Source organism: Colias croceus, chromosome 4 (assembly GCF_905220415.1).
Source record: "Colias croceus chromosome 4, ilColCroc2.1".
NCBI classification, from domain to species: domain Eukaryota; kingdom Metazoa; phylum Arthropoda; class Insecta; order Lepidoptera; family Pieridae; genus Colias; species Colias croceus.
In genome coordinates this window covers 3,893,399-4,037,577 of record NC_059540.1, presented here as the reverse complement: position 1 = coordinate 4,037,577, position 144,179 = coordinate 3,893,399, and the positions used below count along the sequence as shown (strand labels likewise).

Below are 144,179 nucleotides of genomic sequence, written 5' to 3'. Positions count from 1 at the left end.
AAATTCCAAATCATTTAAATTATTTTATTATTAAGCCACATTATAAAACACCATTGCAAGTATACCATCCAGAATCACACATCAATGTTTTTCACGAACGGGCCGCATCAATTCCACATCGATAGGCTGAATGTACGCTCGCAATTATCATTCACGCAATGGACAGGGACTGCCGAGCCACAGCACGCCCGGCAATTAACACGCCTATCGCATTCCGTTCGATTGCCACTACAGATGTATTGGCCAGTGCCGATCTTTGCGGAATTGCTCTGTTTTGCAATCACGTTCACACCAGTCTTTTTGATGGTTCATCGTTTCTATTTTTAGTAGGTTGAGCTTAATTACAAATTGTAGATTTAAACTACAATAATATAATGGTTGCAAAAATAAAATAAGGTAAGATTTAAAATACTGGACATCCCAAGTCCTCTCCAATAGTTTTTATTCCCATAACTAAAAAGGTACTTTTTATTCGTGTAGAAAACTTGTACGTCTCAAGTAGCCGAGTAAATTTTTCCCACGGTTATGAGGTCTTAATAGTGAAGCCTTTATGAAGTCGAGCGGACACAATAACGATAAAGGTGAGCAGAAAATCCGGACAATAAAGTCGACAAAAAAGCTGAGCGAGGGCTAGTGCGGAGAAATAGTTCGTGAAATTCGAAGGGTCCTGCCGTGCGGGAACGGGACACTTTACGACGGGTCTCCAGTAAACCTGGCCATTAGGTTGGGTTAAAAGATCGCCCTATCGCAATATAAAGATGCCGAGGCAAGATTTGTAGGCGGTTTATGGATGTAGAAGGGTTGTTAGATGCGGTATTATGATCATGTCGAGTGGAGTCGTGCCGTATCCAGAAGTCAACATTGCGAACGCGATGGAGTACTTTCGAGGGCAGTATAAGAACATGGAAATGGTAAATCTCATTTTATGCATTATGAATTTCGAGTTTTCTAGTCTGTGGCTGCGTTTCTTTTTTATCCATGGCTCTTTTATGGCTACCAAATACAAATGGTGAACTAGAATAGATTTGTATATATACGCACTGTTCTAAACATCATGTTACATTATACATTATACATTACTTTTAATACAATTAGCTAGTTAAGCACTCAACAAATAAATGAACGTTTAAAATCAAAACTACCAAAAATAGTAAACCGCTTAGCTAAAATAAAACAATGCAAGCAAATATTCAAACAATACGAACTAGCAAGCATTTAGTGAGCATTCACAAAGCACTGCATTTGATAGCCAGGTGAGACGTTTGCGGCTAATTGCACAATGGTATAGGGCAGGATAAACAAGACTGTACAGTGTACAGATGTTTGCTAAGGGCCCTCACGTACACAACGGTTTGCACTTCCTTTTGTACGAGTGTAATAGTTCCGTCCTTATGGCCTTGTCTACGGCAGTATGTGTACAATGTACATCATGGTCATTTAGCATCTAATTTTCGGTACGTTTTAGAATAACTTTCAATGTAGAGAAATTGTTTGAAATGAAATATCATATGTAGAGACATCTGTACTTAAATTATTTTCATATATTAAGAGGTGTTGTTGTGCTCGTCTGTATTGTATTCAGATATTAATATGTTCGTAATAAAACCAATAATCTAGGGCCTATAGGTTAACCCTTTGTGGGTTAACCACTTTACGGCGACCAAGCTATTTCATGTATCCTTGAATCATAGAGATTATATTCATCTATAACTGTATAGATGTTAATGTTGAGTAAAAATTATTAAGTATGTAGAAATTAGAAAAATTAACTGAAATCGTCCCATCTTTAAATAATTAGTTGCCTAATTTTCCTTTACATCTTTCCTCTTTCAAGACAAGATAAATCAAATTATTCTAATGAGGCAATCGCGTGTCCAGCGCTACAAACCGATTTACACTAAAACATTTACTTAATGTAGACTGCGGTTAGTGTAGACACGTCCCAGTCAATCCGTTTGACGCGACCTGTGCCGTGTGAACCGGCCCTTTGAGCACCTTCCACCGCAAACGTTTGTAAACAGGGTATATTGGGATTTCAGAAAACTCGATGAAATGCTAGACGTTTTATGGGTTTAAGTAGGTTTTGATTCGTATTTTGATATCAATGCAGGTTACTGATTGAAGCAGAAAATGTTTTCGTGGTCAATACGTACTTATATGTAGATAATTATTGCAGAGAAACAATTTGTAAAGGAAAATCAATGTTTCCAATTTCATTTCAATTCCACTTAAAAATTAAGAAATAAAATAAGTTATCCTCCGGTTTCAGATATAAATACAGTTTTGAAGTAATAATACTGAGATCTTTAGATGTTTTTGCAGCGCAACCTCTTCACAAATCCCGCGACGTTGCCACACCGCACATCTTGTCGCTAACCCAGATTTAAAATCGGAATTCAATAAAAATGGAAGCATCTATAAAAGTTGAAATTCTCTACATCCGGCGCGCGGTTTTTCTCGAAATAATTATGCAACGCTCGCGGTGGGTGCGGCCGGCGAGCCCGGGGCGCCTCCGCGCTGCATATTACATGAGAATAACTTTACGTATTTCTTTAATATTTCATCGTGGGAAATTCTTTGGCTTACATCGCGCTATGTTTGCTCCCGTTGGCTTCAGTTTTAGAAGCATGTTCTTTGAATATTTATCTTATGAAAACAATAAAGATTTAATTACGAAAACAACAAGCGGAGGCTGATTCATACGATGACAAAATCTGCTAAATAAACCTTGTTGTGCATTTAAAAGATTATACCTATACGTATCCATTCAACTAAATAACTTAAATTAAATACTAAGAAACAGAAAATACATTAAGAATTACAATAAAAAAACTTTCTAATGCACAATTTAAGTAAGATACTACTAAACTAAACATTGTAAAATAATATATTTTAAATGCTTGCCCTGCAACATTATAACTCAACATTAACATAAAGTACATAAATAGAAAATAATCTAGAAACTGTCCAAGTTTCCGCGCGGTATCTGTAACGCCGGAGGCTGTCCGAACATAGATCATAGTCTACCCTTTAGCAGACTCGCTTTGTAGGTGAAGCCACATTATATTCATTATACGCCGACATGTGCACTGACGAGATTGCACTTGAGACTTAATTTCATTTCCTAATACGCTCCACGTATTTGCTCACCATCCATCATGTTTGCGCTCAACCGCATTCATTTTCTCTAGACGCGCACTATTTTCCTTTTGTCTAGACTATTTCTTCGGATTTAAATAGTTATAATTCGTCGCTTTCGAGGCCACACTCGATACAATCGTGAGTTCGGGGCGATATCTTCAAATTGCCCATGTAAGGCGAAATTAACCCTCGCTCGCATTAAAGTAGATAAGTCGGTGAGCTCATTTGCGGGCCTTCCGGCTGCCGCTCGTTACATCTTGATATTCTTTACCCCTTCACCGATACCGAGCACCACACGAGCAATAAATGGCGCGGAAGAGCCCGCTATCGCGCAGCCCGATATCTTCCATCCGAATTAATTTCAGAACGCTTCTCAGAAACGAAGTTAGTTCGCGGACCTGTTATTTCTACGTGCAACGGAGCGAGCGCGCGACTTCTAATCGCGAAGAGTTGCGAGATAAAATGGCGGACCCGTAATTACCATAGCGCCTTTCGAAGATATGTGGAGAATCTTAATGGTACGGTGGCTTTGTAAATAATGGGCTCTTATGGGAAAGTTGTTAAGCGCACTGTATCGTGTGTAATTTTAAGGGATCGACGTGCGTGTTTTTGGAATAAAATATTCAATGTGAATATGAACAGCAATGATAATTTAATTTTATAATAATTTGTATTTACGATCACGTTTCTATAAAATAATACATAAGATAATATTTTGTCTTTCCTCCTATTCTCCTGAATTCAAATAAAACATGCTAATAATTTGGTAAACAAAACAAGGAAAATTATCGGCCCTTATCTTGTGGGTGCAACGTCGCCGTGCTGCAGATACGCCTGAATTATGATCAATTAATATTGCCATCGCATAAATGTGAAAGATATTATTATACAGTTGAGCGATATCTTTAATTAGTTTCAGTAAGCTTACAAATTAATATTTATAAATACTGAATATTTAATATAACAGTAGAAGCAAATCTTATGTACATGAAATACAGATAAACATTTCCACACTACGGCATTGTCTATTCAAATTCACCAACTGCTCAGTTAATACATTTTAAAACGTCTCCAACGTTATTCAGGAAACGATATGTACTAGCGCTTTAGTACAATGAACATGTTCCCCACATAACAACCACTGTAAATTAGGCACCAAAAACGGTCTCATTTTCCACTCGAGTGCTGCGGCTAATATTGTCTCGCTCTTGAAATATGCAATCTTACCTGCGGGAGTCGGCGAATGTACTGTAATTGTTGAATATACTGCATCGTTTAATCCACGCTACATCTTCTGGAATGTTCGAGAACGCAGCCAAGATTTGCAGGCAGTCTGCGGTTCGGAGACTTGGCCTCGGGCCTAGCTAAACCGCCGGATTACTACGACCTCCTTGATACTTCGTATTAAACATTATACTCTCCCCGTACGACTCGGCGCACTCGTAAGCGAATGTTAGAACTCGTTTACATAACCGAAACCTTTTTAATGGCTACGCCCCGAAAACGTTCTTCAACAATCCCTGGAAAGTTACTACTGTAAACAGCCGTCAGGCGTCGTCGATGAAATTGCAAAAATGTAAAAGAGCTAATGTTTGCTCACCTTAAACCCCTTCCCGACCCCACGTGGCAGCGTGACGAGCCGGATAAAAGGCTTTAATACACCCTCATCCCTTATTACGAAACTTGAAAAAGACAACAATATAGAACCAATGTGTCGCGGGCGCGGGCAATCATACGCGCATCAAAGGTGGCGCGCCTGCGAGCTAGCCAAGTGTGGAAAGGTCTTTATGTCACGTCGTTTTGTACGAGCTTTCTGTATGGAAATACACAGTCAAAGGGCAACGCGTTATGAGATCTGGAACAATACGGATTGTTTCAATCCCATTTCCTTCGTATGAGCATACGTTCTATTTGAATGTTTAATAAGACATCCTCGTTTGTATATTATAAACACGTTTCAAAGTGAATTACGTTTCGCTCCTACTATAATATTTCATGTATTTTATTGGTAACTACCTATTTCTAATCCTCTTAACTTGCTAAGAATTGAATCAATATTTAAATATGAAGAAAGTCTGGTTCCATGGAATGTAGGCAGGAAACACATCAAGCAGTCATTACCGCCCTCCTGAAAAATCTCACGGAGGCTGCTTTGCAAGTCAAAATCTTTCACGTGTGTCACTCCCACCGCCTGCGTGAAAGGTCGAAGTGATCTCACATTATGTATGGGTAAAACTGTGACGAACAGTTAATTGTTTATCTTAAACGCTTTTGAGAAAAGAAGGGCTTCATTATTTCCAGCTTTGATTGAAGTCTTTATATTGTATTTGTAATCACGTGTTAGGTAGGCGCTTTTCAATCCCTCTTAATGAACCTACTCTATATATTAAAAAAGGATATTAAAATCAACAGTTTGTATTGATGTACTTTTTACTAAAGTATTATGTAATTTTGTTCGATCTTTCATCGTTATAACTTAGAGACAATAGAATTAAAATTCGCCACTTAACTAACATAAATATTAAACTAGTCCTAATCAATAATTATACGTACCACATGTACCACAACAAATGATATTATAAGCTTAAAAATGGGTCGAAAAATAATATATTTAGCGGTAAACCCGTTAACATGGTGCTTCTTCAATAATGATATCTGTTTATGACATGGGGTCGGAAGGTAACACATGTGCTTGATACGTAATGTTAAACTTAACACAAGTGTAGCGAAAACTTCATTTATCAAGATTATATTATAGTAAATCTCAAATTATGTATAATGGAATAATATTTAAAGTAATGTTGTATTGATCACTCAACACTAAAAAAGTTTTTTTTTTTAATAATTACTTAATTAATAAGTTATTTTAAAATATATTTTATTATTGATATAACTTCACAACTTATAATATAAACAAGTAGGTATAAAGAGAATTTGCCAGCTACAAAGTTTTCTTTTTTTTTAGGTACATTAGTAACCGTGTTATATTATATTCATAACCTAGCAAAATAATATTTATGTTGGGATAAAATAAAACACAAGAAATTATTACACACAATGTAATTTCAAAATTGCATTACGAGTGTCATGTCATAAGTTTTCCATGATAAATGATGTTCTAAAATCGATATGATGAAGATTCGGTACAACGACGTGAGCACATTAGCAGGAACGTCGCCGAAATAATTCAACGATTTTCCACAACGTGCCGCAAATTGATATTCGATCACTGTTTTGTAACTTATCAATTTTATGTGTGGCTACATAAAAATAAGTGTAGTAACAAAAAAAATATTTTTTTGTTATTATTTGGTTCAGGCAAATAATATTTAATTAAACATCACAATTATTCAAAGGTTTTATAGCTTGAACATTGAACCAATAAGCCGTTTTCAATATTCAAAAATTACATGGAAGATTTTGTCATATTATGCCTATATTTCTCAAGAACAGGTAGCCATTCCTACAGATTTCAAATACGGCTAAAAAAGTATTAAAAAGGAACACAAACAAAGCAATAACAATTCGCGAAGCGTACGAACGCTCAGCAAGGCGCGACCGTAACACGCGCCGCAAAATTGACATTCAATCAGTGCGGAGACATTGTTTCCCTATCAATCCTTATTGGGTTCCGCACACGCGCCGATATGCAGCCATCAAATCGCAATTTGTTTATGAAAATTTATTGTATTCGCCATTACCGGATTCTTTTCCTACGGGAGCGACCCGCGGAACGAAATCACCTTATTCAATTCCCTTTTTGCATACATCACACACGGTGTCTTCGAGGGGAGAACACGGGAATCGCGTTTGAGACCCGTGTTATCATCTTATTAGTCTGGATTGCGTATATGTTCATGCTTCGCCTGCAGGGCTATCTGGTTCTTGCGTATTTATCGAAAATTTGTAAAGCCTTTCGTTGGAGACCCGCTTTTCATAGAAATTACGAGAAAGGTACGAAATTCGGAAGGTCCAGTTTTTTATCAATTACCTGATTTATATAAACTAGGTGATCTATTTTTATTTATTCAATATGTATAATCATCAACTACAATTTGCACGTAAGATGCATATCACACACCAGACAAAGCCCATTTTAATTCATCCATTCATTTATACTCCGTTTTATACATCACATAACCAATAAATCAACCCATATTATACGTACAATTACCGGCGTCAACCCGATAAGATGTAAAATCGTGACGAATAACTCAAGACGCGTTCCAAATACCGCGAAAATCATTTATCAGACAGAATTAGCGAGTCACACATGCAAAATGCCGATCGTAAGCGGAGCGCGCGATATGACACCACTTCCCTTCTGTTTCAAGGATTTGGGAAAAGAATTGTCGCATATATCACAGTTAATAGGGTGAGGAGAGAGCACTACTTATGCCTAATGCGACAAGGAAACATGCTATGCTCGTACGCTCGAATACATTTTCAGAACTGGATTTTCAATGGCAATAAATATGTGAGCAAACCGAGCCAAGCTCTTTCTTGTGCCATTTTGGCTGTGCATAATCATTTGATTTGCTACGGTTTTCCAATTCATGTTTGAAAATAAAAAATAATTCGTGTTACTGTACGTACTACATAGATCCGCGGGTAGTATTTACAACTATTTGTTATGAAAATTAATTATTAAATAGCTAATTATTTACAACATATTTAAATGTTTAGTATATAATATGTATTAACTGTGATCCAAGTATACTTTAAGCAACTCCATAACACCGTAAATAAATCAGCTGAAACAAACTGTATACAGCAGTCGAGTTCCCCAGGCATAAAAAACGACATTAACCCGTTCCTTCTAACATAACAATAAAGCGGTGACGCGCTCATAAACACCTTGGTATTATGTTCCGTAAAAAGGAACGACGCCGGTAAATATGGACAGGCAATGTTCTCGATGGAATGACGGCGAAGATGCTTTTAACGTCACGGAAACTTGTGAAAACCTAATTTTTACGAGACACACTAAGTACAGCGGGAGCGCGCGTGTTTTGTAAATTTGAAATTTTAAAATTTACTGAAATGTGAAGAATCACGCAACTGTATTTTTAATATACACATTTACCCGGGAATAATTTATTTCTAGTATTGTTTAAAATGCGACGCATTATTACAAATGTAAAAATTTCTCCAATGTATTCTATTAAAATTCCAAATCCTCCTCAAAAGAAGGAAAATCGTATGCATTTTATATACTTTGTGCCCCTGTTTATTCATTGTGATTTTATTAAGCTTAATGCACTCAAGACAAAGTATTTTCTCCACACGTTTCCAAATCAACCGAAGATTATGCTAAATACTTGTAGGTATTATATTCTACGACGTACAGCGCATACATAACTAGTACTTTAAGAGTCCCCTCGCTAAAAGGCTATATTTTAAACACATGATTATGTAAAAGAATTCCACTGTTTCAATGTATGGGGTAAAGAAATGCGTGTCGTTAAGAAGCGATTTGCATGTGATTTTGACTTAAGGTTTTGCATGTACAATTTGTTGTTATTAGTTTCTTTATTATTCTTCAAAATGAATAAGTATTTGATAAATATGCTCACTTCCTTTAACAATTAATTGAATTTTATTTAAATAGAATTTGTATTATTCAAGAAATATGTCTAACGTGATTACTGTCACCAAACGAGCAAAATTTTCCATCCCAGTAAACGACTTCCCGTCAAGTTAATAACACAAAACAAATTACCAAAGAGATCTCTGTGCAACACGGTAACAATTAATCAAAACATTTGGCCCTCGGTAAAAAATATAATAATCCTTCTGAGCCAGAGCCATTATTATTATTTAAATCTTACGACGACTCGGCGTAACTGTACGATATAGATATAACTCAGCAATAACCCATTTAGGAGGATAAGAAAAAGGGATGGTAGTCATTAGCATATAATGACAGTAATTAAAATACACAAATAGAGCTATAAAGCAGGCCCGCCGTTGAAGGGTTGTCTTCATCATGGAGCGAGAATTTATACATGGCAAATATTTTCACTGCGGCTCAAGCAAGCCGCTTCAGAATTAAGAACGGCATTGTTTAATTTATTAATTAATGGACCCGCTGTTGCGGTGATGATGACGGCTCAGCGTTATATTAATAAGATTTTAATTTGGATTTAAAATTTGTGAGCGTTACGATTGCATCGCAAAAATGTACCAGAAACTGTCACTTATTATATTCTGTTTAATTTTTTTTATTCATTACTTTAAAAGTGGAAGAATTACCATAAACATGGTTGCAAAGAGGCGAAATCCTCGTCTCGATTTAAGTTAGAAATATCGTAGAAATATTGCATACCTACTGTAATTTATTTTCATACAAAAACACATCTTCAATTTTCATAACCTTGTTAAATGATAATGTTGTTATTGGTAACAATTAATCAAGCAATAGATTGAACAATGCTCTATCTAATTCCTCATAATAAATTTCATGAAGCTACCTTAATTCATCAAGAAAATTCCACTCCAACGCTTTCATAGACAATGGTGAAGATAATTACGAGATGTAAAGGTTTATTAACGCAATCGGGTCATAATTTACATAAAAAAATAATATTTACCAGCACTGGAGCTGCTGAAGCTCTTAATTTACGAATATTACAGCATTAGGTTCATCTCAACCCTTCTTACAAATAATTGCAGTGATGTTACGTCTTGAGGAATGGGTTAAACGTCGAGATTAAAACTCATTACAGTTGTACAATTTGTATAGTAATGACGCGAATTAACATTCTGCAGCTAAATATTATTCGTATTATTATTTCCCACACGTTTTGTAGACAGTTTCTAGTATGACTACGCCTAAATTACCTATTGATATTTTAATCAAGACTCATCCCTCGCCGATTTCAAGACATTATTAGCATATAAATAGAGAGTAAAATATGGCATCAGCATTTTAATTTTTCAATATTACGGAACGATTTACAAATTAGCGGGTAAGAAAAATGGTATGTAGGCCTTGGGAGGGTCGAGCCAACCCACAGATGTTCTATTTAAATGTAAATTCACTTCGACATGCCGACGACACGGAAAAAAATCCAAATTTAACAGGCTCGTCAACGTGCCTTATTGTATTTTAAATAAAATTAAGATTTTTGTTAAAATAATGAACGACCATTATACCGCTACAAGCAGACTTTGCTATGTTTAAGAATATAATTTCTCTGTATGTTTGAAAATTTTTGACAAAATATTCAGTCATAATTTCGACAATATATCATGAAATTAGATATTAGTAATATAATATGAAATGTATTTTCAAAGACGATATAGAATATAAGAATCCCACCAAAAACATTTTCATGTAAAATGTTGCCAAGACGAGCCCATATGACTCGCACTGTGAAAAAGTTATCAGATCTCATGTAGAGCCAAGCTTCTAACACTACACGCCCTAACTCTACATGGCCTAACTTCACAAACTCTACACCTTAGTCAAAATATGTGGCTTGGCCATTTCGCTACATTCACATCGGCGTAAGGTGAAAAATTAATTAATTCACTGTTCATTACTTTTGTGTTATACAATAGTTCTTGTAGTAACGAACGGCCAAGCCACATATTTTGACTAAGGTGTAGAGTTTGTGAAGTTAGGCCATGTAGAGTTAGGGCGTGTAGTGTTAGAAGCTTGGCTCTACATGAGATCTGATAACTTTTTCACAGTGCGAGTCATATGGGCTCGTCTTGGCAACATTTTACATGAAAATGTTTTTGGTGGGATTTCATTTCTTTTTGTAAGTTGTTTGTAACAAAATTTTATTTGTCGATTAAATTTTTAATTTTTTTTTTAACAAAGAGTACCTATATATATATATATATATATATCTAGGGGAACCAAGTTTTAGATTATTAGATTAGACCTCTAGCGTCATCAAAATTTAATTTAAAATTACAGGTCTCATACAAAATCCCATTCCCTAGTTTAAGGGGTTGGGGGATGAAATTTACAAGTTTTATAATTTTTTTGTTGTTTGTGTGCTAATACTAGCTTACATACAAAATTTCAGCTTTCTAGGACATTAGGAAATACCTTAAGAATTTTGATGATCATCAGTGAGTCAGTGACGAAATTAGCGTTTTTTAGATATAAATAAAATCTGAAGTATAAAAGCTAATGTAATTAAAACTTAATATTTTCAATAAGTCCGCTATTGGCAATATATCCCGAAAATTTTGTTGATCTAGCATAATCCAAACCCAAGTTATGAGGGTTCAAAAAAACGTCGAAGCGCTTCGAGAAAAGGTAGGTAGTGCCCGTGCGCTTCGCTTGTTCGCTTTGCTCGTCTTGGCGGGGGCACTACCGTGCCCCCAGATAACAATAAAAACCTCCCCCACAAAACCAAAATAGTACACGGATGAAAAATTAACTAATTTGACAGCAGTGTTTAATCAGACTCGCAACAAACACTAGGAGGGTGACAATTGCAGGCGCCGGATGAAAAAGCGAAAAGAAAGAATTCTTTTCACTTTGAAAAGGCAACAATACGGGACTGGTGGAAAAAGGTCCGGATGTGGAAGTGACAGATTGTCGACAATGGACTCACACCTCGTGTTAGCGGGAGCACAGGAATTAGCTATCATTTACTTAAGCACTTATATAATTAAGGACGGCCATTACTGACGCCAGGGGTCGAGTTTCTTTGAGACTGTCTCTAATTGTGCTTATAACGGTTGTTGTTCAGTTTGTATCGTGATATATTTGATCCTCCTTTTAATTAACGGAATTAAGAAAACTAGTTTGAGATTTTTTAATAGTTCATGCTTTTGCCAGTTTTTTATCTTTTGTTTCTTTTAATTTAGTGCTAGACGAGTCTATCTATCAGTCCGACGTTGTATTATTTTGTTTGAGTATGTTTTCTATAATTATTTTCTTTCAGCCTTTTTTTTTTACTTTTTGCTAAATAAAACCGTGAATTATGATTATTGTTATACTCGTAGATTTTAGGATTGATACATGAAAAAGAACCATTGATTTTTATAATTATACAATAGTTCAAATTATATACTTAAAATTTCCTCCCCCATTACAAATACGAATAAATTGATTAAATTCCACGAAAACTGAATTAACGAATAAAATCTATGAAAGTACCACGTCTTACATTACATAGAACACTGGCCTAAAACAAAATAAAAAACTGAAGCAAATCCAATTACATTATAATAACCCGGCTTAATAAAGCCTCGCGCTTTAAAATTTATTTGTTGTACTATACTGCAAGAATTCTCATTAATCCCCTTTGCATTTCGAATTAACGAATCGATCATAATTGATTAAGTACCGCGCCGAGGCAAGGAATACCACAAAAGAGTCCATTCGGAGCACCTCCGCGGAAAACAAAAACAAGATTCCTCCCTTTTTGACCGAATCGTCGAAAGCGAAATTTGGCTTTGTTCATTTGCTCGGTAAACCGATAATTTCATTAAACAACAAAGTGGGACTCGTCGGCAGCTCTGTAAACACGGCAAGAAGCCAATGTCCCCTAAGATGAGAAATTCATTTGGAGAAAAAATTTAAGTCCGAGCGCATCGCGGCAAATTAAGAATCCTCAGCCCCCGCTCTGTTTGTAAAAAACATTTGAATCTCAGAGAGGTTTCCGTAAATTAATTAGAAACAAAACATAGAAACGAAAAGCAATATCATTACAAAGTAAAATTAGAAATGAAGCATCCACAGTTTTTAAAGCAGTAGCACGTCTGTTTTGCGCGGATATATTGACTGTTTTATTCTTTTGTCGGAAACAAGAAAAACAAAACAGCAAAGTTAATCTTTTATTAGTTCAGTTGGTAGGTAATCAAGCTAATATTGCTCGAGTAACCCAAAATCGGACGCATTCCGCACGTTAAAAATATCGCGGAGTAATTTGGAGCATTCGGTCGGGCCACTGGCTTTAATTTTGGTAGCGAGCAAATTAAGCCCGACCCCGATATATTGCGTTTGTTCTTTTGAAGCCGCCAGTGAAGGGTTAAACCAAGAATGCTTTTTACAGAAAGTCAAATATCCGATGGAAAGATACACCACATGTACATAGACCGTTTATTAGAAGCATTCAATTGATATTTAAATGTTATTTCAGGATGAGGGACCTATTTCTATATACCTACTTACTTACACATGAATCATTGCTTATAAAAAGAAAAAACAAAAACAAAAATAGGCTATAAAACGTTCAGCCTTTAGAAAGAAAAGTAAAATATGTTTATTATTCTCAACCAAAAAACGAATCCATTGTCCACACATGACCACAAATACTCGTTAAACCGAAGCCAATGAATTATACCTCAGGCAGGTAATTAGACCGAAAATACCATTAAATTAATAAATAAAAAACAGAAGCGGAGCCCATCGAGCGATATAAGGCCCCTCTGTCGAATAAATTTATGTAAAAATTTTCATTAATATTTTTGAGGCCGACCGTCCGCTCGCCCTTGGGAGTGAAAATCGAGTTCGCGGTCGCGATGGAAAAATTCAAACCGAAAATTATGGGGTCCCTCCTTGTATTTGCTTATGAATACCGCTCGTACCTGCCCGCATTGTGATGTATAGCTAAATATTGTGTGTGCGAAACATACGGACATATTTCCGGAGTCGTAGCATTATGGAAACCACTCGATCACTTAAATATGAACGTGATTAAAATCAGAAAACATTTGTTTCTTTCATTTTTTTTTTCAATTTACAACAAATAATTGTTTTTGTTTAGATGAATATTGAACACGTTGTTCATATTCAATCTTTGGATAAAATCAACTAAATGCAAGCTCTAGTCATAAATAAAAACAATATTTAAAATATAATATGTCCACACACAGAGTTAGTGGATACTATCTATTAAAATCCGTTCTTAAATTCTGTGAAACAAGTTAGTATGACACATACCCCAGATCTGATAAGATTATAAAAGATTTGTGAGTTTCGAGTGTAGTCCGAGCTTAAGAGATTTAAATCGCCGAACCGACTGGAATGGAAGATACAAAAAGATTTGTCTTAGAAGTGATACTGGGACTTTAGACCAGTTAGGGATCTTAATATCGACTATTTTTTTCTAAGACACGAAAAGCAGAATAATATTTATGAGTAGTTTCTTTATGATAGTAGTATTTTATCAGACAGTTCTAAGTAATTTGATTCCAAATTATTTGTTCAGTTTCCGATAAACTGTAATATTCCAAATATTTTAATGTTTTAGATTTAGTTCAGACTTAAACTTATTAGTTTGCGTTCATCTTCTTTTTAACAGTTAAACCTTTAATACATCAACGATGCACGGGAACATATTCCATCACAAAACTCTATAAAAAATCGTTCAAATACAACTCAAAGTTCACAATCCGACTTATCCAGGAGGCTGTATATCATCGAGTTAAGCGACCACAATGCAGCCGAAATCTGCTCGCGATATCAAGTGAACCTGTAAATCTTACGCCATTTTTATATTCCTCCCCGAAGGGCTAAGTGAGTCGCACCAGCCCAGATTATATCTTGACACTTGATGGATGAATGGTTATTGGTTCTTTACATCTTTATCATATCCATACAGTCGCACTAGTAGATTTGTGAGATTTGGTCGCGTGGTGTTTACAGTTTGAAATGGTTTTTAAATTTGATTTAAATTGTTTTTTTGGTACGTATAGTTGGTTATATCATATTGTATTGAATTTTAGGCGTGTTGGTTTATATTATACTAGCTGTTGCCCGCAGCTTCGCCTGCGTGGAAAAGATAAATAAACATGATACAAATTTTCATCCCCTATTTTATCCCCTTGGGGGTATAATTGATCAAAATCCTTTCTTAGTGGACGCTTCCGTCCTAACATCTACCTGCATGCCAAATTTCAGCCCGATCCGTCCAGTGGTTTGGGCTGTGCGTTGATAGATCACTATATCAGTCACCTTTGAGTTTTATATATATAGATTACAGATAGATGAAAAATTTCTTTGTTATCGCACTGTGTATCGGTGGTAAATGTAAAAAATATGACGTTTCAAAAGTGCTTCTAGAAGAAGTCTAATTGAATAAATAAATGTAAAAAGTTTGAGTTTGTAAATTTTATGGGTGGGTTAGTTTTGTTACGACTAGGACTGTATAACATTATAATATTTTTAACGATATCATACCGATCTGTATTGCGACTGTATACTTTTCCTATGTACAGGCTAATTTTTGTATCAATTTAGCTTTTTTTGTTCAAGATTTTGTTTTAGAATAAAACAGCTTCTGGAAGGCTTCTGGTATAATAATAGTAAGTACGCGTAAATAAATGTAAAATATGCGAGATTGGGTGTTCGAGAAGAAGCGTCTGACACTGCGACCCGATCGTTTGCACTCTTTACTACACCCCCGTTCTCACACATCATGTAAAGACGGTCCGCAAATAAAGCATTTCACAATTTTATTTATCATCTTTTTTGACGATGTTTTTTTGTATGATAGCATAGTCATATAAATATAATGTTAACTATAATGTAGTAGTAAGTATCATATCGCTATCACTAACGTTAATTTTGTGTCGGTGCTTAAATATGACGATATTAAAATTTATATTCATGTGTTGACTATTAAGTATTTAAGATAAATTTAGTATACGTACCCTAATTCTTCACAGAATTTACTTTTTTTCCAGGCACCTTTTATATTCATAAAAACAATGATATAGCAGATCTCCTTCGTTGCTAGCCCTACCTCTTTCCGGACGCTTTACCGAGCACATCATACGCGATACGGGCTGAAAAATGCCGCGACTGCGTTAGCGGAAACATATCAATTCAATTTGGAAATCGCTCCTCGGAACACCGTGAAATGGGCCTGTCACGCTAAATCACGAGCGGGCAGCGATAAACATCGGAAGGGTTTATGTTTTATTGGAACTGAGATATTTTATTTCGTGCGAGGAAATATTTTGACAGGCTATGTGAGCACCAATTTGTAGATTGTTACCCGCGCGGGGGTGGATATATAGCTGTGGATTTCATGATATAGTGCTTGAATTTAAAATATTACATTTTTTATTGTTTAATTATTTTGTCAATAACTTTATACTTCAAAACTAAAATAGAATTAGATGCGGTAAAATGAACTATGGCTCAAACCGAGATAAAAACAACACGTTTTTATGTTACCAACTTTTCCACTTTATTATTAAATAAATACTCGAGTACGCTGCCGTCGTGAATAAGCTTGTTTGCCAATTAACCCTCCCGTTAATAAGATAGAAAGAGCTCACTTTACTAAAAATTCATCACGTCATCTACAGTGGGTATAAAAATTAAATATGCACACGAGGCGGTTAATGCCTCAAGGAAAACATGTTAAGCGGAATGAGTTTTCCTTAAAAGCAGTCTGATATTTCATTATTTTTAAGACGGTCTCTTAAAATATTTAAAAGTTTTTAACAGCGAAATTGACGGAAACAGCTCTTACGTATGTTGTCTTTCTCTGCAATCTTATGTTTACAAACATTCCATACTAATTCTGATTTTCTGATAATAATACGAAAATTTACAACTCTACAATTTATCTTACCAGCATAATAACAAGGTAAACGCGGTATAAATTATACCCAAAAGATAGCTAATTGAATTCAAATTTCCCTACCAAAACAAGTGTACTCTACATATAGGTAAACCAGAATCTGATGGCAATTGGGGAAATCAAAATTTTGAGTGTGCAACCCTAGGGAAAATGGACTGACCGATCTTGATACTGCTTATTTTTTATTTTGTCCTCAACATCATTAGTCACATTACATAAGTGAACAATACTGTACCAAATAATGAGATATCCACTTAATATTTTGTAGGTACTACTTACATGTATAATATACATATTACTTTTATCTATGTAATACATATTATTATTTACACATACCTATATTTGTATATTCATTATCATTAAGCCATGTAAAAATATGGATGTAATGATAATGCAGATCAAAACTAGATAATGCTAATATTTTTTTTTATAAAATAAAATAACAATAAAATAAAATAAAACAATGTTTATTTTCGTAAGTATTAACAGATACACAAATAATTATAAAATTGACTTGGACAGCTTGGACTTGACGTATAGCCGTATTGGAAACTCCTGTAATAAGTTTTCATAAAATTATATTGTAATCAAAAAACAATATTATAGTTAGTTACCTACTTATAATATTTTTAATTTTAAGTATCAAAACGGGTAAGTCCAATTTACCAATAAAATATTCAAAATTGAAAATTGTGATGTGTTTGACCCTTCTTCATCGAATGTTTTTCTATACACATTATAAACAATACCTCTTGCTTGTGATCGCAGCGGCTTTTTCGACATCTTCGAAGATTTTTTAGACAAAATCCTAAAAATTATTCAAGAATTGCAAAGAAGACAAATAATTTGACAACCATTTTGATAGTTGTCAAATAAAATTGCCATATGAAAATCTTTTATTTCTTAAATATAAATATGCCATCAGATTCTGGTAGACCTATACCCGCCGATAGATATCTACGAATTTAATATCCCACTCATAATTGAAGTGAACGTTCTTCCGAAGCCATTACCGTGAGATCGTAGACGAGTCCCTACCTAGGTAATGAACTCACATTATAAATGCAACGAGCTGTACTCCGCCGATGCACCGCAAACTCTGCTCAGAAGAATTAATTCATTTGCATGTAAAACTTCACCCACGGCAGTCTTAAGATTAGATGTGAGACAGGATCGATGAAAGCGGTGCTTCATATTAGCATCATTGGTGTGTGAATTGTCTTTAAATTTCAGTAATAAAGTCGCAGTGCTAGTCATAAGTTACATTCTAGCTAATTAAGTATGAAGTTATATTCTTATTATATCAATCATCTTCATCTTACTAAACATAAATCACGACACGACTCGTCAGAATCAAAGCATACAATAATTAATATATTATAATCTAAAGCAGTCTCGGAGAAATAATGAATAAAAGTTTCAACAAACCACTGGTAGACGCACCTGCAAGCCACGTAGTATTTTTAATAGGATCCGTCCCCTCTCATCCGAGACCTCTTACTAATTCCACGTACTTCGTTCAAGGAGCACTTTTTAGAGTCATTTCGCGCCTCTTGAGGACAATCGGATGCAAAATGGAAGCTTCAATTTGTCAGAGATGAGAGGACCCTATTGAATTTAGGTGAAATCTGAAGGAATCTTTTGTAATATTACCTTCTGATAAGGTATAGATTTGTTAATAAAGTTAGTTTCCTAAATTTATTTTGTATTGAAACTGATAATTATATCATTGATTACATAAGCTTTTTTACATTTTACTTTTGTACATTTTTATATGTTTTGCACCTACTTCCAAATCTCATCACAATCTGAGCGCTAAGTATAGAATGCTTATATCATGTTAAACTTGATGATTATCGGAATCATTAAACAAACAAGAAGCGGGAATAAAGGGAGGCAAAATACTGCAACTCTCAATGTTTCGCGAAAGAACGTCGCGATGGTCCCCCGGGGACAACACTTATCATTGACATTAACTTTTTTGTTGTCCATAACATTTGCATAACTCTAAAACTCTATCGACGCAGCACGCCTCAAAGCCCCGAGGCCAAAGAAAATGGCGGCCTATACTTTGTAAGATCATTTTCAGACTTTACGAAACTCGCTCGTCTTTTGGGAACTGTAAAATGGAGTAATTTGTAAATTGCCAGCGCGTGGTAACTGAATGTGCGTGGTTGATTTTACGTACTGATATGTGAGTGTACCTCAGGGCTTTAAACATTATGTGTAAAATAAATCTCCTGTTTTGGATTGTAATCTGTATACGGTATAAACAATATGTTTGTCTAATTTGATATTCTCTCTTTTCATCATTAATAATGGTACCAATCAGAATACCGTAGATATTATTCTTATGTATTATTCATCAATTAATATATTTTAATTATCACGTGTATATCAAAAGCAAAAATCGACTACATGAGAACAGATAAGTTCCCCAAATACCATCCAAAAACCGTATTTAAAATATAAATGGGAGAAAAATTATTAGCACATTAATCCAAGCAAGTCTATTTTGACGTCTGTCAGATTCAATGTGCCCTTCGGCAAACGAAGCTAATTTGACGTTTCGACGGTAAGGTAATAAAGGAATCGTTTGGGGATTTGTGTGGACCCGGGATATTTTATAATAATTCACTTGGTATTTATTTGGGCATGATTAATTTTACTAGAATAAGATGAGATTACCAATGAATATGGTATGCAACTTTGCTTATAGTAAAAACGTTTAAAGAAGAGTTTTTATCTATTTTTTTTTAAATAACAATTGACATCGAGATTCCATATAAGGGACATTTTGTATTAGATATACATATTATGAGAATTGAAACCGTTTTGAAATGGTATATGACTACTGTGTTAACATACAGAAATTCGGCTTACTAACAAAATTACTCCAACCTCAAAATAAATATCTTAAATTAAAATTAAACAGATACCATAGCATATTCCTATCTTGAATCTTAAGTAAATACTTATAAATTTATTCAACAAAGCGTCTTAAAATTACAATTTAAAAACATGAGCGTGTATAACGATGTATATGTATAAGTATAAGTATATATATATATATATATATCAGATGGCTTAATGGAAAGGTATCACTGGAAGCAGCTGTTATGATACCGGCCAAGAGTGTCGCCGCACTCACCCTTAAAAGATTTTTAAATGCTTCGTAGTATGGAGAGCACTCTTTAATACATTTCATTTATTTACTAGTGAGACTTTTCGTAAAGTATTTCCTGAATTTTTGTTAATTCGTATAGTGGATAATGTATTAAGTGTATTTATGAATTGTAACTTAAAATAAATAAAGATTTTACTAAAGTAAAATACTTACAGTAACAGACAAAACATATAACAACTGATACAAATAAAGCAGTAACATTTTAGGTAATAATACATTAGTATACTGAAACTAAGGCAATATATTGGGAAAATTATTTTATTTTTGGGTAATTACCTATTTAACGAGATACATAAACTTAAAACGTATTTTATACAATTATTCAAGTCCTTTTAACTAGAAACAACTGACGTTTCCATACTTGTCGAACCTACACCTACCGCCCGCAGCAAAGGCGATCGCATTTTTCTCACCCCAACCTTCGAAAAAATAGGGGAGATTCTTATCTTGTCGCTTCTAATTTACTTATTCCTCTTTTAAAGACTTATTTACCTTCAAAATCCCATTGTGCCCAAACGGGACGAACGATCTCCAGCAATAATGAGGCAGGCTCTCGAGCGACGTGTCAAACGCGATTTTTCTTAAAAAAGCAATAACAATTTACATAAACACCCGGTCCTAGTTAACAGTTAATAAAGGAAACGATGTCGCAATTGACGCTGTTGTCTCTTAAATGCCTTTTAGATGGAAATGCTGAGATACATTGTTTTACAAGACACTTTTTTGTTGGTCCCCGTTGTTGATGGAATGGCTTAATTAGATTGGACGATTTGTTTTTACGATTATTACGTGCAAGATACATTTTAGTGTTACTTTGTAACATTGAATTAAAAATAAATTGCTTTAAAAATAATTAACATTCGTCCAAGTCAATTCTTCTTTTTCAACGTTGTATGCAATTTACGTTATATATTGAATATATACATAAGTACCTACCAGCTATTAATTAAAAATATTCGGATTGCGTAATACTGCACTTTTTGAAGCCATATTTTCCGCTTTCCATCAGTGACGAAACTCATTTATTCTACAATTCTCGATAAGTACCTTAATAAATTTCTTCTTAATTTTTAGTCTCTTTGCATTCGTAATATTTCGGTCATTGACCCGCCACATATATTAATCGCGACTGAGGGACTGTTCTGAGCGCGGATTGCAATACTAGGTACATCAACGACCCCTATTAATTTCGAAGCCAATGACACAACTCCGCGGCATATCAACCCCGTTCCATTAAAAACTTCCCGACTTGAACTTTACTAATAGTAATCCGAAACAAAGTTCGCCGGTTCAAGGTCGCAATTTAAAGTTTTTCGAAAACTTCCCTTCCACAGTTTTTTATAAGTATATAAATCTTTTTGCCGGCAAAGTTTCAGAAAGTTTTTGGCCCAGATTGTCATCGATTTTTGTTTGAAGAGTTTGTTTTTCATTGTTCTTCTTTACTTGTTTGACGGTTAATTCATAAAAACTTTCCCGCCACCACAGTCGATGACATTATCGACTCGTCGACCGTTTGTAAACAAAACTGGCCTAGTATCTCTTGTGTATGGTAAATGCACTTTTTCCTGGGGAGGTCTAAGTAAACTACATTTGAAGAGGGCAACATATGGCAGATCGTACTTATCCTCTGTATAAATATGAAAAATTTTGCAGACTGTAAATATTTTCCCTATCATAAAGGCATGCATGCAAGTCACCCCGAGGGCTTTCATCACCTCGGTCCTGAATATTTTTGTATGTATCAGCGACCCTCTGTCTCAAGTTATGTAAATGCCCTAACACTTTCTTCGTTTTTCTCGCATTTGCCGCACAATACAGTGCAATTTGATGCGAGATCCCGACATTATCCGCATAGGTGAGCCCTTTCGACACACATTTCTAAATCGAAAAAGTGATTTGGAGCTTATTTTCCTGATCTTGGATACCTTTACTTACTGTTTGTTTATTGAAGGCTTGTAACAGTTCAGAAATTCCATATCACAGTGGAAGCAATAGTACACAAATTATTGCACGCCTCATAAGCGAAGCGTTGAGGTGGGTACTACTGTCACTTCGCGCAAAACATCTGATTTTTCAAACTTAAAATGTCTTTATGTATCATACATTGCACTTGTAAGATAATACATACACACACATATTAAGAAAAAACACTATTTTTAACATTCATGATATTTTTGATGTCATTTTTGTTATTTAAACTAGTTAAAAAACAGTTTAAAAAAGTTCTGTCTTGGACGTCCGTGTGTCTGTATGTGCGGAGGATTTTCTTGTTAACACGATAGCGACCGAAATACTTTACTAATCGAGTCTTTTTTTTCTCTTACGCTTGAGTATGCTCAGGAATAGAACCCTTTCATTTTTCAGGGTCTGATTCGATGTGGTTTAATTGTTATTAAATAAACAAAAAAAAATATCGACTGTTCTCCATAATTTTAGTATATCTATATATATTCTTTATTTTTTTTATATTTTTAGTCAAAGTTTATCAAAATTCACCATTATAAACTCGATTCTTTATACTATAAGCCAAGGTTTAAAAAAATAAGTTGGTAGTCAGTCCCTTAAACCTGCGCAGTTTCACATCTTGGTGGGGCCACAAGAAAAATAGCTCAATTATTACGGCACCGCTTTCTTTACTTTTCCAACTGTTTTATTTTATTTCTTTTTTATATTTATCATCATCATCATCATCATCATCATCATCATCAGCCCATATACGTTCCCACTGCTGGGACACGGGCCTCCTATGAGGGTACAGGCCATAATCCACCACGCTGGCCAAGTGCGGGTTGGCGGATGACACATGTCGTCGAACTTTTTAATTCTTCGACATGTCGGTTTCCTCACGATGTTTTCCTTCACCGTTCGAGCAGTGGTGATGTTACAACATGCGCAGATAAATTGAAAAATCAATTTATTTCCTGCGCGCTCGCCTGGTCTCGAACCACGGACTTATCGATTCGAAGTCCGAGGTCTCACCACTGAGCCACCACTGCTCGTAACTTATATTTATAGTGTACTCTTTATAAATAATCAATTTTATTGTAAAGGATGAGATTATGAGGCGTGCACTTTTGGATTTTCCAAACTATTTCATAAATACAATGTTTTAGTAGGCATCTAATATCGTTATAGCTATTATGAAAGACCTCTTTCCTAATAAAGTTTTTTCTGCATCGTGCATAAAAAAATCCATATTAGCATTTCAGTATAAATTAAAACGATAAAAAATTAAAGCAGCCAGATATTTCCAATTTGATTCCCTTACAATAGTATTGATGTCTGAATTCAAATGAGGTTCCCCAAAGAAATTCAATAACAGGGGATATTTCTGCATTAATTGCTAGTCGCGTAGACAAAGAGAACATAATGAATCAGCGTCCCCGTTGTCCGTCTCGGCTGATTTATTTCATGACTTCGGCTATGCAAATTCCATTAACATTCAAAGACGTACGTACTTCCCCTAAGAAATCCACGACCGCAATGATGCCAATCGCGGCTGAATCTTAATATTTTATGTTGTGTTATTCCTTTTCTTTTTCCTTCCTGATAATATTTATTTCCTCGCCGACAATGAGATTCCCACTTTGGCGCGTAATAAAAAAGAATTATTGTTCATCTTTTTATAGCGTGCCGTTTTGCTGGATTTCGTATTATGAAGATTGAAAGTGTGAGGGATTTTTATTTTGTTTTAAATAACTGTTTTTAGATAGCTTCACATTTGTTTTTATTGAAATGTTTTTATCGCAATGTTTCCTTGCCATATTTGTAATGTTATCAGATTTTGATAATATAATGCTACTCTTGCCTTTAATTACTTAACGGAAACAATAATAAAAACAAGTGAGTGCTGGTGACAATTAATTTGATAAAAACTTAATTTCTTATTTTTCTTTCCACTAAAACACATAATATCAATCAATGAAAAATAAAACTAAAATTAAATTTTCACTTAGGGTACTGTGTGCCCATCACACGTGATTAACAAGGCCCCAGCGGCTTGGCTACAAAAGTGGGAAAAAATCATCGAGGTGCGGCCAAGGGAGTGATCGGGCCGATGATTGATCACACCTCTAATTGGTTGATGGATGGTGTGGTTCGACCTGAACGTTTACATACATACATCTCGTAAGCCATGGGTGTCTTGGATGGAATTTTTTGGTACAATTTCAAGGTTGTGGTACGATTTACGTACTGCTAGTGGTGTTAGTATATCCTGATGATGTGATGTTTGAAAGTTCATCTTCTAAGACTGATTAGGTAACCGCGATTAGTTAAAAGTAGGTTATGTTTCAATTTGACATAATATGTACTCTTGCTCTTTTGAAGTACTGTAACATTTATCCTATTATTATGGTTAAATAAATAATAAGCAATTTCATGAACATCTACAGATAAAATTTTGATAGGAAGTTTTCTTCCTTACTAAAAAAATAAAAGAAATGTTTAAACAGCTTAGGAAGTTTTCTTCCTTACTAAAAAAATAAAAGAAATGTTTAAACAGCTGACTACCACACAAAGACGAAAATTCCAGAAAAAACATGACAATGACCAAACCTTAACTTCATCTTTCAATCCTACTTTCTATCCTCCACTTTCCACGAAACTTACAGCATTTTGCATCATATTTGTTAACATTAATACTTGCCGTATAGTTTGTTAACAAATATGATGCATCAATCAATCTGATACAATATTGTTTTAAAGGCAAATAACACGAGCAAATTCTCAAAACCCAAATCATTATCGATCCCATCTCATCCTAATCATCCAAATGTAAATTAAACATCAAGAATATAACTTGTAAGGCAACGTAACGTTATTTCCAAATAGTAATTAAATTCCTCAGTACAAAGCAGAAGATATGAGCGGAACCTAATTTTCATAGCTGATTAGACTACCCCACATGGGATCGCATGATTACGTCACAGCCCTTGTTCTGACATCAATCTAAATAAACTTTAACGAGTGAAGGGTTGCTCAATAAAATGTTAGATACGTAGAATTCGCGGACACAAAATAGGATTACGGGTGTCTTATGACCTAGTAAATGTTATTTTATGTAAGTTTGAAATATATTGTCCACGCCAAGCCTTTCTTGATTTCTAAGTTTTCAAACTATAGCGTGTTAAATACTCACATTGGCATAAATGAGAGTTCCATTTCAAAATATCGTAGAAGTGAATGCATTTAATAACAATTAAAAATAAATAATTCTGAGACGACGAAATCTTGAAACACAACATTTAGTAGGTACTCAACGATAAGACCATAATCTACAATTTTAAAAACCACCACCTCAAGGTGCCACATTATATTCTACATTGGATTAACTATCTAACAATTGTATTATTTTCTATGTATTATATATTTTCTATGTAGTCTGCATCTCTCTTAGCAATGCTAAGAGAGATGCAGACTACATAGAAAAATAAGCAGTGGCAAATATGTGGTTAAGCCCTTTAAGCTTTCAATGTAAAATTTTGTCAACAGTACGCGTATAATTATTTGGATGGCATCTGCATCCTTATCAAAGCGATTTACCTCTCGAAGATGCAAAAGTGCATAAAAACATTAAACGTAAACCAATTAACGTGCTTCAAATCTGATGATGAAGTACCGCCAATATACCACTCGAATTCCTTACGTGCTTGGGTAACAAATGACCCGTTCCAACAATACGCATCGTGTTTGATCGAGCGCAGTATACTAAAACACAGCATTAAAGAGTCGGTGCATATAAAAGCTGTCTAGAAAGTTTCTGTCGCGGGCAAACGATCGATACCGCCGAGGTGGGTAGGGAATTATACCGGGTAATGAACAACAGCTAGTTGCTGGTTAATTTGGGTTATTATGTCATTTGTTCACGGGCGTTAGGCTTTTAATGTTTGTTAATGTGAGATCGGATTGCTGGGGAATTGGGGATTTTTCGTTGAGTTAAAATATATCCGTATAATATGGAACGAGAAATTTTAATACAACTGTATCTTATTACTTGTTTTTATGATATTCGGTAGCAGATATTTTTATTTCCCTAATAATTGCTTTGTATCGTAAATATAAATCCACGATTTTTTAGGTTTTTTGTCTCCATAATCTTTGTAAAAGAATTATCTTTAACAGATTAATTTATCATAAATATCTATGCAATGATTGTGGTTAATTATATATTAATAGAATCAGCCTATTATATATTGTTTACCCTTGCTTAGGCTTATGGTTATGCTTATAAAAATACATTATGTGTTTAAATGAAGACCGCATTACAATATCAGGTAATTAATTTTGCCTCCTTTAAAGTGTTGCTGTTTTGGGAAGGTAAAGATGTTTCATTGTTCCGCACATAATTATTGAGAGTGCGTGCTGAAATTGCGCTTTCATTCCAAAGATGTAGATCTTTCTCGAACAAAGTCTATAATCCCTGGCGATCTCGCGTGCGATCCGATATAGCCAAGTTTTGGTTAATACATAATTGGGACCAAATCCCTATTGGATCCGAATATAGAGGGACAGGTTTCTTAGTGCGTGTTCAAGGGGAAATTAATGAAATTAACCGGTACGACGTGAATTATATGAGAAAATACGGAACACAAACCATAATAAATTATATAAAGAAATCCATATTGGTTTTAGCCAACGAATATTTAACAAGAGACATAGCCCATAGGTAAGTATTGTATTGGTGCGTCGATACCAAGCTTTACTATTTCTGAAATTTTAATGGCTTTAGATTAAATGTATAGTTGTGGTAGTAATGTAAAAGTTTCCACTGAACGAGCAGAATATATTAATACTCACATCAGACTAGTCTATAAATACCTAGGCTTTCCAAATATTATTTTTTTTTTAATATGAATACAGTAGCCGAAAAATCCTTTAATATCAATTATTATGTAAACGATATTGTGCTTAGGCAGTAGATTAATATTGTTATGTTATTTTCATGTATATTTAAATCACATGTGGATGGGCATAGACCACAGCACCGCCACGGTAGCGGTTAATTTATGGCCCCCGTGTGTCCGCACCTTTACGCCTCTCTGCTGATGACGTCCTAGATTTATGGACTGTGTGTACACAGCTTACGTTGAACCAACACTAATGAGTGCTTTGTAAAGGAACGAAAAATTATGAAGGTTTTCCACATTATGTTACAATCACCGTGGACGCAGAAACGAATTTTCGAAGTTTAATACAATTTTGCGTTAAAATTAATATGTAATACGTCGGATAGTTATAAGCTTTCAATAAATTTAATTATGCTTATATTAACCCCTGTAACCGACTGGTTCTTTAGAAAACTAAAGTGTTTTCAGTGCACTTCTGTTTTCATACCGCAATTAAACTGCTGTTAAACTTCTTGCAAGCAGTGTTTGCAGAGCACCTGAGCGGTCCGCGAAAGTTGTTCAGACTCCGTGTTTGCCTGCTAATTATCTGAACTGCGCCGAATCAGCGCACAAAACGCTGACCCGACCGTAATGGTCAAACGCAGCTCAAACCGTTTCACGGCTCTATTCAAGTACGGTTTCCGTCCAACCCCGGGTAACCATAGTGACCGCCTACGCTATTATTCCATTGTATCAACATTCATATCGACATCACGTGCAACAGTGGCTCGATTAAATGAGGGGAAACCGAAGCCAGATTTGACAAGTCTCCTTCCAAATTAGACTCCACTGGCCGGCATTGGCACTTCACGCGTTTAAAATCAAAAGCCGTAAAGGGTTACGTAATCCGGACCTTTTTGCGACTTGTGTTTGTGTGCACGTCTCGTCTTTTGTCACGTATTCTTAATTAAGGACCGCCGGCTGCCAAGCGACCCCACTCGTCACATTTTCATATCGATTGTAAGAGGGCTTCGCCTACATGTAGTCTTTGGGCGATAATTATTTCTCGAATAATTTCCATATCACCACAACTCAGCGTCAATTGTGAAGCGGTTAAAATAAAAATCATGTCGCGTCACCCCTCTATTTGCGAATAGGAAGCTGAGCCTAATAAACCGCCGCTTAACCTCTCACAACAAAGCTGATACAAACGGAGTGACATCCCGCCTGAAAAGATCTCGCGAAAAAATCCTGCGGTGACGTGTCAAAGACACCGTGAGGCGAGGGTTCTTTGTTGCTTGTCGAAATATTTTTTAAAGCTTAACTCCTTAGCGAATTGAGAGATTAAGTCCTTTTTGAAGAGACAACCGCTCCCCGGGGTCGGGCGTGATCATTCCTTCAGATCTCATTTCCGCGGATGCTCTATTTGATTGTTATTTTTGTTACTTTTTCTGATTTCGTCCCGGCGCCGGCGGGATTTGAAGTGACAGTCGGCGATTTGCACGAGAGCGTGATAAGTGTTTTCGAACATTTTGTATCAAATTTGTTTGCGTTTCCTTAATGAGATTTCAAAAAAACAGTAGACAAACAATTTAGAATACAACCTTTATTTTTGTTATATTATTTGAAACGAGACACATTGTCACGTTCGCATCACTCAAAGTGGACACGTGGACGTGGCTGTTAAGCCACGAGAAAATATGCAAATCGCAATAAGGCAGTAGGTAAGCGTTCGTAAGCCGTGTAATTATTCACATCGGATTTGCAAATCGCGCCCGGAGCATTCCGTTTCCGCACACGAGAATTAAACTGACCCTTAGCGTGCGCTTAAATCAAAACACATGTGCTGAGAGCGGGTTTAGTCGGCCGCTGATTTTGAGATGAGGGCATCCCCTTTTTGCGGGTCCCTGCGTCGATTCCTTGGCGGGCGATGATCGATACTTCTCCCCGCCGCCGGCCGCGACCCTCCTTCCCTCGCTCTTAATTAGGACTCGGAATCTGCGGCGGACACACACACGCACATACGACACGGGTATAATGTTAATCAACTTTCATTATGCACTAAGGAATTATATGGGTACGCCTGAGGAGTGATTATCCGCGTAGGCTGCGTCCTGGGCTAAGAAATCATACTTTATTATGAGACTACATTTGTCCCGACGCCTCGCAAGTCAGACATTCGCATTAGAATTAATGGCGCATATATCATAGCTTGAAATTGTATTGTTGCTTCGTCCGAATGAATTATGATTTGCTTCATCTACATTATAATACCACACTGAAGTAACGCGAAAACCTACTGATAAAACTGTTGATATCTTTATAGGGTATAAACAGAAACGTGTGTATAATTAGTGAAATATCGTAAAGCTGAATAGTCCCTTAATCGTCCAAGACTGGGCCGGGCCTAGTATTGAGTAATCTACGGTTATGAGGATAAACCTCCAATAAATCTTTCACTTAACCCACCCTTTAATTAACGCATGTAATAAAATTTAATTGATCAAAGCGGATAGTTTGACGATAATATATGTGCCTCCTTGATAACCTCATATTTATTCGCTATTATCCTTCGTCATGAAATATGAAATAACACTATTGAAATTTAGTTTCTTATCAAATTCAATAAATAGATATCCTGTATCGAGTTTTTATTAACTAAACAAATCAATTAAAAGATAATCTTTCAAACAAAAATAAATAGATTGTCTTCCACTTTTAAAATACGAATCAATCATTTGGCTACACTCATTTGATTAATGAAATATCTTGGTTCATTTTCTTCTCGCGCAATTTATTTATTGTGTTAACTCCGTGAGATATCCGACCATTTAATAAGGAGCCGTTATCTCAATACAGATCTTACGTGTACAACGTATCATGATATTCTGGCGGAGTGTAATATGTTAGGATTTTCACGGGCCCTTCAGCTAATGTAATAGATGAGGTGTTCTCATTAATAACAAAGAACGTCGAGACCAGCGGGTTGCCGCGGGTTACTCGCTAACAAATTAATAAGATTATAAACTCCTTCCGACAAGTCATTCTTTCCCAGCGTGTGTGGAAAAGCGATTGTGTGAGAAAAGTTTTAGCTAATTAGTAAGTAGTTAGGTTTGTTTGCTTCGTGGATATTATAAATGAGACACTGAAGTAATATAATAGTTTGACAATTATCTTATAGCTGTTTGATGATAAAAAGAGCGTGTGTGCCGAGCACACGTGTCAGAATTGGAACTTCTTTGGTAAGATATAAAGATACCAAAATCGTCGCCTTACTCCATGACGTGACGCTATTGCCATCGCACGACCTTGAAATTGTACTCTCAACGCGCCTAAAGAAGTTTCACTTCAATAAATAAAAATCACTTATTTAACATGCAGACAATATAACACTTTAACAATCTATGTAAAACTACTTTACTACATGCTAAAAGGATTACCGTTCAGCAATTTACAGTAAAAGCACAGGCTTTAACTCATTTCATACAATTTTATATTGATGAGCTAAAAACTTCTCTACAGAAAGGGATGAAATGGAAGAAAAACAGAAACTAAAACTTTCTATATAATAAATACTTAAATGTAAGATTCCCCAGTGCAAAGGAAAATTCATGAAAACCTATAGAAAATATATACCTACATATAACACAGTCATATATTTATTTATTCTTCCATCCTTTATTAAATATGGCCGCAAAATAATCGCGATAAGCCTATCCGAAACAGTTAGGCACATGTGATTGATTGTAAATGAAGTAGCCGAGGGTGATAGTTATTAATGACGCAAGGCTCCGCCCGCACTTCTTTATTTACCCACTAACACCTATTAGCAGACCTCGTCCGATACACTACCTTACACAATATATCATCCAGAATCGTATCAATCAATTTACCAAATTACAACCCGACACACAATTTATCAACCCTTTAATATTACATCTAACGTCAATAAATACATCGTCTCGACGCGATGTTCTCGGTCTAAAACTTAAATACGAGAAATCATTTCAAATCGCTGCCAGCCATCGAAAGGTTTTGTTTAATTTCAATTAAATCTCAATCGTAAAGAGTTGGAAACCACAAGAGTCACTTTATCTTCGACGATTTAAACAGATGTCGTGTTAAGGAGGTCCTCTCACAATATTCGTTTGGAATTTAAATTGCAAATTCGTGCGGTGGCAGGTGCAGCTTCACGATTGAAGTTACGTCCTCTCTTTCTACACCAAACGAAAAGCTCCCCGTCTCGCTCGCACACGACTCTCAAAATCAACGAATAATGAACGTCAACAAATAAAACTCGAGCGTTACTAATTACTGGGTCCGTTTGAACGAAGAGAGGTAATCTTTGCACTTTATTTCGAAGAGGAAATCTTGAAGCTAATGGCGTTAATTTAAAAGAGGCCGATGACTGTGATTTTTCTCGCCATGAACTTTTCAGCTCTTGATTTATTGATGGTACAAAAACGCTTTCATTAGGGCGGTTTATGTTTTGTATATTCGTTTGAAATGTGTTAAGGCTTTACGCGGTGTAGACTTTTTAATGAACTTTACGATATTAAATTAAAAAGCCTTCAGAAGACATGTTTAAACTATAGTAACTGTTTGGGCAAGCCGATCACGAAACGGTCTGGTCTTAATGAATGAAGAAATTCCAATCCACCCTTCACACATCCCCCTTTTCAAATCTCCCCACATAGATTGAACAGCGGCCACACTATTTATTCTTATCCTTGATTATGAGACGCTGATCTTATATTTAAAGAAATAAAATTAAATTTCTCGTTAATCTTCGTCGTGTCCCCGTCGCAGGCCGCCTTTGGAAGCAAGTAATTAGCTTACCAATTTTAAAGAGCCGCTCAACGCTCGGTGCCTCCCATCAATCCGCTCCCCCGACCAAATCGATAATAATTAATTATTTTTGACATAATCACAGCCAAAATCCATTCTGTTTTTGCTAATTCACGTCCCTACAATAAAACGGAGCGACGCTTTTAAGGCCGGCCGGATGAAATTGATAAAAAATAAATAAGCCCGCACAACTTTCCGCCAAGTCAAACAAATTTGACGTTAGCTAACGTTGCTGGATATTGTGTGATTTATTAGCTTTTCGGTCACGTTTTTAAACGATAGTTGCCTCTTAATAAAAACAAAAACAGTATTCTAATGCTATGGACAATCATTAATCCTCAATGGGAATCCATCACGTGTCCATAAATTACAATTACAATAAAGTTTGAGCTCGTTCAATTCATGTTGATTGTATTGTTCACTCTGTACGCATTGATTCCAAGGCATTACAATTTAAGATCACACCAAGTCGTAAGTCTGAATGCCATACAAACGATTGTAACCAGATATCTTCGATAGAAAGCATTGAACAGACACAAATAGTGACATGGGACCGCTGTCAACCGTACAATTGGACACTGTGTCAATATTGTACAGGTCGCATAATAGCCCAAGATTTGGATGTGGGTACGTAGACTTGTTGTTTACATGTACAATCCTGCTGCGGGTTTACTGTCTGATATTAATGCCCATATAACAGCTATTATTAAAATGTTTTACAAAGAGAAGACGGAGGAAACTCTGCATCGACTCTACATGTGTCAATAGCTTAACTTTAAGCAAAGGGTTTCTTTGATTTGATTTCACAGCTAAAAAATTAATTAAAGCATTCAATACATAATTGGATGCTTGAAAACGCGTAATAACAAACCGAACAGCAGCCACGGTACAGGTACGTAAAAAATACATTGTGAAAACATTAGGTGCACTTGGGGCGTTTCGGCCCATGATTAAAATCGCCGAGGCATACATAACGAGAGAATGTTTGAACGCTTGCGAATACTTTCCAAGTCCCGACCAGCGGTTGAGGGTGCACCTGCTCATGTTTATTACTAAGACTGAGCCACTTGAACGCTGTTTGTTTAGGAGAGCCTGACCCACTTAGAATACACGAATAATATTCGATTTATAATCGATATATACGAGGTAATCAAGCTGGGTGATGCATATTTTATGAGTGATTATGTTTGCTTCAACTTCCTTGATTTTGGTTATATTTAAATTGTATAAGATATTCAAATGAAGACATTCATTTGAGATTACACGACTATAGCAGTCGCTCCTTGAGATACTGTTTTTTCTTACCACTCATACACAATTTATGTTTCTTCAAGGGACAATTCTGATTCAATACAGATTCTTAATTCTTGTACATTGTAAGTGAATTATGGTCTTAATTTGCACATGAAATCATAACGTACGTAACGTACATTAAGCGTCTTTCACATACAACAAAACCCAAATCACTGACAGTGACGTCTCTATAATTAGATCGATCTTTTGGAGCTGCAATCGCAAACTTTGCAAATTAAATAATATTTTGTACCGCGATCGGACGGACACATGCTAATGCAAGAAGTTTTTAATTAAAACCGTCCGCCGTTAAGAGGCTACGTAATGGCTGATCCTCAGTAGGGACCGATATTGGGTACAGGGAAATCCGTAGCACAAACATATTTAGGTCCGGTGCGTGGTGTTCGTTGAAGCTAATCACCGAGCGGGTAAAGATGCCTATGTACATATTGCCGTATACCCCTTTCTTATTGTTATTAATTCCAATATGAATTGTGTTCATAGAGGCTTTGGTTTCCCTAGCCGGTTGTAGATACACGTAAGGATGTAGAGCTATAAACTAAAATTTAAAATTAATTTTGGTTATTAACTCTAGATACAATTTTATATTTATGATATATAATATATCAATTTCATAAATAATTTAGTTAATAGAAAATAGTGTAACCTTAGTGTAACATATGCACTTTTCTTTTAAATGCAAGCAAAGTTTGCAACCATTATTTTCACATTTCAAGTTAATAGTGCTATATTACATTTAAAAATGTGTAAACTTTAGCTGACTTTGTTCTTAAAAATGCATTATATCTTTACAGATGCACGGGACTGCGATGAGAACAGCTCAGACAAGGTAAGTAGATAACTTTAAAACCGTTTTAACCAAAAAAAACGACGTCCATATCCACTTGAGTCTCCCCAAACGCAATACAAACTTCGGCGTCGACTTTATGGCCTCTGTGACCGCTAAATTCGCCGAGGAAAAGTGCAAGCTTGTTTACTCATATATCAGTGGAATTACAGCGACATTTCTTTGTGATAAGCCCACTCCCCCGCTGCCAATAAAGTGATTAAGTCGCAAATCGGTTCGACGCCGCCTTTGCTCTCTCCGTGATATATCGACGTCGCGATACTCGTTCTGTTCTACGCATGTGGGAGTTTATCGTAATCTGAAACAAATAGTGTTTAGCTTTTGAAAATAATTATTATACAAAAATAGTTAGATAAAATATCCAAGGACATAGTTAACATCTACGATTGCATACCGTCGAATAAGAAACATAACTGTCACAAATTGTTCACAAATGTTAAGAGAATCGCGTATTAGTATTAGTTACATTTGATTATAGACAAATGAGTTCCACATTAACTTCCACAAATAATACGTACGCTATTATAACGGAACAACACAGCTCTATTACAAATAAATTGCCGATCGAAATCGGTCCGTGTTATAAATTTCATACGTGCTGAGAAATGACATACGGTATTATTTATTACGGAGTGTTTTTTTCGGGGAAAATACAAAGAAGACATTGTGATGTAATTGAGCTACGTTTTATCGGGGCACGCTACACGGTTGACGACGATTTTCCGTGTTTAAAGAAACGTCAACGTTTTGCTGACATATGACAACTAAATGTCTTGATGTCTTTATAATATCAAGTTATTAGGAACGTTGCTTTTCTCGAAAAAAAATGCATTGTATTTTTTTTTCGTATCGAATATGTTAATTTTAAAAAATCATAACCCCTACCGTTTTCTATTATGTATAATTTATGACCCACACAATACACAAAATTTGTAACAAAACTTTATACTATCACAGTAGTCTCTACTTTAGAAACCGATTTTTAGATGACAATCTTTTTTTTTAAAAGAGCTTGTTAAATTTTTGTGTTCTATCAATTTCTAATATTTAAACTAATAAATTTACCTAAATAAATATGAACCTTAATATATCAAAGCATAACCACATTGCCAGATCAACCTAATTTCGATACAAATTAAATACAATCCTTGTAAGCAAATCACTTCAGCCAATGAACATTAACATCTGTCAACTAGTAATTTAGCAGTTACGAAGTCCCGTGTTTACATGGCTTCCGTTTTCATCGCGACATTAACGGGCGGCGCTATTAACCCTACAAATGACACTAAAATGAAATCTATTCATTTCCTCGCAGGAGTCAATCGTGCCACTGATATTGTTCAATTTCACGCAATCCGAACATTAATGTGGAATAGATACGTGTACGGAACAAATGTTTGAGTGCGTTTTAAGCTGATGTTTATTGTGTTATAATGTACGGCAATTAGAAGCTGACTATAACTGAAACCTTCCTATCATATTTTTATAGGATTGCACTTTTTTGTACAATTACAAAAATATTTTTTTTATATTTACGAAAAATTTACTTTGAATTATTTTATCATATTTTTTCTGTGATATCTCTACGATATAAAGATAATACCATTTACGTGAAAAAACACAACTATAAAGCTTCATTACTATCTATTTAAATTCATTTTTATTTTTACAGTGTTGTTAGCTGAAAGCTTTGGTTCAAAATATTGCAACAAATCGCATCATTTTAATCAATGTCGTACAGATAACTGCTATCAAACGCGTATGACGCTGAATGGATTAATTTGTTACTGTGATGTTTATCCGAGTTCGTTCGATCTATGCCTATATAGTTCACTAGGTTTCCGCCCGCGGCTTCCAAAAACCCGCATAGTTCCCGTTCCCGTGGGATTTCCGGGATTGCGTCATTTTCCCGGGATAAAAAGTAGCCTATGTCCTTTGTCCGGGTATCAAAATATCTCCATACCAAATTTCATGAAAATTAGTTCAGTAGTTTAGGCGTGATTGAGTAACAGACAGACAGACAGACAGAGTTACTTTCACATTTATAATATTAGTATGGATTTTCAAATTTCACAACTACATTGTATTACTTTATGAACCAAAAGGAACGGTGCGTAACTATTACTAGCATCACTATATTTTTTTTTCATCAGAAATTAGAAATAGTCTTACCCTTCACGTCCTCAAATCTTTGAAATATTCAAACCCAAAGCCTAATCACCAAGAAGTTAATCATTAATATATTTTACGTGGCCTTGACTAGTGCGTCACTTTCATCAGCAATACCTCAGTGACAATCTCATTAACGTCTAAGCCAAGATTGATATGACGCTCGTTAGCCCTATTGTAACCGCATCGATTATCAATTAGACGATTACAATAACTTTAAGACAAATTTTGAACAAGGTGACGGAATATGACAGTCATCAAACTCGTCGTTTATTGCTCATTGGGAATTTTTATTGCGTCTACTGTCTACATCATTTACAATTCACCGTATAATATAACCAGCAACTCTATTAAAATATTAATCATTTATAACACTTCTAATCTATCTAAAGCTTGATGGCAACATTTTACCTTGATAAATACGCTCGTACAATAACTTCAAATTATTATTAAAATTCTACCAGTATTAAGTTTATAGTGTGTGATTTGTGAAATATATCTCACAAGGAAGCTGTGGTATTGTTATCTCAACTTTACTTTCATTTTATCAACTAGAAATAGCAAAATACAATACCGAATTTTATACCCTCAAACAACGCACAGCGCTAAATACCCGCAATCAACCAAGATTTTACATGTCAAAATCAATTGACAACGTCAAACTTCATTTTTGATAAGACGTAGAGTTGCCAGCTTCAGAAAATTTACCAAGATTACGGGAAATTAAAAACAATGAATATATGTAGTAAGTGTAACAAGCAAGTTAAGATAAACGATCTTAAAATTTGTTCCAAGTGCAATTCTACGTACCATTTCCAGTGCCTGGGCATTCCTGCAGATAACTTTTCTAAAGAATCGAAATCCTACAAGGCCAATTGGAAGTGCTCAGAGTGTAAATCTACAGACAAACGGGGTGGTAACTCCAATTCTCCTCACCGTCCAGTAGGACCGATCTCACCTGCTGCTGATTGCGAAGACCTCAAACAGTACATCGACAAAAAACTCGACGAATCTTTATCGCGTCTTCTCAGAGATATAAGGCGAGATTTTGCTGAGGAAAACTCTGGCACACGCAGTATAATACAGGAGCTCGCAGATAGTGTAAATTTCATGTCATCGAAGTGCGACGAGCTCAAAGCTGACCTGGACGTAAAGACCAAGAAGATAGGAAATTTGGAATTGGAGAACTCTTCATTACGATCACAAGTAACTGATTTGAGCGCTAAGCTGAATCAACTTGAACAACAATCGAGAGATTGTAACCTAGAAATTCAGAACGTTCCAGAATTTAAAGCAGAAAACCTAAAAACAACTATCCAGCAGCTTGTTGCTACAGTGGGCTGCGTGCTACCGGAAAACGAGTTAATAAACTATCATCGTGTTGCAAAAATTAACCAAACATCAAACCGACCTAGATCGATTATAGTCAAACTTCCCAGTCCTCTGGTTCGGGATAAAATACTTGCAGCCGTTAAGACGTTCAACAGGACTCATCAGGACAATAAACTTAACTCATCTCATTTGGGCATCGCCGGGGAACAGAAACCTGTGTACGTTTGTGAACATCTATCACCTACAAACAAACAATTACACGCAGCGGCTCGTAAAGTGTCCAAGGACAAAAACGTTCAATTTGTGTGGGTTAGAAACGGCCGTATTCATATGAGGAAGGACATAACGTCAAAAAGCTTTGTGGTTAAGGATTTAGACTTTCTGAATTCCCTTAAATTCGATTAGTTTTTTGCTGAATGGTTATAAACGATTGTACTAAAATTAAAATTACATACCAAAATGTAAGAGGTCTTCGGACTAAAACAGAAGAACTTTTTACAAATGTTTTAAAACAAAATGCCGATATTGTTATTTTTACGGAGACTTGGCTGAATGACTCGGTTTTCGATCGCGAACTTTTTGACAATAGATACACGGTATTCAGAAGGGACCGAAGCTCCTCTGATTCTAAGAAAATCTCTGGAGGTGGTGTACTTGTAGCTGTCCTAAATAAGTTCCAGCCAATTCGTAAGCTGCAATGGGAATCCTCAACCGAAGACCTATGGCTAGCTGTTAAGCTGAAACAAGGCAATTCCATCGTCCCCCTATTTATTTGCGCAGTATACCTCCCTCCTCCTATCTCTTTAAATAATTTAAAAAACTTCACCTCAAACTTAAACAATATTGTTCAGCATAAACTACCGAAGAAATCGGTGATCTTGTTGGCGGGTGACTTTAATCTGCCTCACATCCAATGGAAATTAGATACAAACAAAGATCTAGTCCCTATCTGCTTGTCAAATCCAATCGACAATCTGCTAATTGACACCCTTTCATTCAATAGTCTCCACCAAATAAATCCTGTCACAAACATTAATTACCGCACGCTAGATCTTATTGTCACTAACGCAAAAGACTCATCTCAAGTTATGATCAATCCATTCCCCCTTGTAAAAATTGATAATCATCACCCTCCTTTAGACATACATATAAAACTTAAAAATTACAAACCACCCAAAATTAATAAGTTTCCTAGCCTCAATTTTTCTAAGGCAGACTACAATAAAATCAAAGAGGAATTAGATAAAATACGTTGGGATAGCTATTTTGAATCTAAACAAACAGTAGACGAAACAGTTGATACATTCTATAGTATTATAACTCCCATAATAACACAATACACGCCCTTACGACCAAAAAATAACAAGAACTATCCCTTTTGGTTCAGTCGGTCATTAATTAAATGCCTAAACGAAAAGTCAAAGTATCACAACAGGTACAAAAAATACTCTAATCCAATGGACCTGGTTACTTTTCAAATGTTACGTGACCGTTGCCAAAAAATGCTACTGACATGTATCAATAGACTTAAATCTGAGGCAAAGGCTCAAATAAAAAAAGACCCAAAATACTTCTGGTCCTTTATAAAATCCTTAAGATCAAATAGTAGGGACATTCCTGATGAAATGTATCTTCATGACCGAAACGTTCAAGGCGGGGACAATATCTGTAATCTCTTTTCCGAATACTTCCACTCCATATACAATAGTAAACTTGCACCCCATTCAGTAGATTTCGCTATGACACCTTTCACTAACAATGGATCTCTCAGCTCTTGCAACATCTCTGAAACTGAAATCTACAAATCACTTCAACGAATAGACATTAACAAGGGACCAGGCCCAGACGGAATCGCTCCCCTGTTCTTAAAAACTTGTTCTGCGCAACTCACAAAGCCTCTGTACCACATCTACAATAAATCTATCTCCCTCGGCCATTTTCCGACTAAATGGAAAATTGCCCACATCACTCCAATACACAAAAAAGGCGACCAGAGTGATGTTAAGAATTATAGGCCGATATCAATACTGTCAGCCATGGGTAAGCTGTTCGAATCCATAATTTACAATAGATTTTATTTTCATCTCAAACCTCTGTTTGACCCCTGTCAACACGGTTTTCTTCCAGGGCGTTCAACCATGTCTAACCTTTTGGAATACGTCAGCGACATCAATGAAGAGCTCGAAAAACAAAATGAAATTCATGCTATCTACACAGATTTCTCCAAGGCATTTGACATGGTTGATCATAGCCTTCTTGTCCAAAAGTTGTACCACGCAGGTATTTGCGGCTCTCTGCTCAGATGGTGCGAATCATATCTTCGTAATAGGTCCCAATTAGTTATACTCAGAGGTTACAAGTCAGTCGCTCGACCAGTACCCTCAGGTGTACCTCAAGGCTCTCACCTCGGTCCTCTCTTTTTTTTACTATACGTTAACGACCTAGGTGCCAACATTACGTCTAAGTACCAAATGTTCGCCGACGATCTCAAATTGTATAGGGTAATAAAAAACCATGAAGATACTTTAGCATTACAAAACGATATCAACAGCATTACATTATGGTGCGCAAAAAATAACATGTTCCTTAACGTATCTAAGTGTTATCATATGAAATTCACAAGGAAACGAAATCCACTTCATGTAACTTACTCTATTGATAACATTCCAATCGGTGAAGTCACGAACATCCGCGATCTCGGTGTTGTGGTGGACAGAAAAGTCGACTTTCGCGAGCACATAGACTCGGTAGCAACAAGGGCCGCACGCCTTTCGGGATTCATCATTAGACAGACCAAATTCTTTAATGACTCTGAAGTACCAGTATTGCTTTTTAATTACTACGTACGATCTCTCCTCGAATACTGTAGCCCTGTGTGGAATCCTACTTATGCCGTACACATACAGCGGTTGGAACGGATACAGAAACAATTCCTGTACCACCTAACTTTCGCTCACAACCTTTGCCGTAACCTAACGTCTTATTCTTCTAGACTTATGCATTTTAAAATGAAATCGCTTGAAAGCAGACGGACCCTTTCTGATATCGTGTTTCTATACAAAATTATAAATGGTAAAATAGATAATTCTCAATTATTGGGAAAAATTAGCATACATGTACCAAGGCCATTCAGCCGTCCCACTAACATGAAAACGTTTAGTCTTCCCTTTTGTCGTACAAACTACGCTCAACACTCGTCATTGCACCGCATGTGTTCAGCTTACAACGAAATAGTATGTAATAACGTCGATATATTTAGCGCATCCCTAAATTCATTTAAAAAATTAGTTTCCAAAATTACATAAATATTGTATTTAAATTGTTCCATAATGTTATTTTTCTAAATTATGTTAATATTGTAATAATGTAATTATATGTATTCGCGTATATTATTGCAGGCTGTGTTCACCTCTAGAAGGTCTAGCACCTATTACTTGTGATGTATCATAGAATAACCATATCTATTATTTTTGTAGTGCTATGTCCAGTTTGGTGGACCTATTTAAAAAAAAAAAAAAAAAAAAAAAAAAAAATAACACAAATGATACGATTAAATACACATATGATATGAAGCGATTAAAATAAAATTCACACACACCACGAGTTACGTTTAAATTGTTTTAATAAGAAAATGAGATAAATTGGAATTGAACGCCACAAATTGCTCGCCAAATAACACGTCTGCTCGTATAATTTTCCACTTGGTTATAAAGTAAAACGCTGTAACCGTAACGATATGGTATTATCAAAAAATTGGCTTTATTATAAAAGAATTCGTCTTCGGTAACTATCTTGATCAAATAAAAAATTAATGAGACGAGGGTGGACGTTACGTGGACAAATTGGCCCAATCGGTCAACGATACTTCCAAGGGTATTTATAATTTGTAGAATAAGGTCTAAATAAAAGTATGTACTTACGTATCTGGGGGCACGGTAGTGCCCCCGCCAAGACGAGCAAAGCGAACAAGCGAAGCGCACGGGCACTACCTACCTTTTCTCGAAGCGCTTCGACGTTTTTTTGAACCCTCATAACTTGGGTTTGGATTATGCTAGATCAACAAAATTTTCGGGATATATTGCCAATAGCGGACTTATTGAAAATATTAAGTTTTAATTACATTAGCTTTTATACTTCAGATTTTATTTATATCTAAAAAACGCTAATTTCGTCACTGACTCACTGATGATCATCAAAATTCTTAAGGTATTTCCTAATGTCCTAGAAAGCTGAAATTTTGTATGTAAGCTAGTATTAGCACACAAACAACAAAAAAATTATAAAACTTGTAACTTTCATCCCCCAACCCCTTAAACTAGGGGATGGGAGTTTGTATGAGACCTGTAATTTTAAATTAAATTTTGATGACGCTAGAGGTCTAATCTAATAATCTAAAACTTGGTTCCCCTAGATATATATATGTATAGGTACTCCTTGTTAAAAAAAAATAAAACTTTAATCGACATACTTATAAAATTTTGTTACAAACAACTTACAAAAAGAAATGAAATCCCACCAAAAACATTTTCATGTAAAATGTTGCCAAGACGAGCCCATTTATGACTCGCACTGTCAAAAAGTTATCAGATCTCATGTAGAGCGAAGCTTCTAACACTACACGCCCTAACTCTACAAGGCCTAACTTCACAAACTCTACACCTTAGTCAAAATATGTGGCTTGGCCGTTCGTTACTACAAGAACTATTGTATAACACAAAAGTAATGCACAGTGAATTAATTTTTCACCTTACGCCGATGTGAATGTAGCGAAATGGCCAAGCCACATATTTTGACTAAGGTGTAGAGTTTGTGAAGTTAGGCCTTGTAGAGTTAGGGCGTGTAGTGTTAGAAGCTTCGCTCTACATGAGATCTGATAACTTTTTGACAGTGCGAGTCATAAATGGGCTCGTCTTGGCAACATTTTACATGAAAATGTTTTTGGTGGGATTCATGTTACTGAAACTTATATGAACGTTTTTTCTGTAACGGATTTAAGTCACGATAAATCTTTAAGGTATTCCTCTCAAAATAAGTCCAATAACTTTATGATTTGAATCAAAATCCATACTAATATTATAAATGCGAAAGTAACTCTGTCTGTCTGTCTGTTACTCAATCACGCCTTAACTACTGAACCTATTTGCATGAAATTTGGTATAGAGATATTTTGATACCCGAGAAAGGACATAGGATAGGTTTTATCCCGGAAATCCTACGGGAACGGGTTTTCTTTGAAAACGCGGTCGAAGCCGCGGCCGGAAAGCTAGTTTCTCATATATTTATAGAATAAGAATATCTTCTGTCATGTTATAAATATAAAATATTTAATAATGAATTTTTTTTTTTTTTTTTTTTATAGCATTGGAAGGCAAACGAGCAGACGCAATGGCCGATGTTGATGGCAAAGTGCGTCGCCCATAGACGTCCATAACATACGTTATGGGTGTTGCCTACCATAGAGGGAAAGGGGATGGGATAAAAACGGTCTTAAGGAGAAAGGTGGAGCTAACCGTGAATTAGGTAGCGGTGTGCTTTTGGCCTTTAAGAAACACATATGCTTTTTTCTTAAAATAACCCAAGTCGTAGTTCCTCGGAAAGACAGTCGATGGCAGATTATTCCAGATTTTACTAGTCCGTGGAAGAAAGCTACGGTTGAAACGCACCGTTGTGCTGCGCCAACCATCCAGGTGGTGAGGATGGTATAGGCTTTTGTGGCGAGCTGTGCGATGGTGGAATTGAGCGGCCGGAATAAGCTCAAACAGCTCTTCAGAACACTCCCCGTGATACAATCGGTAAAATATGGAAAGACACCCTAAGTCCCTTCTTAACGATAGAGGGTCAAGCTTTACGGTCAATCTGTGGTCGTTGATGATTCGAGCCGCTCGACGTTGGATGCGGTCAAGTGGAAGAAGTTGGCAGTTCGGGGCTCCAGCCCATAGATGAGAGCAATACTCCAAGTGGGGTCGCACCTGTGCTTTATATAGCAGCAGAAGGTGATTTGGCTCGAAGTACTGCCTCGATCTATTGAGCACACCCAACTTTTTAGAAGCCAGTTTTGCTTTTTCTTCCAAATGACCGCGAAATTGGACGTCTCTCGAAATATCAACGCCAAGGATTCCGATGTAGGGTGAAATACTTAGGGTAGTGCCCTGAAAGCGGGGTGCATTGCCAAAAGAAGACTTTTTTGCCGAGAACGCGCAGACCTGTGTCTTCTTGGGGTTGAATTCCACGAGGTTTAGTCTACCCCATTCTGAGACTTGTTCCAAGGAGGTCTCAATAGAAGAGACAAGGCTCGTTCGACACTCATCTATAGTCTCCTTGGAGGATTTTGCATGGCCGGAATAACTGGCATCTCCAGTGCTGTCATCCGCATAGCAATGTATGTTGCTGGTTTGCAACATATCATTGATATGCAGGAGGAACAGCGTTGGAGATAGCACGCAGCCTTGGGGCACACCAGCATTTATCGGCAGAAGTGCGGAGCATGAACCGTCTACAGCAACCTTGATGCTCCTGCCACTGAGAAAGCTAGCGACCCAATCGCACAATCCCCCAGGTAGTCCGTAAGATGGAAGTTTGGAGATAAGTGCCTTGTGCCAAACCCGATCGAAGGCCTTGGCGATGTCCAAACTTATAGCCAACGCTTCCCCCTTACTCTCAACTGCTTCCGCCCATTTGTGGGTTAAATAGATGAGAAGGTCTCCAGCAGAACGACCGTGTCGAAAGCCATACTGGCGATCGTTTAGTAGCTGGTTTTCTTCTAAGTAACCCAGGAGCTGGCAGTTAATAATGCTTTCCATTATTTTGGAGAGTATGGAGGTTATGGCGATAGGTCTATAGTTTACCGGATCAGTGCTATCGCCTTTTTTTGGGATCGTGTATCGTGTATCGTGTATCTTTTTTTGGGATCGTGGAATGAATAAAGTACTAATTATATTCAGGATTCGATCTTTACCTATTAATAATCAATACAAAACAGCGTTCTATAAAAATTCCAGTATATTTTAAGTTAATAATACGAATTCAATTAACTTTATATAATCACTGAAGGAAATTATTCATCTCTGAGATTTTATAAAACTCGCCGTCACGCTCCAGCAGTCAAAAACAATACTTATTCAAATGAAACAAAAAGCAATTAACGGAGGAGATATCCCTCCGTCCTTAGAGGATACAAGAGACGAGAGATTATTGAAAAAATAATTAATAAATATTTATGGCGAGCCACCTGAGGAACGACATGGCCAGGATTCGGATTTTATCCAGTACTTGAGAGCACATCTGCAGCGTTACAGGGAAAAGCGGTTTATTACAAATGCAAAATTTTCCATTCATATTCAAAATTTTATATCCCAATGTGGCCGGGAGTGAGCTAATTTATTCCGGGGGAATCTAAGGAGACGTTCCAGCACCTCTCGTCTTGGGGAGGATTAGGGAAGGGTTGAGCGTTACGAAATTGACAGGTGCCTGTCAAAAATTACAATTAATAATTGAGACCGCGCTGCACTGCCGTGCCTGTTAATGCAAGGCGCTTTTCTCTTTGCGGGACGCTATGAAGTTGTCATATTGTCTTTTTATGGTATTTCCATGATTCTTGTAATTTCAAAACAAACACGCGAATTGCAGTTGACTTGAAACTATATAAATTTGTTGTTTGTTTTGGCTTCAATTATTTTTTTAGAGGATTTATTTGTGAAACGGCTTATCATGTTTGTCCACTATACTTTCATAGAGATTCGATTAATGTTATCGCCACATAGACGTCGATAAGAGCTTACAAATCGTAAAAATGTAAATAAAACGCAATGACTAATTACGTCAATGTTCCGAGCTGTCCATTATGACGGACAGAAAACATCGGGGAGGAGCGATTACGCGGTTTATAGCACGGATAGCGATTAATGGCGGTAATCCACTGTTTTACTGCACTCCACTGCTTGCCAATATACATACTACACACATAAGGGTATTAACGATGTTTTTATATATAGTGGAAAGTTTTATAAAGTACGATCAAATGTTGATCGGGAGTTTCTCTTGTAGTTAGTTAAAGATTATAGATATGCCAAGCTAATTAATGAGTTAATTTGTAAAGTAAATATACGAAATCATGTCATTTGATTTGTACCTAACTTATTACGAAGTTACAATATAACTGGTACACAGTAATTACAGTATAATTGGTATACTTTTTTTGAAATAGTTACTATTCGTTGCAAACAAAAATATACTAAGGCAAAATACGCAACAATTCAACCTAAATCCTACTCCAAACGTACCCATTATTCATCCACAATACGTCACATCACTTCAATCTCTGCATCCGATGCGTTCAACTTAACAAATGATCCCACTCCATCATAGGTCAATGAAAGTCCGATACCTACTGGGCGAAGCCATTTGTCAACATGCCTTTATGACCGCTCGTAAAATCTCCATGTAAGTGGAATAAAAATACATAGTTGTCTGTTAGATGAACGATTTAGGGAATGCACTTTAATTGATAGGGACAGGTGCAATGTTTTAGTAAATTGTCGTCAACACATTGGCGGACAGTTGTTTAGGTCGCAAATTGGAAACTTAAAAAATCCGTTGGGAAATTGAAAAATGATACATTAAAATGAGCCAACTGCAGACTGCTAGCTATATTTTTAACTAGGCTTGTTAAGTAAGCTTTGTAAGGATTTGTATGATCTTTATAAACGTGATTTATAAGCGAAATAATCATTTACAATTAATCATTCAAGTAGCATTTTTTTACATGAAAACCAATATTTTTGTAATTTTCAAATGCACCTATATTCGTCACAATAAATCAATGATAACGCATGTGATATTAGGTTCCAGCTTATCACTCGTTATTAATGATCGTAATTTTTCAGTTACAACTGCCTGCAGCTTTATACACATGGATCACTTGATGCATACAAATATTTTATTGGTATTTCGAATGCAATTGTCATTAAGATTGTCATAGTAATATTTTCAATTAAGTATTTATTAATTTATTTAAGATTTACATTAGCGCTATTGAAGAAATGTATACTGCAGGTAAGACAGTGTTTTTCTCAGCGGTTGTTTTTTTTCAGGTATTTTATAATGGGGTACGTATAAAACCACTAAAATTATGCATACATTCAGTCATTAGCGCTCGCGCATCGCTCGCAATTTTCATAATCCGTACGTCCCCCTTCAATTTCACTCGTTCAATTCCATCACGGAATTTTCATAGCGTCTGCGTCGTAAATATTTTGTCCGATTAACCGTTCGTTCGACAGCCGCGAGGCGTAAGAAAATGTTAATTAACGAATCCATTGTTTTCCCGCCCGGCGGCTCCAAGATGGTGCCGCTTCCGATTCCGGCGGCCGCCTTCTTTATGTACGTTTCCCTTATTTTTACGTCAGACGGGTAGAGGTATTGTGGCGCGGCTGCGGCGCACAGTATAATGATTTTAATTTCCTCTAATCAAGCCTTCGGCGGGGCTTAAGAATTCTAATCATGTATACCGCAGCGCCGCAGAGGCTGACAGAAACATCAGCACTTATTCTGATTGCGTCGAGTGTGGCGCTGAATAATTAATACGCCTTTATTTCGCGTTATTCTCCAACGAAACAAAAGCAGTGTCGTGTTAATTTATGAATTGTGACGGTTGAAATCAACTGGATTCGTTATGCTTTTATATTACTGGATTAATTGAAATACAAGAAGTCGGCATTGTTTCATAACACCCTACTTCAATATCCTGAACGTTAATTATATTACTTATCTTTTGTTTCTGTAGGTAGCGTGTGAAAAAAGCTTTAAATAAGTGAAAAAAACTTTAATTAAGTGTAAAAGCTTAACAAATGGCAACACTCTGCGTTTATTGCATCGCATAACAATAACTTCACTAGATCGTGTCACGCGGTCCAAAGCCGACTATCGAGATTTACCTCTTTCGAGACACTTCAAAAACTACACAGACCCGTGAACACAGAAAATACGATCGTTCCAATGTAAAACATGATAGCCATTATCAAAAATATCACGACGAGTAAAGTTTAATTATATGGGGTTGGGAGAACAACCCCTTCGTTCAATTCGCACTAACGACCACATTTCGGTCATCTAAATCACGGCCACGCCACTTGCAATTAATTTTTTGACTATTAAACGTTCCAGTCAGATGACTGGAGGCACGCCATTCGAACAAATTTATATTTGAAAGAGAATATAAACATTGACTTTATGCCAAACAGTGAAACAAGTTAGTGATATTACCATCCCAGGGTAAACATAGAAAGATTTCGTAATCGTTTTAAATGAATAAATATATCAACAAATTACTCATAGCAAATAATTTCATTCAAAAGTAATACGAAAAAACATTTTAAATAATCCCTTCGACGAGTATGCGAGCACCTAACAATTTATTCTTTACAAAAAGACCACTCTCCAAATATCATGTCTGTTTTAGTGTAACCCTCGGCTCTGCAATAAAACTATGACGAACATTGGTTACCCACGCTTCCCACTAACCACTAGGTGAAAAGAACAACACAATCGCACGTGAGCTTTTCAAATCCACAGGGTTTGTACGCGGTCGAACACCGCACAATTAAGACAACCCTTCCTGGAGCCTGGTTAGCATTCAAATCACTTGGTGAACGGAGGCATCACGCCCACACTCTTTATGCCGCGAAATTAAGTGAGAAAACAGCCTCTACAACGGGAACTGAGTGTAAAATATAACACACAATTTACGTAAAATTATTAAGTGCTTTCACGCTTTAAAACATACGTTTATTTTAAACTCGATTACGATATACGATAAACATTATGTTTGTTACTAATAAGGGCTCACGAAAGCAATATCTTTGCAACGCAGCAATTAATCACACATGATTAGCCGATGCATACACAAATAATGAAGTAGCTTACTTCGATTAATTATGACGAAACAAATCGGCTTCATATCCCCGACACACTTATAACCCTCGAATAAATAAGGCAGCAATAAAATGCGAAAAAACGATTACAGATCAATGAAGCGCACCTTCCCTCTTGGGACGCAAATAAAACCCAAGTACACACTTCAAATATGCTTTTCTTAATCGTTCTCATAAAACAAAGATCAGACCGCGATCCCCCGCGAGTGAAAATATAAAAATCACCCTCATTGCTCATACTCGCCGTCTATCAATGCGGATTTTTCCACAAATTGTTTCCAAACGAAGCCTTCGAATCGATATTGTTTACTCCGGAAGTAATCACAAAACGCATTGAAAATATACAAATGCTAATTCCGACCATTCCGCGCACTCTTGGTATCGAGTTTTGTAAATTGGCTTCATTGATTTTAAGTAATTCTGTTAGACTAATATACATTCACCTGTTTCATGAATACTGAGACTTATTTCTTAGAATTAAAAGTTAAATTTATCTTATGGTATCCGAAATTGCTTATAATATTATTATTATTAGTTTTGAATTGTCCAACGCTTTTGTGTTATTTTATCGACTGAAACAGATTTATTTACTACTTCCAAACTATAATTTCCTACCAAGAATTACTTATCCGGGAAGTTTTATACCTAGATGGCTGCACTACTTTTAACAAAGTGTCACCCGCACAACCCAGGGAATATTTTTAACATCTTTAAGATTTTGCCTAAGGTATCGACTCAAGTTGAATTGGCTTAAAACCTCCCGGCGGATGTGTCATTGTAATTTACCGGGGGATGACGAACGACGCCCGGAGCTCGCGATTATACCGTAAGCCATTTTAATCTTAACTTAGTTAAAAATCTTGCGTCCAACATTAACATTAATCACTTTTGACAGCCTCTGTTATGGATATGCTGTAATTAAAGTATATAATAGGATTTTATTGTAATTAGTGAGATAGTGGGTAATGCGGGAAATGCAGTGTGTATTTTGGATTAATTCATTTAGGGTACCCTGACTTGATAATACATGAGAATATGTTATCTTTGTTCATATTATCATTATTAGTACACTTCTTAAAAATATTAGTATCGACGCATGTGAGACATACTTATGAACTTCTTATGAAAAATAAGAATAGACGTTTTTACGTTCTCTTAAAATATATCAATATTGTGGTGATAAAACGTTAGTGTCTATACACGCTTTTCTGATAAATATTTTGTATAAGAATCCGCTATTTTTGGTGTGTAATATTAGATTGATAACAGTCAACGTAAATGTTAACTTAGTTTAAAATAGAGGGATTTAATTACAGTATTATTTCCAAAACAAAGGAAAGTGCCTTCATCAAGCATAAAATCTAAAGCTTAATTGAACGTCGACATTGAGAGATTTCAATTCAATTATCTACTAAACCATATTTAACGAAATCCAATCCCCTTTTCCCTTGAGAAATAATATTATTTATTCACAAAAAATAATACAAAACGCGGTTGCGAAACGCGCTCTGTTGGTTTAGCGGAGATCACTCGATGTAAAAGTTGGAGGCGCACGACGGAGGCAGGAAGAAAACTTGGATAAGCGAAACCCTCTAAAAATGATTGATGCCTTCGCTGCCGGGGTGATCGCTCAGCGCACCGTCGCTCAAGACTAAGCATTTTAAAACGAATAAACGTCGAACAGCCAATTTGAAAATGAACATCATTAGCGCTATATTCGCGGAGCCAACCTCGCCAATTCATTGTTGCTCGATCGAATTTCAAATTTTTACTCGACCCCAGTTTTCCCGACTGCTCTGATCGGTTCGAACGTTTAATTCGAAATGCACAGAGTAAACAAAGACGATCCACGTATTTGAATGTAGCCAATTTCCTTTCGTATCGAAGTATCGAACAATTGTTTGAAGACATGTTATTACGGGCTTTTAGCCTGGATGCTGGCATCGAGACGTTCGTTTCTAAGTCTTTGTTTAGAATATAACAATTAGGTGTACAATGGGGGGCGGTTGCGAGTGGTGTTATCGCAGCTGATGGCAGCACAATATGGTCGTGACAATACATGCGCAATATCTTTATGCTTCCTTTTGAAGGCCGATGCACTCGCTTGTTGAATCAGACTCCATTGCGGTTTGCTACCATAGACTAATTAGGCAGCAGATAATGTAAAGTAATTTAATATTGTTTGAGTTTGAGTTGAAAAATAATCACTGGAAATAAATTTAATAATACTTTATGTAGTTTATATTTTATATTACCGATATAAGAGTTCAAAACAATGTTATCTGAAAAAAGACCTAGAACTTCAAATTCATGAATATGTCATAAATGTTTGTTGCAAAAGTCTCAATTGGTTTTTAGTTTAACGATAATGAGAGGGAATGTCGTCGAACTAGTTAGATCTTAGAAGTGTAGCTTATAGCGACATCACACAGTGGCTTTTTTATATGTATTTATAATTCTTTATACGTTATTCCTGTTTAGTCTATCCTTCACTTATCTATGGTCACAGTGAGACACCTCGAAGGCGCCGCTTTGTTCTCACTTCCTCCCGCCTCCCGACGTCTCTTGCTATTTTCAGTAGAAAGCATAATATATTATGAAATGCCCAAAAGGGCTAATATAAAAATATTCTTATACAAATGTGTCCATCTTCTTATTAAATTTTAATATTTCGTAATCAATCTGCAAGTAAGCAAATTGACATACGATAGATGCTGAAAGGAAAGCTCTATCGAAGCGATTTTTGAACTCTAAATATAAAAAAATAATAAAATAGTAAACTCTACATTTCGAAGCTTAATCTACGAAACGTACAAACCAGGTGAACTATTTGAACCAACAAAACGATGGATTAATTTAAACACGGTTTTAAATTAAACCGCCGTTTCACTCAGTGACGCGTACATCATACAAACGTGACACCTGGTTGGATCGGTTAAATCGCTTAAATAGCTAATTGTCTGTAGGATGCCACAGGTAAACACTCGCGTATTCCAACACCGCAAATGCGAGCTACGAATGACTGGGTTTTGATAATAAAATAAGGTTTAGACATTTTTGATCTTTGTTGAGTGTTAATGTTTTGTAACCTCATTGTACCTCATACTTTGTCGACGATCATTTTTTGTCGTTATTTTCTTTTTTAAGGTTTTTTTTAACTCTTTATTAATACATTTAGAACAACTAAAATATTCGAGAAGGTTTAGCTAATTAATATAATAACTATAATTTCTTCTGTTCAGAATTTTCATTAATAGTGTAAGAGCATTAATGAACATTAAAATAAAACAAATGATAGTACTGAATGACTTTAAATAGCAATTAAGAAAAATATAATCATTTAACATTCACGTTTTTAACAAATAAAAATATTCATATTACCGCATCCAATGTGTAAATATTCGTCATCCATGCTACACTCGCACTATCGCACTAATCGTCGATCATGTACAACCTCATTCGACATGGAGTGATTTAATTCCACTGATTATTATTACCCGTAAAGCCTCGAAATTACCACATTCGAAAGCTATTTTACAATCCCTTTATAGAGCGAAAAGCAACAGTTCTGTAAATAATGTTAAGGTATATATGAAATGTTTAGTATTCTTATTTATTTGATACTAGCTTCTACTAAACTTCTACTAACTCCGTCCGCGCGGATGTCGGTCTTCGCGTGGATGGTTTATTTCTCCATTTTGAGTAGGTACCTCTGACAATAAAATCTTATAAATATCTATTGGACCCAATTCCCAAATACGGCTAGGCCTATAATAATACGCAACGTGTGTTCGCGGTTCTACGGAACAACGTCTATGGATAAAACTGAAAAATTAAGATTAATTTTTTTCTACGTATTTTTTCAGGATAAAAAGTATCCTATTTTACGCCCAGGATAATAAGGTATAATTATACCAAGTTTCATCGAAATCGAACCGCTAGTTTTCACGTGATGCCTTCACATACAGACAGACAGACAGACAGACAGACAGACAGACAGACAGACAGACAAAAATTTTTTTAATCACATGTTTGGGTTTGGTATCGATCCAGTAACACCCCCTGCTATTTATTTTTTCAATATTTTCAATGTACAGAATTGACCCTTCTACAGATTTATTATATGTATAGAAGATGTAAATTCAATAGTAAACAAATACTGTGTAAGGTTGCCTGGTAGAGATTGCTGCTTAGCAATAAGGCCGCCTCATGCATTTCTTTTGTATTAATATTATTTTTGTCATATTTCAGTTTGTGCAATAAAGTGTTATAAATAAATAAATATCTTTTCATAATATATGTCACAGAAAAGTTACGACACCTACAACCGAAATCTACTAGACCAGGTACTAAAATGATTCCAATATGCAATAAAGTTAAAAATACTAAAAGATTTAAAAGAAGATTTACAAATATTTCAGTGATTTTACAACGTGCTTCTGACACTATAAATTTAAGCCTACATACGAGTTATGTCGTGATCTTTATGGCTATTTCGAGGCGTTTTATGGGAAGGGGAAACATTTGCTTGAAATAGAAGAGAAATATTCACACCAGTAGAGACAATTTTTATATATATATATATACGTTTATTGAATATAATAAAGCTTAAACCAGTTTATGATCTTTAAATATTAGATTTTAATTGTATGATTATGTTTTAAAATAAAAATATAAAAAAATAGATTTTTGGAGATACAGCAGAAAGACATAATATAGTTATCATTTTACTTAAATTAAATCTATGAATCACGACAAGAGAGTACTTCTAATAACTCTACATTCATTATAATTATGTAATTTAATTTTTTTTGATTGATGCAGCACTATAATTTTTTTTACACTTTTCGTTCTTACTATCATATTACTTACTCATTAATAATATTCCACGTAAAACTACAAGAAATCTCAATATTCCCTCACAAAATCATGAAAAAAGACACATTAAAGCACCTCGCACCATCGCGTCGTACAATTCTTTATTATTCATGGGGCGATCTCTCAGAGTGTTTTATATGAGCGACGATCGAGTATCAATTTGTACTGAACGAGCGTATTACCATACCCTGGGCCTACATTGTTTCAGGGGAATTTCTTTGTTAGTTCCAAATCATTATGGAAATTTTACGTGTAACTTACGCTTCAGTGGGTATGAATGATCGTGGGTATAGAAATATACTTTTTATTGAATATATTTAACAGCTCTTTACAATATGGTTGGATAAATACAAAGGGATTAGTAACAAAGATGACTTTCCCTCTGATCCCGCAACGCTGAGAACTGCTCATTTGAGCTTACATGACTTGAATATCTCGTAGTCTGAAAGCTAGAGCAATTTTTTTTCGTTTATTTTTAAAAAGCCATTGAGGTACGAAATTTTTGGTATGTATAATTTCATTCCATTTTGTAGTTTTATTTATGATATGACTATCATTTAAATAGCAGTGATAAAATTGTTTTACCCGTATTATGTACTTCATTAAAATTTCATATAACATGTATTCTGATATAATATCTACCCGCAGACCATTTCGTTCAAAAACCGATGATTCATACAAAGGATTATACGTAAAGGTATTTCAAACGTCCCAAAGTCAGTCTCTTAGCGTCTAGGTAATCTAACCGAGACAATACGTTAAGTAGTGTTCGTTTATGAGTGTTCATTAGAGATACTATAAAGACGGCGGAGACGACGCCGGCTAAATTGGCTGTTCTGAATATCGTGGAATGCGGTGACACTATTCGCAAATGAAAATATTATATGCGAAAAGCTCTTAACTGTTCAACTGACTTGGTTAAAAGAGGGTACAAGGGTGGAGAGCTTTGCATTTTAGTTTGTGTTGTGGTAGTATTGTGTATAATAGACGTTCGTAAAAACGCATCATACCTATAGATACACTATTATATTTCATTAAGCGTAGAAAGTCAATTAATTATAATTTAATTATAGGTGAAATTTAAAAGTACATATTAACTTATTGTCCTGTAAAGAGTAGATATTTTTTACCGCTTCTCTAGTTAATACTAGATTGTCGTATTTATCAATTTGGCAAAATTTTTAATTAAGTTTAAAAAATTGGTAACATCATCATTCACGTGACAAAAAAATCGAAGTTAGTCGCTCCTAATGCTTGTGTAATGTGTACGTGAGCAACGAAATCGAATTAAAAATTAAAACAAATTAAATTGAAACTACTGCAAGTAGGGTAACGTTCTGAATTCCGATTTTCGCTTACCAAATGAACATTCATTTCGTTGCAGATGTACATAGTTTAACTAACAAGGGGCTGTTAATTTAAATTTACTATCTTAGCTCCAAGTAATGAACGGGAAGATGATTGTTATAATGGGATTGTAGATTTCGTGTCGCGCAGTCGTAAGTATCTTGTTATATGTGTATTTGTTGAAACGAGTCAAGTATTCCTCAATATCTATTGGTATAATGAGAGTATTATTGTGGGGAAACTACAGGAATTAAGAGCTAGATAATATTGAAATATGGATTTATCAAATTGAAAATAAATACTGTGTAAAATTTACCACATAGAGCTGATCGCAAAACATGTTTAAGATACTCGTTTAAGGATAAAAATATACATATATGTATATTACATACTACATTACATTTCAAAAATTTTGCTACGATTTCAAAATGCCTAAAGTTATAAATTTGAAAAATCAGATGTTTTGCGCGAAGTGACAGTAGTACCCACCTCAACGCTTCGCTTATGAGGCGTGCAATACCAAACTTTTTAATTGATCGATGTCACACGTAAAATCTCACACTTAACATTAATTCTTAAGACGATTCTTAATTACACATGCTCTAGTGGCAATTTTTAATTAGTAGCGTCTGAGAATCCGTCTGGAGCCGCGAGGAGAGGCAGGTGACAACGGGGAGCGGTTAAGTGTGGCATTTTACGGCTTTTATGCATATTTGATGGCACCCATCATAATCTGTGCGGTGAGGGGAGCTTCGCCTACATTGGTTATGAATTGTTCTTCTGTGAATGCCTTGAGATTATAAGTCTGTATGTAATAAGTCATTGTGAAGGTTTCTGGTGATCTTAAACGTGCAAAATAATGATTTGCGCGAATTGGTGTAATCGCGTAGGATTGAAACTATTTTTTTTTGTAAATAGTAGAGCTTTTATTACTGTAGTGCCTCCTTGACGTTTGCATTATATAGAGTAAATGACTTTTATGCGGTAATGAGAAAAAAGATTTTTTCTATCTAATTTTTACGTATACGGTATACGTAAAAATTCAAATATTGTGTTAAAGGTGTTAAATTATTCGGATAATATCATTTGTAAGCATTGGATTTGTAAATTAAGCTGTAGTAATAAATGTATGTAGGTAATAGGTAATTGTAATACTAACACTAGGATAAGATTTTACTAACACTTTATGGGCTATGTGGCCTGAATTAAATGAATTTTATTTATTATTATTTATTGCTGTTTTATTTTCTAGACATTTTAATACAAAGAAGTCAACTTATTATCCCTTGCATTAACAGTTATTTAAAGTATCAATAACTAACAAACAAACATACTCGATTATTAAGCGACTCTTCTTTGAATGATGAGATGACATTCGACTTCGTAGTAAACTAGATAAAAATTTTGTAAATTATATTTGTGTTTCCTTTTTTACGCAGACATGCTAATGTTTTAAACATTTATCTTTGCCACATACCAACCAGCTAACATACAACAAAGCCTATAAACATCATAAACTATTTACAAACACGGAACATTTGAATAATCCGTTATTAGAAGGTAAAAGCTGATGAATTGGAAAATAATTACGGGTATTAGGCGTGCTAAGAGTGCTGTATCAATTACTGTCGGTAAGCAAACAGGCATTATGCGCTTAATATTAAAATCAAATTTACGGAACACCCCTTTCAGTAAATCGTCCGGCCATCGATAGGAAATGTCACCACACTTTCACGTGTAACATGTTCACTGTACAGATAACAAAAAAATGTTTTATCCGTGTTTATGGATTATAATGTATTTTATACTTAGATTTTATATACTAAGGGCTGATTTTTCAATCCTTGGTTAAAACTTATTCATCGAATAACGTATTAAGCTACCATTTCAAAAATGTATTCTAATTGTCCGTATTTTGTCAGTTTACAGGTGACATTTTAAAATGTTCGTGTAATACTTTATTGGAAGGATAAATTTTAACCAAGGATTGAAAAATCGGCGCTTAATAATATGTACTGCAGACTATTATTTCTGATAAACGTCGTTAACAAAACAAATTCTTTCTTTATATAACTTGATTATTATATAACTATTAAGTAATATTAGCTATTATTACATTCCATAAAAAATACGATGAAAAACTTAGAATTAAAATCATGAATCATGTTTCAAAAGAGCCAATTAAAGAAATTGCGTAGTTGTCGCTTTTCTTGCGAGAAAGAATACGAAACAAAACAACTCTGGAAACGATTATTTGGCAACATTGAGAAATACGTTTTGTAAGAAATATAATTAGCGTCGAATTTACTTTTACGATATTTCGTCACCTGCTGTCCTTACTCATTTTGTTTGGAAAACATTGCGTAACCTCAATTAAAATCACATTTTCCACCGTATATTTCCACCCAAATGCGTAGGTTTCTTTATGAAAATACGTACAGAGTATCTTATAAGTAGGTAGAGATGTTTAATGTTTATGCCTTGAAAACAATTGTGGTTATTCAATACGCTTTAAAGTTGATTGAAAATAAGTACCAAAGAGTAAATGCTCGAATGAGCCTTAACTTCATAGTTTTATAAAATACTAGCTTACCGCCCGCGGCTTCGCCCGCTTTGTCTAAAACCTAATAAATTATATACTAAAACCTTCCTCTTGAATCACTCTATCTATTAATCCGTTGCGTAGTTTTAAAGATTTAAGCATACAAAGGGACATAGGGACAGAGAAAGCGACTTTGTTTTATACTATGTAGTGATGATGATGGTACCTATGTTGATGGATATTTAAGTAAAACTTGTATTTTAGTTATACACTATATTTATCTGAATTTCGATATAAAGAATGTTACGAAATATTTTTTAACACATATTAAAGTAAAATGTATGTTTGTTGCAGAATCCAGATGAACCATTGGTGATACACAAGCTTTTTCGACCTGCAACATCTGTATCTTCTACGTATGTATTCTTTAATTACTAAATTACTAAAAAATTTCGCTACTAATAGCGAAATTTTTCAATACATCTCAATACTAAAAATTCATACAAGATTTCAGACCAATTACTATTTAAGAATACCAAAACTCCATTAATATTCTATCTCGCATTCGAGCTTCCAAAGAAACGAAACTAATAATGTGCTGTAATCTTAAATTTAATTTGTGTTAACAACTTTAAAATTCTAATTAAGATAAAAAAAATACTTACTACGGATTTCAATATACACAAATAAGAGATTCAACTCAAATCACTTTTAATTATTTTTACATGTATAATTTTGTAAACAGCCTTTAATCGTTTAACCTTTACGTCATAAGTAATCTAATATATAGAAATCAATGCCACTTTTCGTTGTAATTCCATAACTCGAGAACGGCTGAACCGATTTCGATAATTCTTTTTTTATTATATTCCTTGAAGTACGAGGATGGTTCTTATGTAGAGAAAACGTGAATATGTACCACGGGCGAAGCCGGGGCGGACCGCTAGTAATTTATAACAGTAAACACCACAGAGTAAACAGCGAAGCCCTCTATAATTGTCGCATATGTTATTTATTTATGTAACTTGCATAAATATGCGTGGGGAAGCGTGATTCCGAGTCCCGCTAATTATTGCGTGACTTATTGGTGAGCGAAGATAACACATAAATCGCGACCAAATTATTATGATCCCTGAAATCTCACTTAACTCCTTGCTTTGCAAATATGAAGGTTAATGGGGGAGGTCATGTGATGATGGTGGGTGTATCGCTCGGAGGCTTGCAGCTTTATCTACTTGCCTGAGATCGTGACTTTCAGAAAGAGATTTGGGTAATTAAACTGGTTTTGAGAACGAATCGTGCTTTACCGTTTTTCAAGTGCCTGCGGCGATGGCGCGATGCTAATAATTAGATTTAATGATGGATGCTAAAATTAAATTCTTATACCTGAATGATGTAATTAAGACACTTTTTATCAAATTTTTTATTTTGAATCAATGTAAAAAAACTACAACGTAGGTACTCTACAACTTAATTGCGTATTAGTTAACTGAAAGACTGAGATCTCAGACAAGATACAAAAATCAAAATGAAAATATTAACCAAATCAAAAACAATCACAACTAAACAATTGAAATTTAATTGAAAAATAACTAAAACGTTAAAATAGAAAAGGACAAAAATAGTTTAAGCCTAAATTAGTTGATGCGTTAAATTCCGTGATCGTCTTAATCTTAAAACATTCCAATCCAAATTATTGAAAACCAGAAATTAGCATCCAGCCGTACAGAATACTATTAATAAATAAATAAATGTCTCACGAAACTCCGAACATTGTTTATTAATCATTGCACTGCAGTATTCGGAAACTTCATGGTTAATCATGAAATAACTCAAGGACTATGCGGTAATCTTGCAGTCCCGTAGCAATGCTACAAGCGGAAGCTAGCGTGATTTAGCTTGTGATTAGTCTAACCTAGCTTTGCTATTTATCTAATACCTAAGCGGTTTGATATCTAGCGCTTTATATAGAGCAAGTACATGTAGGTGTCTATGTGACACATGACCTTAAACCAATTTAAAAAGCTTCTATTCTTCTACTGGGTATATAAAAAAAAAACACAACTAAAAGCCATTTAATATAAGTGAAATTAGGTATATTGAATTATGAGATTAAATAATATTCTAAGGTGCAAGAATCTCCGTCACTCTATAAAACCGATATTCCTTTAATGAACAGGTTTTAATAATGATTTTATTATTATCTTGCAGAATTAAGATCGATGTTTATTATGTTTAACAGTACAGGTAGTAATTATATTAAAGCGTTTAATATTAGAAATATAACAAAATGCTTTTAATGAAAAAAAAATTAGAGCAACCGAATTTATAACATATACCAGGATAGTGGCAGTGGTAACCTCTACTTGTGGCGCAGTACCGTGATAAAGGTACATTAACAACGAAATAATATTTAAAAACTTTGGAAGGTGTGACACAATTATTAGGACAATAATCCATTGACTTTATAATAATCCTGAAAGTTAGTTAGGCTACGTTCGAACAAAGTAAATGAAGATACTTAACCTTGTTCCGAAGTTTGATCCAATAAAACAAAGTTTCCAACAAACGAATGCATTAAAGTCACCACCCGCAAACTGATCCAATCGTAATATCGCACTTCCAGACATCGAAAGTTAGTATGCATTGACTTTGAAAAGTTGTCCAAAACTAAGTTGGGTTATGTTTATGAAACTATTCGGATCCGGGTGTGTACCGATACACATGCAAGAACTCGCGCCCGACTCTAGGCATAGTTCGCTAAGTGGAACAGCTGTAAAACAAAGTAGCGAAGGGTCTAGGAACTTAGTGAGTACGTTAGCGAGTGTTCGGGAACACGTGTCCTCCTGCGACGTGGGCTGCCGGAGCTGCCGCGCCGCCGACCCATCACTACTTCGCAACTTTGACAGTTTAATTCGGGAAGCGCGGTCGACGACCGCGACCGATTCATAAATAAGTTAAACTAGGTTTAACAAAGTATTGCAGAGGCTGATAACGAAGCGCCTACACTCCCTCCCGCCTCGCTCGCCGCGTGTAGATAAACTTTTAAAATGACTTTGGAAGCTTTTGAGCTTTTAATCGGTAAAGTTGTACAGACAGACAGTTCGGGCACAATCCTTGAACCGCTTGCGCCGGCGACGGCGGCCGCAAAACTTTGTTTTACAGGACTACTTTTCTTCTTGTTTCAAGGTTGAACTCTTAAAACAAACTCCGGTTCGACGGAGTTCGTGAACTCGGGCGCCAACAATTTACAAATTTCTCTCTTTCATAACAACTAACTGCCGCTCGGCGCGCGAAAGTTGTCCTGCGTAGATCTTAATCGTATTGTCTGTTGCGCTAGCGGCGGGAACAGCTGATTGTGACGTCACACTTTATCTCACTTCTCGTATTGATTTTCTAGAATGTTTTCAAGTTTCAGTACTAAATAATATCTTAATGGGTATTTACTTATAGGTACTCATTTAATATTAAAGCGGACGAAAATTTTTAGCGAAATCGTTTGCAAATAAAAATTAAACCACACGACTGAAAGCATTAAAGCTATCGAAAATCAGGCGGCGCCCTCCGACGCCTTTTATTCAATTTATTTAAGTGACACTGATAGCACAACTGTGGTCGAAAAACTCGTCTGCTAAATTTGTTTGAGCCCCAATGACCGGAGGCTTTTTTTGCATTTTACGCCTCACCTGCCGAGGGCTCGTCGAAGTGACGAGACAAGCATTGATTGGCTTTTAATCAAAAGTAGCGCCTTTCATTACACTGATACAGATTTTGCACGAAAAGCTTTTATAATATTGTATCCATTTTCTAAAACGTGTGAGCTTTTAGTAATCACAATCTATAAACGATATATTCGGTTGGCAATAGCTCGTAGGGGTTATGTAACTGACAGGTTTTTCTCGGGCTATGTATTATACAATAGGTTAAAATGCAGGTACATATATTGTATTGCGCGTAAATTTTACGTAACTAGAAATAAATAGGTTGCGGGTGTGTGGGGCGGGGCGGTGTGGGCGCGGCGTGCGCGCGCAGGCCTAAGTGTCTCTCGTCCTTCGCCGGCCCGCACTCTGCCTCCGCATAGTTCGCGAATCGCGCTTCGACAAACACCCGCGTCACGAATATCGCTCCTGGTTCGTAGGGACGCAGCGCGGACAAACTTTCCGTGGCTACGCTCTGCTACGGCGTAGCGTTTACCGCTGTGTTGTGCTCCAAGTTGTCCTCAGTGAACTCGTGCTCAAATACTTTTCAAACTATTGTTTTCACGTTATGATAGTGCGTTTCGTTTAGTGATGTCGGCCCTCGTCCGACCTGTTTGGTAAGTCCGAAAATATTTTTCCGAAAATTTAACGTGTCGACTTTTGTCACTTTTTGAACATATATCGTTGTTGTTTTACGGTTTCCGAAATTCATGCGGTTTATTTCAGCAGTGCTATCGCCGGATTATAGTGAAGAAGATTTAAAATGTTTAAAATCGTTCACGCACAAATCCCACGCTAGTAAAACCATTTCACGAAATGCTTTCGATACATTTTCTTGAATTGAAATTGAATTAATTAGTTCCGAATATATTATGTGGATATATTTATCTTATAGGCAATATTCAAGTTAATCTCATTAATTATTCTGCTCGTGGTTGACATATATGCGTATAATTAAATCGGTTATGTTAAGCGAATCGTCATGTACCGCGAATCATTAGGCAACACACGGAATACGTAATGCGAACCGTTTAACCTTTTAGCAAATTATATGAAGATAGATTATTATCTAAGAATATATAGAGAAATATGTACGTTTAAGACGCGTTTGTCGGCAAAATTACGGATTCGGATTTAGTAGGTACGTTCAAGGTACGTTAAAAATTTAATGACAGTATAGGAACAAAGGAATTAGCCTTGTTCTGCGAAAAAACTTTTTAAAAACAAAGAATAAGAATGCAACTTATTATAAAATAATTTAGTTTTTAAAGAATTTTCCTTTAAAAATTTATTTATTTCGCAACACACTAGGTACATAAAGCATACGAAGCAAACGATAACAACATGAAGATAAAACTTATACTTACTTTCATTCTTATTTTTTAAATTTTTTGACTCACCTTATAAAGTTAGATCAAATCTTGTAAATATAAGTTAAATAATAGAATTATATTCGTTTTACAAGATATTTTCGTAAAATACTTCATCATCATCATCATCATCATCAGCCCATATACGTTCCCACTGCTGGGACACGGGCCTCCTATGAGGGTACAGGCCATAATCCACCACGCTTGCCAAGTGCGGGTTGGCGGATGACACATGTCGTCGAACTTTTTAATTCTTCGACATGTCGGTTTCCTCACGATGTTTTCCTTCACCGTTCGAACTTACTTCGAAATAATAAATTAACACTAACACCTACATAATTCCAATAAAAAATGTTGTAAAATGCATATAAGTATATAATATTGTCAGAAATTAAAATAAAATGAGTTAGCTTTAATAAAAAAAAAATTAGTTACATTTTAGTCTTTTGTTCTGTAAACAACTTAACTTAGTTTAACTTCTAAACTGCAATAAAAAGTTTGCAATATTATATTTTAATGGGATATTTATAAGAATCTATTAATAACATAACAATAAATAACATTTAAATATTCATCTGAAAATCATCTCAAATTAAGGAAAAGAACAAAGCATTAAGAAGAAGAAAAATTTATAATAAAATTTAATGAAACTTTCTGTTCGGTAATCAATGCACTGTTATATTTCTTAACTCCAATTATTAAGTACAGAACACCAATCATTAACATATCTATTCTAATTTTCTACTTAACCCAACCGCACACTACAATACCAAATAACAACTACTTAAAACTATACTAAAACAATAACACGAAAATATATAGCAACTACTAGCTTTTCGCCCCGGCTTCGCCCGTGGTACCCTACATGTTTACGTTTTTTTTTCATAAAAACTATCCTGTCTCTCAAGTTGGATCGAAGTGCACATGGTGTACGAATTTTATTATAAACGGTTAAGTGGTTTAGGGGTCCATTGAGGACAAACATTGTGACACGAGATTTATATATATTAAGATAAACCAAACCAAAATCGTGATACGGAAAACATACACATCCGAACCATTTAAAGACAATATAACTAAAAACCAAACGCAAATCATCATACGAAAAACGTAACGGGTGTCCATTAAAAGACAATTAGCAGTGGTAAAATTTGCGTTATTCCCGTACATACAGCTCAGGTAGGGTTGCTAAACGGATTTCACGTGTGACGCCCCGGGCCGATCCAGATAAGGGAATCAAATTGTTTCTCTGAAGCTATCTGATGGGCAACCTGCCTGAGTTCATTGTAGATGCTATTTTACATGTGGTTTTAATTTTATGTGTGTAATGAATCGTTTAGGAATAAATCGTTTAATGAATATGGAGTTTATAGAACGCGATACAGAGACTTTAATGTAGTTTAGATCTTTTAAAAGAAACACACGATTCTCTTGTTCCACTTTTTTGCCTTTATTTTAGAATTTTATTTTAAAAACTTGGAGCTCTTCGACTACGGGGTCGTAGTTTTAGTAACAAAGTAGGTATCTGTTGTCGATATTTTAACTAAAAGGTATTAAAGTGTAAAAGCATTCAATTTTTTATAAACAATTCGATAAACTCAATTGATACGAGACCAAATTGAATAAGGAAGTTTTTTCGAAGAAATAACTGGTTCTACTGTTCTTCGATAAAACGATCAACTTTAGCCTCATGTGTGACTAGCAAAAGATACGATAACTAATTAAGATAAAATATTTTCACCCAAATAAAAACAAAAATATTAAGATCATAGTGTAAATAAATGACAATACAAAGATTTTATATATTGTCCAATTTTAAAATTATAATCAAGAAAATATCGTGATATATCGCTCTATTAAAAATATTTAAAGACAATAAACAATAGAATTAAGTGCTTATTGAAATGAAATGTCGAAAATTAAGTTTTTTATACAATTTTGTAAATAAGGAAGCGAAAGGCTCGAGTAAAACACACACAAACAAAGGTACCGGCGGGACGCGAGGGTCTCTATGCGTTAACCCTCGCTACAAGTGCGCCCTACGAATAGGGCTGTACACAGGTAGTTTATATTTTTTAAATAAATAAATAATCCATAATCGGTTTTTTTTTTCAAATTTATTAATGATTATATATTATTAATATAATGATTATTCCATGATCATTATATCTGTGCTGTACAATCTCTAGCTTAAACGTAACTTCTAGATAAATATTTAAAAAGATTGTGCTTATTGTTTTTATACATTCATTGATACTATTTTTAGGTATATAGATAAAAATGGTATTAAATCCAAAATTATATGCTGTCTTGAAATAACATACACAAATTTATTAATCCCGTTGATTGATATTTTCTATATATATGACACACACACGCACAAACGCAAAAACGCACGCATAGACGCACTCACACATACACGCAGACGCACACACAAACTAACACATTCACACACCCACACATACAAACATACATATTACACGCGCACACATACATGCAGACAAACACTCACTACACATACACTGGTCACGTATTAATAGGTCTATATTATTTTAAGTAGAAGTAGATATTAAGTTCAGTCTATTATTTTGTTTTTTCTCTTCTTGCCATTTGTTTATTATGTTAAGTTATAAATGTATTTAAGTAGTGTCATCCGCGAGGGGGGCTAGTGATCTGTACTACAGGTCTTTCACAGACCTATTTCAGACACTAGTCCTTCACAACGTAAATGCTACACGTTTACATATTTTGTTCTATTGTAATAGTATAAGTTGTGAAGGCAAATAAATAAAGTTTTTATTTATTTTATATAACATCGGCAAAACAGCGTCAAATCAGCTTGCTTTTCTTTCACGAGTCACGACGGCTTTAATTTTCACAGTAAAAAAATAATAACTACAATATATTTTGTTCACTAAATTTCTTCGTACCTACATTATTCATCATACGATTCTTACCTTTATAGAACATAATGTCTTTATTTAATTTGCTTACGTGTAAATACTATATAACAAATATATAAATCGAATTACGTAATGTCTTTTAATATTTATGGTACTTTCAATATTAATAAGAATATGTATTTACTTATAATACTTATAATAGTACTTATAATAGTTGCTAATTTTAGGAAGATAATTCTCCTATAAATCTATAAACCTAAATATTGATATAACAAGAAAATACGCAACAACTTTAAACTAGCTTGTAGGAAAATATCTTGTTTATCTTTTTTAAAGGAAAAAAATCTTAAGTGCCAACCCTATGAACCCCAAACGAAATGCAAGGGTAAGGGCGCCTAGGACCGCGAGCTACAATGCATCGCTCGATACCATTACCCCACTTATTTAAACTCAGTTAAACTATTGCGATATTGATTTTCGCAATCATATGATCTGTCCCTTTTTTGTTTCTATGGTAATTGATGAACAAACTTTACACCAATACCAAATATACGCTACAACAATTTTCAAATGCATTTATTTAAACGGGAATACAAGATTTTATTTTAAAAACGAAAAAATTGTTTACATATTGCGTTTTGTATATGCGGAAATTATTTATTTATTTATGCTTTATTGCTCAAGATAAATTACAAATTGAAACTTAGCCTAGAATACATTGTAAAAAACGGCGGCCTTATCGCTAAGTAGTGATTTCTGACAGACAACCTATTGTATAGAGAGAAATTAAGTAAAGGATGATTATTGTTTTGAACACCCAAATAAAATTACAATTGAATTTAAAGCCTTGCTTATATTTTCGTAAATTAGTATCGGCTTAGACTAGGAGTTTTATATAAGTAAAAATTATTACGAATATAGAGACGAATATATAGTAAGAGCAAAATATAAATACAATATTGTCTAAGTTCAGTTCTTACTTTTATATTATAAAAATTTTGAACGTTAGAATTTCGATATTCGCGGGATTATTTTTCCGACCCAAATATCGACCAATAGAATTGCACCATTCGACGTCACGTGGTACAACCTACATGGTATTATACTGATAATTTTTTGAAAATTTTCTATGGTCGTTGACGTCAAACTGACAGGTTTAATTCAATTGTGAAATTATTGGCCGACATTTGGGACGGAAAAATAATCTCCCGAATACCACACGAGCTTCAAAATTATCTGGCATTTCCCTCAAGGTTCCCTGCAAACAAATAAAGTCGTCAAGTTTTTCAGGAAAAATCACTCGCGCTTCGCGCTCGTGATTTTTTAGCCTTGACTAAAAACTTGACTCCTTCATTTGTTTGCAACGAACCTATCGGAAAATACCCGATAATTTTGAAGCTCTTGTGGTATTATAAGTGGTAATTTAACTCAGCTTCTTTCAAAAGCACTTTTATATGTGGACGTGGCCACATTGTGAAATGAAGATGAAATATTGTAGTATTTTCATTTTTTTTGACCGCCTCCTTGGTACAGTGGTTGACGCGTGAGCGTAGAACCGAGGGGTCCTGGGTTCGATTCCCGGTGGAGACGAAGAAAAAAAAAATGTCTCGGTCTGGTAGGACACAGAAGGCTGATCACCTACTTGTCCCTAAAGAAAAATCGATCAGTGAAACAGATGTATGCATATAGCATCTGCCCCTTACCCCACTACGGGGACATGGGACTTCACTTTCATTTATTTTAAAACAATAATAATAACAGAATAACTAGTGTGTTGACGTGATATTTAAATTTCCTCACACATTTCCTTTTACTTGGAGGTATTGAACTGCTTCCACGAAAAATTACGCATGATTTTTATTTAATTATTGTTATTCCTTAAAATTTTTTTAAAAGGATCAAATATTGATGAATTTTTAAGGATATTAAAAAACTTAATACGGACAAGATTCCGTAAATCCCCAATTATTTATTTTTTACGTTTTTGTTTTCTTCGCTCTTTTCTTCTTTTTTTTTTTCTTTCTTAATAATTGTATTTAAAAACTTAGTAACTTTCTCTTGTGTAGCACGGTCTATTTTATTATCTGTAAGTAATCTATTTTCACAACTTATCACGAATTGAATACGAATTTTGCTTAAAGATAAAAGAAATAAGAATAATATACAAATTAATTTAATAACAAAATATAATCCAACTTACTGTGTCTACAGTTATTTTGCTATCGTGCAAACGATAACTATGGCAACAAGGCGCGAACATTTTTGCCTCTACTTTTGACTGTCCCTAAGTATACAATTAATCCAACCCGAAATAAATTGAACGTTAACATCGTGTTCTAAACCGGCCACTTATCAGGCAGCTACAGTTCTTGGGCAAACTTAACAAATCCGTTTAAACTGAGAACTCTATATCGCTTCACAAAATTGGGAGCGTATTTATCTCGGGGAGTCGATTTAAAAGCAGAATCACGCAAGCACACGACGCCATTATCGCAGGCTCCCGATCCGCAGGCCGCGGCAACTCTATGAATCTAATCCAGAGGATTTAGCCTCTGATTTACAGTCGAGCCGAGCCGACGAGGGCGCGACTACTCGAAAGAAAAGTGATAATGTCTTAATCCTACCACACTCGAGATACCTCCCTCCAATTTTATGGTCGCGCGCCCAGACGGCACGTTTTGATTTATGATTTCAATAATTAAGAATTCTAAGGTGCAATTTGAATTTAAGACGCGATCTGGGGACCCGCGGGAGGCCGCGTGTTTGTTATTGCCAAGGGCGAGAAAGGGTCGCGCGACAAACGGCTCACCTTTCATTTTCGCCGGAATTATGTTGGAATTTCATGGAATTACAGTAAATTATGAAATTACGGCTCATATCACGGCCGCTATGAATAAATTGTAAGCTTCATTTATGTATACGTCGCTGCGGTATTTGAAACTTTTGTATTTTAGGTTTTAATAATGTAGTACAATTTAGATTTTAATAACATAATTTAAATTTTATTAAAATCTAATAACACTTCATTTTTTACACCAATACCAAATATACGCTACAACAATTTTCAAGAAAGTTTTCATAAAAGCTAATGTCTCCGAAAATCCTACATAGCAGCGATATTAACATAAAAGTAACGAAAAGACCACATTCAAGCAGACACATTATCACAAAGCCCACACGTATTCAGCGTCTTGGCATGTAACGGAGGATCTTATATCGCGCTTAATCTCCAGGCATTACAATTAACGCGGCCCGAGATAACCCGCCACTCGCCACCCGTTGATAAAGGTCGCTGGTACTAGTTTAAACCGGTAAAACCACCCTCGGAGTTTATCTAATTACTGTACGCCAACACACGAACGTTCTCACAAACGTAGTAGCACGTTACAACCCTTTGGGGCCATTGGAAAACTGGCCACGTTTCGTGTAATCTCGGCTTACATTGGTATTGCCTGCGGGCGCGTCACGTACGTAAATGTTTGCACCACTATCGCTCTAACCTTTCTCGAATATTTCCTTTACACGGATAGATACGATATCAACTATTTATAATTAACTTCTATTCAATTTAGCAGAACTTGTATTTAAAAAGTGTTATAGTATTCATTTATTGTTTACAACGATTGTTTTAAAAATTAATGGAAAAATAAATCATACAATGTACAGAATAATTTTTGAATATTTAAAAAGTGAAATTAATATAACAAATCTCTTTATCGATTTATGACAAAAATAGTCAAGTCTCATGACAAGGAACGTTCACGTCAATAACAACTTGTCTCAAAACTTTTCTGAAACTTTTCTATTCGGTACATAATTTTCTGGTTAGTATTTTCAGAGCCAATTTCAGATAAAAAGCGCTTATCTGTATGGCACGAGTAAATCAATGCGTTTGAACTTATTACAATTTTTATTTTTTATTTAGGTACCGTACTCGGAAATCGTTCTACAAATATACAAATTGTGCACTCGTCTCAAGATTTATTTTATAATACTTAGAACCCTATTGGTACTATTTTTTAAAACATTAATTGGTCTGAAAGCTCTTGAGTGAAATGGTTTTTACGTGGGAACGATTTTTGTGCCAATAAATATTAGCCAAGTGAATTAAATGTGAATACGTCGATTGGAAACGCCGAGAATCATTTCCGCGTAAAAATTCTGATTGTGGATGGAAAATCGAATCGCAAGTACGTTTTTACTTGTTTTTATGCGTCTTTATTAGGATATTGCACGAATGTAACTCATGTCTAAATGCAGGTTTTGTTGCAGGACGTCGCCGATGAATACGTTCTCATCACTCCCGCAAATAAACAAGAGAAGATTTGAATTTGGCGTAGATGTAGAAGCCTTTCGAATACTTGACAGACAGCACAGTCAGGGAAACGGTGAAGAATCAATGGATGACGAAAGTGGGGGGAAACGACGACGGCGACTCATTGATGATGAACGACGAGAAGAAAATGAGCAGCGCTGTCGAGTGTACACTACACCTCACCCATTTCTACAGACAAATGACGAACACAAGAGCTATCTTCAAAGGACACAAGTATCTTTAAAGTCAATTTCAAACACTTGGCCACGAGATCAACAATCCACCCATAGTGATGAAAATGATGATAATGACTTCGACAACATGTTCAATGATAAACGATCGGATAAAATGTTGCCATCCTCGCCGTCGCAATCATCAGATAGTGCGGATGGCTCACAAAGAAGCTTCTCAATAGATAACCCCGTCACTGAACAGGAAATGAATGAAAATGAACAAGAAAACGTAGAAAATGTTGTAATTGAAAAAGTAGAACCAGACAGCAATGATGAGGAACACCGAGAAAGTAAAAATTCTAACCATTATGACGGAACACATTTTGATGAAATCATAGATTCTTCGTCCAACGATCTTGAAATTGACATGTCGGATAGAAATGACGATCAATACGACGATGATAGAGATTCAAAATCTAAGCGGAAGGAAATAATGTCGGTTAACAAACAAACTTTGTACAACGTATATAAAGCAGCTACGGCGGCATTACCTTATTCAACACAGTCAGCATTTAAACCACCTGCTGAAGTAAAACACAAAATTCATACTACATCATTTCCAAGCGAACCTTTCGGTGGTTACTCGAATGATCATGACAAGAGCTCCAAGGCGTCCAAGCAATACACAATTCTACAGCCAGCAGGGATAGGCTCCCGAGCTGCCACAGCATTGCATGAGGCGCGAGCCGTGCCTACCGCGCAGCCAACACGAGACTCTCGGCCTCTGAACGCACTGTCGCCGCCGGCCTCCAGAGGTACTCCTACGTCAGCCATTAACAAACTTTCTAACGACAGTACTTTGGAGAACTTTGTTTCAAAGTCACTGAATGTAACTCAGAGTAGGCCCTTCGGTTGAACGTTCTCGTAATGTTTTTACTGTTTGATCCAATGATAATAGAAATTCGATTGTACCCACACTATAAATAACAATTTACAATGTATATAATGTTATCCTTCAAAAGACCTTCACATTAGAACATACACGAGAGCTCCACCTACGATATCATGTAAAATGTATATAAAGATTTTCCTCGTAATTTGAGTTTACGTCATGCAATAAAAACGGGTCAGAGTAATGGGCGGGGCGTCGTAGTACCGCCCCGCTCGACGTAAAAGAAAAATTGATAGTCGGACCGCGCAGTCGCCTGGCGTTCTTTATTTTTTCTTTTGAGTTTGTGAGGGGATGGGTTTCGTGCGATGGGCGGCGCTGCGCAGGTACGCCCAGCGACACGCCCGTCGCTATCGATCGCTCTCCCACGCCCCCACTCAATGATTAACAAAATAATAATTTATCCATCGATTTGTCCACAGAAGGCAACAAGTGTCCAACTCCTGGTTGCAATGGGCAGGGCCACGTCACCGGCCTTTATTCGCACCATCGAAGGTGAGTGCCATGTCTTTCAGCTGAATAACTTCAATCTGTTAACAAAGCAACTAACTAACAACAATCGACTCAAATTATGTAAATATTATTATATTAAAATCGCATTTAAACTAAATCATCTATTGCTTTGTCCATCAGTCTGTCAGGATGCCCAAGAAAGGATAAAGTTACACCAGAGAGTGAGTAATATAAAAAACTACATTCGCTAATTATTGCAACGTATTTTATTTGCATTTATTTTTATAGCAGGAAATTAGAGGATGCCAAAAGCTTTTCCAGTACCTATTTGTTTTATATTATTTTATGTACTCTTTTCAGTAGATGTTTATTTGACTACTTTTTCAAGTTTAATGTAAGCTTAGCAAATTATTCGTTTATAAATAGTTTAGATTGTTTTTTTTTCGTATCTAAATATAATTTATATAATTTCAACTTCTTTATTTTTATTACATGAACTAATATAGCCGTTTGTGTTATAAGTTGAAAGTTAAGATGTGAAGTTGTAACATATACTATAACAATGTGCTCTTGCCTTATAACTGACGTATTCAATATAATTATAGTCTTGGCGTTGCACGAGACAATCCTAAAGTGCCCGACGCCCGGGTGCAACGGTCGCGGCCACGTCAGTTCCAACCGAAGTACACACAGATCCCTCTCTGGCTGCCCCACGGCTGCTGCAAGGAAAGCTGCTGCTAGAACACAACGAGCTAGACCTATAGGTATTGTATTTTAATTGTATTGGTTAGTGAATCATTTCTTTTCAAGTGCAATTAGTGATGTTAGTAATGTTGTACGATTACCTAATCGTACAGACAATACATGTTCCCGGAATGCAATGCGTCGATGTTGCATATTTTATTATAATGTATTAATTATTTTACCACACAATAAGTCAGTTCGCAGTCGGATTCCGCACCGGGCGGAGCTCCATCCTAGATCATCTCATCTCATCCCATTATAGTGAATTAATAATAAATATCTCAAATCTCAATCTCATATCTTATAATTAACCCAACCCCCCGCCAACATTGGTCCTTCGAGCAAACGGTGAATGCGGGACCGGGACAAAAAGTGTGCATAAAGTTTGTGCTGTGTTTGTGTGCGTGGTTCTGGTTTCCGTGATCACATCGCGACCTCGGTGCTTTGGGAAGGCACCACACATATCTCCACATCTCTACCCTGGTGTCTTGGGGGGACACCACACCTCAACCTCGGTGCTTTAGGAAGGCACCACACATCTTCATATCTCAACCTTGGTGCCCTGGAAAGGCATCGCATCTCTACACATCGACGGAATAATTCACATCTCGGTGCGGCGTAAGCGTAACTTGAAGCTAACCAAGTAAGGTTTCTTATTTTATCTCTTATTTTCAAACATGTCGATGGAGGATATTTTAGCTACCCAAGAGCAATTAATAGATGCATTGGATAAGCTACATATAAACTTTAAAAAAGATGGAGCGGAGCGAAAGACTCCCGATTATATACGACGACGATTAGAAACGTTAGAACAATAGGTATTTTGTAGACTTCCACAACAACCATATGATACTTCTATCTTTCAACGATCACTCTCATGAGTATTTTGCATTCAATAGATATGATCAAATTAAGAAAAAATACAATAATATAAAGACAGCCTTACAGAATTATAAATCTTTAGAAAACCCTGAATTACAACCTCCAACCTTTCAAACCCCGTCAATCTCTAATGAATATCAAGAAAAACCTCCTAACAATATCTCCAATATAAATAAAACGGGAGAGCTTATGAAAAAACAAACAACTAATTTTAAGGCTTTTCTGCGAACTGTTTCAAACATAAATCTTGATCTTATATCGGAAAAGTGGGAATTTGAGGATATCCTAAAGTCCTTGCAAATCCGCTGGTCGGTAATTGATACCTTGCATTGGGAATTAGAAAATGAATTGAGCGGAACGAACGCTGAATATGAAGAACAATTTACTAATTATGAAAAACATTACTATAAGTTAAAAACAGATATCAATAAAAAGATGTATTCTCTATCTCATATAGAGAAATCAACCCCAAAAGTAGAGCTGCCTACATTCGAAGGAAATTACATGCAATGGGTTTCGTTTAAAGATCTATTTACAGAAACTATCCACAATAATCCGTCACTGTCGAATGCACAAAAGTTACAGTTTCTCAAGAGTAAAGTTAAGGGCGAGCCTGAAAAAATGATTCAACATCTCCAAATTAGCTCCGACAATTATCTCATATCTTGGAATATTCTCAGTCATCGTTATGATAATAAACGATTAATCTTTACATCTCATCTTAATAACCTCTTAAATATCCCTAATCTTCAATATCAGTCGTATCAACATATTAAACAGATTCATGATGTTACATATGAGAGCATCAATGCAATTGAAAACCTTGGAATTAACGTGACATCGTGGGACCCTTTTCTTGTTTGTGTATTATCCCAGAAGTTAGACCCAGAGACATACAATGATTATATGCAATCTTTAAAGTCGCCCAGAGAGATACCTGTATTGCAAGACTTTTTACGGTATTTAGAAACTAAGTTTATGACGCTAGAGACCTCACGAAAAAAGCATGAAAGCTACACTACAAAAGCATTTGATCAACCATCCAATCAGCATACACATTTAAGAAACTATAATAATCAATCATCCTTTTCTAAAAGTTATAATAATAAATTTAAACAGAGTTTTAATAATCCATATTCTACAAATCATGCTATTTCGCAACGAACGTATTCCAGTAATATAACAAATGTAAAAGGCAAGCGGTGTCCGATGTGCAATTCTAGCGAACATCGCCTTTATACATGTCCGACGTTATTACAAATGCATCCTTATGAGCGAAGAAAAACGGTTGAAAACATGAAACTTTGCCTCAACTGCCTACATTACCACGAAGAAATGAAATGCTTTTCACGGATATTGTGTAAGCAATGTAATAAAAATCATAATACCCTTTTACATGAATGTTTCACGTCACAAAATATGACACCGGAAGCGTCACGTTCGAGGTTCCACGTGCCTCGTTCGAAACCTTTACGCCCACAACAAGAAAATATGAACACATTAGTATCCACTCCAGGTGACCCCAGGGAAATACCTATTACTAGCTACTGCAATTATCAAAGTTCAAGCAGCAGATGGATCTCACCTTAACACGAGAGCGCTTCTAGATCAGGGCTCACAAATCTCAACTTTAAAAAATACCCCGTAAAAATGAATATATCAATGTAATCTTAATTTAAATAGCAACATCCAGTAGTTATGGGAAATGAAGGAAACCTTACTCTAAATCTTACTTTAAATCTATCTCAGGAAGACCTTTAAAGAAAATTTCGAAGAAAAATTAGGTGCGTCAAAATCTTAAATGTATCGCCTAATTTATGCAATTAGAAAACAAATTAATAAAACAACTTCAATTAGCACGCGAGTATAAGCTATTCATATCGAAATACAAAGAACTCAGACACATGATACCCTGTGTGTCGGACGCCGACTTAAGGCCCAGTGGCCACCTACCGCGCACCTTACGCGCAGAGTCATCAACTAACAGCCTTGCGAGTTGTGTTCAACGCTTCCTCGAAAACTTTAAATGGATTAACCCTTATTGATCTCATGTATTATAAACTGCAACAAGACCTTCAAATCCTAATTTTTAGATGGCGCCAATTTAAGTGCGGGTTCACGGCGGAATTGATCTCAAATCCTACAAAGCGACAATTTTTGTCCGAAATATCGAAAATCTTTGATCCCTTTACAAGAGATTACATAATAAAATAATGTGATGATTATGATTATCTTACTATGAAGCGATCTATTGTTAAGCTATCACTGTTACCTACAAATATAAATACTATTAATGAATCTACAATAAGGAAGAAATTAAAACATCGAAAACAAAGAATTCATATCTCAAAACAATAATTATGTCCCATGATAAGAGAACAACTAACACAATGCGACGCTATAATATTACAGCTTGAGCACGTGTTCGGCGAATTTGAATTTTATAATAACATTTAATTTATGAGTGATTCATTTGATATGTGGTTTAATCGACAGAGTAGACTACGTTGCTAATAGTTTATTTGGACCAGAGGTTTGATGAAAAGAAATATGTATGAAATATTTAATCTCATTTCTATCCCACGTATATCAAACGGCAGCATGGTGAACGTGATACCAACCTCTAATTTAGCGGCTATCAACATACAAAAGGACTCTTGTATAACGATCTCGGAAAGCGATTTTAAATCATGTTTGAGCCAGAATCCTACTACGATGTTTTGTCTCATCAGAAATCCTATTCGACATTTAATAGACGATCATGATTTATGTAAGAGAATTCCTAATATGAGAATTTGTCAAACAACATTATTACCTTGTACGAATCGTTGGCAAGAATTATCGACCTCTAATGTATATTATTATTTTTGTTGTAATGAATGCAACATAAAATTTATCTGTGCTGATAAAATAACCTCTACAAAGGTAACAAAAGCGGGTTTGTTAAGCGTTATGGAGGGTTGTACTATTAAAACTAAAGATTTTCAAGTATTTTCTCATAAAAAGCTGTCGAGCAATATAAATACCACTTCCGAGTTTGTGGCAATAGAAATTGCTCCAATAAATCATCTTATAAACATATCGATCTCCAAATTAACAGATCAGGATCTCAATACAAACAGTTCGGAAGATATTAAGCAATTTGACGAAATAAAAAGAAAAATTGACCTCCTAAAACTGAGTGAACCATTGGGCACGAAGTCGTCGTATCACGACATTCATCATTACTTCATAATATATGTGTTAATTGGAATTCTGGTTGTTGTGGCAATAATAACGTATTGGAGACAGCTGCGTCGTCGACGAGCCTCAGCAGAGCCGGCGGTGGAGGCTGCGACCAGCGTCGCAGTCCCCGCCCGGCCACCTCCAACCCCGGTGACAAGTGATTGTGTGATAAGTGTTAGTGAATGTGATGTGCGCGTAAATAAACATGACCAGGCCTCGTCGCCAATCTTTCGAGTGTTCTCGCTTCCCAACTTAAGTGAATCTCTGTAACGCTATTATTAAAAACAATTGTAACTTAATCTTGTAACCCTATCGTAAAGAACAAATGTATCTTAATCTTATACTTATTGTATCTTCATCTTTTAATCAATGTATGTATCATCTTGTACTCATAACTAACACAATCATTTAGTAAATAGACACTAAATTGTAATATCACCTTGTTAGTTTTAAGTTCATCTTTCATCAAGTTACTAACCTTCACCTTTTTCTCCCCCGGGAACATGTACGATTACCTAATCGTACAGACAATACATGTTCCCGGAATGCAATGCGTCGATGTTGCATATTTTATTATAATGTATTAATTATTTTACCACACAATAAGTCAGTTCGCAGTCGGATTCCGCACCGGGCGGAGCTCCATCCTAGATCATCTCATCTCATCCCATTATAGTGAATTAATAATAAATATCTCAAATCTCAATCTCATATCTTATAATTAACCCAACCCCCCGCCAACGGGGGCCAACGCCAACAATGTACTGAAAAACACGGTTGTTGCAAGTTATAGTCGTCTGTTGATAAAGATTATTTTTTAGGAAGCACATTGCTGTATTCATAAATTTATGACCTTTTGTTAACTTAAGTAATTATTTGGTTTTTCCATACTTTTACATAACGCGGATCGATTAAATATCGTAAAACACATATAATATCTTTATTTATGTTCCAAATAATGAATTTTTGCATTTGCAACTATATATTACTCATTTGAGTAGGTATAACAGCAATGAGGTCAGATGGAATTTAAAGCTCTGATGCACATGAAATTCGGTGTTTGCTCTACCTTCACTTCATGCAACTATGATCAATTTTAAAACTACTATTCGTACAAAGGAACCATACCATAGTCACATATTAACGAGTCCAATATCCATTCAGTGTTAACAGCACCAATAGCATCGATATCCGCCCCGCCTCCATCGAGCGCGTCCAGTGAAGTGACGCCCCAAAAGCGCGAGCCAGAAGCGGCGTCGCCGCCGAGTCCTGAGGTGAAGCGGGAAGCGCCCGAGCTGCTGGTGCCAAAGCGAGAGGCCGCCGAGCCCGAGCGCGAGTCTCCCGGCATGGAGACGCGCCACGCCGGGTACGGCGCGCCGCCAGACCAGCGCTCGCCCTACGAGCGCCCGCCGGACGACCACGTGCGCTCTTACAGGTAAACACTACTGCTTCTTATCGTCTCATTAGTGTAGAAACCAGTTAAGATTGAATGATGATAACGAATAATAGTTAAAAGATTTATATATATAAGATAGAGTCTTCAAATATTAAAACAATTTCGTATTTTTATGTAGAGCTTCGACAATTTGCAGAGTAACTGTAGTGCTTTGTTTTGTGGCATTTATTGTAAATATTTAAAAACAACCAACCATTGATTAAAAAGAACTTCAATTTGTCATACGCTGATACTTATCACGTACTTACGTGTAAATAAATAGGTACATACTTACATAGTAAAAAGTCGATGATTTCTTACATGGCATGAATTGGCAGCTACGTGTTATAGAGCAAAGCACATTATATTTGATAGAGTCTATTTGTTGCCGCTTTCGTTCAACATGATATTTTACACATAGCCAAATGAACGAAACGCGGTACGGCTATGAGGCGCGGTGCTACGAGGGCGCGACAGCCTTCGAGCGGTACGACCCCGCGCAGTGCCCGCAGCGGCCGTACAGCTGGGAAGAGGAGCGCTACCACGATCCGCACTTACCCACTCCAATGAAAACCGACCAGTCCGAGCAGGAGACCAATTCCGGACCAATTTACCCTAGGTACGTTGAAGTCTTTTAAATGCCGAACAAATGTGGTAAACGCTCACCTAAATGCCTCGACGTTACGATAGTTCTGGGTCACGGTCTAAAGTCTGAAATTCGTATCCATCCAGGCCAATGTACCACTACGAGGCCGGGAGTGGGGTAGGCGTGGGAGGGGTTGGGGCGATGGCGCCCGGGGTGCCCCCCGGCTTCTCCGCGATCAATCTCTCCGTGAAGATAGCCGCGGCGCAGGCGCAGCGTCCGCGCACCCCGACACCCCGCGACCCCCGTGACCCTCGCGACCCCCGCCCCGCCATAGACCTATCCACATCTAGTGGCAGTCCACAGGTGAGAAGTCGCAACACGAGAACTTAAATTAATTAATGGCTATGAATTAAAACCCATTGTTATGACAGGGTCCATATGCATCACCGGTTTACACGAGCGCCGGTGGTGGCAGCGGGGGCGGAGCCCGAGGCAGCCCGCAGCCGGGCGCTTCGCCCCAGCTGACAGCCAGTCCCCAGGTGCCCAGTCCGCAGGGCCAGACCCTCGACCTTAGTGTGACGCGTTTACCACATAGGTGAGGCATTTATTGTTAGGTCATTGAATGTTTAAGAATCCTTTTACTAGTAGTAGTTAACTTTATGTAAACTAATCTGTTCTGTTTTCCCGCAGTAGAGCTTTCCCTGGAGGAGTCTCGTACAGTCGAGAATCAACACCAGATAGTGGTGGAAGCCATCCTTACCTAGAAGCATACCATCGAGATACAGCGGGTAAGTTATATTTATAAAATATTAATATCTTTGTACAATATAATAAATAGTCTTTGTACAAAATATCATGCATCGTATTTTACTCAAACGTAGTTAAGTTTAGAATTTTAACATTGATAAGTAAGATCAAAGTTTATCTATAAAAAAAACAAAAACTGGTTATTTCATATTTAATTAAAAAATGCATAATGTTTTGTCCACTTCTTTTTACTGTTTTATTTTCAATAAAAAAAAAACAATATACACTCGCGCATTAACATGAAACGTCAATTAACAAAGCTTGTTTTCTATGTCAACACGCAAACACATTTTGCAATCTACAAGCCCAAATTCAAAAGACCGTGTAAAGTTCGCCAGGAGAGTCGTAAAATACGGTAGTCGGTACAAATTAAAACACGACCACTTTATCGCCCCTGCTGGCATCGTCGCCACAACACGAACATACGCTACATTGCTAATCCTGCTGAGCAGGCGTCTTCAAATTATAATATGGTCACACTGTTTCACATAACACATTAAAGCAAAGAGTTAATTAAGTTTGAACAACTTCATTACATAAAATACATACATGTGTACACTATAAACTAGAAATATATGGAGATTGTTTTAAAGAAATTAACTAATAGATATTAGATAATTTAAATATAAAATGCAACAATACCAAAATTGGTATTGAAATTGAAGTTACAATATAATATGAATTAATTCTGAACAGAAATGTATATAGAAAGTAAATTAAATTGTCTCCAGTCTCCGTGACCTTGCTTACACTTTAAAGTGTATTTTGACTCCGTGTTTTGTTAACTCTACACAATGGATACCTACGTTTGAAACGGAAATTGGCTTCTCAATAAAAAATCCTTGTAATTATGTTTGTAATATTGTATGACCATTAAACTGATACAAGTCGCGTCAAGTAAAAAGAACGCTGACGGATGGCTGCGCATTGGCGATTTATCGGTCTATTTGGTGTTATGAGGTGGTTATAAGAATAACAAATAGGTAATTGCGAAGCCACGATTCGCGAGCCTAGTTCAAAAATAAAATAATCGGCACATAGCTTTCGTGCAAAACTCGATCCATGTGCAAACACACCCCATCACTTTCATCCAGCGTTCTTTTTACGTGACGCGTACTATACCTAATGTTACATCTTACGTATTCATCTGGGACATTCATAAAATTTTATTTTACAAGCTTTATCAATGATTTATTTACAGCCTCTTTTTTCTATTTCCAAATCTACTTATCTAATTGTAGTTATCGTTAACTTATTTCACTTAATTTTTCTTTCATCTTCAAATTTCTACCATCTACCAATACCCTATGAATGTGCACACATACAATAATATATATAATACCTACATACTTTTTACGAATTTACATTGGTTTTGCGAAATTGTTAGGTATTATTAGAACATACCCTCTATGTAGAGCAGATATCTTAAACTTAATCCTATCCTATCCTACTAATATTATAAATGCGAAAGTTTGTAAGGATGGATGTGTATGTTTGTTACTCTTTCACGCAAATACTACTGAACTGATAACAATGAAATTAAGCACACATACAGTAACTTGGATTAACACATAGGATAGGTTTTATTTTATCCCGTAAATCCCACGGGAACGGGAAATATACGGGTTTTTCTTTGAAAACGCGGGCGAAGCCGCGGGCGGAAGCTAGTCTCCAATAAATCAAGCGCAGGTTGAGACGTATAAATAAGAATTTATCGCAATACCTACCACGACATAAAAAGCAGGTACTAAACGCAATCCCATCACAGGCTACGGTGGCGTCAGCCCGCACCCAGTAGCTGGCTACGGCCTCGCGCAGCCGGACTACGCAGCAGCCGCCGCCGCAGCCGGGTACGGCGGCTACCAGTACCAGTGCGGCGCCTACCCGCCGCCGCCCGCGTACCCGCCGCACGCGCCGCCCTACTCGCCGCCGTGCTACATGCCCCCGCCGCACGCGCCGCACGACAAACCTAAGGATAGCAGGTGAATATTCTATGATAGATAGAATTCTATCATTTTATTGTATTCCAGATTACATGCCAAGTAAATATGTATTAGGTACCTAGGTATCTATGTCATTATATGCCATGCCAGGTATATGCCGCAGATATGAAATAAGCAATTGAACTAATTGTATATTTATGGGACAATGAGGTATGGAGAGAACGCGTTTGTATTCATCCGTTTAATGAATTCATGTAGAGAAATAGAGCACAACACGTCAACCTCGATCTTATAACATATTTAATTAAATATGTTATATTATCACATTATTAATAATTATTTGTTACGATAAGAGTCGCACCTATCTCACGGCTAATTCTCACGGTCATATTATATTATCGTCAAGGATATAGAGGAGGAACATTTAAATTGTTCAAATAAGACCTAGTTACATTTAAGAAAAATTGATTAAATGAAATGAAATGAACAGAGCGCGCTGGGGGATATTAAGATAAATAATAATAAATTTTCGCGTAAATCATACCAATTAAATTCGCTTAAAATATTATAAAACATTAAACTACATCAATCATAAACACTTTGCTATTAACAATGTTCTTACATAATAACACTGAGTTAACGACCTTAGTGACAACATAAATATGTAACAGTTAACAAAATGCAAACAAACACGCAAACGGCACGTTATAATAGTGACACACTTGTAGCGTCATACAAAATTTGAAATAAGTCGGTAAGTCACACTTGACGGATCAGTCTAAATATACCGGCGTCCGCGCAGCGCGTGTTCACCGCGCACTTCGAGCGTGCCAGATAAATAGAGATAAGATATATGTACGGATATCACACAAAAAACATGCGAAGAAACAGGTGAGACTCCACTCAATACGGATAAAACTATCGAGCAATAACGACTCTGTAATAACACTTTATTCCTCGCAAAGACAAACACGATATAACAATAACAGACTTTTAAAGATTTTACGTAAACAACCGTGCGAGAATCATTTACTTTGCGCTACTTTTTGTTAGAGCACTCTAGGTTGATGACTTTACCTACGAAAATATTCATTAATTATAAAACGTGTTAAATTTGAATGTAGGCGGCGTATTGCGGTAAGTTGTACATTGCGCATTGAGTACGCAAATAGTTAATGGCTATATTAAATAATGAATGGTTGTCTAATTGTTATTAATATAGCTATCATCGTGACGACTTTTATGGGAAACTGGGTTACCGCATACGAGAATCGAGAGAGCTGATACATTGCCCGGTCGAAAGCTGCGACGGTTCCGGGCACATAAGTGGTCATTTCGCCACTCATCGCAGGCAAGCGGCATTATAATGCACTAGATATTCGTCAAATTGGAAGTCTATCACACGTGTTCGCGACAGCATTGTCTAAACTCTAACTAAACAAAAATAATAATTGGCGCCCTAGTTGTGCATTTCCGCATCCCGTTGTGTTTGATTTGACTAACCGCATGATTGTTTATAGAGGTACAACTATGTGACTACGATGTGCTTCTGTTGCATAGAAGAGCTTGGATCTTTTCTAATGACAATAATATTTAGTTTCCTTTTATACGTTAACTTTATAAATACCTATTGATAGCAGTGAAATATTTTTTCCAATGAATCCATAAATAGTTACACGCTTTCTAATAATTAATTACCTAGGCCGCCTGCTATATGTTTCATAAATAGACGCGTTTACGCATTAAAAGAATATAACACGAATCACGATGCACTCTTGTTTAAAACACATTAAAGACGTCTTCCATACGACTTATTTTAAATCCTCCTCTATAAAAATCTCGATCAAAAATAGATTGAAAATTTGAAACTGAAGATAGCTAAAACGTATTCATTGAAGAGTTACAGTGTGTGAATTTAATACGCTCTATGTAGAGAATTGTGGTTTATTATTATATTTAGGTCATACATATTTTCGTAACCGTATGTACTTATTACTATAATTGGCATTATTAGTCTCTACAGGAAATTATACACTATTTTCGTTATCGTTTCGTTTATTAAATGAGTTGAATTCCTATACGAAGTCTACGCTTTATACGGTACTAAAAATAAACAATACGTTTTAAACAATTACGTCAGTACTTATTGTTAACCAATATTCCGAACGAGTTTGGCTGCAGTTTTCATAGATGTTTCTCTACAATTAATGTTATGAAATTGCATGGTTTTATTTGTGATTGTTTAATTAATGAATAACATTCGTTGTAGTATTTATTAAGTAAATTATATTCAACTTGAGAAATCAAGCAGATTAATTATTAAATTATCATCATCCATTATCAAAATCTAGATGGGTCTATAAGATAGAAATTACATAGAGTAAGATAAGAGTACCTACACTGACATTTTATGGTTGGGTACACCTTTGTACACTTAAATATTACATACCTACTAAATCTGAATATATCTATTATTATCTATATCTATTGAATTTTCATAAGAAGCAACTACTACAATTTTCTGAAATATTTACATAAGTACTTTAACAAGTTACTTTTATCCGATATAACACAACAAAACGAAGAAAAAAAAAGCTATAAAACTTTATCAAACTTACCTGTCCATTTTAATTTGACCTTGACTGTCAGTACTACAAAAAACATAGTTTGGATATTTCAAAAACGCTCAAATTTCCCACACGGCGTGACATTTTTACGAAAACCATAGTTTCGTAAGCTAAGATACAGTAACACACCATTGTAAGCAGTTTGTATATGTGCAGTCTGTCGGGGTGTCCGCGCGCTGACCGCTCGCAGCTGCAGCCGCACTCTCAGGAACTGAAGTGTCCGACACCCGGCTGCGACGGCTCCGGACACGTCACCGGCAACTACTCCTCGCACCGGTCACTCTCCGGGTGTCCGAGAGCGAACAAGCCGAAGAGCAAACCAAGGGACGGACAGGACTCGGAACCTCTCAGGTGATTGTTTTACCTTTACATTTATCGATGTGGGTCGTATTTTAATTATGAAACTAATGTTACCTATGTAAATATTTTGAACATGTTGATAATGACATATCTATTTCAAAGATTCATCTTTTCTTTTTAAATGTTATTAACTTATGAGGGAATAAGAAGAATATAATTTACGTCATACGTTTATACTTTATATCATACTCTAATTATTGTATGCCAAAAATAAAGGATGCTCATAAATTGTTTGTATACTTATGACGCTAAAAAAATATATTACAATAAATTACTCGTAAAAATACTCCAAAATACGTAACCACTAACCAATATGCGTATCCTTGAACTATTCGTATGGCGAAATCACCTCTTTATTTTGTAAACGTTTTGCAATGAGTTTGTTCGTTACACGCTGCTTAGATGCCCTATACCGGGCTGTGATGGATCTGGACACGCTACGGGGAAATTTTTGTCACATCGAAGGTAAGACTATCTTGTAGGATGGAAATTAAGAGTATTTTGACCACTTTCAAAGCATGTTAGAGCAATTAATTTTGAATGTGGTTGTGTATTTTGTCTTTTATTTTTATAGATTTTAAAAAGAGGTCAATTTTGACACTACAGTTGTAAACGTACGCACTAAAAATGACACTCTTTCGAACAGAGATTAGCCTTCTATAATCACACTTGTATTGACACCATTATCATAGTTACACCAAAAGTTATTGATATTTAAAATAATTCCACCGAAATATCATAAAATAAGTACTTACCATACATCTTTCCTCATCAGTGCATCCGGATGTCCAATAGCGAATCGAAACAAGATGCGTGTACTAGAGAGTGGCGGAACTGTAGAACAGCACAAAGCAGCAGTGGCTGCAGCAGCGTCAGCGATCAAGTTCGACGGTGTAAACTGCCCGACCCCTGGTTGTGATGGATCTGGACATATAAATGGATCCTTCCTAACACACCGCTCTCTATCCGGGTGTCCAGTTGCCGGCGCCGCGACCCCCACACCTCAGCCAAAGAAAGCCAAATATCCAGATGATATAACTCCTCTTTATCCCAAACCATATTCTAGTAAGTATTATGACAGTTAACATAATATTTGTATTGAAATAAAATTCTGGTGCTATATTTATAAACTTCTGTATATTTCCATAGGCATGGATATCAACATGCAAACTGGCAATGGAGAGGATCTAATGACACTGGAACAAGAAATTACCGAATTACAGCGCGAAAATGCACGCGTAGAATCCCAAATGCTGCGTCTGAAATCGGATATAAATGCGATGGAATCGCATCTCAGCTCTGGTGAAAGGGTAAGTTGGGATTGTTACTAAATTAAATATTGAATATTTAGAATCTATTGTAACACTCAAAGTGGATATTTTTGTCTCATAACGTAGATGGTACTGTCATGGCTCCAAACATCCAACTTTGAGTGCTCCTAACATCATATTACTTAGTGAGTACTACTTAAATACTATTCAATTCAGTAGCTACTCAAAATGAGCCCATATTCGTGGTTAAAATTGCTTATTTTTAAACCATTATTTTTTGTCAACAGGAGAACCAACTGATGTCACAGCGGAATAATAATCTGAATGAATATTATGAGAGTCTCCGTAACAACGTTATTACGTTATTGGAGCACGTAAAAATACCGGGCGGCGGAACCGCTCACGTCGCCTCCGCACCCGGGACACCTGGAGCCCCGCCTCCTCCTGGTGTTGGAGAGAAACCGGCGCATGATAATTTCGACTCGTACTTGACGAAACTACAGACCCTCTGCTCGCCCGATGGTTACTGCCCAGATGAAAACCGGCCAATTTACGAAACAGTTAAAAACGCGCTTCAGGACTTCACAGTGCTCCCGACGCCGATTTAAGGCTCACCCAGCTCCGCCGATAGTAATCGCCAATGAACTAAGTAACACCGACTGCGATCGGCGGCGCTTAAGCGTCTAGTGCAAGTGACATTCCTAGTGAAGTGATATTACCAATCTCACCAAAGATAAAAAAGACTGTTGGTAATCAAATAACGATTTGCAAAGATCCTGACTGTGTACAGTGTTCAATGTAGGTGTTATAGACATTGTGTTCTGCATAGAGATGTCTGTTTTATAAACCGTTGTATACGATGTGTGAATTCTATAAGACATCACATTACCATTCAAAACGTTTGACTAATATCATTAAGATCAACTTAATTTTAGTCTAAAATGAATTTTAACACTGTTATTCGTATGTATGCTTAAAAATTAATGTACCTAAATGATAAGAAGAAGTTTATACTTGTAATGTGAACGATTTTAGCCCCATGAACACATCTTTATTGGTTATTTGTAAATATTGTGTATTATCTAATTCTTACTAAGTACCTATACAATATCAGAAGATTTTGGATTCATGTGTGCTCACGTTTAGCTAAATTATTAAGATGTCTCATCGAAAATAGGCTATAAGAATAAGACAGTACTAGATTTCTTCGCGTTTTGTTGAAATTACCGGAATTACTGGGATTGTGCCAAATACAAGCGCAGAAGTTCTAAAGTGATAGAAATTAATTTATGGTATAGATATGTAAAAACTATCGAAAATAATAAACTCCTTAGAGGACACTAGTCAGTTTTGTAAATAAATGTTGTAAATATAGTTACTGCGTCGTTTCGACGATTTTATTTATATTAGATAATAATGAGATCTCATTAGATCAAGTAAGTTATTTCAGTCATTAATTGATTACCAATTAGGAGTAATATTTGTTAGCCAATGTTCACTTCGCTGTGATTATGTTAATGTTATTTATTTATTGTTACCTTTGCGGAATGTGATAGTTCAAATTGAGGCGGGTTGATGTTATTTTGCAATATTATTTACTGTGCTTTGTCAAAAATGTTTTATTGTTTTAACTTTTAAACAGCGCACTGCTAACAATTTATGTTATGTAATTATTATTAATATGTGATTGAATTATTTGAAAGACGTTCCATAAAATTGGACAAAACAGTAAAATATTATACGCATTTAAATAATACCTATTACTATGTTACTACTCTGATCGTCATATATGTTTCTGTAAAATATTGAGTATGTGTTGTTAAAGAGAATAAAAATAATAAATACCGAGATTATCGTAGTTTTGATTATCATTCCTCTATTATTAAACGCAAGGCGTTACATTGATAAAAAGGTACCTAGTTGATGTTTTCTTTTCATTTATTTAATTGCCTTATTTTTTTATTTTTAAGCTATTGCATAGCTTCTATCGCGGGCCTTGAGCGCGGGGACCGAATCGAGAAATTCCGTAACGAAAAACCTCACGCTCCCCCACTCCGACGGGCGGAGGGTGTGGTTTGAAGGTGTGGAGGAAGGAAGGTGGAATTCCTCCATCGAAAAAGAGAGAATTCACGACTAGTCTACTCGACTGGCCGTCCGTTAAGGCCCCAACATAGAGGAAGGATGTATAACTGAGATAGAGTGGCTACTCTGTGGTAATAAGTGCATGTATGGAACGTGCTGCCATCTGCAACTTTGTAGGATAACTAATGCTTTAAAGGGGTATATATTATATAGCTATCAGCTATGCAGTATGCATATCGACATTTAGCACCAGATATGGAGCGAAAGTATATTTACAAAAATATTACTAAAACCAAGAAAAGCGTCGTTTTCGTGACAACACTCTTTTTGTGGCGTTAGTAATATTTTTGTAAACATACTCTCACTCCATAAGTTGCCTTGTAATTATCATTTTAAATTATTAATTATTCCTTAATATTTTTTACCATTTTTAAAAACATTATTAATATTGTTTGATTTATTATCAAAGAAATCCTCGATAAATGGGCTATCGAACACCGAAAGATTATTTCAAATCGGACCAGTAGTTCCCGAGATTAGTGCGTTCAAACAAACAAATAAACAAACAAACTCTTCAGCTTTATAATATTAGTATAGATTTAATATTCAAATGGAACCAACAAACTTTATTCAGTTGGTAAACAAATTTAAAATTACATATTTATACTTTATTCATATATTTTTCCTTTAAAAGCTTATTGAACATAAAATTTACTTATGATACGTCATATTTATTTACATAACTTATCGATAGTTCAACACGCAATTGATACCTACCCATCCCTATTTGTCACACACACATCTATATAGTATCTATAGCTCATCTGCCTACGATGCGCACTACGCAATTTGTGCAATACACTCGCTCTATACTATTGTAATATATACTCTAACTAGCGGTCCGCCCCGGCTTCGCCCGTGGTACATATTAACGTTTTCTCTACATAAGAACCATCCTCGTACTTCAAGGAATATAATAAAAAAAGAATTATCGAAATCGGTTCAGCCGTTCTCGAGTTATGGAATTACAACGAAAAGTGGCATTGATTTTTATATATTAGATATTACTAAAACCAAGAAAAGCGTCGTTTTCGTGACAACACTCTTTTTGTGGCGTTAGTAATATTTTTGTAAACATACTCTCACTCCATAAGTTGCCTTGTAATTATCATTTTAAATTATTAATTATTCCTTAATATTTTTTACCATTTTTAAAAACATTATTAATATTGTTTGATTTATTATCAAAGAAATCCTCGATAAATGGGCTATCGAACACCGAAAGATTTTTTCAAATCGGACCAGTAGTTCCCGAGATTAGTGCGTTCAAACAAACAAATAAACAAACAAACTCTTCAGCTTTATAATATTAGTATAGATTTAATATTCAAATGGAACAAACAAACTTTATTCAGTTGGTAAACAAATTTAAAATTACATATTTATACTTTATTCATATATTTTTCCTTTAAAAGCTTATTGAACATAAAATTTACTTATGATACGTCATATTTATTTACATAACTTATCGATAGTTCAACACGCAATTGATACCTACCCATCCCTATTTGTCACACACACATCTATATAGTATCTATAGCTCATCTGCCTACGATGCGCACTACGCAATTTGTGCAATACACTCGCTCTATACTATTGTAATATATACTCTAACTAGCGGTCCGCCCCGGCTTCGCCCGTGGTACATATTAACGTTTTCTCTACATAAGAACCATCCTCGTACTTCAAGGAATATAATAAAAAAAGAATTATCGAAATCGGTTCAGCCGTTCTCGAGTTATGGAATTACAACGAAAAGTGGCATTGATTTTTATATATTAGAAGATAAGGCCTAAGCTTTCGATCCCACCAAGATCCCCTCAGAGCAATAAACCTATTCATTGATTATTGCTCTGAGAAGATCCCACTGAAGGGTTATGGGACAGTTTGACTTTGACATAATTTGACAATTGACATTTGACACTTGACACTTGACACTTGACAGTAAATTCAATTGTAAATCGATTAAGCATGGTAAATCGCAAAATCAACTTAAAATAAAGCTGTTTTTAAATATCAACGTTGATTTAAGAATACTAAAATGGACACGAATAAAGGCACAGGGAAAAATGTATGTATATACTTTATCATTACTTTTGTTTAGTTCTATTGCAAGGTAAATAATAACATAACCAAATTTTCAGAAACGCTACTTTCACGATACCGGAGAAAATGAAGAAAATAAAAATGAAATGGAAGTGTTTCATGTAAAAATGAAACCTCTTTCTAAACATCATATACAAGTAAGACATATATTTCATACAAGTATATTATAACAAACATCAAACATTTTTGTTTGTTTTAGCTCTCTGTCTTCAGTACGATAATTAATAAAATTTACTTATATTATATTATTATAAATTAAATAATTCTTGTTTTTTATAGAAACTGAATTATAATAACAATACGAAAAAAATTAAAGTTGAGAAAAATAAAGCATTAACTGGAAAGGCACCGATTGATAAAAAAAAATTAGAAAAACATTCCCGTGGTGAAGGCTTTGAAGGAAAAGGTGTTAAGCATCCCCTGTATGCATTAAAATTAAAAAAGAAAGAAAACAAGTATAAATATGCTCAAGAACAGGCGGCTAGAGCAGAAATCCTACTCACAGAAAATGCAGGGTATGTGTATATATTTTATTTTATTGTTCTTAAACTCCAAAGATTTTAACATCTTTTACTTTACTACATTTTTTTATTCAGATATTGAATTTGTAACTTTCAACCCTATTTCATCAAATATACTGTATGAAAGTAAAAATTCATAACAGTTGCTTTATACAAATTTCAGTTATTTGGAGGTAGATGAAGGCCACAGAACTACAAGTATTACTCAGTCCATGATTGCTGAAAATGTAGACATCACAGCTGCAACAAAAATATTTGATCTTAATCTTGATTTTGGTCCTTACCGAGCTAAATATTCTAAGAACGGCAGACATCTTCTTTTGGGGAGTAGTAAAGGTCACTTGGCTGCGTTTGATTGGGTTACCAAGAGATTGCATTGTGAAATCAATGTTATGGAATCTATTCATGACATAAGGTAATCCCTGAATTTAATAATAAACCATTACGACGACGCGGTTGGCGCAGTGGTAAAGTAACTGCCTACTGAGCCGACGGTCCCGGGTTCGATCCCCGGTCAGGGCAAATATTTGTGTGATGAACTCAATTATTTGATCTTGGGTCTGGGTGTTATTATCTATATATGTATTTATTAAATATTATATTTATCGTCGCCTAGTACCCACAACACAAGCCTTAATTGAGCTTACTGTGGGACTAGGTCGATTTGTGTAATAATGTCCTATAATATTTATTATTTTATTTATTATTATTACTACTCAGCTGCAGCTTACAGCACATTTTAAGTTTTTATCTGTTTGCTATTACTAATTTTTAGGCTTGACAAATTAGTTTAAAAGCTTTGTTTGACTATTACAAAGCATTTTAACTTTTAACTTAATCAACTATTCACAACTGACCTAAAAGCCATCTTTAAAAGCATGTTGGTTAAATTTTTCTTTTCACTTTGATTTCTGTGTAAACAAAAACTACAATAATAAGATTATTACTATTTTATATTTTCATATTATAATCATTAAATTTCAGTTGGTTACATGTAGAAACAATGCTGGCAGCAGCACAAAAGGAATGGCTATACATTTATGACAATACAGGGACGGAAATACATTGCATCAAGAAAATGGACAAAATATTAAGGATGGAATTCCTTCCATACCACTTTTTACTTGCAGCAGTGGTAAGTGATTTTTTTAAGTATCTTATTCTAATATTTTAATGCTATATGAATTTGTTAATGAATTTAGATTAGCGAAAACAATTAGCGGAACACATCCTGGAAGACCACACGCTCAAACTTTGAATGCAATGAATGAGTACCTAACCTAACTTAACTAATGTAAATAACCTACTCTAAATATTTAACTAACGAATGTTATTTTTTATACATACCTATGTTTAAAATTAAGTTTCTCATGTAAGTGACTTATTGTCTTAATGGGAATAAATGTCTTTAAAGCTTAAACCCTAGATTGTTCAACCTATTTAAGGTTTTAACCATGTTTTGCTAATATTTCCTCCAAATTTTTTTTTTATATCTTTACCTTTATTTATAAGTGAATTAAACTTATTTTACAGAATGAATTTGGCTTCATGACATGGCTAGATATATCAATAGGAGAAATAGTTGGTCACTACAACAATCAGTTAGGGAGAACAGCTGTGATGACACAGAATCCATACAATGCAACAATATGTTTAGGGAATTCTAAAGGAGTTGTATCACTCTGGTCGCCCATGGTCAAGAAGCCATTAGCGAAAATATTATGTCATAAAACTCCATTGACAGCTATTGCGGTTGATAAAAGGGGAAGGTAAAGAAAACTTTTAGATCTATATTAATTTTTAAGATTGGATATTGAATTAAATTAATTCAAGCATTGATAAAGAAGGTAAAATACAAAGATGTTCATTGTTCATTGCATAATGGAAATTGTATAGGTATAGAAATAGCCTTTGTAAGACGATGATGTTATTTAAAATTCAAATGGATTCTATGGATTCTAATGGAAAAATTGTTTAATGTAATAAACTAATTACCACAACTCTTCGAGATTAATTTAATAATTTCAAATATTCAATACCTATTTATGTAATTAATCAAATACTGTGTTTTAGTTATATGGCAACCACTGGTGTAGACAAAAGTTTGAAAATATGGGACATTCGAAATTTAGACGGACCATTGCAACATTACAAATTAATGTCACCAGCAGTTGATTTGGATTTCTCCCAGAAAGATATGTTAGCTGTTGGACTTGGTGATATTGTTGAAATTTATGAGTAAGTAGTTTTTTTATGAACTTTTCTCATTATACCCGAATATTTTTTTAATGAATGACACTTCAAATATGTTTATACTTGGTGATTTTTCTTCAAAATTCAGACACTATATTTGGATTGTCCATCAATTTTATTTTTATTGCAGCAATTGTTGTACACAAACCACGGATAAAGCTTATATGAGACACAAAATGGCCAGAACAATTAGCAATTTCAAGTTTTGTCCATATGAAGATGTGTTAGGAATCGGTACTTCTAAAGGATTCACTAGCATTATTGTACCAGGTAAATATTGATTTTCATATTGAATTACTTTTTTTGTCTATTTTGTTGTGATAATCTATAAAACCTATGTATTGAATTATCCAGTAATATAATGATTATCAAAATAGTATTTTTTCTTTATATAATTCATTTTTAATCAATTTCTATAGGCAGTGGTGAGCCCAACTTCGACGCATATGAAAGCAATCCCTACCAGACGAAGACGCAACGTAAAGAAGCAGAAGTTAAAGCATTGCTGGAGAAAATACCTGCCGAACTTATTACACTTAATCCGTTTGAAGTTGTCGAAGTGGACGTGCCAACTATGAAGGACAAAATTGAAGCCAAATCTAAATTACTGGTAAAAACTACTCATAAATTTTTTAAATAAAATCCTACAATTATTATTTGAAACGGTTCGAGTTGAAGTCACTACTTTTAAATTCTCAATTAAAGCAAAAAATCTCTTTAAATCATAATTTTTAAAGTGTTCTTTATATTTTTTTTCAGCATGTCAAAAATAAGAAGATTGATATTAAACCAAGACATAAAAAGAAAGGTATTACTGATATTGCAAGAAAGAAAATAATCAAGGAAGTAGCAAGAAAGGTGAGATATATATAGTTTAACGGATGTATATTTTATTACTGTATATTTTATTTATGTATAATTATTATAAACTAGCTGCTCCGCGCGGTTTCACCCCCATGGCTCCACTCCTGTTGGTCGTAGTGTGATGAAATATAGCCTATAACCCTCCTCGATAAATGAGCTATCTAACACCGAAAGAATTTTTCAAATCGGACCAGTAGATCCAGAGATTAGCGTGTTCAAACAAACAAACTCTTCAGCTTTATAATATTAGTATAGATTTATATACATATTAATAACTCAGACCCCAGAATCACATCTACACAATCTATTGTGTCTGGGACTGATCAGGCCGCTTGGGGCTCAATGGGTTGATGTTACAATCTTAGAACTCAACTAACACTTTTTTCTTTGCAGGAACTCATTAATCAGGCAATTGAAGTAAAGAAGATGCTGAATGAACCAGAAAAGCAAGAGGCGCCGAAACAATCATTTGGTGTATTAGACAGATTTGTTTCAAAAACAAAATCAAAGAAATAAAATCACTTTGTACAAGAAATATTTCTTTTATTCACAATAAACTTTCTTGATAGTGTATACTTTTGATTGTTTCATATTTACATGATTTATTTACAAAGTCAACATGATCACAAAATAATATGTAAAAACATTCTTTAAAAGAAGATTGTCACAAAATACTGTAAAATTGATAGTTAACAAGGTATGTCAAATAAATCGCACAAACCCTCTGATCCACGCAATGAAAACGAAAAATCGTGCTTTGTTATCGGTGGACTTAATCTTAAAAGATAATCTGAAACAAGAAATATAAAAAGATGAATATCACAGTAGGGAACCTTGTTACTTTACGATTTTTCTAATACTTTTTGTTTATAATTTACAATTGTAATAATATAAAACTTACTTGAATTATTTGTAATATTGCTTGACCCTTCTGTATAATTCTCAACTTCTTCGTCAGTACTGTCCTCATCCATATCCTATAATAATAAAAATCTCAGTCATTTTCAAACATCTTATGTAAATAAGCGCAATGAGAGAAAAATTTCACCCGCGGCCCTTTCCCCAGAGGCCGTGGGTATCTATGCAAGATTTCCCCACTTAAAAACAAAAAAAAGGTCGCGTCATGGCAATACTATCACATCATGGAGTTAGGCACGAGTTTGGTATCTTTGCATCTGGCCAAAGAAGTCCACACACACTCTTATTTTATCAGCAAATTTATCATTCACCTTTATGACTAATTTTATTAATTTACAATTTAATTACCTTTTCCTTGTCAGCGTCACATAAAAGGATGACTCCCACTGGATCATGGGACTTTAAATGAAGGACACAGTGTTTTTCATCCTGTAATTTTATTATATTTATTTCCAAGTATAATAAATATCATTAAAACAACAAGATAAAGATTTGGTATATATGTGTTTGTGTGAAACTAAAAAAACAACAGATTTTATATGTTCTCATTTACTTTATCTGATATCAAACTGAAATCTCGAAAACTATTCAATACATATTATAAGGAAGGTACATCTTTTATAAAATAACATATTTAATCCATCAAGCAAGAATGAGTGTCTATATTACCATAAGGATATTAGGATAAGGGTCTATAATACTTAAAAGTTCTAAATGAGTTCATTTCTTTGTAAATATGTGTGTGTTAGCAAATTTTTTACAATTTCCACAGGTGGAAAGCTAGTTCTTATATATTTTAAATACAATAACTCCATACCTCAAACGGGACACAACCAAAGGCCAGCTTGGTACCAAGCTGACATTCCAACACTAGTACTTGTTCATGGTCAAAACAGTTCTTGATATCTCTCTCGGTAACATATGAGAGTGCCTTATTGTCTTTATCGTCAAGTACATTTTTAATGCTTTGCTCTATGTAATGCATTTGCCTAAAATGTTAAAAATTAATTGTTTACAGAAAAAGATTTTAAGATTTTGGCTCAAATTGAATTATTACTTTTGTGTTGTAATTCATTTAACAAATTATAGGCTACTAGGTTCCCGCCCACGGCTTCGCCCGCGCAGTCTAAGAAAAACCTGCATAGTTCCCGTTCCCGTGGGATTTCTGGGATTGCGTCATTTTCCCGAGATAAAAAGTTGCCTATGTCCTTTCTCGGGTATAATAGTACCACCATACCAAATTTTATGCAAATTGGTTCAGTAGTTAAGGCGTGATTGAGTAACAGACAGACAGACAGACAGAGTTACTTTCGCATTTATAATATTAGTATGGATTGTATGATGTGGGTGAAATTGCAGGTCACAGTAATTAGCGTAATAGTGAAGGTTTAATACTTAATTTGTGATTATATAAATTATAATTTAATTATTTATATAAGGCACACATAAACATTATGGCATTAAGTTATTAAAATTCAACTCCAACCAATATGTCATAATATAAATCTAAGTAAACCTACAAAGGAGAACTTGAACTTCAAGCAAATGTTTATTTTATTAAGAGAATATTAACACTACGACAACAAACATTATGAGGATAACTAAACATACTTATCTAATAAATTTTCATGCTCTTCTAAGCGATGAACTTGATTTCTCAATGTGCTTACTTTTGCACAAAATTCACTTGAAGTGCCATCAGGAGACGCTCCTCTGAAATATTTAGTTTCAACATTTAAATTTTTAAACACAAGTTTCAAAGCTTGCAAAATAAACAAACTTTTTTATTTTTATCACTTACATCCACTGTATACTATTTTTACTTCGCTTTTCTATGAGACCAATACCTTCCAAAACGTTAGTAATATCATAGATTCTTCGTTTCTGACGAACAGCTAATAATTCTGTAGCCTGTAACGATAATTTCACCAACGGTATAAAAATATTTTCAAATCGTCGTTTTTTGGTGCCATTTGACAAGGCGTTTACTTACAACTTTCAGGTCCAAAACACCGTCCTTCGCTTTTTGCAAGAGTGATACAAATCTTGTAGTCAATAAACCTAACGATTTCTCATATCTTTTGTAACTGTATCCACCTATTTCGGTCATATTTGTAGTGTTTATTAAATAAAATTCATAAAATAATTGTTTTTTATCAAACGAAGCACAATTTTGCGTAGCGGCGGGACCATAGAATTATTTTTCGAATGTTGGTAGAACCGTTTCTTTTTTTTTTTACTTAACTGTTGTCAATGGTTAGGTCACAGACTACCAATGACGAAATTTCCATACCACAGGCAGAATATGGGCAGAATAGAAGTTTGGTGAGCTCAAAATGTGGATTGAATAAAATTTTATAAATTATACATAGATTTATTAAGTACCAAAATCATGTAATGAAATAAACTAGTACATGTCAGGAAGTATTTCTTTGTGTATAATATGTTAATACAAGCTATGATAAAAACAATATGAATTTACAAATTAAATGAATAATGTGAATAATAGATAGATAAATATAACTGCTCAAATTAAGGCTCAAATAGGTAGGTACAGAGAGCATATACCTGAAAAGACTGAAACGAGAAAAAAGCCTAGACATCAACCAAAGCCCATTAAAGGCCCAATAGCACAGATTAGATACTAGTTAATAATAGTAACAAAAGTTAGAGGGCATCCAGAAACTTCATCCAAAACACGTTTCTCAATCGAGTGAAATTTATTTAAAAAAAATTGTATACATTTTTTATGCTGTGTATTTTTCATTTATTAGCTGTTTCTGGCCGCCTGTCCACCTGCAAGAAAACTTCCGCTAGAAATGTCCGACAGTCTGTCCGACAGCAACTTGCAAGTCTAATTCCGCGTTTCCACCTGCAAGTAGACTTGCAAGTTTTCTTGCAGGTGGAAACGCGGCCTAAGGCCGTGTATCTAATGCCTCCTCCACACTACTCGCGAAGTTGAACGAGGTTAGACGAATAGAATAGTGTAGAGAGGCACTTCGGCTTACTTCGTCCAACTTTACCTCGCCTCGCCCGACTTCCGTTTGTTGTCGGTTTTTGCGCCCGAGTCAAAGGGCACGAAGTTACCTGAAGTTCGTTCTAAATATGATCGTATGCGCTCCTCGCGAAGTTGAACGAGTGTGTAGTGTAGCACCGCGGACTTCAGTCAACTTCGGCCGAGTACTTCGCCGAGGAACTTCGCGAGTAGTGTGGAGGAGTTACACTTGCAAGCTGCTGTCAGACAGACTGTCGGACAGTTCTTGCCACATTTTCTTGCGGAAGTTTACTTGCAGATGGAAACACGGCATAATTTGTATTCTTTCTGTCAACGAAACGTCAATACGTCATGTTCTGTGACCGAAATTCCAAAACATAACAAAAAAATTATGTACCATGAATAAAAAATTGAAAACATTAATAATTTTATATAGGTAGTTTAATACTCGATCATCAAAAGCAAGCAGATATAATCAAAATAAATGTATTATTTTGTATGTGTAAACATTACTTGCTCTGTGGAACTTGTGGAAACATAGCATATGAATAACAATTCAATACAAAACTTTTATGGTCTGGGAATTTCAAAATAACAGATACAGTTACATATTACATACATATTTAATTAGTGCTACTGCATAGAGATAATATGTACCATATTATCTCTATGTGCTACTGATGGAAAAGAGAACACTCGCTGTATTTTTATCAGAGTCATGTATAGACAATAGTTATAGCAGCGAATCTAGTGATTGGAGTGATACACGAAGCATTACTGATTTAAGCGATGATGATTATACTAATGAGGATACACTATTTTTTCCCTTAATGCAGTGTCTATTAAGATCTAAGAAAAAAAGAGTTGATGATTACTTGCATTGTATTGAGTCTTGGACTGATGTAGAATTTAAGAATCGCCTACGATTATCGAGACAAACAGCAAATAGACTTATCGGTAATACATTTGAATTATGTTAGTAATTTTAATATTATTTCTTATCTAATAATCATATATTATAAATATTTACAGGTGACTTAGAAAAATCAGGATTTATAGCCACCCACAAATTTGGACTAAAGCCATTAGAACCAAAACTTTGTTTTTATATCTTCTTAACATTTATTTCAAGTGTTGAATCTTTAACACCAATTGCAACAAGGTTTGATATATCTATATCGTCCACTTTTCGAGTTATCAGAAGAGTGGTTGCTTGGTTATTAACCAAATTAAATGATACCATTAAATGGCCTACAGAGATTGATAATATAAAAGACATTAGTAACACATTTTACGAAAAAACTGGAATCTCAAATGTGATAGGAGTTATTGACTGTCTGCATGTGAAAATTGAAAAGCCCAAGAATGCAAGAGAATATTGTAATGCGAAAGGGTACTTTTCTATAGTTCTACAAGCAACAGTGGATGCTAATTTAAGGTTCACAAATATTTACTGTGGAGAACCAGGTTCGTCAAATTGTTTTAGAACATTGAAGAAGTCACCATTGTACAATACAACATTGAAGGATAAAAACTTGTTATTCCCATACAATGTATATCTTATTGGACATTCGGGATATCCTTCTTTGTCTTGGCTTGTGCCACCATATAGGGAAAATAAAAGATTAACATTGACACAGAGAGAGTTTAACTCTCTACATGTATCGGCAAGGAAAATAAGTGAAAAGGCATTTGCTTTATTAAAATCTAGGTTTAAAAGGATTAAGCTATTTGGTGTGTACAGAAATATTGCTTTTATAACTGATACAATTGTAGCAGCATGTATATTACACAATTATTGTGTCAATGAAAATGATCAGTTAGAAGAGTGATTTAAAAATAAATTCACAAGATCAATACTAATTACTACTACAGGTAAATTAGAACTATACTAAACCCTAGACCTCAGATGATGTTGGATTATGGCAATAAAAGTGAATAAACTAAATGTTTAGATTTGTTATGTCTACAATCTACTTACATTAAAAAAAATGTTGTGTGGTTTTATGAAACCACGGTAAAAGTGAAACTTAGGCACAAAATTATCATATTTGTATGATAATTATCGTACGGTTCGACCGTCACGCGACATGCGCTACACAGACCAAAAAGTTTGAGACGATGTAATAAAAGTTTCACTTTAATAACATACCTTTTGGTAAGATCAAATTTTATACTAGTCAAGAATTGTTAAAATAGTTTTTGATTTATTATTTACCAAGTAAAACTAGCTTTAAGAAATAAGAAATAATACAAACTTGATTATAATCTTCATTTAATTTATTTACTTCTTTGCGTTTTATTTGAAACCCTTCCTTTGATAGGATTCATGATTTTTCATTTGTCAAGTTCTGCAAACTTGTTATTATTATTCCATCATTTTTGTCTGTTTATAATTAAACAAAACTCAGTTTAAGTTTTATCACATTAGATCTAGAATCTTTACGCACTATCGTTGATGCAATCTCTTTGGGTTCTCTATCAATAGACCCTTGTTTTACTGGATCATTCACCCAATAACTTGCGCAACAAAAAGCACTTCTCCCTTTCAATTTTGAGCATTTCTTCTTGATGTTTCTCCTTCAATTGTAACTTTTTCAAGGCTATAGTCTGTTTAATATCTAATTCTTTTTTTCTTAATGCAATCTCCTCTTCCCTCAATCGCAAAGATCTTTCGTATCTCTCATCTCTTGTTTGGTTATGTTCCTCTTGCCTTTTTAAATATTGTAGCCATTGCTTGTCCAGTTCAAGTTTAGCTCTGCGCTCCATTTTTAGTTTTCTAAATGTTGTACCATTTTTATATGGAAGCTTTCTGCTTAATAAACTGTCCTTACTCATTTGTTCTTGTACACCAGATGATATCCTATATGTGTCATTATCTTCATTGTATTTTCCGAGTATTTGATGCATTTCATTGTAATATTTAAATCCCGCGACTTGTCCATTATCTAGACAATCCTTGTACTTTTTTGTTAAAGCATTTATTTTCCATCTAACTTGGTCTGGTGTTACCTAAAATTTTTAAGCTATTAATAATAGTAAATCCAATAATAATTAAGAATTGTTTCATATGTTTTAAAATAGATATATGAATAATACCTCAATGTTAAATGATTTTAATTCTTCAGCCATTGTTGACCACATTTTAGATTTTTTCTTAGGATTATCTAAAGTACTTAATTTGGTTTCATACAAATTTAAGAGCATCAATGTAGCATTTTTTGTCCAAATAACATCTGTAATGTAGGCATGAAAAACAAAGTGTTAAGGTTTTTCAACACAGCAATTTTTTGCAGAATAAGAAATTATACAGTATATTCTACTGAAAAAATTGAGTGCAATTTAAGTAAGTCAGTAGGTAAATAAACTTCTGGTTAATAATTTTTGCTTACTTTGTTTGTTTGTTTCATGTGAATCAGTCTCTTCTTGATTAATAGTATGTGCATGACTATAATTTGTAATATTTACAGTTTGTTTAAAAGGAGATTCTAATGTGCCACCGCCTAAAAATGAAGAAATATATAGTTAATATTCTCATTATCACATAATTTTGAATAAAAGCATTCTTATAATCAATGAAATAGTTTTAATTTATCTAACTTACATTGATTGTCGAGTATAGCTAATACCGCAACGTTATTATCTATGTTTTCATCCATTTCTGCAATAACTGTATTTGTCAATTATGTTGGCGCTATTCTTCAATATCTTTAATATTTTGTTTCGTCTTACTATTTCATGAGTGTTTAAAATGTTTAAAACTTATATTACCTATACATTGATTTGTATACAAAACGGGTTGACCAACAATTGACCAACAAGGATTCACGACTGACAAATGACAAATGACAATTGACTTCTGACAGTTTTTAGATGACATTTGACAATGACACAAGACACAATGATATAGAATTAATAATAATTACCACACTAATTATTACTTTAGGGATACAGATTAATGTTACCGCAACGCTACATTAAAAAAAGGGCGTGTGCCGATGATACGGTTGAGAGAGAGATTGTTCGTTTATTGTAAAATCTGTTTAAGTTACTTGTATTAGTAGGAGAAGAACTTGAAAAAAAAAGAAAGTGAGTGCCGAGCACGAGCATACGTGTCAAAGGTGAAACTTCTTCTACTGATACTTCTACTTTACCCTAAGGGGCCGTTTCCACCTGCAAGTAAACTCGCGGAAGTCTTGCATGAGTTACTTGCAATATCGTTTACATATCCTGCAATTTATTGCTGCTATAAATGTCGTGCGAGAAGCTCGCGGATCATACTATCGCAACTTATCGCGGAGGTGTTTACACACCAGATCTTGCGAGTGACGGGATAGGAATTACTGTTACAATTTTTCTATTCTATTTTGTGAAATAAATCGTATACTATAATTTATAATGTGTACTATTTAATGTAAAATGATCTAATGAACTAATGTAAATAATATATTGTTTAAATAATAACTTAGTTAAATTATAAAATTAGATAAGCATAATATAAATATATTGTATGCCAATTTGTTGGTGAATTGTGCGGACATGAAATTTATTATAAAAACTTTGTAACGTTTCTCAACAAATAAATTTTCATTTCACTTCATTTTCAAAAAATAATCACATTATTCCATCTTAAGATCTCATATAATCCTATTGACTTTATAGTTTCTTCATTCTTCACAAGAGCATTCACGACTCATTAATTTCAAATAAACAAAAATCAAAAGCCATGTGGGCGATACTTGCAGCTTGCTGCGAGATATACGGAACTAGACCGATAAGCTGCGAGAACTGTCGCGAGTAGACGCAGTCATGTTTACACATGCTGTCGCAACTTCTCGCAAGAAGCGCTTGACAAACTGTCGCGACAGAACTTGCAACATAGTTTACACATGCAAGCTGCTGTCAGACAGACTGTCGGACAGTTCTTGCAGAAGTTTACTTGCAGGTGGAAACGGGGCCTTAGACTTTACCCGTTTTTCAAGTTCTTCTACTGACACTTTATAATATATTGTAGTGATAACAAGTGATAATGATAAACAGCAACTTATTAACATATTCTTTCTTTTACAACATATTTTTATCAAGGTTTTATCTTTATTTTTACAGTGCGACATAAAAGAGATGAAATTAATTAATTTGGAACTAATTTTTTTTCATTATCTGGCAACCCTGAATTATCAATGCAGCTGTCAAGTTGAATAAAAATTTGTTGTTTATTTGGTGAAGTTGAGATAAAATTGTTATTTTAAACAAGAAATTTACTAAAAAAAGGAGAAATCATGAAAAAGGTTAAACGTAGCGGTGTCCGTGATGCCATATATAAAGTTTTCATTCGGTGTTTCTCATAATTTCAAGCTGAAAAACGAGAAAAATATTTGGAAAACGTTTACAGACGTACAGCAGATTATACCGGTGAGATTCTATTTATTTTTGCTCAGTACTACGTAAAATAGAATATTCCATTAGTGACGAGTGTTTAATGTACGTATCTATGGCGATTATTACGTTTTTGAAATTTAATTTGAGGTTATTTGTATGTAAACAAAAACTAGTTTTTATAGTGCGACCAGCACAATTTGAGTCAAGAAGTTATATCCAATCCAACCAGCCTTAAATAGTATAGTGATAACTATTTTCATACAGCTATCTATGAATCCTTACTTGCTACTTACTAGAGTGGACGCAGGGATCCAAAGTGAGTCTTGGCCTCCGACATAAAAAAAAATAGTTTTAAGGTACTAAATAAATATGTTAAATGTACTATTTGATTTTATTCATCTTAATTCGTTTGTTATAGGGGTTTCTGAAAGCACAGTACGCAGGATAGTGGAGCAAGGGAGTAAAAATGAAGGAGAATATCTACAAAAAATAAATAAAAATATGTAGTTTTCAAATCACCTTGTTTTTTTTACCTGACGGACCCAGAAGGAGCGTAATGTGTTTGAGCCTTAGGTTTGAGCTGTATGTATGTATGTTTGTTTGTTCGTATGTTTGATTCTATGTGCGCCTCTGCAGTCTAAATGGCTTGACCGATTTCTATAAACTAATTCCAAATACATTTAAGTAAAATTTGACCTAGGTAGGTCATTTAAACTACTAATGTATTTTTGTCTTAAATTTATACGATGATGAATGAAACAACTTTAAATCGCGGTATTTATTACTTTTTATTTTTTTGATTTTTATTCTATAGTATCAAGATTGCTTGCGTCGCAGTATCAGTGTTGCTATATGAGCGACGGTGGCGCCCTCATTTTTTGTCATCTCTTTTGTGTCGCACTGTATCTCACGAAAGTCCATTGTAAAATTAATTAATACTTCTCCTTGAATGGCTGCTCCCTGTGCCTCTCCCAATCATAGATAAGGAATAAAGCATGTTATCTGTGCGCTACGACCGCAATCAGCACGTAGACAGACTACGAATCAGCACTTCAGCATTATTAAAATTGAAAAAAAAAAGTAATTAGAAATTGTCAGATTTTCATTGACGACTGACGTGACATTAGTTTAATACGTGCATAAATAAATGATAAATAATTGTAGTTTTTTCCTTGGTGTTAACCAAGATATACCTTAAAAATGGCAAATTGTGGTGAATTTATCAAAAGGCACTTTCCTTTAATTGATGAGGAGTTAAAAAAATATGTTGAAGGTAAAGTTTTGTAGAGGTTAGAATAATATTACCTTTGTGCCGTTCTGTATAAAGTATTGTATTAAAATAATGGATATAATTCTAGATGTTCTGGATAGCAGTGCCGGTGAATTTGAAGATAAAGAAGAAGTTTTTGAAGCTATAGGCGAGGTTCTCCAAGGAGTATCGGAAAAATCGGAAGATGATATAAGGTATTAACTTTTTAATTTTTATTATCCTCAATTATATTAAGTAATATTTTCATTTAAGTATATTAATACAGTGTTATGATTCGTATTAAAAATATAATGGTTTAATTGTAATTTTTTATCATCCTGCCTATCTAAGAAAAAAAATTGTTGGATTTAAAAAACTTAAAACAGTTTAATAAGTTTCATATTTAGTATAAAAGATCGCGTTTAACTATTCACATCTTAAGACTATACCTAAATATAATAAAAGCAATTAAGAAATAAATAATTCTTCTAATGAGATGCAAAAGAGAAAGAAATTTATATTAAGTTTAAAGTAGACATCTTCTAATCATCAAATTAATTTTCCCCCTTCAGGGGTTTAAAGTTATGAATTTTTACAGTAGGCATATTTATTACTATTAATAATTATTAATTATCATCAATTAATATTACTCATCAATCTCACTCCATTTAAAATTATGTAAAATAATCCCCATTACATTGACATTTATTGAATTTAATTATAATTATTGTTGAATTGTTTTTCCAGGGATATATGTGAAAAATTATTACATATGCTACAACCCGAAAAAAATTCTGTACAAAATGGCCCAAGAAAAGTATTAGATGCTCCAATACACTTAGCATCAATGACAGTGCCATCAAATGAGGACAAAGATGTTAAAAGCATATGGCTTCAGACAAGAGATGATAATTTTGTAAGAAACTTTTATCTTTAATATTATAAAGCTAAAGAGTTTGTTTGTTTGTATGTGTTAATCTCAGAAACTACTAGTCCGATTTAAAAAATTATTTTGGTGTTAGACAGCCCATTTATTGAGGAAGGCTATATATATATAGGCTATATGTCTTCACGCTAAAACCAACAGGAGCAGAGCACTGTGGGTATAACCGCAGGGTACAGTTAGTTAATATTAATATTTTTCTAAGTTATGTACCTAGCTACTTAAGATATTATCTTCAATGACAACTTTAAGGAAAAAGTATTACTAAAACGATAATAATCCTAACAAGGGATTCAGTATTTAAATTATTGCATGATGTTACCACAAAAGAAACTTTATCTGTAATATTTACAATTTTTCCTTCAAGTCTTCCCAACAATTCATAAAAAATTCAAAATTAATATTCAGTTTTTTTTGCGAGATGTCAAAAATAAAAACATTTATTTCATTAATAATCAATAATAAATTCAAAAAGAATAAATTCAATATTCTTATTCTAATATAAACATTCCAGAAAGTGGACGCGAAAAAATTAGAAAAGGCGGAAGCGAAATTGCAACAAAAGCAACAGAAACAGAAAGATGCAAAGGCTCTCCCAGTGGCAGCTCCTGTGCTGCAAACTGCAACAGCGTCACAGGTCACCTCTAAAAAGGATAGCAAGTTAGAAGCAAAGGGAACTAATAGGACGCAGGATATCAGGATAGAAAACTTTGATATAGCTTACGGTGACAGGTATTTATTTTCTTTATAATATTATAAAATAAAATAATTCTATATATTATAAATTATAATAATAATGCATCTTTCCTTCTCTTATTAATTATTACATAATACTGCCACAGTATTACAATATTATTTCCTACAGTAAGGAAACGCCTTTGATGTCGCGCGATGCCGCCGCCAGCGTAGGTACTTACGCTGCCACACGAAAATACGCTAGGGTTGCAACAAATGGGAAATAAAACAATTGTGATTATTAGTATTATGATGAAATCATTTATTCATGTACATTCAAAATAATAGGCATGACGACAGTATCCATAAATGATCATATTAGTGTTTTCAAGGGAAAATGTATACTAAATAAATAAAATATAGTGACTTAAAAATCTAAAAAACATTAAGATTAATGAGATTATCAATAAAATAAAACATTAAAATTCTGCAGTTGGCCATTTTGACTAAAACACGCGTGACGTCACGTTTAAGGACGCTATAACGTATTTTTACAAAAACACGCTGTTTTTCGGTACCATTTTAACTTAAAGCAATTACACGTGAGAACATAGTAATATCTTAATTTAAAGATAATATATTCAGCTCTACGTTCATCTTATAAAAATTGTACGACGTCATACAAAATTGTCGCTGAAATACGCGTTTTCCATCACAATAAACGCATAAAATGCAAAAAAATGGGGTCTAAACCGGTACCATTTTAGGAAAATTAAGAGCCTAATCTATCTTCTTAACTATATCTTATTGAGGGATATATAGTCCTTTATATATGGTGTAATTTTTATGAATCTAAATCAAAATTTTATTTCAATAATGAGCTAAATTAAAAATACTTGTCGATTTCTTCATACATTTTGTTCTCGCGGTTCGTCAGACCGCGCTCAGAAGCGCTCTTGGAAGGACGGGTGTATCGCTCCTCGTGCCAAAAATAAAAACGAAATAAAAAAGATTATTGTGCGTGCACTGTCTTTTTCGTGATTTGAAATATTTGATACTTTTTATGAGTAAACTGTATAAGTTTCATATTCCAATTATTTGTAATTTAAAATTATGTTTTTAAAATTACCTTGCCTGAGATCCTCTTTTTTATGGGTTGTTGAATAGATTGGTGGGGTAAAACAATTCAAGATGGCGTCGATGAAAATTTGGCTTTTTTTCGTGATGGGTGTCATTTTCATAGTTTTTGGGGTAGCTATTACCGAATATGAGGTCAAAACTGAAATCCAAGATGGCGCCGACGAAAATTTTACATCTTTTCGTCATGGGTGTCATTTTCATGGTTTTTGGGGTAGCTATTAACGAATATGAGGTCAAAACTATAATCCAAGATGGCGCCGACAAAAATTTTACAACTTTTCGTCATGGGTGTCATTTTCATGGTTTTTGGGGTAGCTATTAACCAATATGAGGTCAAAACTGAAATCCAAGATGGCGCCGACAAAAATTTTACATCTTTTCGTCATGGGTGTCATTTTCATCGTTTTTGGGGTAGCTATTAACGAATATGAGGTCAAAACTATAATCCAAGATGGCGCCGACAAAAATTTTACATCTTTTCGTCATGGGTGTCATTTTCATGGTTTTTGGGGTAGCTATTAACCAATATGAGGTCAAAACTGAAATCCAAGATGGCGCCGACGAAAATTTTACATCTTTTCGTCATGGGTGTCATTTTCATGGTTTTTGGGGTAGCTATTATCGAATATGAGGTCAAAACTATAATCCAAGATGGCGCCGACGAAAAATTTGACATCTTTTCATCATGGGTGCCATTTTCATGGTTTTTGGGATAGCTATTAACGAATATGAGGTCAAAACTATAATCCAAGATGGCGCTGACGAAAATTTGACATTTTTCGTGATGGGTGTCATTTTCATGGTTTTTGGGGTAGCTATTAACGAATATGAGGTCAAAACTAAAATCCAAGATGGTCGTCGAATTTCAAGATCGCGTCATGCTAATACTGTCGCGTTATGGAGCAAGGCGGCGATTTTGGTATCTATGAATCTCGCCAAAGAAGTTTCACTCCTGACACGTTTTCTCGGCACACACGTTCTTTTTTATTTTATTCTCTTCGTTTAAATGTTTTAGATAAACTTTATTTTAAATAAAGTTTAGCGAATATATTTAAAGAATATATTTAAAGTTACTAATATCTGTCAGAATATTAACATGATTGCCACAGAGTTGCGTTTTATATTAAATTTCTAAATATGCATTTCAATGTTCTTTAAAATTGTTTTTTTTAAGACTTTCTACAAAACTGTGGTTGTTAACGTTTTTGTTATTTTATTTAAGTTTACTTTAAAGGAGTAAGAAAAATATACCTAATTATCGACGGTTACATTGGGGATTTGGTAATAGCTGTCTCAAAAACCTTGAAAATGACACCCATGCCGAAAAGATGTAAAGTTTCGTCGACACCATCTTGGATTTTAGTTTTGACCTCATATTGGTTAATAGATACCCCAAAAACCATGAAAATGATACCCATGACGAAAATATGTAAAATTTTCGTCGGCGCCATCTTGGATTTTAGTTTTGACCTCATATTCGTTAATAGCTACCCCAATAACCATGAAAATGACACCCGTGACGAAATGATGTAAAATTTTCGTCGGCGCCATCTTCGATTTTAGTTTTGACCTCATATTGGTTAATAGCTACCCCAAAAACCATGAAAATGACACCCATGTCGAAAAGATGTAAAATTTTCGTCGGCGCCATCTTGGATTTTAGTTTTGACCTCATATTCGTTAATAGCTACCCCAATAACCATGAAAATGACACCCATGAAGAAAATATATAAAATTTTTGTCGGCGCCATCTTGGATTTTAGTTTTGACCTCATATTGGTTAATAGCTACCCCAAAAACCATGAAAATGACACCCGTGACGAAATGATGTCAAATTGTCGTCGGCGCCATTTTGGATTTTAGATTTGACCTCATATTGATTAATACTTATTTAATAGCTACTCCAACTCCTTGAAAATGACACCCATGACGAAAAGATTTCAAATTTTCGTCGGTGCCATCTTGGATTTTAGTTTTGACCTCATATTGGTTAATAGCTACCCCAAAAACCACCCACATTTGCAAATGTGTTTGCTACTTAGGAAAAGTTCATATTTAAAGATATAGGTAATGTGAATGTGTGGTAACGAATTTAATTTATTTCATTCCGACTGTTTCTCGGAATAACATACATTTACTAAGAATTGCTTACAATGCCGGGTTTAATATATTGCCGGTAACATATAATATTATGTATGATAATAATTCTTAAAAAAGTATTTTATACATTTCTTAAAAAGCTTCGATATTGTATACAATAATACAATTCATATTCAAATTGTTGTAAAATAGTCACACTTTTTTAAGTTGGTTGAATACACTAAAATACTTATAAGGATCGTACCTACTAATAATAGTAACAAAATGAATTTTTAAAGTTCCCAGTAATCTTCTGGAATCAATTTCAATAAAAATATAAAAAAAAATAATATCAAGTATGAAGATGGTCTATAAAATGGAATGCGCTATGTTTACGTGAGCGCGATGTTCCCGCGAACCACGTGGCGACGTTAGATACCTAAATTTGAGTAACGCAGATTTGTGACAGCGTCCTTAAATGAACAACTCACGTCAGATGTATTTTGTTGTTATGAATATGTTGAGAATACGCATTTTTATTTATTTTCTTTTGTTTTACGTATGCTTTATCGACTCAGAACAGAAATATAATTGCGAATTCACAATACGTGGTTTCGGGGTTCTCCGCGCCCACTTTATACAATCATTTCTTATTATTTTCTCGCTTGAAATAATTACTAACACATTTTTGAGCATTATTTTTATGTGGATTCACACTGCAATACTGCACACCACTTATAAACTTTGAAATTCGTTTCTATAACACATATAAAATAAATATTTATTTAATTTTCTTCGCAATGCGTACAAATAATTACGTATTTACTAAAGAGTGACGTCACACCTACGCCATGACACCTGCGAGCTGTTTTGGCACAGTTTATAAATATTTTTTGAAAAATGGCTTTTATCTTCGTTAAATTTAAGTATATTACCGAAATATAGGGTTTTTCTTGTATAGTAAACGTATACACACATTATGGAAGAGGATTTCAAAATCTTTCGTCATGCCTTAAATCTGATGTAATTATTTGTTCATAAATATATAATTACAGATATTGCACTGCTAAATATTATTTACGTGGACACTTTATTTTTGGATGTTCTTAATTGTATATTATACCATTTAACTAAGTAATGCATTCGCATTGGGATGTACAATCTGATTAGAAAATAATGAGGACAACATATACATAGCTTTGATTTTAATTCAACAGATACAATTAATACAATCTTTCTGAAATATTGTTTCCTTCTGGGATTTCAATGTAGATTTACATCCGTAAACGGAACAGTTTTTGCGCGCCATAATAGAATATGTAAGTACCTATGTATAATAAAATTATTACACAAAAAATACGACTGCGTCGTCCTTTCGCGATAGTTAATGCAAACTCAGCGTGATTGCATTAAGCGGCCCGCGTCGCCCGACCCCCCGCCAGTTCCCCTCCGTTTCTCTGCACAAGTACATTCGTCGCCATACTGTAGGAAATATGGTAATACTGTGATACTGCTATTTGCATGACTTGAATACATTATCGCTATTCATAATTAGACTTCTATGTACATTAATATAAATATTAAATACACTAGTTGTGGTGTTGTGTATTTAGATTTCAATCATTTCAATCTCATCACTTAATTTATTCATTTTAAATTCATTCTAAATGAGGTTTGCAATTGAGGGAATTGAGGGAGAAAAATATATTACAATTGCCTTTAACAATTAATTGTACAGGGGTGCAATAAATGTTCCATAAGTTAATTTTATTATATGATGGTTTAGATAAAAATTGATGTTCTTATTTCGTTTTTAGAGTACTACTACAAGGTGCGGATTTGGTGCTAGCATTCGGCCGACGTTACGGTCTCGTCGGTAGAAATGGACTCGGCAAAACCACTCTCCTCAGAATGATATCGGCGAAACAATTGAAGATACCCTCTCATATATCGGTGTTGCATGTGGAGCAAGAGGTTGTTGGTGATGATACGATCGCTCTACAGAGTGTGCTAGAATGTGATACTGTTAGAGAAAATTTGCTGAGACGGGAAAAGGAAATTACAGCCGCTATTAATACTGGGTACATATGTTTATATTACTATGTATATTAAACTTTTGTTATTGTTTTGTAGTGTTTGAGTTTGATGTAGAATTATTTTATTTTCTTTTTCGTGTTTTTAACACAACGGACGATATACGTCTTTTTAATTTTTATCCGTACTATACATACTATAAATTAATAAATAAATGTACATATTTATAGGAAGGATAAATTAAATATTGCTTGTGTTCTAGTTCGACAGACCCAAGTCTATCAGCCGAATTGACGGAGGTGTATGCACAATTAGAAAACATTGAGGCGGATAAGGCGCCGGCTCGGGCTTCCATTATATTAAGTGGTTTGGGATTCTCACCGGAGATGCAGGCGAGAGCTACTAGAACATTCTCTGGTGGTTGGAGGATGAGGCTAGCCCTTGCTAGAGCTCTGTTCTCTAAGTAAGTTTTTTTGGATATATTTTATACGCCTTTTCGATGTTGACTTCTTTTTTTAAGCTTTTCTTCAGTAAAGTTAATTTGAGTTACGAATTACGATTAAGTATGTATGTCATTCTTATAAGTAAATGCTACCTACTTTAGTAAAAAAAAAAAGTTATTCTGGCTATCATAAAACATTTGTTTAATTAATGTTTCATTATTATCCTTATTTCCTTACTATTCCTACTTTATCATTTTACTATGATGCTATAATATAATTATAAATATACGTATGCTTGTGTGTTTTTCTTTTATATCACATGGGTCTTTAAGTTTGGAATTTAGAGAGTGAAAAAGGCTACAATTTACTGAAAATAAATTATTATGATGCGTATTTTATCACTCAAAATAATTCTGATAGATGGCGCTATTACTGTTTACTTCCTTTAACAATGCGAGTAGAGCCGCGTTTAAAAGCTATAATTATAACAACATAGTAAATAAACAATATTGAATGTAACATTCCTTGTATATGTCTTATAAGTTATAATAGTCGGTAACCTAGTGTTTATTGCCATGAAATTACTAGGAAATGTCATTTGTTTGCAGTTATTTATCTTCCTTTGTTGGGCATGTGCATGGATAATTAAATAACATATTATAATTACTGCATATTCATGATATTGTAGTAATCTTATGGTATAGATAAGTTTGTAAAAGACAGATGATAAAATCATTTGTCAATATTTAAAACAAACAAACAGCTGTTCATAATTAAAACTGCCCAGTTTTAATTATGAACAGCTGTTTGAAATTATAAAACCATCTTACATTTAAATTTAGTAAGTTACACACATGAATACTTTAAATTTTTAAAACAATCATTGTATTTATTAAATTCCAGACCCGATCTACTATTACTCGACGAACCAACAAACATGTTGGACATAAAAGCGATCATCTGGTTAGAGAATTATCTACAAAACTGGCCCACGACGTTACTGGTTGTATCTCACGACCGAAACTTCTTGGACACTGTGCCGACTGATATTCTACACTTACATACGCAACGGATTGATAATTACAGGTAAATTCATTATTAATTTCAATTTAAAATCATTGTATTTAATTTAAAATCGATATGTAGGTATATTTTTCAGAATAATAAAGAAGCTAGTCCCTTAATTAATTGGCTGATTAATTTAATTGATTGCTACTTATGAGATTTATTTATTTATGTTTTATTACTAACAATTAGTGGTTTTATCGTTATATGTATAGCGATTTCTCCATACACTAGATATTCGGAGATAAATTAAAGCAAGGAAGAGGTTTAGGGCAGAGCATAAAAAATAGTAAAAATATGACATAAAATATAAATTATACTTTTATTTGTAGTAAAAGGACGTCATTTTGAATTATATAGACTTATACATAATATGTATAAGACTAGCGTTTTTCTTGTTATTTTATGTTTTTTTTTTGTACTTTTTAATATTTAATAATAATCATAAAAATTTGTATAGTACAATACTGGCTTAGTCATGTGTGGAAGGCGTCGGTCGTCTCTAGTACAGGTTTATACCTAGTTGAGGGGATCGTCGAGTTTAAATTTTGTTATGTCAATGTATTTGTAATAAATAAATGATTTTTTTTACTGTCTCCAGGGGTAACTACGAGCAGTTCCACAAGACGAAGACGGAGAAGCTGAAGAACCAGCAGCGCGAGTACGAGGCGCAGCAGCAGCACCGCGCGCACACGCAGGAGTTCATCGACCGCTTCCGGTACAACGCCAACCGGGCCTCCTCCGTGCAGAGCAAGATCAAGATGCTGGATAAGCTGTGAGTACCCACCCCATGTCATATACAGTGTAAACTCTATATAACGACACTCGATTTAACGACAAACTCTCTAAAGCGTCAAAATCAATTGCCTTTGGTTGGTTTAGCTTATCTACCATACAATGATACACTCTACATAGCATCACACTCACTCTCAATAACGACAACAATTAGGTAATAAACTCGACGTCATTCATACCGAACTTTCTAAGAAATTCGTTCTTTTGTTTACAAATTGGGATTGCTTGCACGTGTAGACTGTTTTTGACCGATACGTTATCATATTCTTAGTTGCTCACAAACTTTCAAACTGTAAACATGGCTAGTAAAAGAAAATCATTGTCTATTGACGACTACTGACATCAGACTATACACAATAGCGTTCAAGTAACATTCTTTTTTATGTACATAACTACTAACACTAGTCTGAAATAAATTTTCTCTTTTTCTAATTCTGATTCTTCTTCTCTCCATTTAACGACAACTCTATATAACGCCATAAAATGCACAGTCCCTTCGGTGTCGTTATATAGAGTTTACACTGTATATCTATAAGAAGAAGACTGTGGGACCAGTAGAGCGAGTATGATGCTGGATAGGCTGTGAGTACTTCCTACTAATCTTATTTCTTATTTCTTACGTATAACTTCTAAAAATACTCAAATATGATATTCTCAAATCGGTTTTTGCGCATTCTTTATTATAGATCCAATTCCACTGTCTATGCAAATCAATGAATAAGCTGAAAACTTTCTTCCTCATGTTTTCGAACGTACTTCCAATTTTGTTTAGGCTTAATTGGCTAAGTTCCTAGAACCGACCCTCCCAATATTTACAAAAACATGTAAGTTGATGGATGCTAAATGTCAAACTTGCCTCCTCTGTGCACGGCAGGAAGCCAACTACTACTATTAACTTAACAACATCGCTAACTTGATAATCTATATTTTGTACATTTTATATGGAGAGGGTGAATGTACGAAGATTGCATGAAATAAAATCATAATCTTATTTGCTGTGCACACAGTATAATACAGTCTTAAAAACAAAGAACTATTCTAATTTTGTTTCAGACCAGAACTGAAACCCATAGAGAAAGAAATAGACGTGGTATTAAGGTTTCCTGAGACAGAACCGCTCTCTCCCCCCATCCTGCAACTGAACGAAGTTGGATTCCATTACTCTAAGGATAAAATTATTTTCACGAATGTCAACCTTGGTGCTACACTCGAATCTAGAATATGTATTGTAAGTATTTTTTCTTTATTAACACTATAAAGTAAAAAGGACTGATATATCTGTAAACTATCATAAGTATACGGACAATAAGAATACATTTTTGAAATGGTAGTTCAATACGTTATTCGATGAATAAGTTTTAACCAAGGATTGAAAAATCAGCCCTTATTGGAATAAGTTTCTATATTTGACGAATACATATACTATGAAAGAAAAAAAAAATGTGGATATTTATTCCAAAATGGAGATATAATGTATATTAATTTTTCTTTGGCATTTGTTATCTATGATATTATGACTAGACTTGTATAAATAGCTGTAACGCAACTAATTTAGTATCTCAATAATCTAGTTCTGTAGTCATATTTAAATGAATTAATTCAATCGTTCGGAAACCATAACTTTAACTTCAACTGCATTTGGCTGAATCTATCTATTATTTATAACCAACTTCAACGGCTTGCTCAGTTCGACCTTATACATATTTGTTAAATTCCTTTTTATAGGTAGGTGACAACGGAGCGGGTAAGACGACGTTACTGAAAATCATAATGGGCATACTATCTCCCACGAGTGGAATCCGCAGCGTACACAGGGGGCTCAAGTTCGGCTACTTCTCGCAGCATCACGTGGACCAGCTCGAGATGAATGTGAACTCAGTTGAACTGCTGCAGAGGAATTATCCTGGTAAGCTTCTGAAATTTTTGGATGTATTTTTGTACTGTGTTAAAAATCAACAGTTGCAGACCGCAACGTTGCAGAGGAATTATCCTGGTAAGGTTCTATAAAATATTTTGATGTTTTGTGTTAAAAAATATTTAGTTATATACTTGTGATACTTTTTAAATACATATAACGGTGGATTTACATCAAACGAACATAGTAAGAGCAATCTTTCGTGATCTACTGTAAACTAATACCTACTCGTACTACCTACTTTTTATACCCTAATTACCGCAACGTATATATTTATTCATTGTTTAAAGTCACGTGATTAGTATCGTGATGCGGTGATTTGAGAAACAAATTCAATCAAATAAATTTGTCCTTTTTAAGTTTAATAATAGCTATTAGATACATTAAATAAATTATATTAAACTTACAATACATAAAGCAAATTATTCCTGCTGTGCTTCAAAACGATCTAACAATAAAATTATATCTTGATTTAAAGAATTGAAGTTGTAGTCATTGAGATAATATTACTTCGTATGGAGGAGACACCACGAACAAAATCTGTGCGCCATTTTTTTGCTCTAACTAAGTTTTAAAAATTATTATCTAGTTTGGTACTTACCGATGAAAGTAATTCCTTTACACTTTTCCGTATTATTTGTGCAATATCGTAACACGAACGAAGGCATATTTGATGCTTCACTTTAAAACAAATAAAAAATGAGCGTGCAGTTACGCCATATGGCGTATGTTGAGCGGAACATAAGTGATGTAGGTGGTGTCGTCTCGATATGTATATCTCAATGGTTGTAGTATTTTTTATTGTTTGCTTATAATATTATATTATGTACCTTTTATTTTAGAATGAATTCGCGTTGAGAGTAAAATTTAAAGGTCGCGTCATGGCAATACCGTCACGCCATGGAGTATTTTGGTATCTTTGAATCTTGCCCAAGAAGTTTCACTTCTGACATGTGCTAGCGCGCCCTTTTTTCAGCATAAAATACTCAATATCTCACAATACTTACGTGTTTTTTTTTTAATTATACCAGGTAAACCAGTAGAAGAATACAGAAGACAGCTAGGTAGTTTCGGCGTGAGTGGAGACCTAGCTTTGCAGACGATAGCAAGTTTATCTGGAGGACAGAAATCTAGAGTGGCGTTCGCTAACATGTGCCTTGGGAACCCTAATTTCTTAGTTCTTGACGAACCCACTAATCACTTGGATATAGAAACTATTGAAGCGCTGGGCAAGGGGATCAATAAATATACGGTAAGTTGTGATATTTATATATAGATTTGAATGGTTCTTTCAAATTATAGTGAAATTATTTTCTAAAAACGGTTTAGTAGTTTCAATTAAACGCTAACTGACCTCTATACAGTCGACGATATTATCTTTGACTCAGTTCAGTCATAGATTGATAGTCATAGATTCCCATAATTTTCTATGGACTTGTGATTTGAAATAAGTGCTTATTAGCTCCCTGATTTATGGCCACATAAGATTTTCTTGTATATTTTATGCAAATCACTTTTCATGTGTGAAGGTGATACCATAAGTCTGTCATCTTCATTATAGGATGCAAGTTATTTGTTTTTAAATTTATTTCTTTTTCTGATATTCCTTGAAGATGTGTAATTAATCAATACCACGTAAGGAATTGTATTGTATTACTTTTCACCGAGAATCGAACTCAGTTCCTGATACTCTCAATATCGGTTAAATATTTAACACATTGAATATTTTTCAGGGCGGTGTTATTCTTGTATCTCACGACGAAAGGTTAATACGAATGGTTTGCAAAGAGCTGTGGGTGTGTGGGGGAGGCTCCGTCAAGAGCATAGAAGGAGGCTTCGATGAATATCGCAAAATCGTCGAGAGAGAACTCGAAGCCCAAAACAACAAGTGATAATAACTCATATATATTATACCATGTAAAAAAGGATCATCTAATAATAATACTGTACTATAATATTTAGTCTTTCATTATTTATTTATAAAATGTTCGTATAATATAAGTTGAAATGAAAAACTGATAATTTAATGCAAATTTTTATTTCATACCTCCAACCTCTCTTCTTCATTAAATATTCCAGCATACAATTCCATAATGAATTGAAGCACTCGCAGTACCATGGCAAATTAATTAAAATATAAAATTAACTTAAAAGAATATTTACAAATAAAATTTCGTAATAAAATACATAATATACAATTAAAATAGTGACTGAAACGGAATAGAGTTAATAGTTAAAATATAAACTCATTCAGTTGATACGCCGAATTAAATAAAATGCAGTACATAAATGAAGCTAATATCAAGTGAAGCCATTCTCAGACACTTTTGTCTATCTATATAAATGCATATTTTTTCCAGTTTAGTTATAACGCTACGAGCGTTACTCTATTTCACATAGGGTTCTAAATTATGACATGAATATAATAAATTAATTTGTATCTTGGACTATTGATATTGATGGGATCTTATAAAGTTATCTTAATATGAAATACATAACATCTATATCGGTATTATGGCAATTAATGATTGTTCGTGATATAAATTAATAAGTAACGCTAGCAGATCACAAAAAAACTTAAACTAACTTTTGTCTGGTTGGCAAAGACAAATGGCGATTGAATCACTCGGCTCTTGCGAATGCAAGAGTGGGTCGACTTGTAAAATATAAAATTATTGGTGTTTTTTACGCCTATTCTTGGTTTTATCAGCGTTTCTCAACACTTCGGCGTAGGATAGTTCCAACTTCCTCAATTTGTGAATCTCCTGTGATGCAGTGCTCTGTTTGATGTCCCAAGAATCTGTTTCGGGATTCCATCCCTGGTAGATTTTCCCAGTGCGACCGCTTACGCTTGGCGTAGGAGAGTTTAAGTTTCTGTTATAGAATTGGAGGGTAGATCCGTTCCATTCGGCCTCAGAAGGTCTCGCTAGAGGACTAACTTCAATCGGTCTATAGTCTCTCCTCTTCTTATTCGATGATTTCTGGTAAGTGATCTTTGGCGGTGATGGGAAAACGGGAGAATCGGCTCCTTGACGATCTTGGCTGTGTTTGCGGTTGCGATGCCTGGACTTCTTTCTAGTAGCCGCGATGTATTCCAGTGGCTGACGCACCAGCGGTGTGAGAACGCGCTCTTTTTCCTTTTCTTTTTCATTCTCTTTTGGTTTCTCGACTGCGGTGTCAGTCACTGGTTTGTTTTCTTTGTTATTATCAACGGCATTAGATTTCTCTTTTGATTCTTTCGTTGTTTCAGGAACGGGCTTAGATTGTTCCTTTTCTCTTAACGGTGTTTCTGGGGTGGTGATATCGGATACTGGAATCGATTGTTCAGACATTACAGACGACAAGACGCTCTGTGTATCGTCAGTGAAGTTACCCGGAGGTTCTTCCGTGGCAGGCGTCACTGGCGGTACTTTACCGGTTGTTGTATCGTCGAGTAAAGGAAGCTGTTCACCATCATCTTTATTTTCCGCTGCCTTTTTCAAGATTGTGAAGATTTCCTTAAAAAGTTCCCTGTATTCAGGCCTGTTACGGAAACGGCTGTCCATAGGACTTACATCATCGTAAATGCTGAAACGATAATCCTCACCATCTGCAATTGTGCACAAGAACGAGCCAGGTCTCTCGCGATCTGTTTGAGTCGCTTTATTACTTGTTTCATCTGAGAAACCGGAACTTGACGTTTCAGCTTCTGAAAAGTCCGGTGTTTGTATAATCTTTTTACGAGATGTTGTCTCCATTTTCTTTTGTTGGTTAGATTCTTTTTGAGCTTCTTCTCCGTGGCCACTCTCTTCATCTGTATCTTTAACACTGAACTGACTAAAGTCACCTGATGTTTGTAATTCTTCGTGTAAAGAGATAGGGCCGGTTTGTGTTTGTGCGCCAGGCAGTGTAGTCTGCTTATTCTTTCTTATGTTCTTAACTTGCGACAGCTGAACTTCTAGCAGAGCTTCGTATTTCTGAACCAATTCCCTGTAGGGATTATCGTGGCCATCTTCTTTATTTGCCCATATGCCTTGAAGTAACTTTTCCTTGGCGTTCTGAAATGTATAAGTAATAAATTAATATTTATTTAAGAAAAGTATAAATTAAAGTTGGTGTTTTTTTATTATTTGCAACGTGAGATGATCTGTATGTTTTGGAAGTTATAGGTAGGTATGATATGAATATAATTTTATTGTTACGTTGCAAACAGTATTACGGGATTGTGAAAATTAGAAATTTAGGAAAACAGCAAGACGAAAAGTATGATTAAAAATTATTGTTTTATTTGTAGAAAATAAAAAAGTAAATATGATGCTATTGAAGTAAACATTAGTCAAAATACACCCATTACTCTTATCGTTATAGACTCGTTAATTTGTATTTATGTAGTGAAGCAGAACGTCACACACAAACAACATTAATATTATTGTGTTAGTAACAAGAATTATCATACATATATGAATATACTTTAATATGTATATGAAGTACAAATACATTGTTGAATAGTCGACAACGGATGACCCTCACCAATGACTTGGTTAGCGACTAGCGTGCAGACTTCTTAGTCTAAAACGTGTCAGTAATGGACGTACCTTCGACTACATGCGATATATCCAAAGAAAACTACTGCAAATGCGCTTCATAATGCATATGCAAAGCGTGATCAACAACATCAGGGGCAGTTGGAAAAGTTTTGTTGCCTAGAAACGATTTAAACATTCTCATCAGATTTTTGATGGGATTTAAGCATAATAATGCTTCTTCAGAACAATACCGATGTTTTGGGGACTTTAGTGGATTTCATTTTTTTTACTCTAACCTACCTTCGGAGTTAAGAAGAATGAGCGGACTTAGAATTTATTCCTGCTTTATAATGTTCTCTCCATTGCGGGAACGATTAGTGAAGGTTAGTGGTTTATAGCAAAAGTTGGAAATGTTAAATAGTAAAAAGGATATACACAGAAATTCTAAAGCTATAGTTAGAAGGTTAAGTTAAGGGAACATTAAGCGAAAGTATTAAACATGAAGAACTACTAGAAAGTTTTCCATTCAGCGCCAACTTACGTCGAACTTGATAAGTTTACTGGTGACCTGGTCTTCTTTGGGGCTTTGCTGGCCAGATGTTGTGAGGATGAGGGAGCTGATGGCACTTCTGTCATCATCTTCTCCGTCCAACATAGACGACATATCGTCTCTTTCGATGCCCCTAAGACACCTGATGCATAATTGTCCTTGTCTGGAATATTATATAGGAACGCAAATAAGATAGGAGCTTCACTTGATCTTTAAATCATGTTTAAATTGTAATGTGTTGTAAAATATTTGTGGTAACTATTGTCTAAAAACTTAAATTTTTATTAGAATAAGAAATTATTATACTCGTACCTGACTTCTTCAAGGATTGCGAATTCCTCGTGCATCGACTTAGGTTCATCTTCACGTAGTCGCCAATTTCGTACCTGCTCCTGTAATCTGTTGTTCTCTTGTATGACGGAGGCAAGCTGTTCTTCAAGTTCAGTCACTCTTCTGTGTTCTTGAGCGAAGGCTACTTTATTCTCTCGTAACTCATCACTGAGCCTTAGTAAATCTTCATCCTCCTTTGTGAGTTCTGGCAGAGGCGCTATTGCTTTTAATGGGGTTCCATTCGTTTCTGGTTTCTTAATAGCAATAGCATTAGCTGTTGTGTCAGCAGGTTTTTGCTCTTTTTCTTTGGGTTTTTCGCTTTCAGGTTTCCTTTCGGACCTTCGCCGAAACAGTTCCAATTGGCCATTTAGGTCGTCCACAGTCTTTTGAAGTTCTTCACATTTACTCTCCAAGGTTTCGATGTTGCCACATAATCTGGAATTTGGATATGAATATTGTACATATAGATCGAAACTTTCAATACAAATGATTCAGTGAGGGCTGTTCGGTAAGTATATTATAATGACGGAAGTTCATAAAAATACATGAGCGAAAGATGATTGTAGAAAGCTACCATAAGAAACAAATGAAAAGGAAACAGCGTGTAACGATATTGAACTTACGTTTTAATGTGTTTTTTGTCGGCAGCATGGTCGACGGCGAGCCTGTGGTTGGCTCGCTCTAAATCCTGGATACTAACTTCGAGTTGCTCGTAGATTCTCAGTCTTGAGTCGTTTACCTCACGCAATGCGACTGTTTGTTTGGTTAAGTACTGGAAAATAATAAAAAGTTTGATTTAATTTATCATCTAAAGTCAACGATTTACACGTCTTATTAGCCTATATGTGCCTATAATGGTTTGTATAAATAAATAATAAATTATACTTTATACAAATAAGTAATCGTTGCAGTTTTCTTCGTTTTATTGGGTAGCTATTAATTAAAACTACTGTAAATAGGTATAACAAACATAATAGGTCGTGGTCTTGATTATGGTCGTTTATTAAGTGATAACAATGAGTGTTACCTACTTATTGATATAAAAATAGCCACAACGAGTTTATTCACGTTTAATGTAGCGAGAAGACGATGATTTGATTGTAAACTAATATGATTTCTATGGCTTCACAGTTTAAAGAGTCTATTAGTAAAGTAGCTACCTATGTCTGGCATTGTCATAAGAAATAATTATAGATTGTATGATCTTCTAGAATACTCCACCTAACAATAAGAAGGTACAATTTTGAGATAGTTATCGTAACTATTGCGATTGTGATTTTAAGTTGTTGTTTAAACTTATGATTCATCGTTAAAAAATAAAGTTCACATTACAGGTGGTAGGTACTTATAACATTAAATTGTGTGAGGATTAATAATTTATTAGTGATGACATTGACGAAAGTCATCGATTTATATTGATGTACCGCATAAAAAGGGCAATACCTTCTCAACTTTAAAAGTCAATAAATAAATGAATTTTACCTCGATTTCCTGCGCTTGGTCTTCAATAACATTTTGATGTTGTCGTAGCGCTGTTTCAAGCTCCTTGTTTCGTTCTAGAAGTGTTTTACCCAACTCTGCTGCTAGTTGTAAATCTGAAACAAAGATAGAGTACCTAATTAATAATCGAGCTACGTCGTTTAATTTCACTAATTACTTATTACTAAGTTTGCAGGTCACGTAAATATTTACTTCGAGTGTTCAACTAATTGACTATTTATAATTGTTTACTTTTCTAAATGAGAAAGCTATTGAATGTTTGTCTGCTTTAAAAATGTAGAGGAATATACCAAGAATATCATTGGGAAAATACTAATTAAATTAAAATGACGTTTGTACTTAGATGCTTATCGCGCTAGAACTTTTTTTTAATAACAGGACATGATAATATTTTATTAATTATAAAATACCTATTTTTATTTTTGATTTAATGAAGTGTGTTTGTGGAATACAATAAATGAATTCTTGGAATTTTTAAAATTTTCATACATTCATTACATTTCATCCATCGTGAGCCGCACGCTTCAAATGCGTGAAAGGTAACCTTGCCGAAGAAATACATTAAAAATATTTGGTTTTAAATAAGGTCAGTTGCAGTCACGCTAATAACAATGGTTTAAACTAAAAATACTTATGTAGATATCAGTAAATATACTAGCGTGTTGTTGATTTTTAGGTCGAATATCTATCCTTTATAAATAAAAAATTGTATGTTACACCTATGACCTATCTACATAAAATAAACATGTAAGTAGGTAAGTACTGCACACATATTCCTTGGCGGTTATTTAAAAAAAAAAAAATGTTTTATATGACTAATAAAAAACCTTATACAGTAATCTATTAGATCTCAACTTCTACTTAATTTTATATAACAAATCAAAAAAGTACAGGGAACAATAAACTTCAATTATATTCAAATCAGGTCAGACTTGGTTTCAAGCCACTATTCAACTGCAAACAATTAAAACACTTGTATTAGTTATGTCAATGTGTTATGGTAATAAATAATAATGTACGCCGGCACGCAACATTTTTGTACTATAGAGTATATTATGTGGATAATACACTTCTCGCTCCAAATAACAGTAGCGTTAAATTCTTTATCTTGAGGTATCGTAAAACTTTAAAGACAGAAGCCCAATGCGCGTTGGAAATAACATTTTAAGAAGGGGCGGTCGACCAAAATTTGCTCCATAGAGAAGAAAGATTTAATGGAAATCGTTATTATTGTTACTCATTCCATAAATAGAGCTTTTTAAAACATCACTTGACACTCACAAATATTTTGAGTGATCGGCATTGGAACTAAACAATTTCGTTGAGAATTTCCCGTACCGGAAAATGACGTCTTGCTACGGTCTCAAATGGATAAGGCTATAAAAAATCTTTCTTTCGATTTCGTAATTAAAATAAATAGAAGTTATGACTGACTTATTGCTAGTTTTTTGAGTAATATAGCTCGGCTCATATTAGATGATTACTTGTGATACAATCATTGAAATACATATTTAGAATGTTTTGCGCTCATTTCATACAAAAAATAAAATAATAATGTTTAATATTCAAGGCTTTGTTAAGTATGTTTACTGCGTAAGGAAATGAAAAAAAACTTAAATATTTACCTTCTTGTTAAGATTTATTTCGTGTATGTTCTAGCTACGTGTAAATGAGAGATACCTACTTAAGTTTATATGGTTGTACTGCCATTTATGTAATAAATAAACAAAATTACTTACGTATTAGTATAATAGACATAGATTTTATTACTTTTTGTGTGTTATACAACTAACAATTTAATGATTATGTCACAGCATGTTACAACGGAAGACATCAATTGTTTACGTTTTAAACGATACCCTGGTTTAACTGCATTACCCTTTAAACGCTGTTAAGAGGCCGTTTACCTCTTGAAAAGGCCAGTGGACATAGTGCACTATGGTCTGTGTGCCAATACAGGAACAATGAGTGACCTTTGTAGATGAGTTGTTTCGACATTACGGTGCTCTTAGATAGGGAGGCGAAGAGGGGAATTTTCTGCAATACTCGAGCGTGGCAGTTTAAGATATGAGAGATACCTTAGACCTAATAGAACAACCTTGTTAACTATTTAGCTCTTTAAGTAGTGACGCGCGCCCAGGATAGACGATCAGATTAGTAAAAAAAAATCGATAGTCTGAAATACTCGAGCGCGTCAGATTAAGATATTGGGGGTTGATTTTAGTGTTTTAAGACTAAATTTAACTAATCTGACGATAAGTCCTTGACGCCGCCAAGTTATAGGGTCGCGAACTTGTAAAAAAAAAACGTTAATCCGGCATTCTCGAGCGCGATTGTTTTTATTTTTATTTTGAAGAATATAATCTAAAACTTACTAAAAATACAAAATCTGCCGGTTTCCGCGTGACCGGAAGTCTGGAGGAGCCATTTCGTCTTCCGAAAAACGCGTTGCAGTATATAAGTCGCGAACGATAAATTTTACAAAAAAAAAGTTTGAATAAACAAAAAAGGTAATTTTATTTTACACAAAAAAGGTCTCTTTACATTTTTGTCCAAAGTTAAAACTTTTTGACTTGAAGCATCATAAAAACTCAAACTCCCGGTTTTTTGAGTATATCTCGAAAACTGAGGGTGTTAAGAAAAATTGATATGAAATAACGATGATTAAAAAAAAGAAACTCTCAAACCTTTTTCGGTCAGATTAAGAGAACCCACCAACATTTTTGTCAGATTAAGAAAATATGCTTTCAGGAGACCGAGATAAACCTCCCGTATGAAAATCTGACGCGCTCGAGTATTTCAAAAGGACTTTTTTTTTCTGCATTTTCAAAAATTCATCGTAACTTATCGTCACGCCGAAATCGTCAGTTTTTTTAAGGGGAGCTTCCTTGGGGCCTACTTAACACCCCTTCCGAAAATCTGACGCGCTCGAGTAAATTTTTTTTTTGTGCATTTTTGACGAATTAATATGCCTAGCCCCACCACGCAAACCGGCAGATTAGTATACCGTTGTTATCAGAGGCACTTGGGGCATACGTAGTATGAATATCTGACGCGCTCGAGAATGCCCAAGTAACTATTTTTTTTTACATTTTTGAAAATCCGTACACGCCAAACCCACCGCTAAAATGGTTTTTACCATAGAAGCTTTTCTTTTCGAAATTATTTTATCTATCGATTTTGATAAGTCTCGACGGCGCCGTTTAATTACGCCATTTAGCTACCTCGCCTCCCTATCTATCTTGCAATCACAAATAGGTTAATAATTATTGGTTATTTAGTCGTATATTTTTAAACTATTCTGTCAGAAAGGCATACGTTTTTCTAGTTATCTAATTTGGTACGATGAAGATAATATCCGTGATGACTTACAGACATGGTTTTTGGTAGCAACTTTATCTTGTTTTAATTGTGAGAGTAGGAACCTATACGGTGTAGGTAGGTAAGTCAAAATTGATAATAATTTTGGAGATAAGGTCAAGCGTAGGAAATAGACTTAGATGAGTAAGTTTGAGTGTCATTACTAAATTGGTAGCTAAAAGTCATTAATAGTATGATATTGGAAAGTTACTGGTAAATGCTTTCAAAAACTTCCGTTTATAAATACAATGTAGTCAAAGTACAAGTATAATTAATTATAGTCACGCCTGAGGAGTAAATTGTGATTGGTACAAAAACAAAGACAATGATTTTCAATTTTCATCCAATCACCACTCTTCTTTGTATAATAGGAAACTGTGTTATTTTTTGTTTATGTTTTATGAATAACTATCGCACGTGTAATTACGTCTCACGACCAACAAATGACAATAAAAACATATCTAATTGTCTTTAATTGAATGCTATTAAGTCTATTGTAAGGTATCTAATATCTACGTATACTTAATTAATTGTATAGGCCCAAAAATGTTATACATTGGTGATAAAAAAACGGAAAATTTGTCATGGTGACGTGGGTTTTAACGTTTAAAGTTAAATTATAATACATGAAATATTAGTAAGCCTTGATTGTATATCGCAATACCGATTGTGGCATTGCAATTAATTTATCATTTGAAAGATCTGTTAGCTAAAACTAGATAATTTGATGATCTTGTCCGATGTTCTGTACAGACAAAAATTTAGGCTAAGTAATTGATATACGTAGTTGATAAGTAAACTGGGATTAATCTCGAACAACGTCATCAATGAAAAAATATAATTATCGAGGCTTATCAGTGCACATTAGCGCTGTGCATATAGGTAGTTAGCTATCTTAAAATATTCCACTACTCTGCACTTTATGCACTGCTTTCTTGTAGAGCGATTAATGAAAAGTTTTCAACATACTCGCAATTATAATGCGGTTGCTTTTCACAAGTCTCAAGGTAAACAGTACAGAAATAAATTACATAAAATATGTAATCAAAAATACTGAACCAGAAAGCGCTTATTGCGATAGCGCCGTGACAAAGCGAGTCAAATTCCAGGGCCCCCGTTTGCGGTGGTCTTATTTTGTGCATTGCGAATCGGTCGGTGAACGCAACGTCTACAGTAACGCCCCTCCACCTTGCGCAAGTTGTGACTAACCTTCGGTTCCCTGCAGACACTCCAGCTCGACCGTGTAATCCCAGAGATCCAAGGAATTCAGTCCGTTCAGCTCCCACGAGTTGAACGAGTCACATTGCTCCTGTTCCTCGCTCATGTTTCCACGCGCGGCTCGTACAAGGGTCACTCACGACGGCGTCGTTTATAATGAGGTGTACACGCTAGCAGCCATATTTTTTGCTGCTCCGTGTACCTACGTGCGATTGTTGGCGTACCGGCGTGACCAGTGTGGCGGCGCTGAACGGACTGAGCGGCGCTTCGAGTTCCGTCAAAAGAATACACCAATTACCAACGCCATCGCCTGTCCGCCCCAATCTCATTTCTTTCGATTACTCACCGATCGCGATAGCAGAAGAAACCTTATCGTGTCTATGTAGTACCGTGTCGAGCAATAGTTAAATAAGCGAGCTATTCGCGGAGAAAGTAAGCAAGAATACTAATCAATCAAAATGTTTGTATGGTAATACGCGTGGTCAAAATTATAGGTTTTAGTCGGGAATGAAAGTTTGTGATCTTGATCACAAAACGATTGCTTTCTCACGCTTTGGTTCATTGTTGTTAAACTTATTTTTGTAACGTAAATACATAATTTACTAGGAAGCTGCCAAGCTTTGGAAAATGCCTAGCTTTAACCTTCACCAAGCAAAGTCCAAATTTTATATTTAAAAAGTTTCCGCTCGCAGTATAGGTATGTTTACTGAGGATATTAAAAAAATACTCATGTACCTAGGTATTCAGAATGTAAGTAATAAGTATGTATGTGCTTCAAACTTGTTGTTCCAAGGGACAAGCGACCTACGTAAAAATAAAACTAAGGTTTAGTAACTTTACGTTAAGTAACTTAAATAAGTTTAAAACATTAGTGTCTCCATTTACTGCGCAGTTTTAGTGATTAAACTGCAAAATTATGTACTGGAAATGGTCGTAAAATTCATAGCATACATTCTTATGTGGTTAAATGATACATTATACACGATAGGTGTAACTTGGGGTTACCGACCGTTCGCATACGTGTTCATTACGACAGACGTTAGAACTGCGCAACATATCTTATTACTGAGATTATCATAATACATACTAATGTGCATAGTACATGTGAAATCGTTTATCGACTTAATCCTATATTGTAACATCTTTAGACACCCCAAAAAGTGAGCAATAATTATTAGTGGAGACGAGCCGCAATTGCAAATAAAAACACTATGAAAAGATTGCAAAAATTGCTACCTACAATAATTAAATAAAATTCTCTAGTTTACTTTATAGTATATTATTAAACAAAACAAACTAAATAATTACCTATTTAATTACTTTTACATTAAGAAATTTTAAAGTTAATTTACTAATATACAAAATAAGGTGTGAAATAAAAATTTAAGAAAACAAAAGCATTATCGGTTCGGTTGTAGAAATAATAATTTATTGATACAGACAAACGTGTTATCTGTTTATCAATAAATTATCATTTCATACGTATTGTCGAGATTGATTAAAAATTGCACTACATGACGTCATATTATTCGCAATCCTAAGTGAATTTTGCCATGTACCTATTTGTTTATTTTTAACAATTTTTTATGAAAATATGTGTAGCTATAGTCGAGCCAATTTAATAGGCAACATTTGACGTCTATCAATTTTATCTTCGAAGAGAGGTAACCTGCTTAAAAACATCGATTAAAGTGAATTAATCGATACGGATTTGAAACATTTGTCAATCGAATTTATTAATTTTTTTATTATTTTTTTTATTTTTTTTTTAATTCTTTATTTTCCAAGGGACTTTGTCGCTTAGCGACCACGTCGTCCCGTATATTCCAATTACAATCAACACTTAAATCTAAAAAATTTAAACACAAACTACAGTAAACAAAACAATCATTTTTGTAATCCAACATCGGTTAATCTGACCAGCACCCGCACCTCTGCCGACGAGGGACAAGTGAGAATGCTGTTCACACAACCGACATTGTTAATACAGCGGAAGATATCATTTTGTTGTCTAAATTGCGCGTTCCGAACACATTCCATGAGAATATGCTGCACATCTTCTACAATACCACAATCAATGCACAACGGAGAATCGGCTTTCTGCATTAAATGTGCAAACTTATTCGATGGAATATGTCCCGAACGTAATCTTAAAATAGTTGTCAACGTCCTCCTATCGCATACAATCTCATCAAGCCATGGGTACCGAGGTACATGTGGTTGGATTGTTCTGTGCCAAATTCCTTTCTCCCGCGATCGTTCATCAAAATATACCTGCCAATCGGATAGACATTTATTCCTCACATATTTAAAATGATCCGAGTACAGTGGAGCGACCTCCAAGGGTACCCCATCTATTGCTGCTTGTTTGGCTAATAAATCAACCTCATCGTTCTCTTTGAGCTGAATATGGGAAGGGATCCATTGTAAGATTACTTCTTTATTATTAGCTTTTAAGTTCAAAATCAACTCTAAAATTTTATAGGCAATCGGTACTCCTCTCACTTGAGAGGCACAGCGAGCCAAATGTTGCAATGAGCTTTTAGAGTCAGTTAAAATGACAAAATGTCCGAAATTTAAAGATTGAATATAAGCCAAAGCTTCCGCGATAGCAATCAATTCCATATGCATAATGGATATCTCTGAATTAACTTTGAACTTAAGGCTACATCCAAGAAATGAATCCAACACGGCCGCACCACCACTACTTGCGCATTTAGAGCCATCAGTGTAAATTTTATGATGTGCTCCATATTTATTAAGGATGAATTGGGAACAAATAGACTCAAGAGTATGATGATGGTAAGTGCGTTTGGCACGATCTACTGACGGAATGGTATCTGAAATAAAATCCTGGACATTAATATTACTAACCCAAGTGTCCATCGAGAACATCTCAAGTCGACCACAACTCTGTAAACTCAATGAAGATAATCCGGCTTGCGATTGAACAAGAAGGGGAAGCTTTTTATTATTCCAATACCTTGATCGACTCAGTGAAAACAGTTCATTAAGCGCCGTAGTTGTTAAGCTATTTTTACACGACCTACACTTTAACCAAAACTTCCCCGCCAGATACCTTCTTCGAATAAACAGAGGAGGAAGACAAAGGTCATTCTCCATAACATGAATAGGGGTACTACGTATATAGCCACCTATTACACGCAAAGCCTGGTTTTGAACTTTATCCAATTTGAGCAATGAACTTTTAGCTGCATTATCATATAAAAAACAAGCGAAATCTATTCGGCTACGAATGAGAGAAATATAAAGCCGTCTTATATGTTTTTGATGAATCCCCCAACCGGGGCCAGCCAATACTTTCAGAATATTAATATGCCTAGACACTTTAACAACCATCTCCTCTATGTGTTTTTTCCATCTTAAAGAACAATCCAACCACATACCCAAATATTTGACGTCATTCACTACAGGTAACAAATCGTTATCAAAACTTAAATCTACTAGCGTTCTATTAGTTCCCCTTTTGAAAACACATACTTTACTTTTTGAAGTTGAAATTGTAAGACCCAAACCATTTAGAAAATTAATAAAAATGTTTCCCGCTGATTGCACATCCTGTACAGCACGAAACAAATTTTTATTTGACGCAAATAGAACAAAATCATCGGCATATTGAGACACTTTAACACTCTGAATATTTTTACAAATTTTATACGTGGCAACATTAAAAAGCAATGGTGAAATTGGGTCGCCTTGAGCTAAGCCCCGTCCAGTACATCTCGTCACAACTCCACCCTCAGCTTCAATCCTGAGACGCCTTTCACTTAAATACGACCAAAGATAATTACAAATTTTTGACCCGGCTTCTACCTCATCTAAAGTTTTTAACACAGCACTTATATCCAAGTTATCATAGGCACTTTTGATATCAAAGAAACAGGCTACAGTTGTAGCACCTGTTGAAAAACTTGATTGAATATGAGACACAAGAAATGTAAGACTGTCAAAACAACCGCGAGAACGACGGAAACCAACAACACTATGGGAGAAAAGATCATTCGATTCAAAATGCCATTCTAGCCTTTTATTTAAAATTGAATGGAAAATTTTACAAATGCACGATAACAACGAGATAGGACGAAATGCAGGCGGAGTATTGACTTCGTGGTTAGGTTTAGGAATAGGAATTATCTTAGCTGTACGCCATTGGGAGGGCACAAAACCAATTAATAAAAATGCATTGTATAATTGAAGTAATAAAAGCTTCCCCACCAGCGGTAAGTGTCGCATCATTGAAAATGAAATGTCACCACACCCCGGAGCAGTATCCGATTTTTTAATAGAATTATCTAGTTCTTGTATAGTTATTGCTGATTCTAGTTTAGTATTCCTGGACGAAAAGGTAGGTTGTGCAGGGCACACATACATAGGCGCTAGATTTACAAGTAAAGCCTCCGCCCTATCTTTGTTTACCATGTATCCAGGCGATCTAACATGATGCCCTTTTAGCCACTTCATTTTACGCCACATGTCCGAAGATGAGGTGGAGTAATCCATAGAAGTACAAAAGCGCTGCCAAGATTTATTCTTTGCAATCCGAATAATTCTTTGAGCATTAGAAATCTTTTCTTTGAGTACGTCTAGATTTGCAGGAGAAGGACAGCGTCTAAAAATTGACAGAGCTAAGCGACGTTCAGCAACCGCCTTTGAAACTTCTGCATTCCAGTAGGGTTTGGGTTTAAACTTATCACAAAAGAATTGGGGTATTTTCTTATACGGAATTAGCCTATCAGCAGCAGATACCAAAGTATGTTCAAATAAATCATAAAAGTCTTGTAAATTTGAGGGAATATTAAAGTTATTAAATGATTGTTCTAAAAATAAAGTATAGGCATCCCAATCGCAATTATTGAAATTTCTACGTTTAGTAAACGATCTCCTATCATATGTGGACGATGACAGCTTAATAATTAAATGGTCACTTCCCAATGACTCGCTAGTGACTTTCCAAGAAAACAAAGTTGCCAAATCTGTAGAGACAAAAGATATATCAGGAGTGGATTGTTGTAGAACACCATCAACGAGCCGCAATCTTGTGAAATTTCCATTGTTTAAGTAAATAAAATTATTATCAATCGATGCGTTCAGAACTTGTGCCCCTCTTTGATCAGATTTATAAGACCAACCAACATGGTGTGCATTAAAATCACCTAGAATTAAAGTTTTACCACCGAAACCAGAAAACACATAATCCCAATCATTTTGAGAAGTCGGGACAGTAGATGGGCAATAAACACTCAAAATATGCTCAATATGCCGACAATTAAGAATTTTAATATGCAACAATTCAATACCAACATTCGAACTTTGACGACTACTATAGATACACTTAACAGACTTATGCGTGAGAATAGCTACTCCACCATAACCATCTATTCTATCGGAACGAAAAATGTTATAATCTGTTATTCTCAAATCAGACTCACGCATAAGCCATGTCTCGCTTAACACAGCAACATGAATTTTTTCATGATTAAGTAAAGATTCCAAACTAATGAGCTTAGGGCGTAAACTTTGGCAATTCCATTGTATAATATTAATAATGCTTACTCGATCGTCATCATCCATTCTTTTTTAATGACTCAAATAGATCTTCAATTGAAAAACTACTCACTACCTTAGATATAATCCACTGCGTGCACATTGTAACTATATGATGAATTTTCTCCTCAAGTGATTGTTTACTAAATGCGACATTACACAACTTGGCCAAGAGGCGAAAAAAACTTAATCCTTCCACCAGTTCCTTTCTACCTTCCTCACTTAGTCTTGAAGGCTGTGGCTGTTGTTGTCTTTGAGGTGTGTGGTCTTGGATATCCATTTGTGCCGAAGATATATCCTCCATCGAGGGAAATGGCGTACCCCGTCCAGACATAGTATTTTTCTGTCTCCTTTGCTTCCGGCGGATACCAATATTACTCGATGCAGCTGGCTGGGGGGTAACAAACAGATGAGACATTAGATGTTCATTTTTTTCACCCACAACATCTTGATTCTCCATAGTGTCAGGTAAAATAAGGGGGGTAGGTTCCGGTAATTCTACACGTATTGGGCTAGGAGGCACGTAAATAGTAAGCGCTTTTTTATAGGTACAGTTAAACTCTGACATTATCTCGCGTAGTCTCCTTTCTTTTTTAAACACCGGGCAAATTTTATGTAGTGCCATGTGGTTACCAGAACAGTTAACACAACAGAATGATGTAACTGTACAGTTTTCGTGGTTTTTAGCACACTTGGGGCAAACAACTTTCTTAGAAGGGCACACCAAACGCCTATGGCCAAACTTCCAACATCGAGAGCACTGCGTGACAGGAAAAACATAAGGATCCACATTGATACGTAAGCCATAAATGGATACATGACTGGGAAGAGCTGACCCTTTAAAACACAGTCGGATAGCTTCGCATTTCTCCCAAGAACTCACACCCTTGTCATTAAAATTTCTCTGATTTAATCTCTTTACGGAAATTAATTCGATGTTGCTTGATATATTACGCAATAATTCCTCCTCAGAAACATCCAATTCAATATTTTTAATTACTCCATATGACATCCCCACCTCAGATGACCTTTGACATTTCCATCCCAAATCTTCAAAAGCCTTGCACTCGACAAAACGCTTTGCAAATCTCTCCTCCTCGAATGTAATGCTCATTTTATATTGTAATAAATATTTAATACGACATATACCGCCAATCTTATTTTCGCTGAATAAACGAGCTAATGTGAACTGTTTAGGTAACACAGAACTGCTTGTGACAATTACTTCAATTTTTTCCTCCATCTCGTTTATACTGCCTGCACGCACAACTTTACGCTTTCTAGAAACAATATTCCAATCCTCCTCCGACGAATTCTCCTCCCGTATCCTCGACCTCTTCCTATTCACATCCTCCGTTCCCATATCTAATACATCACCGCTTTCAATAATCCGTTCGTCCGATCCGCTTACATTAATCTCCGCAATATCAACTCCACCAACTTCGCCCGTATTGTCTAAGTCATACGGCTCGTTTTCCATAGTGCGCTGACTCGACCCGGCCGCGGGTCGAGCCGTGCAATGATAAGATAAGATAAGGTACGAAGATAAGACAAAGCTAGTACAAACACAACCAATCGAAAGGAATGCGTATGCACAACTGAATTTATTAATTTATGATGATTTTTATTCACAAGTAATCAATGCATTCGATTCTAGATGTCAGATTTCGATTTTTAGCAAGAAGCTTATATCTTATACACTGGAGATTTCGGTATGAACATTTGACGTGTAACAAGAAAATTGTTGTGTTTTATCACTTTCACACCTAACTTGGTATTGCCACTGTTAATACGAAGTTTTCCCAAGGCTACTATGTATGCCGTAATATTCTGTGCAAAAGGTTAGTTTTTGTACATGAGTTTGTTGATAAATTGCCAACAACGTCATTCAGAAGCATTGTTGGATGAGACAATTATTATTTATGCTAAATAAAATAAGTATCTGGACCAATTATTAAAAAGCGATACTCCCTGATTATGGGTAGTTACCATAATAAAATTGTAGCAACTCTCACTTTGACAATATGGCATAAGTGTCAAAAAAATTGCGTCGCTTCGAATATTTAAGTTAATATTGTTGCGTATTTAATAAATATTTTGCGAATATAAATAATGTATTGCATTGTGAAAAATTGCAGAAGTGTTTGGACACCAAATTCTGGCATAGAATTTCACAGGCAAGTGTATATTTACATTATTTACAATATTCCTCAATACTCCTGCATTTACCTGTTTAGAATCATTTCAATGGCAAAAATTGTAAAATTTTGCATCATTTTAGAAAGCAGTCATGTTAAATTTGTTATTTTCCTAATACTTTATCATTTTTCAACAAGTTTTCAATAAACAAAATTAACAAGTAAGGTAACCATGATGACGAGTTTTTATGGATAGTGAAGAGAATATATTGTAATAACAATATTATGATGAAATTTAGAACACCATTTTCAAGATTTTTACTAGTAATGAAACAACACTCGACATCGGTATTGCACTCACATGTAGTTATAAGATTGTTCGTTTTTACATTGAAATTTATACTTTTTTAACTTACCTCATATTTTTTTTTAGGTATTTCAGCTTTCCAAAAAGTAAAATAAAAAGAAATATATGTGCCCATCAAGGGTAAAATTACTGAGGATTACGACCCAGAAAAAAATACCTTTTGAAAAATAAACTTTGTAAAGTTAGCTGAAATTTGTGCAAGGCGTTTATTATAAACAGTTTTTCTTTGATGATTTTGGCTTGAAATTGACCCGTCGAAGCAACGCGTTTAAAAAGAAGATCTGAGTAGCTTACAATTTGGTAAACAGCATCTGATGCAAAACACAACTTTCCTCTATTTACAAAGGATGTTAATGCTATATATCGGTTCATATCCAAGCTTTGTAGCCAAGAGTTATTTAAAACTATCATTCTATACTAATTAAAATTGTATGTACCTATAAAGTATAGTAGTAGTAATATTATAATATAATTAATACTGTTAAAAATATATGTCGTTATTATTTATAGACCATGATTTTTAGTTTTTTCTATTTCGAAAAGTCCTGAATATACAAACCAGTGTGGTCACCCATAGAAAGAGACAAAAAACAACACTGACGTCATTCAAGGTTATATTTTCTTGTGACAAGTCAATGGTCATAGTGCAATCTCCAGTGTATTAGATATAAGCTTCTTGATTTTTAGAGTAACGTCTCTGGTATTTAAAAAGAAAAAAGGTTTATTGACACAAAATTGTAGCGACGTCAGTTCTTCAATTCAGAAATTATTTATTATGTTTAGTATGGTTTATCAGTAAAATGAAATCTTAAAATTACTTGTATCGGTCAATGTTATTATAAATATGTAATCATAATTGAAAAAAATTAAGCAAATGTGCAGTTCTAACAAAACGAAATATCATGTTATTCTATGTCGTCGTTACTAGGTTACGTTGTTGAATTTTGTTGAACTGTCAAATGTTGCCTATTAAAATGGCTCTACTATAGGTGGTCTATGGTCAAAAATGAGGAAAAAGTAAGTACCTATGAACCATGTAAGTAACTTTTTCTTTTTGTTTTCACATTTTTTTATAGAATTGTAAGCTCTTTTTGACAGAAGGAAAGCAAGGATTCAGAGAGATATTAAAATAATTTTAAAATGAATTAAGATTAAATTTCAAAATGCATGCACCAAGATTAAAAAAATCATGCTCATTAAGGTCAATAACTCTCCATTACTTATTTAATTTTTATAATTTTTTTAACGCTGTTTAACTTGTCGGCGAATGGCAACATCACTTTTCATAATCATTTGTCAATCAGACATTAGATTCTAGAATTGATAATTAATTTTTTCTAATACATTACTCTGCACCGGAACCACAATTTACATATTTTACACCTAATAAATAAATAAATAAAATAAAATAAAAAGCCTTTTATTCAGATCCACATTACAATTATTATAATATGATTCTAATACAAATAAAACTTAAAATCTAATGTAAACCTTAATCTAGTCTCTTATTTGAATTTTGTTTATTTTTTGTAGATCTGTTTGCCAGTCGACAAAGGCCTCCTCCAACCGTTTCCACTCATGTCTTTCTTGGGCCACTCTGTTCCATGTGACGCCAGCCACTTTTCTTATCTCTTCATCCCACCTTTTGTGCGGTCTACCTCTTTTCCTCTTACCTTCTCTAGGATACCATTGTGTTACACTTTTGCTCCATTTATCTTTTCCTCTTACCGTGTGTCCTGCCCATCGCCACTTCATCCTTCTAATTTTGCATGTAATGTCTATGACCTTTGTTTTGCTTCTTATGGCTCGATTTCTCAGTCGGTCTGATTTTTTCACATTTAGCATGCTCCTCTCAATTGCGTATTGGCATGATGAGAGTTTGCTAGTCGCGTTTTGTGATAAGGACCAGGTTTGGCTGCCGTACATGAGAACTGGTAGTATACAAGTATTAAATATTTTACTTTTAATATTCACGTGAAGATTTTTATCTTTCATAATCTCTTTCAAACTCCAGTACCTCTTCCAGGCATTAGTTATTCTTCTTTCGACTTCTTTGCACATCTGATTATCGTCTGTTATTAGCTGTCCTAGGTAAATATATTCATCTGTGTAATCAATTTGGTTGGTTCCCAAGTTTATGGTAATTCTCTCTCCATTTGTCATTACTCTTGTTTTTTCTGGGTTCAGTTTTAATCCTACTTTCATGCTTTCCGTTGCCAATTCCTTTATCATTTTTGTTATATCTTCCGAAGATTTTGCAAATAGCACAATATCATCTGCGAATCTCAAATGTGTCAATAAGACTCCGTTCACATTGATACCAAGATTTTCCCAATTTAGACGTCTGAATATTGATTCTAGTACCGCCGAGAATATTTTCGGTGACAGGGGATCTCCTTGTCGTACGCCTTTGCCTACTCTGAAAGGTTCACCCGCCTGTTCTAATTGAATTCTCGCAGTACTCTGGCTGTAAACATTTTTAATTAAGCGGATGTATTTATGTTCGATTCCTTGTTCTTTTAATGACTCCCATATCTTTTCGTGAAATAAAGAATCGAATGCTTTGCTGTAATCGATAAATGCGATGTAGTAGGTGCATTGGTATTCTTTATACTTCTCTATAACTTGGCGTACAACGTGAATGTGGTCGATCGTTGAATAGTGTTTACGGAAGCCCGCTTGTTCGATGGGTTGGTGTTCATCTAATTTTCTTTCAATCCGATTGAGTATGATCTTGGCAAATACCTTATATATGTTGGACATGAGGCTTATAGGGCGGTAGTTTCCGATTTCATATTTGTCTCCTTTTTTATATAGTAGAATAATATTTGATTCTGTCCATTGCCGTGGGATGGTTTCCGTATTTAATATCTCGTTAAACATGTCGGTGAGGATTGGTGTTATAGAATTTTTACATTCTTTTAGGATTTCGTTGTTTATACCGTCGGGTCCTGGTGCTTTGTCTCTCTTCTGACTATCTATAGCTTTTATTACCTCAGTCTGGAGGATATTAGGTACATTTGAGGTTTCCTTTAGTTCACTTATATCCCGAGCTTCGGGGTATTCATATATTTGTTTGTAGTAAGATGTGGCGATTCCTAATATATTTGTTCTGTGGTGGTTCCATTCTCCTTTTTCGTTTTTAATTTTTGCTATCCAATCTTTGGAATTTGTTAATTCTCTTTGAGCTTTCTTAACACCTCCCGTTTTTACTATATGTTTTTCGATAATTTCCATTCTACTTTTTTTCCTGTCCGTTCTTATACTTTCTTTGATGTCTTTACTTATTTGAGCTAAATGCTTTCTTCTGTCTTTTACTTCTTTTGCGTTTATTAACTGGTTTCTTTGTTCTAGTAATTTCAAGGTATTGGTTGTTAACCATTTCTTCGGTTCAGATTTGATCTTAGCTATTTGATATAATTGGTCTTTAATAGTGTTCTCTATCCAGTTGTATTTTTGCTGAGTTCCCAAGGTCTTTGTGTTGTCTTTGAAATCTGTGAATTTATCTCGTAAGATGACTACTAATTGCTCCATTTGATGTTTGCTAAGCTTACCAATTGTTAGTTCTTGTCTCGGTCTAGGTTTCCTTGGTTGTAATGATTTTATTTCAGCTCTGATCATTTTATGGTTGGTATTGTAATTGAATCTGTTAATAACGTCAAAATTTGTTAAGCAGTTCTTTTTATTTGTCATTATAAAATCGATCTCATTCTTTGTTTTCCCATCTGGTGAAATCCACGTCCACATTTTCTTTGTATTTTTTTTGTATATTGAGTTTAAAATAGTTAAGTGATTTTCCAGAGCGAAGTTTATTAGTTGTTCTCCGTTTCGACTTCTATTTTTATTGCTGTAGGTGAATGGTCCTAGTACTGTATCTTCTTCTGGGCGCTTAGCTCCAATTTGGGCATTAAAGTCTCCCATGACAATTAGGTTTTTGTTGGCATGTTTTTGGATTGTGTTATTTAAGTCGAGGTAAAATTTCTCAATTGTATCCAGGTCGGATTGTTCTGTTGGTGAATATATTTGTAGAATAGACCATGAATCTTTATATCCAGGTAACTTTATATTCATCATAGCTATGCGCTCCGAGATTCCAATAAATTCTTCTATGGATTTTTCAAGGTATTTTTTTACTATGAAGCCCACTCCATGGTGGCCTGGCGTCGTTCCGATATGGTACAGTAAGAAGTCTGGTTGAGAAATAATTCTTTCTCCCATTCGTCTTACTTCACTGAGACCAACAATGTCCCATTTAATTTGTTTTAATGCATTTGTTAGTTCTATTAGATTTTCTTCATTTTTCAGTGTGAGAACGTTAAGGGCGGCGACGTAATATTTTGTTTCTGTGTTTTTCTGTATTGTTGGAGGGTTGCGGTCTTTATCCCCCACGAGGACCAGTCGGCTTGGGGGAAAATTTATTTTTTCTGTTTGTTTGTTGTCATAGTTAGTTTGAGTTTTCCGTTTTCCGATGAATTGCTATTGTTGATTGGGTGTAGGTTTATTGGTGCAAGAACTTGATCTGGGTCTCATTGCATCAAAGGCATTTTTCCTGTTAACTTTGGCAGAAAATAGAACTTGATGTTTTTTAGGTTGAGTTTTGGAAGGTGATGGTGAGGTCGTTGGTTCTCTTTTTCTTTTATCTGTGTTAGATTCTTTGACTACTAGTTTGTCGTAGATCAAGAAAGCTGTATTACCCTTTTCTCGTTCTTCCTTTAACTTCGGTAGCAATGCCTTTCTTTTCTCCAAAACTTCCTTCGAGTAATCTTCTGATACATAAATGTTCTTAAATTTCTTTTTATTCTTCATAATTTCATCTTTTCTCCATGAATTTAAAAAAGAACACAGCACCGGCCTTGGTTTATTCTGAACTATATTTTTTCCTAAGCGAAATAATTTGTTTACTTCGGATTGCTCTAAACTTATATTTAGGTCTTCTTTGAAGGTCGTCTTTATATTTTTAAATAACTCAGATGTCGAGTTTTCTCCCTCTTTTAGTCCGAAAATAATTATGTTGTTGCTTTTATTTTCTCTCTTCAAGTTTTCCATCTCTTTTTCTAAATTACTCACTTTTTGTTTTAATTGTTCATTTTCTTCGATAATGGGAGTAAGCTTTTCATCCATCCTATCCATTAAGTTTTTAGTAAGTGATTCAGTTAGTTCAGCTGTTTGTCTCTGCATTTCCGCTTTCATATTGTCAAAAAGTAATTGGAATTGTTCCTCCATATTTTATGCAAAGTATGTGGAATGGAACGTAGTATAGTTATTGACAATATTTTTTGTGTAATAGCAACACTGGAGTTGTTACCAACTTAAGACGACAACAACGTCAGGTACGTTTGACGTTATGTTTTCAATTTGTCAACTGTCAGATTATGAATTTGAATGATCTAACCTCAGATGTTGTGAATTTTCTTCTGCACTTTACTGGATAAATCCTGTTAATATCCCGAAGCTTTATTTCTTCTGCGTCCACCAAAGTTCTAATAATGTTGTTTATAATAGTGTTGACGGCGTAACAAACTTATAAGTATTTTTTAGAACGATTTGTTTCGAATGGAATCACAGTGATGTTTACAGTACAACGACCGGAACCGGAAAACACACATGTAATGACAATAACATCTGATGCACGGACTATTTAAAAAATGAAATGGATTATCGCTATTTTCTGTATGTCCGATATAGAATTCTAAACTATTCTTATGATAAATTGATCACATGTGATCGTCAGCAAAGTGTTCCCCACGCTGGACCTTGCTGAGTTGGTATGACCAATCTTCGACAGTCTACCACAGACTCATCGATACAACCTTCGATAGTATTAATTAATAAAACAAAGATAAATAATCATCTTGATTATAATATCCAGTACACCAGTTTGTTTCCTGTTAGATCTGTACCACTTCTTTGTTCTATAGCGCAATAATACATAACCGCTATTATACTACTACTGTGTTTCAATTTCACAAGCTGCTTAATTAACAAGGCTTAAATAATTACAAAAATACAATCAAAAGACGTTTTACGCGCACAATTATTAATTGACCCATTGTGATGTGGCTTCACTTCTCACTTGGGAGTTGGGCTAAGCTCAGCGATTACTCAACAAATAGTTTCTACCTACTTTATTTAGGCGTTTAAAATTGATATTTTAGTACGCGCCATTCGCGTATGATTGTGACCGTTGACACATCACGTAGTTTATCTCAATTATGTATCCAAAAGAGCCGTGTCATTGGTTAGTTATGCATTTTTTAACAGGAAACAAATATAGCCTTGTGTGGATAACATGTGACACAACTAACTCCAATATAAGTTAATTTTATTTGTAGTTACTTAGTTTGGATTTAAGTTTTTTAATTTTATTTTTTTTATATTCAAATTTCATCATCCTTACGATAATACCTATAATAGCTTTATATTTTTTCATGCATGAATACATTATCAACACTAAGACCAGTGAATGTACAGTTTTTAATTTATTGTTTAGTTACATCTAGACACGCGGCAGCGTGTCAAGCCGAGTTCAAGCGAAGAGAACTGGCGAGCAGCAGCCGTGTGTATATTTACACGAACCATTTCGAGCCACTTTTCACCCCCTTATAACTCGAAAACTATTTAAGTTAAATAAACCAAATTTGGTACATATCAAGAGGACCTCAAGATAAACAAGAACCTTAAATTTCATAAATACAGATTAAACAGTTGCGTAGATATTAATATCCAAAAATCGCAATTTTTAAGACTGACTGACTTATAGACATAATATACAAAACCTAACCCACTTCCAGATGACCTAGAAAGTTCAAATTTTGTAATCAACTAGGTAATAGTGAGTGTACAAAGAAAAAAATCAGAAAATACTGAATTTATCTGTATTTAATTTTTTTTTCAATGACATTAATTTTGTTTGTATGGAAAAATGGAAAAGTTTATAAAAATAGAAAATATTATATTCACCTTACTAGTCTTAAAAAATAGATCAAAACTAGTCAGTGGCTGAAAAAAATTTTGAAATCCATCAATAAATGACTGAGATATAGATTATTGAAGTTTACATATTTTAGCGCGAAACATCTGTAGATTCGATGCGCCTCTGACATCACACTCACTCGCGCTAGTATCGCTAGGCCGGATTACTTCGATTGCATGATTTCTTTATTCAAAACTGTTATTAAACGTAAAATAAAAGAATATTGTAATAAAAATATTGCTCATACAGTTAAAAATAATATATAATTTTACAAATTCACATTTCTTTATTCTTTATTTATGAGTGTTTAGTTTATTTATAATTTCAGTGTAATGGAAGAAGGCTTTGTCGAAGGTCGAAATGATTTAATTTGCGTAATATTAATATTAATATAAGTGAAACATCTTTAGGCGCGTTTAGAGTAAAATTTCAAAATCTCGTCATGGCAATACCTACCGTAACGTCATGGAGTAAAGCGACGATTCTTCTACAACGATCTTTGCATCTTTGTAATAGTGTGTGTACATATTCACGCTGGATGTTTAGAAAATCATGTAATCTTTTAAACAGAAAACGAGTTTAAAAAATTGCAGATAATGACGGGGCAATGTGCGCTGACATTCATAACATACAAGAAAATATAGAAAATAATACTAAACAAACCGTACAAAGAATCCGCAAGAAAAAATATAAAAATATCGTATATATAAAAAGTATTATATTCATAAAGTAAATCAAATTTGCAGAGTAATTTTCTGTACAAAAAGTAATGATATTGAACCCCATAATTTGAAGAGGCTAGTTTTTAGAACCTCACAAAATATAAACAGTATGTAAAACTAGCCTCATCAAATTATGGAGTTCAATAGGTCATTAGTTGTTTGCTTTGTGAAAATAATTATATTATTCAAATTAAAAAAGTTATATTTTGGAATAAACATTGTTCTCTAAGGGAAAATAAAACAATTGAGTTTTCAGTCAACCTAAGAACGTAATACATCTTTGTAAATAAATTTCTGGACTGTCTGCAGAACTTGGCACACATTAATTTGATCTCATTTCTTTTTTGGCAAATTAAGTCAACGATTGAACTCGGCTCCAATTTTTACATTTATGTTTTTGGTGGGATAACTTTTACATGATTGTTTTAAGTGGTTATGGGTAAGATTAAAGATAGGAGGTATTATGAAGTACCTAAGTAGTATTTGTTGTTTTTTTTCAATATTCTACTACCTACCTGATTACAATGTTCAATTTTTCTTGATTTGCTCATGTAATTTGTACCTAATGTTAAATAATTTTACTTATTCTTTAATGTTCTCCCTCCTCTTTTTATAATTATGATGAAGTTATGATTCAATACTTTATAATATATTGCGTGCTCTGTCATAATTAAAGTATTTCAAGTTTTACGTAATAACGCACTGTCGCTGATAATTTAATAATTTTCCGCGCAATTTTTAGGTTTTTCCGTGAATGTAATTAATTATTGAGATAAATTCAAAATACCACTAAGAAGTTTTAAAACCTTTTCTAATATTTTACTTTCTGAGCATTTTATGAGTCCCTGAATTATCAAATTATACATAACGTTTTCAACTGTTTTCAACCTTGTGAAACTAAAGTTACAAAGATGCGTTATTAGTGTAATAACTATTACCACAGATAACAAATTACAAATGCGTTCGCTCTTCACATGTTCACCGTTTAAATGTGACATTGAACAAATAACAGTAACAATTTGATTGCAGCCACTGTTATATAAGTTCCTTACAAAATATTTGCCCAATAAAGACACGATCAAGTCAGCGTGTATTGTGAAGGATGTCTTCGAACATTAATTTACATAAAGTAGATTAGACAGTAAAAAATTAAGAAATACATAATACATATAATATAGTTAGTACATTTCCTGTAGCAACTGGTTATTGTTATTTAATGATTATAATTGATGCTTCATAAAACGAAGACGTCAAATGCAACGGTTCTAACTATTTTTCAATCAAATTGTAACTAGAATCTTGATCTTGTATTATGCACCTATTTGATATTGATTGGGATACCCATCAATTTCTATAATTTGTTGTGTTGTAAAATTTTCATAGGATTGAGATTTATCATGTATCATTAGGAATGTTGTTGACAAGAAAATTATAGATTGTTTGATGGTGGTTTGTGTGTAGGTAGTAGGTGCAATTCTGGGTCCTGGAGGTTTTATTCATAACTAGCTGTGCCGCGCGGTTTCACCCCCACTGCTCCGCTCCTGTTGGTCTTAATGTGATTATATATAACCTTCCTTGATAAATGGGCTAACACCTAAATAATTTTTCTAATCGGACCATTACGCGCGGCCGCAAGAATTTTTTCGCGTCGTCTAACTGCAGCAGCCTTAGTTCCTGAGATTAGCGCGTTCAAACAAACAAACAAACTCTTCAGCTTTATACTATTAGTACAGATAATGGGAAAAGCAATAACAATCTTGCTGTTATATTTATTTTGATACCAACTTGTCTTAAGCATACCAAAACTTTGACCCTAATTGATTGTCTGTACATGTTAACAATTCCATTCTCTTAATAAACGTATCTAACGTTGTGCAACATATTTAACATTTTATATAGGTACGTTGGTTGGAATGCAAGGATTTCTTATTATCCCATATAATATAGCGTTTACTACACTTGATTTGTTATGACAAAAAATAGCTAAAGTTAATCCGATCTGCAGACGTTGACCAGACACTACGGCATCCGACAATTTTCCACGTGATTGCTTCTCAGAGATGTTTAGTTGCTATGGGATGGATATCATTTCAATAGGTAGGTACTATATTTTTATATACGACCATTTATGAATTATGATGTTATGTTATGAATTCTATTGTTAAGACGAGAAATTTTTCTATTATGCAGGAATTTGTAATGTTTGAGTGAGCTAAAATAAGGTAAAAGAGTAACCAAATTTAAAGGTATTTTTTTTTCCGATAAAAATTGGAAGGTATCCTACCGCTATGCACTTGTTCTAAATTCTAATCAAAATTTCAACATTTAATGCGATAACTCTTTCTTATTTATTCAGTAATCGGTAGCCTGTACGCATGTATTACTCCATATAACACCTTTACCTGTCCACCGACCATTGTTCAAGACAAACATGACGCACGTGCAAACGACTCGAGCGAGGCCGCCTGCTATGTAACAAGGCCTTATGCACTATCCGCTAGCGGCTATCCTATCCACATGGCTAACAGTAAACAAACTAGCTAATGTAGTGGCCAATTGATTACACAAATTTCGGACGCATTTTACTTGAGAAGTAGGTAGTAGGACAACTAAGTTAATTGAATAGGAGAACAGAGAAAAATTAAACCGACATTTGTTTGATTTAAGTCGTACAAGTTATCGAGGCTGTCTTGAAAAATTTAGAGGGATGCAGGCTGCAGCAGGGGCTTACTTCAATCAATGTCTTATAATAATAAATAGGTGTAT

At 34.7% G+C, this 144,179-nt stretch overlaps 8 protein-coding genes and 1 long non-coding RNA gene across 9 annotated transcripts; 6 read left to right on the top strand and 3 right to left on the bottom strand.

The window, feature by feature from the left end:
• The first annotated feature begins 33,660 nt into the window (after positions 1-33,660).
• LOC123690965 lies at positions 33,661-37,638 on the top strand. The gene is made up of 2 exons (XM_045635126.1): positions 33,661-33,714; positions 36,721-37,638. The coding sequence occupies exons 1-2, from the start codon at positions 33,661-33,663 to the stop codon at positions 37,636-37,638; spliced, it is 972 nt and encodes a 323-aa protein (XP_045491082.1).
• LOC123691024 (myelin transcription factor 1-like protein) lies at positions 33,686-86,519 on the top strand. Its single transcript, XM_045635202.1, has 17 exons — positions 33,686-33,714; positions 57,283-57,344; positions 69,172-70,202; positions 70,759-70,831; positions 70,970-71,010; positions 71,395-71,553; positions 76,805-77,075; positions 77,497-77,694; positions 77,808-78,024; positions 78,093-78,256; positions 78,352-78,449; positions 80,237-80,450; positions 83,180-83,389; positions 83,801-83,863; positions 84,174-84,463; positions 84,548-84,708; positions 84,957-86,519. Exons 3-17 carry the CDS (start codon positions 69,182-69,184, stop codon positions 85,275-85,277), a joined length of 3,501 nt encoding a protein of 1,166 aa, XP_045491158.1. The 5' UTR covers positions 33,686-33,714; positions 57,283-57,344; positions 69,172-69,181; the 3' UTR covers positions 85,278-86,519.
• A 2,236-nt stretch (positions 86,520-88,755) lies between these two features.
• On the top strand, positions 88,756-93,090 carry LOC123691312 (WD repeat-containing protein 46). Its single transcript, XM_045635641.1, has 11 exons — positions 88,756-88,882; positions 88,956-89,054; positions 89,197-89,432; positions 89,602-89,853; positions 90,423-90,573; positions 90,972-91,207; positions 91,512-91,676; positions 91,822-91,961; positions 92,111-92,301; positions 92,451-92,549; positions 92,949-93,090. The coding sequence occupies exons 1-11, from the start codon at positions 88,853-88,855 to the stop codon at positions 93,069-93,071; spliced, it is 1,722 nt and encodes a 573-aa protein (XP_045491597.1). The 5' UTR covers positions 88,756-88,852; the 3' UTR covers positions 93,072-93,090.
• On the bottom strand, positions 93,082-95,691 carry LOC123691313 (transcription factor E2F4-like). The gene is made up of 7 exons (XM_045635642.1): positions 95,467-95,691; positions 95,275-95,384; positions 95,085-95,186; positions 94,291-94,462; positions 93,822-93,902; positions 93,457-93,532; positions 93,082-93,345 (listed from the first exon to the last, which is right to left on the bottom strand). The coding sequence occupies exons 1-7, from the start codon at positions 95,581-95,583 to the stop codon at positions 93,245-93,247; spliced, it is 759 nt and encodes a 252-aa protein (XP_045491598.1). The 5' UTR covers positions 95,584-95,691; the 3' UTR covers positions 93,082-93,244.
• Positions 95,692-96,789: 1,098 nt separating this feature from the next.
• LOC123691309 (protein ALP1-like) lies at positions 96,790-98,756 on the top strand. The gene is made up of 2 exons (XM_045635638.1): positions 96,790-97,425; positions 97,501-98,756. The coding sequence occupies exons 1-2, from the start codon at positions 97,149-97,151 to the stop codon at positions 98,298-98,300; spliced, it is 1,077 nt and encodes a 358-aa protein (XP_045491594.1). The 5' UTR covers positions 96,790-97,148; the 3' UTR covers positions 98,301-98,756.
• On the bottom strand, positions 98,731-100,229 carry LOC123691310. The gene is made up of 4 exons (XM_045635639.1): positions 100,073-100,229; positions 99,861-99,971; positions 99,568-99,704; positions 98,731-99,480 (listed from the first exon to the last, which is right to left on the bottom strand). Exons 1-4 carry the CDS (start codon positions 100,125-100,127, stop codon positions 98,974-98,976), a joined length of 810 nt encoding a protein of 269 aa, XP_045491595.1. The 5' UTR covers positions 100,128-100,229; the 3' UTR covers positions 98,731-98,973.
• Positions 100,230-101,579: 1,350 nt separating this feature from the next.
• Positions 101,580-102,362, top strand: LOC123691166. Its single transcript, XR_006751366.1, has 2 exons — positions 101,580-101,880; positions 102,266-102,362. It is a non-coding gene; the product is annotated as an uncharacterized LOC123691166 (long non-coding RNA).
• A 586-nt stretch (positions 102,363-102,948) lies between these two features.
• LOC123690992 (ATP-binding cassette sub-family F member 3) lies at positions 102,949-116,142 on the top strand. Its single transcript, XM_045635154.1, has 12 exons — positions 102,949-103,120; positions 103,206-103,311; positions 103,844-104,012; positions 104,554-104,771; positions 109,751-110,014; positions 110,230-110,430; positions 111,314-111,496; positions 112,077-112,250; positions 113,324-113,498; positions 113,996-114,176; positions 115,217-115,437; positions 115,919-116,142. The coding sequence occupies exons 1-12, from the start codon at positions 103,048-103,050 to the stop codon at positions 116,075-116,077; spliced, it is 2,124 nt and encodes a 707-aa protein (XP_045491110.1). The 5' UTR covers positions 102,949-103,047; the 3' UTR covers positions 116,078-116,142.
• A 65-nt stretch (positions 116,143-116,207) lies between these two features.
• On the bottom strand, positions 116,208-125,893 carry LOC123690981 (cerebellar degeneration-related protein 2). The gene is made up of 6 exons (XM_045635142.1): positions 125,640-125,893; positions 121,053-121,165; positions 120,194-120,342; positions 119,553-120,005; positions 119,232-119,403; positions 116,208-118,222 (listed from the first exon to the last, which is right to left on the bottom strand). Exons 1-6 carry the CDS (start codon positions 125,752-125,754, stop codon positions 116,858-116,860), a joined length of 2,367 nt encoding a protein of 788 aa, XP_045491098.1. The 5' UTR covers positions 125,755-125,893; the 3' UTR covers positions 116,208-116,857.
• Between the last annotated feature and the right edge of the window lie 18,286 nt (positions 125,894-144,179).

Bases quoted from the DNA above. Each gene is read 5' to 3' on its own strand.
- LOC123690965 (XM_045635126.1), top strand. From the start codon at position 33,661: ATGCATTATATCTTTACAGATGCACGGGACTGCGATGAGAACAGCTCA. The intron at 33,715-36,720 runs GTAAGTAGATAA...TACCATTTCCAG, and splicing joins ATGAGAACAGCTCAGACAAG to TGCCTGGGCATTCCTGCAGA.
- LOC123691024 (XM_045635202.1), top strand. From the start codon at position 69,182: ATGAATACGTTCTCATCACTCCCGCAAATAAACAAGAGAAGATTTGAA. The intron at 70,832-70,969 runs GTGAGTGCCATG...TTTGTCCATCAG, and splicing joins CTTTATTCGCACCATCGAAG to TCTGTCAGGATGCCCAAGAA. The intron at 84,464-84,547 runs GTAAGTATTATG...ATATTTCCATAG, and splicing joins TTATCCCAAACCATATTCTA to GCATGGATATCAACATGCAA.
- LOC123691312 (XM_045635641.1), top strand. From the start codon at position 88,853: ATGGACACGAATAAAGGCACAGGGAAAAAT. The intron at 88,883-88,955 runs GTATGTATATAC...CCAAATTTTCAG, and splicing joins ATAAAGGCACAGGGAAAAAT to AAACGCTACTTTCACGATAC. The intron at 89,854-90,422 runs GTAATCCCTGAA...ATTAAATTTCAG, and splicing joins GAATCTATTCATGACATAAG to TTGGTTACATGTAGAAACAA.
- LOC123691313 (XM_045635642.1), bottom strand. From the start codon at position 95,583: ATGACCGAAATAGGTGGATACAGTTACAAAAGATATGAGAAATCGTTA. The intron at 93,903-94,290 runs GTATGGAGTTAT...ATAAAATTACAG, and splicing joins TTGGTTGTGTCCCGTTTGAG to GATGAAAAACACTGTGTCCT. The intron at 93,533-93,821 runs GTAATTAAATTG...TTATTATTATAG, and splicing joins GTGACGCTGACAAGGAAAAG to GATATGGATGAGGACAGTAC.
- LOC123691309 (XM_045635638.1), top strand. From the start codon at position 97,149: ATGGAAAAGAGAACACTCGCTGTATTTTTATCAGAGTCATGTATAGAC. The intron at 97,426-97,500 runs GTAATACATTTG...AAATATTTACAG, and splicing joins AACAGCAAATAGACTTATCG to GTGACTTAGAAAAATCAGGA.
- LOC123691310 (XM_045635639.1), bottom strand. From the start codon at position 100,127: ATGGATGAAAACATAGATAATAACGTTGCGGTATTAGCTATACTCGAC. The intron at 99,972-100,072 runs GTAAGTTAGATA...CTTCATTTTTAG, and splicing joins AGCTATACTCGACAATCAAT to GCGGTGGCACATTAGAATCT. The intron at 99,705-99,860 runs GTAAGCAAAAAT...CCTACATTACAG, and splicing joins ACATGAAACAAACAAACAAA to ATGTTATTTGGACAAAAAAT.
- LOC123690992 (XM_045635154.1), top strand. From the start codon at position 103,048: ATGGCAAATTGTGGTGAATTTATCAAAAGGCACTTTCCTTTAATTGAT. The intron at 110,431-111,313 runs GTAAGTTTTTTT...ATTAAATTCCAG, and splicing joins GCTAGAGCTCTGTTCTCTAA to ACCCGATCTACTATTACTCG. The intron at 111,497-112,076 runs GTAAATTCATTA...TACTGTCTCCAG, and splicing joins CAACGGATTGATAATTACAG to GGGTAACTACGAGCAGTTCC.
- LOC123690981 (XM_045635142.1), bottom strand. From the start codon at position 125,754: ATGAGCGAGGAACAGGAGCAATGTGACTCGTTCAACTCGTGGGAGCTG. The intron at 119,404-119,552 runs GTACGAGTATAA...ATAATATTCCAG, and splicing joins GCAATCCTTGAAGAAGTCAG to ACAAGGACAATTATGCATCA. The intron at 118,223-119,231 runs GTAAGTTGGCGC...TATACATTTCAG, and splicing joins GTAAACTTATCAAGTTCGAC to AACGCCAAGGAAAAGTTACT.